Source organism: Manis javanica, chromosome 12, assembly GCF_040802235.1.
Source record: "Manis javanica isolate MJ-LG chromosome 12, MJ_LKY, whole genome shotgun sequence".
Classification (NCBI taxonomy): Eukaryota; Metazoa; Chordata; class Mammalia; order Pholidota; family Manidae; genus Manis; species Manis javanica.
The window spans coordinates 65,739,606-65,883,784 of record NC_133167.1 but is presented as its reverse complement, the minus strand read 5'-3'; the positions used below and the strand labels follow the sequence as shown (position 1 = coordinate 65,883,784).

General features: G+C 40.5%; 2 protein-coding genes and 1 pseudogene across 8 annotated transcripts; 2 read left to right on the top strand and 1 right to left on the bottom strand.

Annotated features, from left to right (window-relative positions):
- Window positions 1-46,693: 46,693 nt before the first annotated feature.
- Window positions 46,694-122,284, bottom strand: SPC25 (SPC25 component of NDC80 kinetochore complex). Of its 7 annotated transcripts, none has more exons than XM_073218745.1 (7): window positions 122,140-122,284; window positions 121,255-121,407; window positions 121,100-121,165; window positions 110,079-110,225; window positions 109,528-109,632; window positions 80,620-80,713; window positions 46,694-46,862 (listed from the first exon to the last, which is right to left on the bottom strand). In XM_073218745.1, the coding sequence occupies exons 2-7, from the start codon at window positions 121,391-121,393 to the stop codon at window positions 46,709-46,711; spliced, it is 705 nt and encodes a 234-aa protein (XP_073074846.1). In that variant the 5' UTR covers window positions 121,394-121,407; window positions 122,140-122,284; the 3' UTR covers window positions 46,694-46,708. The 7 variants fall into 7 exon arrangements, with proteins under 7 accessions (XP_073074846.1, XP_073074845.1, XP_073074844.1 ...); XM_073218744.1 differs by lacking the exons at window positions 46,694-46,862; window positions 122,140-122,284 and adding exons at window positions 57,795-59,286; window positions 121,529-121,820; XM_073218743.1 differs by lacking the exon at window positions 46,694-46,862 and adding an exon at window positions 57,796-59,286.
- Window positions 87,193-88,488, top strand: LOC108397564 (small ribosomal subunit protein eS6 pseudogene; annotated as a pseudogene).
- Window positions 122,285-133,506: 11,222 nt separating the features above from the next.
- On the top strand, window positions 133,507-143,850 carry G6PC2 (glucose-6-phosphatase catalytic subunit 2). Its single transcript, XM_017661053.3, has 5 exons — window positions 133,507-133,746; window positions 134,318-134,427; window positions 136,384-136,495; window positions 138,448-138,563; window positions 139,371-143,850. The coding sequence occupies exons 1-5, from the start codon at window positions 133,529-133,531 to the stop codon at window positions 139,880-139,882; spliced, it is 1,068 nt and encodes a 355-aa protein (XP_017516542.1). The 5' UTR covers window positions 133,507-133,528; the 3' UTR covers window positions 139,883-143,850.
- Window positions 143,851-144,179: the final 329 nt, after the last annotated feature.

Genomic DNA, 144,179 nt, shown 5'->3' with positions numbered 1-144,179 from the left:
TGTCTTTTTCAAATTGGAGGGCTGCATTCTTAGGGTAAATTCCTAGAAGTGGAATTCCTGGGTCAAATGGTATTTTTATTTTGAGCATTCTGAGGAACCTCCATACTGATTTCCACTATGGTTGAACAATTTGCATTCCCACCAGTAGTGTAGGAGGGTTCCCCTTTCTCCACAACCTCGCCAACATTTGCTGTTTGTCTTTTGGATGGTGGCCATCTGAACTGGTGTGAGGTGATATCTCATTGTGGTTTTGATTTGCATTTCTCTGATGACTGGTGATGTGGAGCATCTTTCCATGTGTCTGTGGCCATTTGAATTTCTTCTTTGGAGAACTGTCTGTTCAGCTCCTCTGCCCATTTTTTAATTGGATTATTTGATTTGTTTGTTGAGGTGCATGAGCTCTTTATATATATTGAATGTCAACCCTTTATCAGTTCTGTCATTTATGAATATATTCTCCCATACTGTAGGATACCTTTTTGTTCTATTGATGGTGTCCTTTGCTGTACAGAAGCTTCTCACCTTGATATAGTCCAACTTGTTCATTTTTTCTTTTGTTTCCTTTGCCTGGGGAGATATGTTTGTGAAGAAGTCCCTCATGTTTATCTCCAAGAGATTTTTGTCTATGGTTTTTTCTAAGAGTTTTATGGTTTCATGGCTTACGTTCAAGTCTTTGATCCATTTCGAATTTACTTTTGTGTATGGTGTTAGACAGTTTTCCAGTTTCATTCTCTTACTTGTAACTGTCCAGTTTTGCCAGCACCATCTGTTGAAGAGACTGTCATATCCCCATTGTGTGTCCATGGCTCCTTTATCATATATTAACTGACTATAAATGTTTGGGTTAATATCTGGAGTCTCTAGTCTGTTCCACTGGTCTGTGGCTCTGTTCTTGTGCCAGTACCAAACTGTCTTGATTACTGTGGCTTTGTAGTAGAGCTTGAAGTTGGGGAGTGAGATCCAACATACTTTATTCTTCCTTCTCAGGATTGCTTTAGGTATTCGGGGTCTTTGGTGTTTCCATATGAATTTTTGAACTATTTGTTCCAGTTCATTGAAGAATGCTATTGGTAATTTGAAAGGGATTGCATCAAATCTGTATATTGCTTTGGGCAGGATGGCCATTTTGATGATATTAATTCTTCCTAGCCAAAGAGCATGGGATGAGTTTCCATTTGTTAGTGTCCTCTTTAATTTCTCTTAAGAGTGTCTTATAGTTTTCAGGGTATAGGTCTTTCACTTCCTTGGTAAGGTTTATTTCTAAGTATTTTATTGTTTTTGATGCAATTGTGAATGGAATTGTTTTCCTGATTTCTTTCTATTAGTTCATTTTTAGTGTATAGGAAAGCCACAGATTTCTGTGTGTTAATTTTGTATCCTGAAATTTTGCTGTATTCTAATATCAGTTCTAGTAGTTTTGGAGTGGAGTCTTTAGGGTTTTTTATGTACAGTATCATGTCATCTGCAAATAGTGACAGTTTGGATAATACCCTTTTTTACCAATTTGGATTTCTTGTATTTCTTTGTTTTGTCTAATTGCCATGGCTAGGACCTCCAGTCCTATGTTGAAGAACAGTGGGGAGAGTGGGCATCCCTGTCTTGTTCCCAATCTCAGAGGAAGAGCTTTCAGCTCTCGCTGCTCAGTATGATGTTGGCTATGTGTTTATCATATATAGCCTTTATTATGTTGAGGTTCCTGCCATCTATATCCATTTTGTTGAGAGTTTTTATCATGAATGGATGTTGAATTTGTAGAATGCTTTTTCAGCATCTATAGAGATGATCATGTGGTTTTTCTTTCTTTTTGCTGATGTGGTGGATGATGTTGATGGATTTTTAGAATGTTGTACCAACCTTGCAACCCTAAGATGAATCCCACTTGGTCATGGTGTATGATCCTTTTGATGTATTTTTGATTTCGGTTTCCTAATATTTTGTTGAGTATTTTTGCATCTTGATTCATCAGGGATATTGGTCTGTAATTTTCTTTTTTGGTGGGGTCTTTGCCTGGTTTTGGTATTAGGGTGATGTTGGCTTCATAGAATGAGTTTGGGAGTATTCCCTCCTCTTCTATTTTTTGGAAAACTTTAAGGAGAATGGGTATTATGTCTTCTCTGTATGTCTGATAGAATTCCGAGGTAAATCCATCTGGCCCGGGGGTTTTGTTCTTTGGTAGTTTTTTTATTACTGCTTCAATTTCTCTGATGGTAGTTGGTTTGTTTAGATTTTGTGTTTCTTCCATGGTCAGTCTTGGAAGGTTGTATATTTCTAGGAAGTTGTCCATTTCTTCTAGGTTTTCCAGCTTCTTATCATACAAGTTTTAATAGTAGTCTCCAATAATTCTTCTTATTTCTGTTGGGTCTGTCGTGATGTTTCCTTTCTCAATTCTGATTCTGTTGATGTGTGTTGATTCTCTTTTTCTCTTAATAAGTCTGGCTAGCAGCTTACCTATTTTGTTTATTTTCTCAAAGAACCAGCTCTTGGTTTCATTGATTTTTTCTATTGTTTCATTCTTCTCAATTTTATTTATTTCTTCTCTGATCTTTATTATGTCCCTCCTTCTGCTGACTTCAGCCTCATTTGTTCTTCTTCTTCCAATTTTGATAATTGTGATGTTAGGCTATTCATTTGGGTTTGTTCTTCCTTCCTTAAATATGCCTGGATTGCTATATACTTTCCTCTTAAGACTGCTTTCACTACATCCCACAGAAGTTGGGGCTTTGCGTTGTTGCTGTCATTTATTTCCATATATTGCTGGATCTCCATTTTAATTTGGTCATTGCTCCACTGAGTATTTAAGAGCGTGTTGTTAAGCCTCCGTGTGTTTGTAAGCCTTTTTGCTTTCTTTGTACAATTTATTTCTAGTTTTATACCTTTGTGTTCTGAAAAGTTGGTTGGTAAAATTTCAATGTTTTTTAATTTACTGAGGCTCTTTTTGTGGCCTAGTATGTGATCTATTCTGGAGAATGTTCCATGTGCACTTGAGAAGAAGTTGTATCCTGTTGCTTTTGGGTGTAGAGTTCTATAGATGTATATTAGGTCCATCTGTTCTACTGTGTTGTTCAGTGCCTCTGTGTCCTTACTTATTTTCTGCCCAGTGTATCTATCCTTTGGGGTGAGTGGTGTGTTGAAGTCTCCTAAAATGAATGCATTGCATTCTATTTCTTCCTTTAGTTCTGTTAGTATTTGTTTCACATATGCTGGTGCTCCTGTGTTGGGTGCATATATATTTATAATGGTTATAGCCTCTTGTTGGACTGAGCCCTTTATCATTATGTAATGTCCTCTGTTATCTCTTGTTACTTTCTTTGTTTTGAAGTGTATTTTGTCTGATACTAGTACTGCAACACCTGCTTTTTTCTCCCTATTGTTTGCATGAAATATGTTTTTCCATGCCTTGACTTTTAGTCTGTGCATGTCTTTGGGTTTGAGGTGAGTCTCTTGTAAGCAGCATATAGATGGGTATTGTTTTTTTTATCCATTCAGTGAATCAATGTCTTTTGATTGGTGCATTCAGTCCATTTACATTTAGGGTGTTTATCAATAGGTATTTACTTATTGCCATTTCGGGCTTTAGATTCGTGGTTACCATAGGTTCCAGGTTACTTTCCTTACCAGCTAAGAGTCTAACTTAACTCACTTAGTATGCTGTTACAAACACAATCTAAAGGTTCTTTTCTTTTTCTCCTCCTTTTTCTTCCTCCTTCATTCTTTATATATTAGGTATCAAATTCTGTACTTTTTGTCTATCCCTTGAATGACTTTGAGGATAGATAATTTAATTTTGCATTTGCTTTGTAATTATCTGTTCTACTTTCTTTACTGTGGTTTTATTACCTCTGGTGACAGCTATTCAACCTTAGGAACACTTCCATCTATAGAAGTCCCTCCAAAATAGACTGTAGAGATGGTTTTGGGGAGGTAAATTCTCTCAGGTTTTGCTTATCTGGAAATAGTTCAATCCCTTCTTCAAATTTAAATGATAATATTGCTGGATATAGTAATCTTGGTTCCAGGCCCTTCTGCTTCATGGCATTAAATACATCATGCTATGCCCTTCTGGCCTGTAAGGTGTCTGCTGATAAGGCTGATTTTAGCCTGATGGTCTTTCCTTTGTATGTGATCTTCTTTCTCTCTCTGGCTGCGTTTAGCAGTCTGTCCTTATCCTTGATCTTTCCCATTTTAATTACTATGTGTCTTGGCGTTATCTTCCTTGCGTCCCTTGTTTTGGGAGATCAGTGGATCTCCATGGCCTAACAGACTGTGTCCTTCCCCAAACTGGGGAAGTTTTCAGCAACTACCTCCTCAAAGACACTTTCTATCCCTTTGTCTCTCTTCTTCTTCTTCTGGTATCCCTATGATGCAAATATTGTTCCGCTTGGATTGGTCACACAGTTCTCTCAATATTCTTTCATTCTTAGAGATCCTTTTTATTCTCTTTGCCTCAGCTTCTTTGTATTCCGCTTCTCTATTTTCTATTTCATTCATTGTCTCTTCCACCATATACAACCTGCTTTTAATACTCTCCATTGTGTTCCTCAACAATTGGGTCTCCGACCTGAATTCATTCCTGAGTTCTTGGATGTCTTTCCATACCTCCATTAGAATGTTGATGATTTTCATTTTGAACTCCATTTCAGGAAGAGTCACAAGGTCCATATCACTGAAATCTTTCTCAGGAGTTGTATTAATAATTTTACTCTGGACAAGGTTCCTTTGGCGTTTCATGTTTGTATATGGCGCCCTCTAGTGTCAAGATGCTGTAGTCTCTGGAGCTGCTCAGTCCCTGAAGCAATGTCGGGGGTCACAGGGGAGCGGTAACTGGTGCCTAGGGGGAGGAAAGAGCTGTTCCCCACCTCCCGGTTGCTGTGCCTGTCTCCACTGCCTGAGCCAGTAGACCGGTCACACAGGTATAAGTTTTTGTCCCAGAGCAGCCAGATATGGATCCCTGCTTTCCACAAGCAGCCAGAATCTCAATGTCCCCAGGAACTCAGCCTGTATTAACTTTCCAACCCAGTAGTCATGTGTGTCTCATTAAAGCACCATGAAATGTAGGTTTGTGCTCCCAGCACAGCTCTCCAGAGCTAGGTATTCAGCAGTCCCAAGCCTTCCATTTCCTCCCTGCTCCATTTCTCTTCCTCCAGCCAGTGAGCTGGGGTGGGGGAGGGGCTTGGATCCCATGGAGCCACAGCTCTGGTACATTACCTTGTTCGGAGGAAGCCTCTTTCTCTCCTCTCACGCTGCCATTTTTAATCCAATCCATTTTGACAATATTAATTCTTCCTACCCAAGAACATGGGATGAATTTTCATTTCTTAGTGTCCTCTTTAATTTCTCTCAAAAGTGTCTTGTAGTTTTCAGGGTATAGGTCTTTCACTTCCTTGATTAGGTTTATTTGTAAGTGTATTTTTTTTTAAGAAATTGTGAATGGAATTGTTTTCCTGATTTCTCTTACTGCTAGTTCATCATTAGTTGATAGGAATGCAACAGATTTCTGTGTATTATTTTTGTATCCTGCAACTTTGCTGATTTCAGATATTAGATCTAGTATTATTGGGGTGGAGTATTTAGGGTTTTTTATGTACAATATCATATCACCTGCAAACAGTGACAGTTTAGATTCTTCCTTGCCAATCTGGATGCCTTTTATTTCTTTGTGTTGTCTGATTGCAGTGGCTAGGACCTCAAGTACTCTGTTGAATAAAAGCAAGGAAAATGAGCCTCCTTGTCTTGTTTCTGATCTAAAGGGATAAGTTTTCAGCTTCTCTCTGTAAAATACATTGTTGACTGTGGGTTTGTCATACATGACCTTTATTATGTTGAGGTACTTGCCCTCTATACACCTGTTGTTGAGAGTTTTTATCATGAATGGATATTGAATTTTGTCAAATACTTTTTCAGCATCTATGAAGAGGATCATGTGGCTTTTGTCTTTCTTTTTGTTGGTGTGGTGGATGATGTTGATGGATTTTCTAATGTTTTACCATCCTTGCATCCCTGAGATGAATCCCACTTGATCATTATCTATGATCCTCTTAGTGTATTTTTGAATTCGGTTTGCTAATATTTTTTTTTGAGAGGGCATCTCTCATATTTATTGATCAAATGGTTGTTAACAACAATAAAATTCTGTATGGGGAGTCAATGCTCAATGCACAATCATTAATCCACCCCAAGCCTAATTTTCTTCAGTCTCCAATCTTCTGAAGCATAACGAACAAGTTCTTACATGGTGAACAAATTCTTACATACTGAATAAGTTCTTACATGGTGAACAGTACAAGGGCAGTCATCACAGAAACTTTTGGTTTTGATCACACATTATGAACTATAAACAATCAGGTCAAATATGAATATTCATTTGATTTTTATACTTGTTTTATATGTGGATCCCACATTTCTCCCTTTATTATTATTATTGTTATTATTATTATTTTTAATAAAATGCCAAAGTGGTAGGTAGATGCAAGATAAAGGTAGAAAACAGAGTTTAGTGTTGTAAGAGAGCAAATGTAGATGATCAGGTGTATGCCTGTAGACTATGTGTTAATCCAAGCTAGACAAGGGCAATAAAACAACCATGGATGTAGAATATTTCTCTCAAAACAGGGGGGGTAAAGCTGTAAGCCTCACCTCGGCTGATCCCCGATTTCTCACCTGATGGCTCCCCTGAAACTGTGCCTGTCTTAGGTTGTTCCTCCATTGAGGAATCTTACCCGTCTCTGGCTAACCAGTCATCTTCCGGGGCCATACAGGGAAATGTAAAGTTGGTAAGTGAGAGAGAAGCAATATTCTTTGAAAAGGTTAGCTTTTTGCTTCTTCACAGATTTATGCCCTGTGTCTTCTATGTCCAGCATTTGTCTTGAGGTATCTTTACCACTTGGAGGAATTATGATTCTCGGGAAATTCGATATGAGGCAAGAATTCTATTTAAGGGTTGTAATTAGGAAGGAAGAAGAAAAGCTATAGAAGTAGCAGGTGGAAAAAAACATGGGAAGATTGATTATTTCTTTGACATATATTCTTCTAGAGTAACTTAAGCATGTATAGGTTTTAAACTACTAATTAAATTGTGCACACACATTAACATAATAGGAATACAGTTACATAACCAAAGCAGATCTATAATTACCAGCCATCTCCAGTGAAACCAAGAAAACTAGTTCGGCATCGTAGGCATTTGTGAAAATTTATCTATGATATGATGGATATTGTCCAACTGTACTTGAACAGTCTGAGAGAAATCAGACAAATTAAAACAACTCATTCCTGGGAACAGTTCACATCCCATATGTTCTTTTAACAGTAGATAATCTGTAGTTATAAGATTTTGAAGCACTACAACTTGCACTTCTCCTAATTCTTGGCTGAGTTCCAACAGTATAGATCCAGTCAAATATGTTGTTTTACTGTATGCACAGGCCATCTTAGATATCTCCTTCTTCATTCCCATAGCAAGTCCAGGAACTGGTGGGATGAATGCAGGTACAGCTGTAGCAGCGCCTGGATCTTTGTTGAGGTTTTTTGATGATTATCTTCTGGTGTGAGTCTTCCAGAGAGTGCTGATGTTGGAAGTTCTTCTTCATATGATATCTTAGTTCATTTTCAGCGTAGCCAAATTAGGCTTTGATCCTCTGTATAAACACAAACAGATCCTTGGCCACACTTTGATATGCCCTTTACACCATTGTATAGAACTCATTGGAGGTCACCACACAGGAACTGCTTTTTTTTTAAGAGAAAGGAATATATTCAGAAAAATGTACCTCCATAGCCGATCATCTGACACCCTTTAAGTGATCAAAATTAAGGATATTTAAAGCATGCATTAATCGTTGATTTACAGTAAGTTTTATCCTATGAGGGAGTAATCCCCCTTTTCTTTCTCTTTTTTTGTTATCATTAATCTACACTTACATGAAGAATATTATGTTTACTAGGCTCTCTCCTATACCAGGTTCCCCCTATAAACCCCTTTACAGTCACTGTCCATCAGCATAGCAAAACGTTGTGGAATCACTACTTCTCTTCTCTGTGTTGTACAGACCTTCCCTTTCTCCCACCCACCCCATATTATGCATGCTAATCTTAATACCACCCTTCTTTTCCCCCCCCCCTTATCCCTCCCTACCCACCCATCCTCCCCAGTCCCTTTCCCTTTGGTACCTGTTAGTCCATTCTTGGGTTCTGTGATTCCACTGCTATTTTGTTCCTTCAGTTTTTCCTTTGTTCTTATACTCCACAGATGAGTGAAATCATTTGATATTTCTCTTTCTCCACTTGGCTTATTTCACTGAGGATAATACCCTCCAGATCCATCCATATTGCTGTGAATGGTAGGATTTGCCCTCTTCTTATGGCTGAGTAGTATTCCATTGTGTATATGTACCACATCTTCCTTATCCATTCATCCATCGATGGACATTTAGGTTGCTTCCAATTCTTGGCTATTGTAAATACTGCTGCGATAAACATAGGGGTGCATCTGTCTTTCTCAAACTTGATTGCTGCGTTCTTAGGGTAAATTCCTAGGAGTGGAATTCCTGGGTCAAACAGTAAGTCTGTTTTGAGCATTTTGATGTACCTCCATACTGCTTTCCACAATGGTTGAACTAACTTGCATTCCCACCAGCAGTGTAGGAGGGTTCCCTTTCTCCACAGCCTCGCCAACAATTGTTGTTGTTTGTCTTTTGGATGGCAGCCACCCTTACTTTGTGAGATGATACCTCATTGTAGTTACAATTTGCATTTCTCTGATAATTAGCGATGTGGAGCATCTTTTCATGTGTCTGTTGGCCATCTGAATTTCTTTTTTGGAGAACTGTCTGTTCAGTTCCTCTGTCCATTTTTTAATTGGGTTATTTGTTTTTTGTTTGTTCAGGCATGTGAGCTCTTTATATACTTTGGATGTCAAACCTTTATCGGATCTGTCATTTTCAAATATATTCTCCCATACTGTAGGATTCCTTTTTGTTCTATTGATGGTGTCTTCGGCTGTACAGAAGCTTTTCAGCTTAATATAGTCCCACTTGTTCATTTTTGCTGTTGTTTTCCTTGCCCGGGGAGATATGTTCAAGAAGAGGTCACTCATGGTTATGTGTAAGAGATTTTTGCCTATGTTTTTTTCAAAGAGTTTAATGGTTTCATGACTTACATTCAGATCTTTGATCCATTTTGAGTTTACTTTTGTATATGGGGTTAGACAATGGTCCAGTTTCATTCTCCTACATGTAGCTGTCCAGTTTTGCCAGCACCATCTGTTGAAGAGACTGTCATTTCACCATTGTATGTCCATGGCTCCTTTATCAAATATTAGTTGACCATATATGTTTGGGTTAATGTCTGGAGTCTCTAGTCTGTTCCACTGGTCTGTGGCTCTGTTCTTGTGCCAGTACCAAATTGGCTTGATTACTATGGCTTTATAGTAGAGCTTGAAGTTGGGGAGTGATATCCCCCCTACTTTATTCTTCTTTCTCAGGATTGCTTTGGCTATTCAGGGTCTTTGGTGTTTCCATATGAATTTTTGAATTATTTGTTCCAGTTCATTGAAGAATGTTGCTGGTAATTTGATAGGGATTGCATCAAATCTGCATATTGCTTTGGGCAGGATGGCCATTTTGATGATATTAATTCTTCCTAGCCACGTGCACGGGATGAGTTTCCATTTGTTAGTGTCCCCTTTAATTTCTCTTAAGAGTGACTTGTAGTTTTCAGAGTACAAGTCTTTCACTTCTTTGGTTAAGTTTATTCCTAGGTATTTTATTCTTTTTGATGCAATTGTGAATGGAGTTGTTTTCCTGATTTCTCTTTCTGTTGGTTCATTTTTAGTGTATAGGAAAGCCACATATTTCTGTGTGTTAATTTTGTATCCTGCAACTTTGCTGTATTCTGATATCAGTTCTAGTAGTTTTGGGGTAGAGTCTTTAGGGGTTTTTATGTATAATATGTCATCTGCAAATAGTGATAGTTTAACTTCTTCTTTACCAATCTGGATTCCTTGTATTTCTTTGTTTTGTCTGATTGCTGTGACTAGGACCTCCAGTACTATGTTAAATAACAGTGGGGAGAGTGGGCATCCCTGTCTAGTTCCCGATCTCAGAGGAAAAGCTTTCAGTTTCTCACTGTTCAGTATAATGTTGGTTGTGGGTTTATCATAAGTGGCCTTTATTATGTTGAGGTACTTGCCCTCTATTCCCATTTTGCTGTGAGTTTTTATCATGAGTGGATGTTGAATTTTGTCAAATGCTTTTTCAGCATCTATGGAGATGATCATGTGGTTTTTGTCTTTCTTTTTTTTGATGTGGTGGATAATGTTTATGGATTTTTGAGTGTTGTACCATCCTTGCATCCCAGGGATGAATCCCACTTGGTCATGGTGTACGATCCTTGTGATGTAGTTTTGAATTCTGTTTGCTAATATTTTGTTGAGTGTTTTTGCATCTACATTCATCAGGGATATTGGTCTGTAGTTTTCTTTTTTGGTGGGGTCTTTGCCTGGTTTTGGTATTAGGGTGATGTTGGCTTCATAGAATGAGTTTGGAGTATTCCTTCCTCTTCTATTTTTTGGAAAACTTTAAGGAGAATGGGTATTATGTCTTCTCTGTATGTCTGATAAAATTCCAAGGTGAATCCATTTGGCACGGGGGTTTTGTTCTTTGGTAGTTTTTTTTATTACTGCTTCAATTTTGTTGCTGGTAATTAGTCTGTTTAGATTTTCTGTTTCTTTCTGGGTCAGTCTTGGAAGGTTGTATTTTTCTAGGAAATTGTCCATTTTTCCTATGTTTCTAAGCTTGTTAGCATATAGGTTTTCATAGTACTCACTAATAATTCTTTGTATATCTGTGGGGTCCATCGTGATTTTTCCTTTCTCGTTTCTGATACTGTTGATTTGTGTTGACTCTCTTTTCCTCTTAATAAGTCTGGCTAGAGGCTAATCTATTTCGTTTATTTTCTCAAAGAACCAGCTCTTCGTTTCATTGATTTTTGCTATTGTTTTATTCTCAATTTTATTTATTTCTTCTCAGATCTTTATTATGTCCCTCCTTCTGCTGATCTTGGCCTCATTTGTTCTTTTTCCAATTTTGATAATTGTGACATTAGACCATTCATTCGGGATTTTTCTTCCTTCTTTAAATATGCCTGGATTGCTATATACTTTCCTCTTAAGACTGCTTTTGCTGTAACCCACAGTATTTGGGGCTTTCTGTTGTTGTTGTCATTTGTTTCCATATATTGCTGGATCTCCATTTTGATTTGGTCATTGATCCATTGATTATTTAGGAGCGTGTTGTTAAGCCTCCATGTGTTTGTGAGCCTTTTTGCTTTCTTTGTACAGTTTATTTCTAGTTTTATGCCTTTGTGTTGGAGAAGTTGGTTGGTAGTATTTCAATCTTTAGGAATTTACTGAATGTCTTTTTGTGGCCTAGTATGTGGTCTATTCTGGAGAATGTTCCATGTGCACTTGAGAAGAATGTGTATCCTGCTGCTTTTGGATGTAGAGTTCTACAGATGTCTATTAGGTCCATCTGTTCTACTGTGTTGTTAAGTGCCTCTGTGTCCTTACTTATTTTCTGTCTGGTGTATCTGTCCTTTGGAGTAAGTAGTGTGTTGAAGTCTCCCAGAATGAATGCACTGCATTCTATTTCCTCCTTTAGTTCTGTTAGTATTTGTTTCAGATATGTTGGTGCTCCTGTATTCGGTTCATATATATTTATAATGCTTATATCCTCTTGTTGGACTGAGCCCTTTATCATTATGTAATGTCCTTTTTCTTTCATTCCTTTCTTTGTTTTGAAGTCTGTTTTGTCTGATACTAGAATTGTAACACCTGCTTTTTTCTCTCTGTTGTTTGCATGAAATATGTTTCTCCATCCCTTGACTTTAAGTCTGTGCATGTCTTTGGGTTTGAGGTGAGTCTCTTGTAAGCAGCATATGGATGGATCTTGCTTTTTTATCCATTCTATTACTCTGTGTCTTTTGGTTGGTGCATTCAATCCATTTACATTTAGAGTGATTATTGAAATGTATGTACTTTTTGTCATTGCAGGCTTTAAGTTTGTGGTTACCAAAGGTTCAGGGTTAGCTTCTTTACTATCTTACTGTCTAACTTGACTCGCTTGTTGAGCTATTATAAACACAGTCTGATTATTCTTTATTTCTCTCCCTTCTTATTTCTCCTCATCCCTTCTTCATATGTTGGGTGTTTTGTTGGTGCTCTTTTTAGGAGGGCTCCCATCTACAGCAGTCCCTGTAAGATGCCCTGTAGAGGTGGTTTGTGGGAGGCAAATTCCCTCAACTTTTGCTTGTCTGGAATTGTTTAATCCCTCCTTCATATTTAAATGATAATCGTGCTGGATACAGTAGTCTTGCTTCTAGGCCCTTCTTTTTCATTGCATTAAGTATATCATGCCATTCTCTTCTGGCCTGTAGGGTTTCTGTTGAGAAATCTGATGATAGCCTGATGGGTTTTCCTTTGTAGGTAACCGTTTTTTCTCTCTGGCTGCCTTTAATACTTTGTCCTTGTCTTTGATCTTTGCCATTTTAATTATTATGTGTCTTGGTGTTGTCCTCCTTGGATCCCTTGTCATGGGAGTTCTGTGTACCTCTGTGGTCTGAGAGGCCATTTCTTCCCCTAGTTTGGGGAAATTTTCAGCAATTATTTCTTCAAAGACACTTTCTATCCCTTTTTCTCTCTCTTCTTCTTCTGGTACCCCTATAATGCATATATTGTTCCTTTTCAATTGGTGACTCAGCTCTCTTAGAGTTCTTTCATTCCTGGAGATCCTTTTGTCTCTCTCTGAATCAGCTTCTCTGCGTTCCTGTGCTCTGTTTTCTAGTCCATTAATGGTCTCTTGCATCTCGTCCATTCTGTTTTGAAGTCCTTCCAGAGCTTGTTTTATTTCTGTATTCTCCTTCCTTAGTTCTTGCATATTTCTCTGCAAGTCCATCAGGATGGTTATGACTTTTGTTTTGAATTTTTTTCAGGAAGACTGGTTAAATCTATCTCCCCAGGTTCCTTCTCAGGGGAAGATGTAGCAGATGCTGAAGCTGTCTGGGTTAGTCTTGTCTGGATCATATTTTGTTGCCTTTTCATGTTGATAGGTGCTATTGACTGTTAGCTGGGGGATCCAAACTTTCCACTTGCTACTGGCCTTTCTTTACTGGGACAACTGCGACCCCTAGTGGCTTGTGTTGGGTAATTGCGTGTAGACTGGGTCTTCGTGTCTTGCCCAGCTGGTATGGAGGAAGCTCCCTTTCTGAGTTCTTGGCGAGCCTTAGGCTGCTTCTCTGCTTTCGCCACACCCCGGAGGGTTAATGGATGGCAGGCTGTTTGGCTATTTCCCTCCTTGAGGGTTCTCAGAGCTGCTGCCCATGGGGTTAGTGCGCCCGGTTTTCCCTGTAATTTCTAGGTGCTGGACTGTGACCTGTGTTGTTTCCATCCAGCTGCTGTGTCCCTGTCCCTTTAAGACTTTCAAAAAGCACTTGCTTTTCTTTGTCACAGGGATATCAGCTTTGGGACCCACTCACCGGTCCTGCTGCCCTGTTTCCCTAGTATCCAGGACCCCATGCATGCACTGTGTCTGCACTCTGGTGCAGATGCCTGGAGCTGGATGTTTAGCAGTCCTGGGCTCCCTCTCCCTCCCCGCTCTGACTCCTCTCCTCCCACTGGGTGCTGGGGTGAGGGGTGCTCGGTTCTCACCTGGCCGGGACTTGTATCTTACCCCTTTCACCAGGCGCTGGGCTCTCACATGTGTGGATGTAGTCTGGCTGAAGTCCTGTGTCTTCTGGTCTCTCTTTTAGGATTAGTTGTATTTGTTGTATTTTCAAAAATATGTATGTTTTTGGGAGGAGATTCCCACTGTCCTGCTCATGCCGCCATGTTGGCTCCGCCTCTGGTTTGCTAATATTTTTTAAGCATTTTTGCATCTATGTTCATCAGGGATATTGGTCTGTAGTTTTATTTTTTGTGGTATCTTTGCCTGGTTTTTGTATTAGAGTGATGCTGGCTTCATAGAATGATTTTGGAAATACTCCCTCCTCTTCTATTTTTTGGAAAACTTTAAGGAGAATGAGTATTATGTCTTCTATAAATGTCTGAAAGAATTCATGAATGAATCTATCTGGCCCAGGGATTTTTGTCCTTGGGTAATTTTTTTTATTACCGATTCAATTTCGTTGCTGGTAATTGGTCTGTTTAGATTTTCTGTTTCTTCCTTGGTCAGTCTTGGATGGCTGTATTTTTCTAGAAAATTGTCTATTTCTTATAGGTTATCCAATTTGTTGGCATATAGATTTTCATAGTATTCTCTAATAATTTTTTTGTATTTCTGTGGTGTCCATCATGATTTTTCCTTTCTTATTCCTCATTCGGCTTATATGTGTAGATTCTCTTTTTCTCTTAATAATTCTGGCTAGGGGTTTATCTATTTTTATTATTTTTCATAGCACCAGCTCTTGGTTTCATTAATTTTTTCTATTCCTTTATTCTTCTCAATTATATTTATTTCATCTCTGATCTATTATGTCCTTCCTTCTGCTAACTTTGGGCCTCATTTGTTCTTATTTTTATATTTTCAATAATTTTTAATTTGGACTAGTGGTATTTTTCTTCCTTCTTCATGTAGGACTAGATTGCTATATACTTTCCTCTGATAACTGCCTTTGTTGTGTCCCAGATAAGTTGAGGCATTGTTCTGTTGTTTTTGTTTGTTTTCATATATCACTTGATATCTGTTAGCATTTTTTTTATAATTATTCTAAAGTTACATGAGGAACAATATGTTTACTAGGCTCCCCCCTTCACCAAGTCCTCCCCACAAACCTCATTACAGTCACTGTCCTTCAGCATAGTAAGATGCTGTAGTGTCACTACTTCTCTGTGTTGCACAGCCCTCCCCAAGCCTCGCCCCACATTATATATGCTGATCACAATGCCCCCTTTCCTTCCTACCCATCCTTCCCTTCCCACCCATCCTCCCCAGTCCCTTTCCCTTTGGTAACTGTTAATTCATTCTTGGGTTCTGTGAGAGTGCTGCTGTTTTGTTCCTTCAGTTATTGCTTTGCTCCAATACTCCACATATGAGTGAAATCATTTGGTACTTGTCTTTCTCTGCCTGGCTTATTTCAATGAGCATAATACCCTCTAGCTCCATCCATGTTGTTGCAAATGGTAGGATCTGTTTTTTTCTTATGGCTGAGTAATATTCCATTGTGTATATGTACCACCTCTTCTTTATGCATTGATCTACTGATGGGCATTAGGTTGCTTCCATTCCTTGGATATTGTAAATAGTGCTGCAATAAACATAGGGGTGCATCTGTCTTTCAAACTGGGCTGCTGTATTCTTAGAGTAAACTCCTAGAAGTGGAATTCCTGGATCAAATGCTGTTTGTATTTTGAGCTTTTTGAAGAACCTCCATATTGCTTTCCACAATGGTTTTACTAATTTACATTTCCACCAGCAATGTAGGAGGGCTACCCTTTCTCCACAACCTTGCCAACATTTGTTGTTGTTTTTCTTTTGAATGGTGGCCATCCAAACTGGTGTGAGTTGATATCTCATTGTGGTTTTGATTTGCATTTCTCTGATGACTAGTGATGTGGAGCATCTTTTCATGTGTCTGTTGGCCATCTGAATTTCTTCTTTGGAGAACTGTCTGTTCAGCTCCTCTGCCCATATTTTAATTGGATTATTTGCTTTTTGTTTGTTGAGGTGCGTGAGCTCTTTATATATTTTGGATGTCAACCTTTTATTGGATCTGTCATTTATGAATATATTCTCCCATAATGTAGGATACCTTTTTGTTCTGTTGATGGTTTCCTGTGCTGTACAGAAGCTTTTCAGCTTGATATAGTCCCACTTGTTCATTTTTGATTTTGCTTCCCTTGCCTGGGGAGATATGTTCATGAAGAAGTCACTCCTGTTTATGTCCAAGAGATTTTTGCCTATTTTTTTTTCTAAGAGTTTTATGGTTTCATGTCTTACATTCAGGTCTTTGATCCATTTCGAATTTACTTTTGTGTATAGGGTTAGACAATGATCCAGTTTCATTCTCTTACATGTAGCTGTCCAGTTTTGCCCACAGCAGCTGTTGAAGAGGCTGTCATTTCCCCATTGTATGTCCATGGCTCCTTTATCATATATTAATTGACCATAAATGTTTGGGTGAATGTCTGGAGTCTCTATTCTATTCCACTGGTCTGTGGCTTTGTTCTTGTACCAGTACCAAATGTAGTGATTACTGTGGCTTTGTAGTAGAGCTTGAAGATGGGGAGTGAGACCCCCCTTTATTCTTCCTTCGAATTATTTCTTTGGTTCTTCAGGGTCTTAGGTGGTTCCATATGAATTTTTGAACTATTTGTTCCAGTTCATTGAAGAATGCTGTTGGTAATTTGATAGGGATTGCACTGAATGTGTAGATTGCTTTGGACAGGATGGCCATTTTGGTGATATTAATTCTTCCTTGCCAATAGCATGGGATGAGTTTCCATTTGTTAGTGTCCTCTTTAATTTCTCTTAGAATGTCTTGTAGTTTCCAGGTTATAGGTTTTTCATGTGCTTGGTTAGGTATATGTCTAGGTATTTAATTCTTTTTGATGAAATTGTGAATGAAATTGTTTTCCTGATTTCTCTATTTGTTCATTGTTAGTGTATAGAAAGCCACATATTTCTGTGTATTAATTTTGTATCCTGACACTTTGCTGAATTCAGATGTTAGTTCTAGTAGTTCTGGAGTCGAGTCTTTAGTGTTTTTTATATACAATATCATGTCATCTGAAAATAGTGGCAGTTTGACTTCTTCTTTACCAATCTTGATTCCTTGTATTTCTTTGTTTTGTCTTATTGCCATGGCTAGGACCTCCAGTCCTATGTTGAATAACAGTGGGGAGAGTGGACATCCCTGTCTAGTTCCCGATCTCAGAGGAAAAGCTTTCAACTTCTCACTGTTGAGTATGATGTTGGCTGTGGGTTTTTCATATATGGCCTTTATTATGTTGAGGTACTTGCCCTCTAGACCCATTTTGTTGAGAGTTTTTATCATTAATGGATGTTGAATTTTGCTGAATGCTTTCTCTGTGTCTATAGAGATGAACATGTGATTTTTGTCCTTCTTTTGTTTATGTGGTGGATGATGTTGATGGATTTTCAAATGTTGCACCATCCTTGCAGCCCTGAGATGAATTCCACTTGGATGGTGTGTGATCCTCTTGATGTATTTTTTATTCGGTTTGCTAATATTTTTTGAGTATTTTAACATCTATATTTATCACGGGTATTGGTATGTAATTTTCTTTTTTGGTGTGGTCTTTGCCTGGTTTTCGTATTAGGGTGATGGTGGCTTCATAGAATGAATTTGGGAGTATTCCCTCCTCTTCTGCTTTTTTGAAATCTTTAAGGAGAATGGGTATTATGTCTTCTCTGTATGTCTGATAAAATTCCACAGTAAATCCATCTGGGTCAGAGGGTTTACTCTTTGGTAGGTTTTTGATTACTGCTTCAATTTCATTGCTGTTAACTGGTCTGTTTAGATTTTGTGTTTCTTCCTTGGTCAGTCTTGAAGGTTGTATTTTTCTATGAAGTTGTCCATTTTTCCTATGTTTTCCAGCCCATTAGCATATAGGTTTACATAGTATTCTCTAATAATTCTTTGTATTTTTGTTGGGTCCATTGCGATTTTTCCTTCCTTGTTTCTCATTATGTTGATGTGTGTTGATTTTCTTTTTGTCTTAATAAGTCTGGCTAGAGGCTAATCTATTTTGTTTATTTTCTCAAAGGACCAGCTCTTCATTACATTGATTTTTTCTGTTTTTTATTCTCCTCAATTTTATTAATTTCTTCTCTGATCTTTATTATGTCCATCTTTCTGCTGACTTTAGACCTCATTTGTTCTTCTTTTTCCAGTTTCAATAATTGTGACTTAAGACTATTCATTTCGGATTGTTCTTCCTTCTTTAAATAAGCCTGGATTGCTATATACTTTCCTCTTAAGACTGCTTTTGCTGTATCCCACAGAAGTTGGGGCTTTGTGTTGTTGTTGTCATTTGTTTCCATATATTGCTTGATCTCTGTTTCAATTTGGTCATTGATCCATTGATTATTTAGGAGCATGTTGTTAAGCCTTAGTGTCTTTGTGAGCCTTTTTGTTTCTTTGTACAATTTATTTCTAGTTTTATACCTTTGTGGTCTGAGAAGATGTTTGGTAGAATTTCAATCTTCTCAAATTTACTGAGGCTTTTTGTGGCCTAGTATGTGGTCTATTCTGGGGAATGTTCCGTGTGCACTTGAGAAGAATGTGTATCCTGTTGCTTTTGGTTATAGAGTCCTATAGATGTCTATTAGGTCCATCTGTTCTAGTTTGTTTTTCAGTGCCTCTGTGTCCTTACTTAATTTCTGTGTGGTGGATTTGTCCTTTGGAGTGAGTGGTCTGTTGAAGTCTCCTAAAATGAATGCACTGCGTTCTATTTCCTCCTTTAATTCTATTAGTATTTGCTTTACACATATTTGTTCTCCTGTGTTGGGTGCATATATATTTATAATGGTTATATCCTCTTGTTGGACTGACCCCTTATCATTATGTAATGTCCTTCTTTATCTCTTCTTACTTTCTTTGTTTTAAGTCTATTTTGTCTGATACTAGAACTGCAACACCTGCTTTTCTCTCCCTGTTGTTTGCATGAAATATCTTTTTCCATCCCTTGACTTTTAGTCTTTGCATGTCTTTGGGTTTGAAATGAGTCTCTCGTAAGCAGCATATAGATGAGTCTTTCTTTTTTATCCATTCTATTACTCTGTGTATTTTGACTGGCACATTCAATCCATTTACATTTAGGTTGATTATTGAAAGATCTGTACTTATTGCCATTGCAGGCTTTAGATTAGTGGTTACCAAAGGTTCAAGGTTAGCTTCTTTACTATCTTACTGTCTAACTTAACTCGCTTATTGAGCTATTATAAACACAGTCTAATGATTCTTTATTTTTCTCCCTTCTTATTCCTCCTACTCCATTCTTTATATGCCAGGAGTTTATTTTGTGCTCTTTTGTGTTTCTTTTAACTGCTTTGTGGGTAGTTGGTTTTATTTTTTGCCCTTAATTAGTATTTGGTTGGTCTGCTTTCTTTGTTGTGATTTTATTTTCTCTGGTGACATCTATTTAACTTTAGGAGTGCTTCCATCTAGAGCAGTCCCTCTAGAATACCTGGTATAGATGATTTGAGGTAGGCAAATTCCCTCAACTTTTGCTTGTCTGGGAATTGTTTAATCCTTCCTTCATATTTAAATGATAATAGTGCTGGATACAGTATTCTTGGTTCAAGGCCCTTCTGTTTCCTTGCATTAAATATATCATGCCATTCTCTCTGGCTTGTAAGATTTCTGTTGAGAAGTCTGATGATAGCCTGATGGGTTTTCCTTTGTAAGTGACCAATTTTCTCTCTCTGGCTTTGTTTAATACTCTGTCCTTGTCCTTGATCTTTGCCATTTTAATTATTATGTGTCTTGATGTTGTCCTCCTTGGGTCCCTTCTGTTGGGAGTTCTGTGTGCTTCCGTGGTCTGAAGGACTATTTCGTCCCCCAGTTTGGGGAATTTTTCAGCAATTATTTCTTCAAATACACTTTCTACCCTTTTTTCTCTCTCTTCTTCTTCTGGTACCTCTATTTTGCGGATATTGTTCTGTTTGGATTGGTCACACAGTTCTCTTAATATTCTTTCATTCGTGGAGGTCCTTTTATCTCTTTCTGCATCAGCTTCTCTGCTTTTCTGTTTTTTGATTTCTATTTCTTTAACAGCCTCTTGCACCTCGTCCATTCTGCTTTTAAGTCCTTCCAGAAATTGTTTTATTTCTGTATTCTCTCTCCCAACTTTATGTGTTAGCTCTTGCATTTTTCTCTGCAGCTCCTTCAGCATGGTTATGTCCTTTATTTTGAATTCTTTTTCAGGAAGATTGGTTAAATCTATCTCCCCAGGTTCCCTCTCAGGGGATGTCTGGGTTATTCTTGTCTGTATCAAATTCTTCTGCCTTTTCATGTATAGAGGTAGGCGTAGGCAGTTGGCACATGTGTCAGCTGGGAGAACAAAATTCCTTCTTACTTGCCTGTTGCCTTCCCTTCGTGTGAGATCAGTGACCTCTAACGGCTTTTGCTTGGCAGCTGCATGCCAACAAGGCCTCTGAGTCTGGCCTGTGTGGCTGTGGTGGAGGCTTTTCATGGCTGCAGTGGGCATGGATGGTCTCAGGTGTTCTGGTCTTGTGGGGCCATGCCAGAGGGGTAACAGGCGTGATGCTATTTATCACTGTGAGGTGCCTCAGAGCTGCATTGCCACCCAGGGGATTAGGGCACCCGGAGTTCCCCAACATTCCCAGCTGCTGGGCTCTGTGTGTGCCATGATGCTTCCATCCAGCTTGAGGCTCCTGTCCCTTTAAGACTTTCAAAAGCCCTCACTTTTCTTTTGTCCCAGGGGTGCCAGCTGTGGGAACCCACTCACAGGTTTTACTAATCCGTTTCCCTAGTATCCAGTGCACCATGCACTGTATCTGCACACCCAGTGTGGATGACAATGGCTGGGTATTTACAGTCCTGGGCTCCCACTCCCTCTCAGCTCTGACTCCTCTCCTCTTTCCGAGGAGCTGGGGTGGGGGGTGCACTCAGGTCCCACTGGGCTGCAGCTTGTATCTTACGCTCTTCATGAGGCACTCAGTTCTCGCAGGTGTAGATGTTGCCTGGCTTTTGTACTGTATCTTGTGGTCTCTCTTTTAGGAATAGTTGTATTTGTTGTATTTTCAAAAATATATATGGTTTTGGGAGGAGATTTCCAATGCCCTACTCACGCCACCATCTTGGCTCCTCTTTCTCTGTTTTAATTTTGTCCTTGATCCATTGATTATTTAGAGGCATGTCATTAAGCTTCCATGTATTTTGAGGCATTTTGTTTTCTTTGTACAATTTATTTGTAGTTTCAAAGCTTCTAGTTTTTAATTTTAAAATTCAGTCTTTTGAATGTACTGTGGCTCTTTTTGTGACCTAGTATGTGATTTATTCTGGAAAAAGTTCCATGTGTACTAGAGAAGAATGTTTATCCTGCTGCTTTTGGGTGTAGACTTCTGTAGATGTCTGTTAGGTCCATCTGTTATAGTGTGTTGTTCAGTGCCTCTGTGTCCTTACTTATTCTCTGTCTGGTTGATCTGTCCTTTGGAATGAGTGATGTGTTGAAGTCTCCTAAAATGAATGCATTGCATTCTATTTCCTCCTTTAATTCTGTTAGTATTTGTTTCACATATGCTGATACTCCTTTGTTGGGCACATAAATATTTATAATGGTTAATCCTCTTGTTGTACTGACCCCTTTACCATTATGTGATGTTCTTCTTTGTCTCTTGTTACTTTGTTTGTTTTGAAGTTTATTTTGTGTGATACAAGTACTGCATCACCTGCTTTTTTCTCCCTATTTTTTGCATGAAATATGCTTTTTCCACCTTTTGACTTTTAGTCTGTGTATGTCTTTGGGTTTCAAGTGAGTCTCCTGTAGGCAGTATATGGATGGGTCTTGCTTTTTTATCCATTCTATTTATCTGTGTCTTTCAATTGGTGCATTTAGTCCATTTACATTTAGGGTGATTATCGAGAGACATGTACTTATTGCCATTGCAGGCTTTGGATTGGTGGTTACCGAAGTTTCAAGGGTAGGTTGTTTACTATCTAACTGTTTAACTTATCTCACTTATTATACTAGTATAAACACAGTCTGATGGCTGTTTATTTATCTCCCTACTTTTTCTTCCTTCTCCACCCTTTATATGTTAGGTGTTCTATTCTGTACTCTTTGTGTTTCCCTTGACTGATTTTGTGGATAGGTAATTTTATTTTGCATTCAGTCAGTATTTGGTTGGTCTATATTCTTTTCTGTGGTTTTATTTTCTCTGGTGACAGCTATTTAGCCTTAGGCACACTTCCATCTAGAGCAGTCCCTTTAAAATACACTGTAGAGATGGTTTGTGAGAGGTAAATTCTCTCCAATTTGTTTATCTGGAAATCGTTTAATCCCTCCTTGAAATTTAAGTGATAATATTGCTGGATACAGTATTCTTGGTTCAATGCCCTTCTGTTTCATTTCTTTGAATATATTATGCCATACCCTTCTGCCCTCCAAGGTTTCTGCTGGGAAGTCTGATGATAGCATGATGGGTTTTCCTTTGTAGGTGATCTTTTTTCTCTCTGACTGATTTTAATACTCTGTCCTTGTTTTTTATTTTTACCATTTCAGTTATTATAGGTCTTGTTTTTGTCCTCCTTGGGTCCCTTGTGTTTGGAGGTCTGTAAACTTCCATGGCCTTAGAGAGTATTTCCTTCCCCAGATTGGGGAAGTTTTCAGCAATTATTTCTTCAAAGACACTTTTTATCCCTTTTCCTCTCTTCTTCTTCTTCTGATACCCCTATAATGTGAATATTGTTCTGTTTGGATTGGTCTCACAGTTCTCTCAATATTCTTTCATTCCTAGAGATCTTTTTTTCTCTGTGTGCATCAGCTTCTCTGTATTCCTGTCCTCTAAATTCTATTCCATTAACAGTCTCTTCCACCTCATCCTCTCTGCTCTTAAATCCTTCCACTTTTTGTTTCATTTCTGTTATCTCCCTCCAGAATTCATCCCTTAGCTCTTGAATATTTCTTTGTTGCTCCATCAGCATGCTTATGACTTTTATTTTTAATTCTTTTTCAGGAAGATTGGTGATTTCAGTCTCACCAGGCCCTCTCCTTGGTGTTTGAGGGATTTTGGACTGAAGAAGTTTCTTCTGCCTTTTCATGGTGAAGGGAGTGTTTGCCAGTGAGTGGTGCATGTGTCAGCTGGGAGAACTAAGTCTCTTTCTGCTTGCTGGCCACCTTGCCCATCTCTGCTGCCTGTGCCAGTCAACCACCCACAGGGAGCAGCCTCTGGTTAATTCCCTGAGCTGCCATGGGTGGGGAAGCCCTCAGGATCACCTAAGTCATTGGTGGGGATCGCTGGCCATCAGCACATGTTCACCACCAGTGCATTGCCCCTTCTTGCCTCCTGCACTCTGCACCCATCTCCTCTGTCTGTGCTCATCAACCACATGCAGGGGTCAGCCTCTGGGTTAATCCCCTGAACTGCTGTGAGTGGGGTGGCACTCCAGTTGGCCTAGGGCAGTGGCCAGGGTTGCACTCGAGCAGTGTATGTTCACCATGGGAACAAAGCCTCATTGTGCCTCCTGAACTCTTTGCTGGTCTCCACTGTCTGTGTTAGTCAACTACATGCAGGGGGAAGCCTTTGGGTCTAGGCCAGTTAGCTGTGCACAGGAAGAATCCTCTATGTAGTTGCTGTGGGCAGGTGTGCTCCTTAGCTGTTCTGCAGCAATGGCAGGTCATCCAGTTTGTTTGCAGTGCTGGTTGGGGTTAATGAACAGCAGGCTGCTTATCACCATGAGGGCCTTTGGGGTTGCATTGCCACCCAGTGGGTTAGGAAGCCTGAAGTTCCTTAAAGTTCCCAGCCTGATGGGCTGAGTGTACCAGGATGATTTTGTCCACCTGTTAAACTCTTGTCCATTTAAGACTTCTAAAATGCCTACTTTTCTTTTGTCCCAGGGCAGCCAGCTGTGGGAACCTGTTTGCAGTCTTAGTCTCAGAGTTTGCTCTACCATTCCTCTAATATCCAGTATACCATCCAATGTGTGTCTGGATGCAGAACAATGTGTTCCTGATGCAGATTTCTAGGGCTGGTTATTTAGCATTCCTGTGCTTCTACTCCCTCCCCACTCTGATTCTTTTCCTCCCTCTGGTGAGCTGGCATGGGGGAAGTGCTCAGGTCCCACTGGGTCACAGCTTTGTATCTTACTCTTTTCTGTGAGATGTTGAGTTCTCACAGATTTAGATGTAGCCTGGCTGGTGTACTGTACCTTCTGGTCACTCTTTTAGTAATAGTTGCATTTGCTGTATTTTCAAAATATATATGGTTTTGGGAGGAGATCTCCACCACTGCACTCACACCATCATCTTGAGAATCTTCTCTCCTCTGATCTTTATTATGTCCCTCCTTCCACTGACTTTGGACGTCATTTGTTCTTTTTCTTGTTTCAATAATTGTGAATGTAGACTGTTCATTTGGAAGGTTTTTTCATTCTTTAAATAGGCCTGAATTGCTGTATACTTTCCTCTTAGAAATACCTTCACTGCATTCCACAGAAGTTGGGGTGTTGCACTGTTATTTTCATTTGTCTCCTTATATTGTTTGATCTCTGTTTTAATTTGGTCATTGATTATTTAGGAGCATGTTGTTAAGCCTCCGTGTGTTTGTGAGCCTTTTTGTTTTTTTTGTACAATTTATTTCTAGTTTTACACGTTTTTGATCTGAGAAGTTGGTTGGTTGGTAAAATTTCAATCTTTTTGAATTTGCTGAGGCTCTTTTTGTGGCCTAGTATGCGATCTATCCTGGAAAATGTTACATGTGCAGTTGAGAAGAATATTTATCCTGCTGCTTTGGAGTGTAAGGTTCTGTAGATGTCTGTTAGGTCCATCGGTTCTCGTGTGTTGTTCAGTGCCTCTGTGTCCTTACTTATTTTCTTCCTGGTTGATCTGTCCTTTGAAATGAGTGATGTGTTGAAGTCTCCTAAAATGAATGCATTGCATCCTGTTTCCTCCTTTAATTCTGTTAATATTTGTTTCACATATGTTGGTGCTCCTGTGTTGGGTGCATAGCTATTTAAAATGATTATACCCTCTTTTTGGACTGACCCCTTTACCATTATGTAGTGTCCTTTTTGTCTCTTGTTACTTTCTTTGCTTTGAAATCTATTTTGTCTGATACAAGTATTGCAACACCTGTTTTTTTCTCCCCATTGTTTGCATGAAATACCTTTTTCCATCCCTTGATTTTCTTAGTCTGTGTATGTCTTTGGGTTTGAAGTGAGTGTCTCATAGGCAGCATATAGATGTGTCTTGCTTTTTTATTCATTGTGTAACTCTGTGTCTTTTGATTGGTGCATTCAGTCCATTTACATTTAGGGTGATTATTGATAGATATGTACTTATTACCATTGCAGGCCTTGGATTCATGGTGACCAATGGTTCAAGGGCAGCTTCATTACTTTCTAGCAGTCTACCTTTACTCACTTATTATGCTATTATAAACACAATCTGAGGATTCCTCATCCTCTTCTTTTTCTTTCTCCTCCACTCTTTATATGTTAGGTGTTATATTCTGTTCTCTTTTGTGTATCCCTTGACTGGTTTTGTGGGTAGCTGACTTAATTTTGCATTTGGTTAGTATTGAATTGGTTTACTTCCTTTGCTGTGGTTTTATTTTCTTTGGTAACAGCTATTTAGCCTTAGGCACACTTTCATCTAGAGCAGTCCCTTTAAAATACACTGTAGAGATGGTTTGTGGGAGGTAAATGCCCTCAACTTTTGCCTATCTGGAAATTGTTTAATCCCTCCTTCAAATTTAAATGATAATCTTGCTAGATACAGTATTCTTGGTTCGAGGCCCTTCTGTTTCATTGCACTGAATATATCATGAGATTCCCTTCTGCTGAGAAGTCTGATGATAGCATGATGGGTTTTCCTTTGTAAGTGATTTTTTTCTCTCTCTCTGGCTGCTTTTAATACTCTGTCCTTGTCCTTGATTTTTGACATTTCAATTATTATATGTCTTGGTGTTGTCCTCCTTGGGTCCCTTGTGTTGGGAGATCTGTGAACTTCCATGGCCTTAGAGAGTATTTACTTTCCCAGATTGGGAAAGTTTTTGGCAGTTATTTCTTCAAAGACACTTTCTATCCCTTTTTCTCTCTTCTTCTTCTTCTGGTACCCCTATAATGTTAATGTTGTTCCATTTGGTTTGGTCACACAGTTCTCTTAATATTCTTTCATTCTAGAAATCCTATTTTCTCTCTCTTCCTCAGCTTCTTTGTATTTCTGTTCTCTAATTTCTATTCCATTTACTGTCTCCCCTGCCTCATTTAATATGCTCTTAAAGCTCTCCATTGTTGGTTTTATTTCAGTTACTGTTTTTTTAAGGTGTCTGCCTCCCTCCTGAATTCCTCTCTTAGCTCTTGAATATTTTTCTGTAGCACCATCAGCATGCTTATGACTTATGACTTCTATTTTGAATTCTTTTTCAGAAGATTGGTGATTTCTATCTCACCAGGCCCTCTTTCTTGTGTTTGTGAGATTTTGCTATTTTATTGTCCTGGAGTGATGGGAGAGGTTGCAGGCAAGTGGTGTAGGTGTCAGTTGGGAGGACAAAGTCTCTTACTGCTTCCCAGTCATAGTGCATGTCTCTGCTGTCTTTGCTGGTTAACTGCATGCAGGGAGTGGCCTCTGGGTTCATCCCCTAAAATGCCATGGGCAGGGTGGCCCTCGGGACAGTCTGGGGTAATAGCAGGGCTTGCAGGTGAGCAGCAGGTTCTGCCATGAGGAAAAAGCCCTTTTGTGCTTCCCTGTTGCCATGCCTGTCTCTGCTGTCTGTTCTGGTTAGCCGCACAGAGAGAAGCCACTGCATTAAACTGTGTAGTTGCTGTAGGTAGGGCTGCCCTCCCTCCTGCTTATCTGCAGCAATGGCAGAGACAGCGGGTTTGCACACAGGTGGTAGTGGGGAGGAAGGAGTGGCAAACTTCTTATCATGGTGAGGGACCTTGAAGCTGTGTTGCCATCCAGGGGAATCAGGCACCTGAAGTACCTGAAAGTTCCTAACCTGCTGGGATTTGTGTGCTGAATGATTTTGTCCACCTGTTACTTCTCCTAATCCCTTGCCCCTTTAGCAGCCTTCTGACTGTTGAAAAGTCTTTTAAAGCACCTGCTTTTCTTTTGTCTCAGGGAAGCCGGTTGTGGGAACCTGTCCGCAGTCTTACTCTCTGACTTTGCTTTTCAGCCCCTGTAATCTCCAGAGCACCATGCAATGTGGATCTGTGCTCCTGGGGTAGATTTCTATTACTAGGTATTTTGCAGTTCTGTGTTTCCACTCCCTCTCTGCTCTGATTCTCTTCCTCCCACCAGTGAGCTGGTGTGGGGGAGTGCTTGGGTCCTGCTGGGTCATGGCTTTTTACTTTACTCTTTTCCATGAGATGTTCACTTGTCCCAGACGTAGACTGGCTGGTGTACTCTTAATTCTGGTCACTCTTTTAGGAATAGTTGTATTTGCTCTATTTTCAAAATATATGTGGTTTTAGGAGAAGATTTCCACCACACTTCTCATACTGTCATCTTTTCTCCTTCTCACAGGCTCTATTATTGATAACGGAATTGGTTCCAAGCAGTTCTTTTCAAGAATGCTGTTTTAAGATATCTCAGTTTTGATGTTTGACGAAAAGTTCATCAGCTATTGCTTCATGCTTATACCTGTACCATAACACTTCTCTTAGAGTGTTCATTATTCTGCTTCTATGACCACTTCCAGGGACTTCTAGAGGCATACATAACTCTGGGTTTGCCTCTATAGGGAGAAATTTTCTCTGCTAAGTTGGGATAAGTGCCAATAAATATTTTCACTTGGCTACTTTCAGAGTTAGTGTCCTGGCTTAGGACCATCATGCCATTTGGAATTGTCATGTTATTTCTTTTGTTTTGTACAATTATTTTAAGTTTTATATTTTGTTGCCTGTTAAACTTTCATAAAGGTGATGTACCCAGAAATATGGTGATCTGTTATGCTTATCATCTTCATAAATATATGCTTTAGTTGACAGGTGCCTTAAAGTCCTTTCTTGTTACTCAAATGTGGCTTTAAGTGTTCTCCAACTGCCATGCACCTTCCCTCTGATGTAGGACATGGCAGCCAGGAAAAGTCCCTCCGGGCACTAAGGGACAAAACCACTAAATACAGAAAACCTGACTATTGATTAGCGTTACTTTTGGAGAAAGATGTTGATCAAAACGGAGGAATGCGAAAATTAAAAAAGGGAAACCTCACTGATATGATGCGGGGAGGCCACCAGGGGGCTCCCTCACACCAACCACTCCTCAATTGCAGACCCCCACAAGAAAAGAGGAACACCTTGCAAAGCTATACCATTTTAGCTGCTTTACTCCCTTTAGCTGACCAACAGCAGCAGGAAACGTTTGTTTCCACCTTCTGCCTCCCCACAACAGCCCAACCAATGAGAGACTGTCACAACTCAGCCATTGAGAAGCCAGACACGTGGGGCTCCCAGTTTCGTCCAGTGGACTTTTTACTTAGAAATGACCCTCCCAATTCTGACCTTCCTCTGGAAAGGAGCTTCTTCCCCTTTTTCTTGGGACATGCTTATGGTTTCCCTATGGTTTGTAAAAGCTTGCTTGTCACCAACTGCAATTCTCTATTATTCCTGAATAAAGTTGTTTTTACTGGTAAAATTAGTTGTTGCCTTCTTTTTAAGGTTAACAGTGACCATCATTTTTATGGGCTAAGAGGCCTCAAGCTTACTGGGTATGGACAGTTAAGTGATGAAAATTTATATTGACCCACTTATATGAATTTATTCTACCAAAATAACTAAAAGTTCAATAGAAGGCAAGAGCTACATGTCCAATGGCATTCAATTTTAGAAAATGGGGAACAACCAATTCTTAAAAATGAAAACTGTATACAACATGGAAAATGCTTCTGTATGATGGTGAGTGAAATGAGCTAAAAGTAAGCTATTTACATGACAACCACCACAAAAAAATGTGCATGTAAATGGCCTCTTCCTGGGAGGGAGCTTGGAAAATTGACAACAGTAGTGCATAGGAAAGGTGAAATTGCAGGAGCTTCTTGTAATGATAAACATGAAATAAATCCGGAGAGGGCTGGAGAGGGGTGGAAGTGGATGAACGTGTAACCTTGGAGGGAGTGGAAGTGTTTGCTGTGTGTGCTTTCTGATGCCCTGGCCTGTGAAAATGCTCCCTCCACCCCCATGTTCCCAGCATCAGTCATTGGAGTACAACTTCATGGTATATTGCGCAGCTACTTATGCTTTTATTCTATTTTGCCTAATAGTTTTATCTGAACTGACTTTAAACCTTATCATAATTTTTACTTGGTTGCATCTTACAGTAATAGTAATATTTTGCTAGTTTCATTTCCTTAGTGCATGTGAAAATTATTAAAATAAAAAACTTTTCTTTAGTGTCCCTGTAGTCAACTCATCACCCCAGGAACACACTCACCACAGGCTAGGGAACACAAGAGACTAGAGGAAAAACAGTTTTGCTGGGAACATTTGTTCTGTTTAATGAACTAAGTTTAGATAAGACTCCAATCAGCAGAGACACTTCCAGGCCATGGCCTCTTTGTGGCATGCCCTCAAGACCTCTGATGGATCAGCAGGACTGCAGATGGCCAGAGCTGCACTGAGCGGAGCTGGTCCCCAGCCCCTGCAGACCTCACCAGAAAACCCCCAGGAGAGAGACCACAGGCTAGCAAGAGCCATTTGCAAACGTGAAAGATCATTTCTTTCCTTAAAATATCACTTACCCAAGGCACACACCTGATCATCGACATTTGCTCTCTTACAACACTAAACTCTGTTTTCTACCTTTATCTTGCATCTACCTACCACTTCAGCATTTTATTAAAAATAAAAATAATAATAATAATAAAGGGAGAAATGTGGGATCCACATATAAATCAAGTATAAAAATCAGATGAATATTCATATTTGACCTGATTGTTTATAGTTCATAATGAGTGATCAAAACCGAAAGTTTCTGTGATGACTGCCCTTGTACTGCTCACCATGTAAGAACTTATTCACTATGTAAGAATTTGTTCACCATTTAAGAACTTGTTCGTCATGCTTCAGAAGATTGGAGACTGATGAGAATTAGGCTTGGGGTGGATTAATGATTGTGCATTGAGCATTGACTCCCCTATACAGAATTTTATTGTTGTTAACAACCATTTGATCAATAAGTATAAGGGATGCCCTCTCAAAAAAAAAATAATCACTTACCCAGAATTGAGTAGGAGGTAATATAAATATTCTTAGAAATTAACCTTCTGGATCAAAACACCAGCACTGGAGAACCTTAGAAGCAAACAGCACAGATGCTAGGTGAGAGTAAGAACATCCAAATCTGACAGCAGCTGCTGCAGCACTCAGAGAAAAATTAAGAAACAATTACTATTAGAAGAGGGGCTACCAGTCACTGTCTTACATTTCTACATTATCTAGTTCCACTGTTTTCCTCTAAAAAGTTGGTAGACAGAGGGAAAGTATGGACATACTTATGTCCAGGAGCACATCATTTTAAAAGGGGTCTGCTCTAATCAAACATGCAACAGACTTATTGTCTTTTCAATTTTTATACTTTGCATTAGCACACCATTTCATTGCCAACCTTTCTTGAGTGATGTTAAAAATGGAATGAGGAAGAGAGGGGTGTGGTGAATCCAGCTCCCAGTGTAGGAGCTTTGAGCACAAGCTCATGACTCTGTTCACAGCAGTTGTTGTAGCTGGTTCCATGATGAAGCAGAAGGTGTCTGGGGATCATGCAGAAGGTACCTCATACACCAGTCTGAGTGTCTCAGGCAGGCCAGACACTACCTTATTGAGTTCCATGGAAGTAGATTTTACCACCTCCTTTTGTGACTTTGGCCATTGCAAGGGTTTAGTTCACTGTCAGAAACTCTGCATGTTGGGCTTAAGATGAGATCTTCATACCTGCTCCCCTTCCATCTTAGCTAAAGGTTAAGTGCACAGCATGGCATTCCTTAAGTTTGACATAAAATTTGGAGGCCTAAACAGCACCCTGATCAGCCTGTGAGGGTGCATCTGTGTGAGGACATGACATCAGGATTCTCCACCTGCTCCCTTGCCCAGGTGGGCTGCCCAGGGAAACAGGTTTACCATCTGCAACCATGCTCCACATCAGTCCTGGGTCTGCCAGCCAGTGGGCCACAGTGCCTTTGTGGACCCCAGAATGTGCTGCCTTCTAACAAAGGGCAATGTGGCTCCAAAAGGAGGCATGCAGGAGAGCAGCCACAGGCAAAGGGCAGTATGATGCATGTGGCACTCACGGCTGAGCAAAGATACCCCCAACGTTTTCACATGTGCTGCTCTCAGTCTGCCCCTGACACTGCCTGCAATCTGCACTTCCTTCACGTTAGCTATTTGTGTTTTCTAGGAAAAGGAGAACATGATCATAGTAAGGAAAATGGTACCTGGTAAACTTTTAAAATGCTTTAAAACACACACACACAAAAGTATTCAGTAGAAAGAAGTCTCCCTCCTAGTTCACACCTTAATCCTGGGCCCTCTCTCTAGCAAGCACAGCTAAAAGTTTCTCAGCCATCCTTCCAGAAATATTTAAGTATAAGTTGTGTATGTAACCCTTTACTTTAAACAATCAGCAGATAATTTGCTCATTGTTTTATGTCTGAAAATTGCCCTTTGGTGCTTACCAGGTAGACCTGAGAGCCATTCATGGCAGATTCAGGGGCAGGTTATGGATAGAAGCTTGTAAGTGCTCAGAAGGGTGGTGATAATAGCCAGAACCCAGCTCTTTATTCAGGAGCAGATAGACTCAGGCCTTTCTTCCCTTTCTGACTGGGATATTCAACAGGTGTATTGGGAGTGTTCTGTGGACCAGTATTTGCTCAAGAAGGGTGTTGGGTTTGCTTCTTGCTGCTGCTCTAACAAATTACCACCAATTTAGTGGCTAAAGCCACATGAATTATCTTATAGTTCTGTAGGTCTAAAGTCCTCACTGTGGACTAAATCAATGTGTTAGCAAGGCTGTCTTCCTTCTGGAGGCCCTAAAGGAGAATCTGTTTTCTGGCCTTTGCCAGCTTCTAGAGGCACCCACATTCCTGGCTTGGGGCCTCTTCTGTGTCTTCAAAGCCAGCAGAGCAACATCTTCAACTCTCTCTCTCTGACCTTGCTTCTCTGGGCCTTCTTACTCCACATCTCAGGGCCCCTGTGAGTCTACTGGGCCCACCCAGGCAGCCCAGGATAATTTCTTCTTTGCTGTATAATCTAGCAAATTCACAGGTTCCAGGGATTTGGACAGGGACAATATAGGAAGGCCATCAATTTGCCTAGCAGAGATGTTAATTGATATTACATGAAAAAGAGGAAAGAGGTTTTCCATTAAACAGTTGTATTTTCAAATAAACACAGCCCTTTGGCATGCCAGAGTTCTCCAAGGTGTTGTGACCACAGAACTTCTTTTTAAAGAGCTACTATTAGCACTAACTGTTGGGAGGATCACACTTTGAAAGAAATAGGGTGACAAATTCCAGGGAGTCCTGGGTTTTCAGTACATTTGAAAAGGTCCCTCATGACAGCTTTGTGTGTGAGAGGGAGAAAATGTGATGGGTGGACAATATTGTTCTGGAATGCATTTCTAACTATTTGAAAGCCAATTAGAGGACCAATACCAACCTGGGAGTCTCAGTATTCAGGGGGAATGCTAGAGGATAAGCCAATACTTGTTTAGAATCTCTTCAGTTATAACTGGAATTTTTCTCCAAGCCCAAATTTCCAGTGTTCCCCTTTGTGTCCTCATTTCCCAACTGTAGGGGTGGACTGCATAGTTTTAGCTCAAATGACAGTCCCTGCAGACTGAGATAGTCAGCATTCGTTTAACCTACATGTACAATTGTATCCTTTGCCAGGTATCCTTTGGGCACTGTCAGACAGGGCAGATGGAAGGTGTAGTGTTCAGTCCTTACCAGAGTTCCTTCCAGTTTTGAGGTCACTGACTGCCTGTGCAGACCTGCCCGATTGCCTGCTTAGCATCCTTTTACACTCTCTTTTGCTCACAGAGCTCTGACTATGTCCAAGGGCAGCAAGCATGCCAGCTGTTAGTCATGGGTGCCCATCAGTGCTGCCCACTCTTCTTAAAGCTGAGAGTAGTCAAGTGGCTCAGTTCAGGTCTCTGGGGGGAGTGGTTCCTATGAAATAACCTTTTCCTTGCAAACAAGACAGTCTTGCAAGGGAAAGCCTTTACTCCTGGTTCTTCCTTCTGCTTGGAGGGAAGTTTGAGAACAAAATGACCAGGCAAAAGGAGAGACAAAGTGCAGCTGCCGCTATGACTGCTGGGCAGCTGAACTCACCCTGGAGACACCTGCCTCCAGCTTCTTTGTTCAGGGAGGCTGAGTAGCTCTGTGCTCAATGCCCATGTGTTCTGGTTAACTGTTGCTGCAGCTAATGAATGCCCCCTTGGTTGGCATCCTGGGTCAGACCCACATCTGCCCTTACCACCTGCCTAAAACCTAGTAGGTGACCTGCAGGCCACTGGCCCAGGCTCCCTGTCTAGAAGGCCAGAAGCAGTCCAGTGGGGCAAAGGGCCACAGCTGCTCCCATCCCCTCTCAGGCATCCTCCCCAGGGCCGCCCTCTCACCTGCCTTGCCCCTCAGGCACACACTCAGATCCCACGGTGAGAGTGGGAGCTCCTTGAGTGCTGACCTACAGCAGGTCACCCTGTGCTAACACCCTGTTAGAAATTTCATACCCACTTTACAGTGCCCACAGCGTCCCCAGAGCTGCTCTAGAAGCCCACACTCGTGGAGACACTGATGCTTCCTGTGCAGGGGCCCTTGACCCACTGACTGCATAAGCATTGTTACATCGCTGAAACCACACCTGAAAATGGCTTCAGGTGAGGGAGCATTGGACGGATGGACAGCAGGGTGGCAGCTGGAGGACCTGGTGTGCAGGCAGTGGGCCACACCTTCCGCACAGTGGGGCTCGGGGTGGGCGTCTAGCCATCGCTCTGTGTGCACGTGCCATGCCCTCAGTGCCTCTCAGTCCACACCTCGAGAGGGTACCTCCTGGCTCTTTGCCCCATCTCCGCAGTATGTCATGCTTCTCTTCCTCTGCCAGACCTTAAACGGTTAGTTCCTATGGCTATCAGGGGCTCGGGCTGTTTTCCATGCTACTTGCTAAGAAACAATTTTGGATCCCAGCCCATTACCACACACACACACAGGCCCTCATGCACAAAGTAAACAAAGGCTCCTCTGAACAATTCTTCCCCTTGGGGAGAAGTGCTTTAAGGTTTTCACTACTTTTCTTTTTCACCCCGGTCACAAGCCCAAACTGATTTCACAGTGCACTGACATACTGGCGGCACTGTGGAAAGCACATGGCCACGCTGTGGGCCCTGGGTGAGTGGTCTGTACCTGGACTGCTTCAAGCACAGTGTGCTGAGCCTGAGCTGGCCTGCCTGTCCCTGACTGCCTCTGGGGGTGGAGCCCTCCGTGTGGGGGTCTGCCGCCACGCTTGCCTCTAGTAGCTCCTCTGCCCTGTGTGTGTTTCCTCCTCCCTGAGTCTCAGGCATATAAAGTGCCTTACTCGGGAATGTGAAGTTGGTGAGGAAACCAAGCAACCCAGAAATGCCAGCATCCTCTGCACACACTGAGTTCAGGATCCTAGCAGCACTGTCCACTAGAAATAGAATTTGACCTATATTTTTAGATATTCTAGTATCCACATTAAAAAATAAGAAAGATATATAAGTATAGGAAAAACAGATATAGGGAATTCAGTACTTTGCTTGGACTCAGGCACCTACTTGGGGTATTGGAAAATATCCCCTGTAGATAAGGGAGAATGACTGTGATTTGTTCCTTAGCTGAGTTAATTCTCTCAGATCTATTGTATTTTTATTTTCATGCCTTATTTAATATGTCTAATATTGTTAAGACCCTTGGTCTATTTGAACAGTTCTACCTCTGGAATCTGTGATGCAGCTAATCATTTCGAAATAGTTGAACTCCTAATGTCTCACTTGGTTTGAGCACATTTTCCCTGGGGTGTTGGCTGCTTCCAGAAATGCCTACGGGTTTCGGAGGGCAGACCCTGGTCCTCAAAGGCCTTACCTAGGTCAATAGGTGGTCAATGGTGGAGCACCCAAGGGCTCAGAAACCATCACTTTTCACCCCTAAAAAAAAAAAAAGAGCCCTGAGGTTACTTTTAATAATACATTTTATGTAACCTGATGTATCAAAATGTTATTTAAACATGTAATCAATATAAAAAACAAAATAGAAACAATACAAATGTATAATTAATATAAATCAAAACAGAGTTATTAAGTAGATATTTTACTTATTTTTAGAATTAAATCTTCAAACTCTAGTGAGAACTTTACACTTATAGTACATTTCAATGTCCCAGGTGGGTAGTGGCTACCACCTTGGATGATAGGGCTCCTGAATCACACCTTCTGGGCTTGCTCCTTGTAACTCTGGGGGGAAAATATATTCCCAGCCTGGGGCAAAAAAACCTTTGAAGCCAAAATCAGTCAAAGGGAAAAATAAAGTAGGAGAAACCAATTTATTGCTTATAAGCAGTCATCTACTGCTGCTCACCTGCATCCCTCACCACCTAGTTGCAAAAAGTGACCCACCAAACCTCTCAGATTCAGATTTGCCCTCACTCCCCCTTGTAATCACTTATTTATGTAGAGATGGCCTACTTCTCTTCACCCCTTGGAAACACCTATTGATATGGAGATGCACTAAGGCCAGGCGGCAGATTCTGGAAATATTGCAATTTTACCCAAACAATCCTGATTGCATGTTGTTGGGTATGTTATTAACATTTCAATATGTGTTTTTCTCATCTGGAAAATGGAGAGAAAAACACCAATTTCATAAGGTTGCACTGAAAGTAAAATGAGAGAACCCAAGCCAGGAAGTAAGGCCCATACATGGCCAATCTAGACTTACTTAAAAGAAAATCAATCTATTTAAACTAAAGTAAAAATGAAAATAACCAGTTAATTCATTTATGTCTACCCCAACTGTCCCACCTCCAACCTCTGGCAGCAACCACCATTCTGTTTCTGTATGTATGGGCTTATGCATATATATATATATATATTTAAATTCCACATGAAAGAGAGATCATTAGGTATTTTCTTTGACTTATTTTACTTAGCATAATTCCCTTGAGGTTCATCCATGTGGTCACTGAACTTAAACCACCAGATGATGTAACTGGCCTGTTGCTAGGCTACCACTTCCACACCTTTAGGCAATAAGTTATTATTGTGCTGTATAGAGAGCTAGGCCCAGTGCTCTGGGTGGAGGCAGAGATGCTAGTGCTCAACCTACCAGTAGGAGAACAAGCCAGGTAGTAAACCCTTTCACCCCAAAGAACATTTTGCTGTCAATTTCTTTGGTCACATCGAATCCATAGCGTCCTTGCCCAGGGCTGGAACCCATTGGAAAGACAATTGGCCTAGTCAGCAGGATTCATTGTTGACCAAGGAAAAAGACAGGCTGCCCTTATGAGAGGGGTGTTTCAGTGGGCTGCCCCTGTGAATGGGGAGAGAGTGGATCATCCCTCAGTGGGTATGTGGTCTGAGGTGGCTTGCCTCCTAGAGGGCTGGGCCCCACCCCAGGACTGGAGGCAAGTGGAGGTGACACCAGGTGACACTTGGTAAAGTAAGCAGATCCTTTGAGAAACAGAGGGCCCGTGAGGCAGCAGGGACTGTGGGTTGGCTGCTTCTCACAGTAATTAAAAGGTCTACAGAAGAGACCCAAGAAATGGCAACACAAGAACATGAGCTGCAAACTTCTGTGGATTCCCTGAGGAGGGAAATGGTATTGATGAGAGGAGGCAGCATGAGAACGCCAGCAGCAAGTTACCATTGGAGAATAGACAGCAGCGCTGTCAGGTGTTCTGAAGGAGGAAGAGGCCATCAAGACAAAAGACAAACTCCTGAGGGAAGCACAGGCGGAGGTGGCATGAGAACATCAGCTGTGAAGCATTGAGGTGAAGGTAAGAGAGCTTCTGAAGACTGAGCTAGCATTGCTGTGAGGCACAGTAGAAAAGGTAAAGGTTGTAGCAGAGGAGGCACTTGGGGGAGGGGAGAGAAAGGTGTCATCAGCCCCTGAAATGGAGGAGCTGGGGAAGGATGAAGGGGTGATGCCGGAGGCACTGGCAACTTCTGTTATTGAAAGCAAGCCCAGTGGTTATGAAGAAAATAAAGACCCAGCAGCTGAAAGTTCCCCAAGGTGAGGAGTAGTCCCCTCCCCAGGTCGTGGAGCACTCTATGGTCTCCCCGTATACTTAAGCTGAGCGGGTGGATTTGGGCTGCCTGTTTAGGGAAGAAGCCCTCAGAGTCAATATCAGCTTGGCTCCTGCATCTGTGGGGCTTAGGGGTGAATGGAATTGTTCTGTCAGGATCATAGATGGGAAAGCTGTCTTCCCTGACGGTGCAGCCTGCCTTGAGGCAGCAATTACAAAATGCACATCAGAACCCAGGAGTCAATTCCTCCTCAATTGGCTTATGGCTGCACTTTGTGCTGTGTGGTCCAATCTGGGTGATCTACCATCCTCTCCAGTTAGGTGGCAGACATATGCTGAACTCCAACAGGTGTTATGAGAGCTAGGCATAAGAAATGCCACCTTTAGTCCAGAGAATTATGGCCCAGATGAAGAGATTTTCACTACTGGGATGTGAAATATTGTACTTCAAATGGTTCCTGCATCCCTCTTTGGGTCTCTAGTGGCCATTCTTTCCCCTCACTTAGGGCAGCCCATAAGCAATGTGACACGTACAGTAGCAGACTTAGGAGAAGCTGAAACAATGAGAATCTGGAAAGAAATAAGACCTGTTACTCACAAGAAGAATTTACAGGGCCCCATGAAAGTTGCAAGGACCCTGATGTGGGTTGATTAAATACAGGCAGGAGCAGATGGAAGGAGATTAGGTGGGGAGTCAAATAGGATCATACTAGAGCTATGGCAGCACCTGAAACCAGAGCAGCAGTTCCAGCCTATAAGAACAAAGAGGCAGAGGTCAGAGACAGAGCCACTAGTCCAGCCTGTGTGTTTGCAAGACTTCCTACTGGACAACGAGCCAACCTCACTTGGGCCCACACAGGAAGGTGATTGGGAACACGGCTTGACTGAGGAAAGGTCAAGGTATCTGCCCTGAGGGACCAGGGGTGGGGGACTGGAGGCCACATGTTGAAATAGCTATCCATTGGTCCCCAGTGAACATACAATGTGTCCTGGCTCTGGTGGACACTGGGGCTGAATGTTCGCTGATTCATGGTAACTGAGTGGTTCCTCCAAATCCCCACTATCATAGATAGAGAGGGAAGGTTATCAGAGTGAAAAAAGCCAAAATCCCTTTGGGAATAGGGCATCTACCCCCAGAGGAGTATATTGTGTATACATCTCCTATCCCTGAGTATATTGTTGGAATTGACATCCTGCAGGGTCTATGGCTGCAGACCCGTGAAGGTGAGTTCAGACTGAGAGTATGTGTGGTGAAGGCAGTTCTGAGGGGACATGCTAGGCACCCGCCCATAGCTTTGCCTGTGCCTTGGTGGGTGACTAATACCAAACAATACAAACTGCCAGGAGGACATAAAGAGATGGAGAAACTCTCCAGAAGTTGAAAAAGGTGGGTATTATAAAGCCCACCCATAGTCCTTTCAATTCCCCAGTGTGGCCACTAAAAGAGCCACTGTGGATTACAGAGAGCTGAATAAAGTCATACCCCCTATGCATGCTGCTGTCTCCTCTATTGCAGGCTTGATGAATACCCTCAGTCATGAACTAGGAACATATCATTATGTAGTAGATCTTGCTAATGCCTTCTTTTCCATCCACATTGAGCAGGAAAGTAAGAAACAGTTTGCCTTTACATGGGAAGGATGGCAATGGTCTTTCACTGTCCTTCCACAGGGATACCTCCACAGCCCCACCATCTGTCATGGGCTTGTAGCCCAGGACTTGGCTACATGGGAGACACCACCAAAAGTGCAGCTGTGTCATTATATTGATGATGTCATGTTCATATCTGATTCTCTTTCAGATCTAGAAGGTGCAGCACCTAGACTGCTGCAACATGTACAGGAGAAAGGATGGGCTATGAACAGCACCAAGGTTCAGGACCTGGTTTGTCTGTCAAATTCTTGGGTGTCATCTGGTCGGGTAAGACCAAAGTGATACCAGAAGCAGTTATAGAGAAAGTCCAGGTCTTTCCTACCCCTACAACTGTAGCATTGCTACAGGAGTTTCTGGGTCTTCTAGGCTACTAGAGAGTGTTTATCCCACATTTGGCACAAATTCTGAAGCCCTTATACCAGTTGGTATGAAAGGGTGTCATGTGGGACTGGGATGAGACATTTGCATCTGCCTTTACTACAGCAAAATGGGCAGTCAAGGCTGTGCTGGCCTTGAGTATGATAGACCCATCAAGGCCCTGTGAGCTGGACGTTCACGTGACTGAAGATGATTATGGCTGGGGTCTCTGGTAATGGTTTGAATGAACTCACTAACCCATTGGATTCTGGTCACAACTCTGGAAAGGGGCAGAGGTACAATACACTTTGATAGAAAAACAACTGACTGCCATGTATCATGCATTGCTGGCTATAGAACCCATCTCTGGAATGGCCCTGGTAATGACCACCTATCCCATCTTGGGGTGGGTAGGATACTGGACCCAAAAGCCAAGGAGTGTTGTGGCACAAACACCTACACTAGTCAAGTGGGGTGCTTACTGACAGCTGTGTAGTGCCCTCTCTAGTAGATCCTTGAGTGAAGAACTCCAATGCTTATTGGGACCGGTGACATATACTAGTGAAAAGCAGGAAGAACTTGCTTTTGAACCTTTAGGAGCAGAGAGTCCCTATCGGAAGGGAAGAGCCCCTGTACCCAAAGATGCATGATACCAAGATGGCTCCACCTGTGGGCAGCCCCCAGAATGGAGGGCCATAGCTTTCCATCCTAAGACTGAGACAATATGGATGGAAGATGGTGAGGGGAAGTGCAGCCAATGGGCAGAGCTGTGGGCTATGTGGCTTGTGATCAGCCAGGAGCCCTCCCTTTTAGTTGTCTGCACTGACATCTGGGCTGTCTATCAGGGCTTGACCCTGTGGCTACCAACCTGGTACCATGCCAACTAGCTGGTTGGTCACTGACTCCTTGGGGGCAAGAATTGTGGCAAGACTTATGGGCCTGTGGTCAGACTAAAATAATTACAGCATACCAGGTGACAGGTCAATTGCCATTGGCATCCCCAGGAAATGATGAAGCAGATAAATTGGCACAGATACGTTGGTTAGAGGGAAAGCCTGCCTCTGATGTAGCCCAATGGCTACATCAGCATTTGTTGCATGCAGGGCAAAAGACAATGTGGACTGTAGTCTGTCAGTGGGGCTTGCCTTTGACCTTCAAAGAAGTTAGTAAAGGTTGGCAGAAGTGTGTCGTGTCCTCCAAAAGGGACTTACACTGAGTTCTACAGCAACATGGGACAATAGCTAAGGGGCCTATACCTCTTGTCAGGTGGCAGATAGACAATATTGGACCTCTACCTGTGTCAGAAGGATATTAGTATGTGATGACTTGTGTGGAAACAACAATTGGACTTCTGGTTGCTTTTCCTACCCATTGTGCAGACCAGTAGATGCCCAAAAGAGGCCTGGAGCATCTCTTTGCTGCCTATGGCTGACCACAGGTAATTGAGAGTGATCTGGGCACCCATTTTACTGGATGTACACTGCAAGAATGGATGCAACAGCTGGGAATCAAATGGAAGTTTCATGTGCCATACAATCCTACCACAGCAGGCATGATAGAGAGGCACAATGTCTTGTTAAAATCCGAACTAAAGTCAGATACCAATAGTCTGTGGGGATGGTTAGTCCACTTATGGACCGTGCTACAGCGTTTGAAAGAGAGACCTCAAAAGTTAGCCCTGAGCCCCATAGACATGTTAACACATATGGGTGCCTCCCCTATATAACTCCAAGTACAAACCAAGAAAGAATCACTGAAGCTGAGGTGTGGCCACCATAATAATATCTTGCCAGTAACAACTGCACTGAACTCCAGAGACTCCATTGAGTGGACGTGGACTTGTACCTTTCAACACATGGACAAATGATGGCTGGCTCTCCTGGAACCTTGGGGACAAGACCTGGAAGCTGGCCTCCTGTGTATTCCTGGAATAAGAGCTGAGTGGCCCCCAAAGGTCACAGTAGTATATCCTGAACAGCCAGAAGGTAGGAGCATCTTACTGGGGAGTTTTGTTTTATCATTATGGCCAGCGCATGCACCTCCAGTAGCACTATATATATATATATATATATATATATATATATATACCCTTCAGTAACCTCCACAGAGAAAGGAGTAAAAGTGTGCTATACTAGAGCTGTAAGGGACCCCCTTCCTGTTACAGTCCTATCACAGGACCACTCTCTTGCATGCATCGTACCTGATGGACAAGATCTGCCTATGTTGGTGGCATTAAAACATGTGTTTAGCACCCCTAAAGTCTTTGTGGATTGGGAACTTCCTCTGGCTTGAGGATTATTATAATTTTTGTTATTAGTAACCTCCTCTGGTTTAAGGATTGTTATAACTTTTGTTACCTGTATCAAAATCTTGCTGTATCTTAATTTTTATTATCTCTAAATTGTTGTTATCCTCTATTGCTATTGTGGAATCTGGTTACAGTGCTCCAGCTGTCTTGCACCGGGACCATTGTGGAAGATTGAAAGTGTGCAGATTGTAAGGTGAGAATCCTGGAGGGGTGGAGTATGGGGAAGTTGGGGTTCGTATGGCCAGGATCCTCACTGAACCTAAACTACCTGATGATTTAACTGGCCTGTTGCTAGGCTATCACTTTCACACCTTTAGGCAATAAGCTATTATTGTGCTATATAGAGACTCAGCTCAGTGCTCTTGGTGGAGGCAGAGATGCTAGTACTTGACCTATCACTGGGAGAACAAGCCAGGTAATAAACCCTTTCACCCCAAGGAATGTTTTGCTGCCAATTTCTTTGGTCACATTGAATCCATAGCAAAATTGCCTGGGGCTGAAACCCATTGACAAGACAGATGGACACTTGTTTCTGTAAGATAAATTCTAGTCAAAATAAGCAGGTGATGAGAGGCAACAAAGGGCCAGGCAGTTTATTTGAGTGCAATTCCTGGGTGAGGTTCACCAGTCTGAAACACAGGCTGGGGAAGTTCACATGTAACCAGATAGGTGGGGCATTTTTATAAGCACAGAGAGGGAAGGGGGAAGTGGGCCATGCCAGGGGTATGTGGGGAAATTTTTATTGGCTCAGGGTCAGGTGATGGACAGCCAGAGGTCTCCTCCTTCTGGATGGAGGGGGTCTGCATCCAGGGTTTGTCAGCACATCACGGGACTGGAATCCTGGAAGAGCTGTCGGTTCCTTCCTCATATGGCACAGAGCTACTTGGTGCTGTCTTTGTTCTGCTTGCACTGTCCTTGCTTTCCTCCCTCCAGTGCCTCCAGCCTTACAGTTTCCATATCAGGGTGCATATATATTTCCAAGTTAGTTTTTTAGTTTTCTTTGGATAAAAACCAGAAGTGGAATAGCTGGATCATATGGTAGTTCTATTTTTAATTTTTTGAGGAAGCTCCATTCTATTTTCCATAGTGGTGTGAGAGGCTGAAGCAGTTTCAGACATAAAAATTAGACACAAACTTCTCTGTAAAGTTAGCTCCAGACCCTAGTCGCATACCGACTTCTGAGAAACTAAAGAAAAATATATAAATCCCATGAGAAACAGGATGTTCAACTAACTCCAGGCTATTTTTGCTTCTATACATTGCTTTGTTAGAGACCAGTAGTATCACACGTTTCCTGTAGCAGGTGAGCAAAACAGGATGCTTAAGCCCCCTGAGCATTAAACAAGGAATATAGCTTGCTGAATTTAGGCGAAGGTGGAAAAGTTGCAAAAACTAAGCAGGATGTGGTAAAAATGCTTAAAAGGATGTTGTAACAGGGGCTCTGGCTGCACTTGGAGAGCTTGCTCCTTGGCAGGTACCAGCCAACTGAAATAAAGTCTCCCTTTTTATAATCTACTATTCTGTGAGGACCTGTTTCCTTACTCCTGCTCCAGCATGCCCAATCTAAGACCCATAACATTTGGGGGCTCATCTTGGATTGGGCACGATTGTTGAGCAGTTCTTTTGAGACCTTGAGATCACTGACCACCCATGGGCCCATGGGTATCAGCGCGTCCTCAACTGTCAGATTCTAAGGAGCCATCTGGAAATCCTCCAGAGGTGAGTCTGGTTCTGGTTCTGGTTCTGGTTTGAGCACTCATTTGACTCAACAGGGAGGCTGGATGCAGCATTACTCCTCGAGTCAGGGGCAGAGGCGAGATGTCGCCCTCCCCATCTGTCTGGTTCTCTGTGGTGGCCACTTGACATGAGTAAGCTGTATAGTGGGTCTTTTATATGTTCTTTTATGAGAAGTATTCCTAACTGTAGTCATTACTTCTCAATCTATATGTTTGTGTGTCTAAGTGAGTAAATGAAAAATATTTTTCCACTTCCGGATGGTGTTAATAAAAATTGATTTAAAGATAAGCTTTTGTGAAAATTGGGCATTCTAAAACTTGCAGAAAATTCTAATAAAAGATATTAATCATTAATGCTACATATAAGTTAAACTGAAATGGACATGTCCTTATGGTTATCAGCTGCCTAAGTCATTTAAGTTGATGTTATCTGCTAAATATTTCAAGAATAAAATGCTTAGTAGCCAGAGATGGGTAAGATTCCTCAAGGGAGGAACAACCTAAGACAGGCACAGTTGCAGGGGAGCCATCAGGTGAGAAATTGGGGATCAACAGAGGTGAGGCTTAGAACCTCACCCCCTCCCCCGTTTTGAGAGAAATCTGCATCCGTGGATATTTTGTTGCCCTTGTCTAGCTTGGATTAATACTTAGTCTATAGGCACTGACCTGATCATCTACATTTGCCCTCTTACAGCACTAAATTATGTTTTCTACCTTTATCTTGCATCTATCTACCACTTTAGCATTTTATTAAAAAAATAATAATAGTAATAAGGGAGAAATGTGGGATTCACATATAAATCAAGTATAAAAATCAAACGAATAATCATATCTGACTTGTTTATAGTTTATGATGCGTGATCAAAACCGAAAGTTTCTGTGATATGACTGCCCTTGCATGTCATATCATGCCCTTGCATGAACATATCACTGTTCACCATGTAAGAACTTATTCACTATATAAGAACTTGTTCACCATGTAAGAACTTGTTCGTTATGCTTCAGAAGATTGGAGACTGTTGAGAATTAGGCTTGGGGTTGATTAATGATTGTGCATTGAGTCCCCTACACAGAATTTTATTGTTGTTAACAACCATTTGATCAATAAATATGAGAGATGCCCTCTCAAAAGAAAATAAAAAATAAAAAATTGCATAATGCTAAAAAAAAACTTACCTCACTAGTTAGTGTAACATTTATTACATTGCCTGGCACCCAGTATTACCATCCCTTCTCCATTAAAAAAAATGCTTAGAGGCTTAATTTTGTCTAATATTCAGTAAGGTAATCTATGTAAGTAATCTAGCATAGTTTTTAGGAAGGAGTAAACTAAGTGTAGCACGTGAACATCTTAATAATAATTGTGTTACAGTGTGTTACACTGTGTATACCCACAAACAACCTGAGAATTTTTGCTAAGTTTAGACATATTTTGTGCTTAGTGAGACTGTGCTGCAAAGCACGCTGTTCCAGAAATTATAAAATGTGTTTATAAATTTGTCAATCTAAAGAATGCTAGTGTAACAGTTTACAATAGCCTACTTCTCAGTGTTCACTGAAAATTAAGGTTCCTATTGGTTTTAAGTTCTAATAAAACAACTTAAAGTAATAAGGAAAACATTTCTCCATGCTAAAGAATGTGTCTTTTGATAAAAGAACATAACTCTTTTCTAAAGTACAGCTGTTTATTTAAAGAGGAAGAACTCTGAATGTAAAAAAGAAGCTGTAGAAAGTTTGTGGAATTGATATGGTCATGCTATATAAAAGTAAAGCAAATAAGTCTCCATATCAAGTATACAGCAAAATTAGAATTTCGTTTTCAGTTACAAGGACAAAGTTTTCTTAAACAGTCTGCTCTTTATGTTGAAAGATTGCAAAGCATTCTCTAATTGTTTTATCAAAGCAGTTTCTCATGCTTGAAGTCTCAATGAATTGAGTATTTAAGAAAATGAGATATTAATATTAAAAGGACTAAAAGCTAAACTTTGCTAACAACTGTAACCTTCTGTATTTGTCTTTGAGGTATTTTGTTGTCATTCTGGTTAAATGGATAATTATTGCTTCATGGCAACCTATAATCCTATTTAAGAAAGGGCCAAAGAAACTTTCTTCTGACAACTTCCCAAAATCAAATTCAAAAAGGTGCTTTTACCTTTAGTTAACTCTGATATGTTCCAGAGGGCCCCTGGAACATGTCACAGGAATTTTTTTCTCATTGGGGAAAGTATTTTGCTAATTTGGCTTATTATCTGATATATAATTACCTGCTTAATTACCTGGAAAGCACTGTCAAAGGGAATGATGCTAAACTTTGTTACTGAATGTTTTTTTGTTGTTAACAAAATTTTATTGTTGTTAACAACCATTTGATCAATAAATATGAGAGATGCCCTCTCAAAAAAAAAAAAAAGAATAGAAATGAAAAAAAAACACTGGTTATATTACCAAGGCTTTGACTGAAATGTTATACCTGAGAGACATGTCTGTAAACTCAGATATGAACAGCTTTAAGGAACAGGTTGACTTTATAAAGCCAACAAAGCCCCTTGGAAGAACTGGCTGGGTACCTTGCTTACAGGATTCCCAGCAGCCTTACCAGGTGAGTAAGGAAGGTCACTTTCTGGCAGGTGCAGGAACCTCAGGATGTCTTGGGAACCTCAAGAAGAGAAGAATTCACCCAAATCTACAGGTACTGCAGGCAAAACCTGATGGCAAGTCTGGCTTGGCTTTCTGGCCTCAAGAGGGCCTTAAAAGTTCAATCTGAAATTCCTTATAAAAAGTTCCGGCAAAACACATTTTAAAAAGCCTATGTCATCAATTGCTCTTCTTGAGGCACTTATGCAAATTATCAAGACAAGTGTTAATTATTTTCTTAATCTGTTACTTCTAATAAAAATGAAGGTGATGTTAGAGAAAAGTGTTGTTTCAATAATGCAGCCTTTATCTATACTAATACTAGTCATTGAGACATAAACTAGATCCAGAATTCTAGTTTCCCCAAAATATATAACTATGATTCTCCAAATGTGTTAGTTTTCTCCCACGATTTCAGTTAAAGTTTTACTATTTCTAGTTCTTGTATTCAACCATGCATTCTTAATCTCATCAAGTTTGTCCTTCCAGAATGGAAAATTCAACTCCAGATACTGCTATTTAACCTAATAACAAAATTTGTTCTGTCTTGCCTAGAAGCCATAAAACTACAAATAGTAATTGAAAGGGTGTCTTGCCGCGACCCTCCTTACCCAGGATGAGTCAGGAGACATGGGCCCCAGCAAGAGATTTTATTATCTGAAGGAGAGAGTGGCTGCCCCAGACGGGGGTGGGGAGAGAGAGAGAGAGAGAGAGGGAGGGAGCAGCAGAGAGAGCAGAGAGAGACAGCGAGAGAGGGACAGAGGGACAGAGGGACAGAGCGCAGGGGGACGGAGAGACAGAGAGAGAGGGCAGCAGAGTCAGACAGAGAGAGAGAGGGGGCAGCAGTGTGGTGCCGTTTATTGTGGCAGATCCGCTCAGCCTGTTGCCTTGGGGGAGGGTCGGGATGTTTAGAGATAAGGCGGGGTAAACCAGTCAAGCCCCAGGCAAGCCCAGGCATAATTCTCACTGGCTTATGTGCTTGGGACCATGGGGCAAATGGAGGATAAATTACTATATTCTTCCATTCCTCCCTTTTCTGTTTTATAAGTGGTAGAGGATTTGGAAGTGGTGAAGGTTAGTCTTCAGTAACTGCTTCCTGCTGATTAGGGGTGATGAAGTTCATTTTTGCATTGATGGGGATGGTCCTCAGATGAGCCCTTGGTCTGTAGTGGTGATGGCATGTTCCAGGTTCCATAAGGATCATCATCTTTGGAGAGGGGTTGGTAATCCTGTAATATAAGCTGGTTAAAGGTTTGGTTAGAAATTTTTTGCATTTGGGCTGATTGCTATGTTTACATAGGGTGGCTGAATTATAGCATTGATGGGGACGTATGTGTAGGCAGAAAAACAACGTGTAGGGAAAAGGGAATCCTTGATAGTGCAATCTTTTGGACAGTCTGAAAGAGAAGGGCTGGTGTTGGGAAGATAGGTCTGGTGAGAAAATAAGTGTTGAGACCAGAGTTAACAATCTTGAAGCATGACGCATGGCAGTTGTAAGGGAGATCTTAGGACTCCATGCTGGTAGAAATTTCTTCAGTGATGAGTGGAAGTGGAGATTGAAGGGCCCCCACCAGTAAGATGGCGAACTTCCGGCTTCTCTTGGGGGTGGGGGTCCCCGGTTCCCGCCGGCACCACCTGAAGCCCAATCACCTCTCGCCCCCCTCCCAATCCCAGCACCTAGCCAATAGCCACCAGCCCCGTAGAAGTGACACGTCAATCAGCTCATGCCCCTTCCTATATAACTCAGCACCTTTCCCTAATAAAGCGGAATTCTCAGGTGAATTGCTGCTGTGTGTTGCTCCTTTCCTTTCATTGGTGCCAAAACCCAGGAAACAGGACACCCCAACTGGGCCCTGTCTTCCCCCCAACACCAGCAGCAGCTTGCCCTCGTCCTCTTTTTCTGGCGCTGGCTCATCACACTCACCACTCCTCTCTGGCCTTTAGGTAAGTTTTCCCCCCCAGAGCGGGCCGCTCTTCCCCGAGCTATCGCAGTGCCATTGACCGTGATCGTCCGGCAAGGCCCTGACGCTCCGGGATGAGGAGGGAACTCTCCCCGCCTCAGGCCTTCATGGCTGCGGCGGACCCTCAGGCCCCTCCTCCAACAGCCATAAATCCCTGCCTCAGGCCTTCACGGCTGCAGTGGACCCTCAGGCCCCTCCTCCAACAGTCATAAACGCACTCACCATCCCTTCCATCAGTGCCGAAAATTTTTAAGCAAAATTTCCCCGGGGTGGGCCACTCTCCCCCCATCTATCACAGTGCCATTGACGATGATCATCCCGCAAGGCCCTGATGCTCAGGGACAAGGAGGGAACTCTCCCCGCCTCAGGCCTTCACGGCTGTGGCGGACCCTCAGGCCCCTCCCCCAACACCCATAAATCCCTGCCTCAAGCCTTCACAGCTGCAGCAGACCCTCAGGCCCCCCTCCAACAGCCATAAATGAGGTGACTCCTTTGCGGATGAGAACACTCCCTTTTTTCCCCCCTCCTCCTTCTGTTCTGTCCACCAAAATCCATTCTGTCTGCCGAAAATTCCTAGTCTGGGTGATGACCCACACTTCCTAAGAAATTCTGGCTCGTATATGAGATTCCGCAGACCACCAAAGATCATCGGGGACACCCTTTGTCTCCTTGCGGTCTGCTTCCAGTCTCAGGATCTCTGTTCGTCTTCCCCTGTTTGTCTCCTTCTCTGTCCTTTAGCCATGGGAACCTCCTCATCCCTCCCTGAAAGTTCACCTCTTAAATGCCTGCTTAAGCATCTGGCTACCCTCTCCCTGACGCCTGATATAAAACCAAAACTTCTCCGTAATTATTGCTCCCAAGATTGGCCGACATACCCCCTAGACAATAACAACCAATGGCCCACAGAGGGAACTCTTGATCCTAACATCACTCGCAATCTCTTTAACTACTGCCAGCGCCTGAAAAAATGGAAGGAGATTCCCTATATCGAAGCTTTCCACCTACTCCTCCTCCCTCACCCCCTCCCAAGTTCTCCTAGCCTGCAAGCCCCCGCCCCCGCAGAAGCCTCTGGTTCACTCCCTTCTCCTTCTTCTCCTACAACAGCCCTTCTCCCTTCCTCCCCCACCATATCCTCCCCCATTTCACCTCCTCCGTCTTCATCCCCTGCAGATTAAGCCTGAGCCTTTCAGCCCCCCTTTAACTAGGTCCCAGGGGCCTCCTCTATCTTTGCCCTCATCACCTGTTTCTCCCCTGTTAGGGACCGCCTTTGTCTTCTCACATGTTTGTAGGGAGAATGGGAAAGTACCTTCCCCCATGTCTGAATGCAGCATGGGAAAGCACAAGCTAGAGAACAACTGGTGCAGTCCTTGGAAGTTATCTGTCCACAAAAACATATCTTTTCCTCGAAGATGAGCCAAGACTCCTCACTCTGAAAATAGGGAGACCTTGAGAATGTGTAGAAACAGTGCCCCTGCTTCTAGCTATGCCCTTCCCCCACTTGCCAATGTGGCAGGAATGGAAAACAAAGAACATTCTGTTTATGCATTCCATAAGTAATTAACTGGAGTCCTGCTGTAGCTCAGTTAGTAGAGCATGGGACTCTTAACCTCAGAGTCATGAGTTCAAGCCCAACTAGAGCGGCAGAGGCAAGCTGCTGGCTGGTGACACGGGGGTCTGATTCTTTCTTTATTTTCTTTCCCCCCTTCCACACTTCAGGACCTGCTCGACTAGGCGCGGCTAGACCGCGTCACTCCCCCACAGACTGAGCCAGAACCCTTCAGTCCACCTCAGACTCAGTCCTGAGAGCCTCCCAAAATATCGCCACCCCCCCTCCAGGAACTAGCTTAGACAGACTCACTCAAGCCCTATTACAGTATACCAGCCTTGACCCAGAAATGCCTGACGGAAGGCATGTCCTTATGACATACTTCCTAGCTCAAAGCTACCCCGACATTAAAGCTAAACTCAAAAAGTTAGAACAGAGCCCCGCTACCCCACAGACTGAGATCCTAACAGTAGCCTTTAAAGTCTTCCATAACCGGGAGGAGGAGAAAGAGCGCCGTAAACAAAAGGCTGATCAGGCCAATTTCCAAATGTTGGCCCAGCTGATAAAACCACAACCTGGGTGCCCCTCTACAAACAAGCCCCCCCCCAGGAGCTTGTTTCAAGTGCGTAAAAGAGGGACATTAGTCAAGGGCGTGCCCGTCCCCCAGATCTCCTACCACCCCATGCCCCAGATGCCACAAAAAGGGCCACTGGGGGTCTGATTGCCCAACCACCCGAAGGAGAGGCTGGATGAACAACCCCCATCCTAAGCCCGCTGTAGTGGGGCTGGCAGAGGAAGATTGATGGGGCCTGGGCGCTTCTTGCCCGATCATTTCCATCACCAAACAGGAGCCCAGGGTTACTTTAATAGTAGACGGTCGCCCCATCTCCTTCCTCCTAGATACAGGAGCCACCTTCTCGGTCTTGCGGGAATACCAGGGCCCTACCATGCCTGCCATTACTCCTATAGTCAGGGTAGGAGGTAAACAGATTTTCCCATTAAACCCCCCCGCTTTTATGCACAATCCAAGACAATCCTATACCTTTCTCCCACTCCTTCCTGGTTATGCTCCAGTGTACCATTCCTTTACTAGGACGGGACATCCTTTCTCTTCTCCACGTTTCCATAACTATATCCACTCCCACAGCCCCCAGCACTCTCTTTCTGATGGCCCTCATAGCCAACTACCCCCCTCCCCTCTACCCAATGAAAGCTCCGGTTCCGCCCTCATACATCCTGTAAATCCCAAAGTTTGGGACATTACAAGCCCCTCTGCGGCCCTATGTCCTCCTGCCTCTATCAAATTACATGACCCTCTCAGTATATCTGTCAGGCCCAATACCCCCTAACCACTTCAGCCCTCATAAGCCTCCAACCCATCATTCAAGATCTCTTAAACAAAAATTACCTCAGACCCACTCACTCCCCATTTAATACCCCCATATTAGCTGTTAAAAAAAACAATGGATCTTTCCGCCTTGTCCAAGACCTTTGCCTCATCAACATGGCCGTTGTCCCTATCCATCCCTTAGTTCCAAATCCATACACCCTTTTATCACAGATGCCTGCCTTGGCATCCCACTTCTCAGTCCTAGATCTCAAGGATGCATTTTTTTCTATTCCTCTGGACCCCTCCTCCCAAGATTTTTTCATCTTCACCTGGACGGACCCATACACAAGACATTCAGAACAACTCACTTGGACAGTTTTGCCACAAAGCTTCCAAGATAGTCCCCATATTTTTGGACAGGTCCTAGCTCAGGACCTCAAACAGTTTAATCATGATCATTCCGAGTCCACCTTATTACAATACGTGGATGATCTTCTACTCTGCAGTCCCTTGTGGGAACAGCCTCAACTTGACACTGCCTCCCTACTTAACCTTCTAGCTTCCAGAAGTTACCAAGTATCCCCCGTCAAAGCTCGAGTCTCTTCCCCTCCTGTCACTTACCTCAGATTCCTTCTATCTCAACAAAGAAAGTCCATTACCTTAGACAGAAAACAGCTCCTCTCTGACCTGCCCGTTCCCGAAACCAAGACAGAAATCCTTTCCTTTCTAGGCCTGGCTGAGTATTTTAGAGCATGGATCCCTAACTTCTCCCTGTTGGCAAGACCCCTATATGACCTCAGCAAGGGCCCCCCTGAAGAACCATTATCCTCCTCACCCTGACACTCCTTCATTAAGCTCCGTCGAGCCCTTGTGGAAGCGCCAGCTCTCCATCTTCCTGATTTGTTGAAGCCCTTCTCATTATACATTCATGAGAGGTCCAGTCAAGCTCTAGGAGTCCTAGGCCAATATTATGGCCCATCCTTTGCCCCAGTAGCTTATCTCTCCAAGCAATTAGACCCCACAGTTCGGGGATGGGCCCCCTGCCTACAGGCATTAGCCGCTGGACAGCTCTTGCAGAAGGAAGCTCATAAACTGACATTCAGGGAGACCCTTACCATTCTGTCCCCACATCACCTAAAAGATCTCTTAACCTACAAAAGTTTACAGACTCTCCCTCCCTCCAGACTCCTGACCTTACTGTCCTCTTTCCTCCAAAATCCTGTTCACCCCCTTTGCCATCCATACCAGAATCATGACTTTCTCCTTTACTGCTCTCTCGCTTTTTTTCCTCATTCCTATTGTCTTCCCCGCCACCCCAGCCTCCTTTGTATGGCGATTCAAAGTCAGACAGACTTACACACAGCATCAAACAAAAGTTACTGCCCTCATTGCCACATCAGACTGCCCTCTGGAAGGCTGCTCTAAGCCTTTATACCTCCACTTTCCTCCCTCCACCAAAGTGTTCACTAGCAGCTACCCTTATTCTCCCTACCTCTGCTTCCTCTATGACCAAAAACAAGCCTATTGCAGGTGATGGCCAGACACCTACGGGAGATGTCCCTACTGGTCTTGCGCCATTCACTACATGGGTAACTCCCGGTACCCACAGTATTACTCCTCCAACCGTTTCATGAAATATCCCAATGGCTCATTCTCCTTATCAATCCCAGATTCCTGGGACTCTTGATGAGCTGCCAGAGTCACAGCCTCAGTTTACTACAGGGGGTCCGTGACCCCCCATGGTACCCTTCATATCTCTCGAAAGTATGTTCCCTCTCATTCCCAGATCTCTCAAGTTGCATTAGATATCAGACAATCCAAAAAAGTCATTATCCAAACTCTTGACGGCGCCTCTTCATCTTCTTATCCCCACCCCTCTTCCAATTTCTCCTACTCTTCATTACAGCTCATTCAGGACACCACCATCTTTCTCAACCACACCCTTAACACCGCCAATTGTTTCTTGTGTGCATCACTACAGCACCCACTTCTGGCTGCCGTGCCCCTTAATATTTCCAACTACTGCTTCCATGCAGAAAGACAACCCCTCTGCCCCCTGGCAGACATACCCCTATGGGAACCATAATACGCAGATAATCTCACCATCCACCACTGTGTAGGCCTGACTCCACCCCTCTCCAGCACACTTCACTGCCTCCCAACTCCAGCACACCCTGCATTCTCATCACCCTAATCCCACAGCTTACACTTTACAGCATGGCGGAATTCCTTGAGCTCCAACCTCCCTTGCCCTCGCGCACAAAAAGGGTTGTTTTCCTTCCCATCATGGTAGGTATCTGTTTGACCACCTCAGCCATTGAGGCAGGATTTTCTGGGGAACCATGAGTCACTCTCTATGGGCAATTAGAGCTCTCAATGCCAAACTTGAGGGAGCCCTGACATCCACTGCCGATTCCCTAGCCTCTCTCCAAAGACAGGTCACTTTGCTAGCTAAGGTCACCCTTCAAAACCAGCGGGCCTTAGATCTGCTTACAGCCAAGAAGGGCAGCACCTGTGTCTTCTTTCGAGAAGAGTGCTATTACATCAATGAATCCGGCATTGTAGAAACTGACATCATCAAACTCAGCGACCTTGCCTCCAGCCTCCACTCTGCTTCCAATTCCAACCCATTCTCTTTAATACTAACAAACCCCCTCCTCACCTGGCTCTGGCCCATTGCAGGCCCCATAATAATCATTCTTCTCACCTGTCTCTTCTTACCCTGTATAATAAAGTTCATCAAATCCCAAGTTGGAAAAATCTCTAATCAAGCTTTCAACCAGCTTTTACTCAGGAACTACCAGCTTCTGGCCACAGAAGATCCCTCACCCTCACGTGACCTCCTCACCATACGCTGAGATGGACCCCTCTCCTCGCTGGAAACAGTTCCTGGAAACAATGGCCGCAGACACCTGGCTCCTGGCACCCGTATCCTCTTGGTACCATTGGAATCAACAGGTCCTCGACCTATGGTTACAGGGAACCTTCATTGATTTTCAACCTGAAGAAGTCCACACCTACTCGTCCTTACTGTGAGGAGTCCTATCAACCCTTTCCTCCCAATCCTCAAGCCCTCACTCCCTTCTCCACCCCCATTCAGCAGGAAGCAGTCAGAGAGAAAGCAACATCCACAACCTCATAGAGGAGAAAGGGGGGAATGAAGGGCCCCCACCAGTAAGATGGTGAACTTCCAGCTTCTCTTCGGGGTCCTCGGTTCCCGAAGGCGCCACCTGAAGCCCAATCACCTCTCGCCCCCCTCCCAATCCCAGCACCTAGCCAATAGCCACCAGCCCTGTAGAAGTGACACCTCAATCAGCTCATGCCCCTTCCTATATAAATCAGCACCTTTCCCTAATAAAGCGGAATTCTCCAGTGAACTGCTGCTGTGTGTCGCTCCTTTCCTTTCAAAGATAAGCAGAGCGAAATGAGGAGAGTAAGAGATCCTGTCAGGGTGGAGGAGTAGGAACCTGTGGGAGATGTGATGGGAGGGGTATAAGGGGAGACAAACGGCTTAGGGTGGGAGTTGTGTATCTAATGGCGTTTAACTGCAGTTGGCATGGAAAGGATTACTGTATATGGTCTTTGCCATTTGGGAGTTAGGGATGGTGTTGCTTGGTGTTTGGAATGGGCATGGTTTGGAGTTTTTTCCTGTCTATAGTAATGGCTTTGTAGCCTGGAGAGAGCTGAACTCCCAGGTATATGACCTCAGTGGCAGACAGCTGAACTTTGGAGGGTGAAACTTGATAGCTGTGTTCTGAGAGAAAGTTTAAAAGAAGAATAGTACCCTGTTGTGAGGTTTGTAGGGAGGGACTGCACAGGAGGAAATCATCTACATATTGAAGGAGGGTGGAGCTCAAGAGAGTAAGGGATTTGAGGTCTTGTGCTAGAGCCTGTCCAAAAAGGTGGGGACTTTCTCTAAAGCCTTGGGGAAGAACTTAAGTGTTCTCTGGATATTAAAAATTAACTTAACATAAGGAATTTCCTGCCTTGAATTTTCTCTGGGATACCAGCATCTTGGTCTGAGAGCATATCAAAAGGCTGCCTGCTCAGCTCCCAAGGTGGGCTGAGGTGTTGTCTATTTTCTGAAGAATCCTGCCTTTTACTATGCTGTCTACAGCTGGGTCTGCAGGCCAAATTAGTTGCTCAGTTTGCAAAATTACCTCAGTCAGATCTGGAGGAGGAAAGACAGCACATAGGCCTGGGCTTTTTAGCATGCTAAAGTGAATCTTATACAAGATTACAAATGATAAGCATAATAAAACATGTGCTACTCTTCTTTATCTGGGCAACATTAACTGATCTCACTGAAGAATGATTCTAGAGCTTAATGTTCAACACAGTTTTAGTAGTGAGGGGTTTCCTAGCATGTAGTTACATTGTTCTGACTGCAAATATTCTGCCTTGCTTTCTCTAGAGGCTCTCACCTTATTCTGTCTAAGCCTATGGTCCCTCTCTCATTCCCCCCTCTACAGATAGAGACTATAGCTGCTGCTAGGGAAAAGGGGCGATGACCGCTCTGGCTGCTTCATGCTGAGAGGGGGGCGCAGTAAAGGGTGCAGCTAGGTTTCCATCGCTGGTCAGTTGAGAGGGCTTCGGAAGGTTGGTGCTTCTATTCTGGGTTTCATTTCTATTACTATTTGAAGTTTTGTGGCTTCTAGGCAAGACAGAACAAGTTGTTATTAGAATAAGTAGCAACATCCGGAGTTGGATTTTCCATTCTGGAAAGATATACTTGATGAGATTAAGAATGCATGGCTGAATATGAGAACTAGAAATATGAAGAGTCTAATTGAGAATCATCGTCAGGTATCATGGGGAAACTAGAATTCTGGATCGAGTTTACATCTTAATGACAAGTATTAGGATTTAGTATAGATAAGACTGCATTATTGAAACAATACTTTTCTCTCAAATCACCCTCATTTTTATTAGAAGTAGCCAGATTAAGAAAATAATTAACAGTTGGCTTGATTATTTGCATGAGTGCAGCAAGAAGAGTAATTGATTACATGGGATATTTTAAATGTGCTTTGCTGGAACTTTTTGTAAGGAATTTCAGATTGAACTTTTAAGGGCTTCTTGAGGTCAAACAGCCAAGCCAGAGTTGCCATCAGGTTGTGCCTGCAGTACCTGTAGATTTGGGTGAATTCCTCTTCTTGAGGTTCCCAATACGTTCCTGAGGTTCCTGCACCTGCCAGGAAGTGACCTTCCTTACTCACTTGGTAAGGCTGCTGGGAACTCTGTAAGCAAGGTACCAGGCCAGTCCTTTTAAGGGACTTTGTTGGCTTTATAACCTCAATCTTAGTTCCTTAAAGCTGTCTGTTAATATCTGAGTTTACACACGTGTCTCTCAGGTGTGATGTTCCAGTCAAAGCCTTGGTAATATAACCAGTGTTTTTAATTGGTCCTCTTACAAGGAAAGTAGCTTCTTGTTGAACTTGTTCAAATAAACATACTGCTGTGAAATATAAAAATAGTCACTGAGAGTTTTTAAATTCTGGAGGGATCAGGTAGAGAGAAAGATAAAGTTTCAATTCTGCTTATAAAGGCAGTCATTTACTAAACTGTTGTCAGCTTAAGAGAAAAAGCTTAAAACACTTAATCAACATTTGAAACAAAAAGCCACCAAATCATCTTCCTTAGTTTACTTAATTCTATGTAACTAATACCTGTTCTGCTTAAATCTAGTTTTTTACTAGTTTAGGAGTGATAAAACACTGAATATAGATGACAAAAGACTTACAAATGACAATGGTTAAAGATCTGATGAGAGTTTACTGTAAGACAGTTGACATAAGGAAATTTGGATATTTCTGTAACACAAAACATTCAGTAACAAAGTTCAGCATCATTCCCTGTGACGGTGCCTTCTAGGTAATTAAGCAGGTAAATAAGCCAAATTAGCCAAATTTTTTCCTCCAATGAGAAAAAATTCCTCTGACATGTTCCAGGGGCCCTCTGGAAAATATCAGAGTTAACTAGAGGTAAAAAGCACATTTTTGAATTTGATTTTGGGAAGCTGTTAAAAGTTTTAAGGCACTTGCTTAAATAGTTACTCACATTAGACGGAGCTACACTTCACTTTAAGCATTTTTCTTTGAAAGATTTAACAGATATGATCAACTTAAATGACTTTAGGTAAACTTAGACAGCTGATAACCATAAGGACATGTCTATTCAGTTCAACTTAAATTAACATTAATGCTTAATATTTTCTATTAGAATTTCCTGGAAATTTTAGAATGCCCAATTTTTACAAGCGCTTGTCTTTAAATCAATTTTTATTAATACCATCCGGAGGTAGAAAAATATTTTTCATTTACACATTTAGGCACAAACATACAGATTGAGATGTAATGATATAGTGAGAGGACAGACAGAGCTCCTGGTGTGAGCTTGGAGGGGACAAGAGAGCCCATGGTGATGCATTGTCTAGGAGTTTCATAGGCAGTTGAGGATATTTGGGAATGTGAAAAAAGCTTAGGGGTGTGGACTTTAAGGCAAGTAGTAGGTGTTTAGGATTGCAGGGGAGACAGAGAGAAGAGAGCTTTGTTCGGAGGTAGGAGAAAGCCTGGATACATGGGATCTCTTTCCATTTGTCCGTACGCTCACAGAAGTTGTATGTCGTGGAGAATTTTAGGATCTAAAGAGCCATTTGGGGGCCATTTAGAGTGATTGTCCAAGGGATATTGTGGCCAGATCTCATTACAGTAGTGAACAGATTGGAGGTCTGGAGTGAGGTGGAGGGGATTTAGATTATTGAGTAAGCACCCTAGAGGTGAATCTGCAGGAAAGGAGGGGCCAGATCCCATGGTGAGAACTAGACAATTCAGAAGTTGCTGAGGCATCCCTAAGCAATTGAGAAGGTCATGGATAAGACCAGGCACAGTTAGGGGGTCATCACCACCTCTAACTGCAGGGTCGAGGTGAAAACATCAGGGAGGCTCGGTACCTCATACCAGGAGTTTTCGAGTCGAGTAGATACGTAGAAAAAGGGAGACCAGGCCTCAGTGGATGAAGATTCTCACCATGGGGAGGCAGAGAAGGGTCAACTATGGGGATCAACCGTGACTCTGAAAGTTGTGGTTGGGGGTGCCCCTGTCCCGGTGGAGCTCTTGAAGGTGCCGGACACTCAACAGTCACTTCCCAGGTTCCAAAGGGACATTTAAGTTGACCATGAAGGGGAGACTCACCAAATTGAAGGCTGGTGTTGGGCGAGAAGACAAGCAACTGGGGAAATGGATGGTGAGCCCGTGGAGGAGGATCGGGCAGTGAGGGTTTCCAGATCAGCTCAGGTTCCCGGAGTGTTGGATTCTCCCAGAGGAGGACGCCACCCCAAATCACTCACGAAAGGCGTCTCTTGATGCAATAAGCAAGAGGAATTTATTCAGGAACCAGCTAGCTGGGGTCCAAGTTAGCCCGAAGCAGCGGGTCTCAACAAGGACCCTGAGCACACAAAGCCAGAAGGTTTTATAGCATTTTCAAAGGGGGCAACATTTTCCACAATCACAATACACATAAATCTTTGCCTGGGGCCACATCCTGGGGTCTGGTTAGATAAGATTACCTTTGGAATGTTTAGGGTGGTTCTAGCAAGATAAGCTTGGTGTGTATGATTAACTGATTTGAGGTCAGCTAATTAAAGGTCACTACATTTAACACTGGCTGACTAACTTGTTTTTCAAGATTCTAATAATTTTCCTCCTTCTAGGTTAGGGGGTGGTATTTAAGCCTTTAAGATGGCTGTACTTATGCTAACTTTTGATTCTTCAGATCCTACATTTCCCCACTTCTCTTTAGGGACATTCCAATCATGGAATGTTTGTGTTTCCTTGTTGGGTGAGTGAATGATATTGTTGCTTCAACATCAGTACATGAACGGCACTCACTCTTTCTCTAACAAAAGTTATCAGCCGATTTAGTATGCAGGGTCCTAAAGTGAGGAGCAACACAAGGATGAGTAAGGGACCAGACAGAATGGATATCAGGGTTGTAAACTACGGGGATCTAGTGAACCAAGATTCAAATAGCCCTTGGCCGGCTTCCCGTTCTTTCTTTCTCTGGTCTAGCCCTTCTCTAAGCTTTGACATTAAATTTCTTACTATTCCGGAATGGTCTGCATAAAAGCAGCATTCTTCTTTTAAAGCTGCACACAGTCCTCCTTCTTTTAGGAACAGCAGATCCAGCCCTCGTCTATTCTGCAAGACTACTTCAGAGAGGGAAGTCAGAGATTCTTCAAGTTTTGTAATGGATTGCTCTATGGTCTTTAAGTCTTCATCAATAGCTGTCCTTAGTCCTTCATAATGTTGGTTCCCTTGGACAATAGCAGCTGTCCCCATTCCCACTCCGGGTGCGACTCCTATCCCTAACAACACAGCTAAGGTCAGCGAGACCGGCTCTCTCTTATATCTATGCCTAGGTTCAAATTCAGCTACGAATGAGAGATTATCATGATACATCAACCTGGGCACCAGCTGAACTATGATATAGAAATCATGGGAGGAGTTGAAGGCAGAAGTAGAGACACATGGGGTCACTCCAGTGTTACAAGCCCACTATCCCTCGGGAGGAGGGATTAAATACCTGTTTTTACCAGGGAAGGCTATGGGTATGGTCTCATTCTTTCTTCTACAGATAGAGACTCTAGCTGCTGCTAGGGAAAAGGGGCGATGACCGTTCTGGCTGCTTCGTGCTGAGAAGGGGGCGCAGTAAAGGGTGCAGCTAGGTCTCCATCACTGGTCAGTTGAGAGGGCCTCAGAAGGCTGGCGCTTCCATTCTGGGTTTCATTTCTATTACTATTTGCAGTTTTGTGGCTTCTAGGCAAGATAAAACAAATTGTGTTATTAGGTTATGTAGCAACATCTGGAGTTGGATTTTTTATTCTGGAAGGAGGCTGCATTATTGAAATAATACTTCTCTCTAAAATCACTCTCATTTTTACTAGAAGTAACTAGGTTAAGAAAATAATTAACAGCTGGCTTGATTATTTGCACAGGTGCAGCAAGAAGAGCAATTGATTACACAGGCTCTTTTAAATATGCTTTGCCGGAACTTTTTGTAAGGAATTTCAGATTGAACTTTTAAAGGCCTCTTGAGGCCAGACAGCCAAGCCAGACTTGCCATCAGTCTTTGCCTGCAGTACCTGTAGATTTGGATGAATTCTTCTCTTCTCGAGGTCTCTGCACCTGCCAGGAAGTGACCTTCTTTACTCACCTGGTAAGGCTGCTGGGAACTCTGTAAGCAAGGTACCAGGCCAGTTCTTCTAAGGGGCTTTGTTGGCTTTATAAAGTCAATCTTAGTTCCTTAAAGTTGTTCACATCTGAGTCCATACACATGTCTCCCAGGTATGACATTCCAGTCAAAGCCCTGGTAGTATAACCAGTGTTCTTAAGTAGTCTTCTCACAAGGAAAGCAGATTCTTATTGAACTCGTGCAAATAAACATACTGCCATGGAATACAAAAACAGTCACTGAAAATTTTTAAACTCTGGAGGGATCAAGTAGAGAGAAGGATGTTTCAATTCTGCTCATAAAGATAGTCATTTACTAAACTGTTGTCAGTTTAAGAGAACAAGGTTAAAACACTTTATCAGCAACATTTGAAACAAAAAGACACAAAATCATTTTCTTTAGTTTATGTAAACTTATGTAACTAATACCTGTTCTGCTCAAATCTAGTTCCTTACTAGTTTAGGAATAATAAAACTGACTATAAATGACAAAAGACTTACAAATGACAATGGTTAAAGATCTGATGAGAGCTTACTGTAAGACAGTTGACATAAGGAAATTCTGATATTTCTGTAATACAAAACATTCACTAACAAAATTTAGCATCATTCTCTTTGACAGTGCTTTTCTGGTAAATATATATATATATCAGATAAACAAGCCAAACCAGTCAAATACTTTCTCTAATGAGAAAAAAATCCTCTGACATGTTCCAGGGGCCCTCTGGAAAATATCAGAGTTAACTAGAGGTAAAAGCACCTTTTTGCATTTAATTTTTTTAGAACTATCATTACACATTTATTGTCTATATACTCAGCACAGTAAATGAGACATCTTAAAAAGGTGGGGCAGCAGGGGAGACTGCTGCTGTCAGTTTAAAAGACAATATATAGAAAGTCAAAATAATTCTAGGTTACTAAGCATTCTTGAGAGAATGGTAGCAGATGGTAGATTCCTCTGCTTTCATCTTCAGGAAGGGAAAAAAAGCTACAATAAGCATTCACATTTAGCTGAAAGAACTGTCTAAACTCAAGGCAGAGTATAATATCACCAGGCATACAAAAGACCTGTTAGAGATACATACAAAGAATGAATATGGCTATAGTCAAATTCAACTTAAAAGTTTAAGCAGAATCTCAAATTTAAATGTCTCTTTCTTTCACACAGATATTCATATATGACCAGAAATATGCTTTGAGATGAAAGAGATCAGGCATTTTACTTCTTCATTTAGGGACTGAGAAATGATGACCTTTGGCTTACAATCAATAGCTTACAAACAGTGAAAATAATAAGAACATAACTCAGCATAAGTGTATAAGACCAGATACAAAAAAGCAGAGAAAGTGCTTAAGTCTACAGGTCTTCCCTGAAAGCTTCAAGAATGTTTTACTCTTTAATAGTAGATAGAGCTTTTAATAGAATTTGCATAGCAGCTTATAAGATCATTTGCATTAAAAAAATATGGAGTCCTCCATGTTTTTTTAAAACATACAAACATATCCACAGCATATAAATTAAACAAGAAGACCTGGTGGTTCTCAAAAAATCTATTACAACTTTTCTCAAAAGTAGTCACACGTTCGTCCATCTAAACCTTTACAGTGAAACCTGTTTTTCTGGGAGAAACATAATCTTGTCCAGATTCTACAGTTTAATTTTTAAGAATAAATTTTGGTTTGTTAACTAAGTGCATTTAATCAGCTGAAAAAAGCTTTGTTACCATTCTGCTTAGGATAAATTAAGAAAACAAATAATCAGTAACAACTTTAATCATTTGTTGGTTAGAGATTTTTCCACTTATAAAAATATATGGAATAAATAATTCAATTTCTCAGGCCATGCAATCATTTTCAATAACAAAATATTTCAAAGGCAAATAAAGGTTATACAGTTGTTAACAAACTTTAGCTTTTAGTCTTTTTAATATTATGATTTCATTTTTTTTTTTTTTAATATTCTGGCAACTCACTGAGACTTTAAGCATGAGAAACTGCTTTGATCTTTCAACATTAAGAGCAGACTAACAGTTAAAGAAAACTGTTGAACTGGAAACGAGATTCTAATTTTGCTGTGCACTCAATACCAAGACTTACTCGCTTCAATTTCACATAGCATGACTATACTAACTCTTTCACAAGGCTTCTACAACTTTCTTTTTACATTCAGTGTTCTCTCTCTTTAAACAAATAGCTGCACTTCAGAACAATCACTCTCTTTTACTTTCAACAAAACGAATTTCCGTTCTTTACACTTTCTCTCATTAAAACATACATCCTCCAGCATAGAGAAATGCCCTCTCCATCAGTTCTAACCAGAACTCAAAACTATTAGAAACTTCAACCTCCAGTGAACACTGAGAAGCAGGACACTGCAAACTGTCAAACCAACATTCCCTAGACTGACAAACTTATGAACACATTCTACAATTTCTGCAACCATGAGCTTCACAGCACAATCTCCCAGCAAACACAGAGCACATCTTCTCAACTTAACAAAACTCTAAGGCTTTAAGTTACTACAAAGATTCTCAGGCTGCAGGTAGGCATACACACCGCAACACACAATTAAAAAGGTGTTCACTTGCCACACTTATCCAGCTCACCTACCTGCAACAACTATGCTAGCCTACTCACAAGACCCCCACTGAACACTAGACAAAGCCAAGCTTCTAAGCATTCTATTCTTAAAAGATTTAGCAGATAACATGACTCAAATGACTCTAGGTAAACTCAGGCAGCCGACAACTACCAAGACATGCCCGCCTTAGGCAAACTCAAATTAGCATTAAGGCTTAACACTTTTTTATCAGGTTTTCTGGAAGTTTTAGAATACTCAATTTTCACAAGCGCTTGTCTTTAAATCAATTTCATTAATACCATCTGGAGGTAGAAAGATATATTCATTTACACACTTAGGGGGTTGTCTGAATCTGTCCCATTGTCAGTATAACAATTATTAGGCACGTGAAAGACACAAAAAACAGACACACACAGATTAGACACACAGCGGCCGCTTTTTGTTTTTTCTCAGATTTTCAAACAGAAACCGAAAGGAATCAGAGGGTTGATATTCCTGGCGCCTGAAAATCAACCCTATCTCATCAGATTCACCTTGCCTGAAAAACAGACGGGAGGCTACCAGGCGTCCCTGGCCTCCCAACCTCCCCGAGGCGTCCCCCAGGGTTGCAGCCTGCGGTGCTCCTAGTACGTCTACCGACCGCAGTCTCGACCCCGTTACAGGATCGGGACAGCTGCCAGACAGTGGGTACCCCCTTTCAGAATTCTGACCGGTCTCACTGAAAAACAGAAGACAGAACACAGACAAACCAAGGCGCCACTAATCTTACCTCTTCCTCCAAGAGCGACTTCGGGAGTGAAGCGGGGTGAGCGCATGATCCCGGACGAGCCCCCAAATGTTGGATTCTCCCAGAGGAGGACGCCACCCCAAATCACTCACGAAAGGCGTCTCTTGATGCAATAAGCAAGAGGAATTTATTCAGGAACCAGCTAGCTGGGGTCCAAGTTAGCCCGAAGCAGCGGGTCTCAACAAGGACCCTGAGCACACAAAGCCAGAAGGTTTTATAGCATTTTCAAAGGGGGCAACATTTTCCACAATCACAATACACATAAATCTTTGCCTGGGGCCACATCCTGGGGTCTGGTTAGATAAGATTACCTTCGGAATGTTTAGGGTGGTTCTAGCAAGATAAGCTTGGTGTGTATGATTAACTGATTTGAGGTCAGCTAATTAAAGGTCACTACATTTAACACTGGCTGACTAACTTGTTTTTCAAGATTCTAATAATTTTCCTCCTTCTAGGTTAGGGGGTGGTATTTAAGCCTTTAAGATGGCTGTACTTATGCTAACTTTTGATTCTTCAGATCCTACAGGAGGAAGAGCAAAATCAATGGGAGAGCCTCATCCAAAGTCATGGAACCAATGAAAGGGTATCTTGCCATGACCCTCCTTACCCAGAATGACTCAGGAGACAGGGGCCCATGCAAGAGATTTTATTATCTGAAAGAGAAAGTGGCAAAGTGGCTGCCCCCAGAGGAGGTGGAGAGAGGGGGGGCAGCAGAGAGAGCAGAGAGCCGAGGGAGAGAGAGAGAGAGAGAGAGAGAGAGAGAGAGAGAGAGAGAGCGCAAGGAGAGCAGGGGTACAGAGAGACAAAGGGAGAGAGGGCAGCAGCATGGTGCCTTTTATTGTGGTGGATATACTAGGCCTGTTCCTTGGGGGAGGGTCGGGATGTTTAGAGATAAGGTGGGGTAAGCCCAGTCAAGCCCCAGGCAAGCCCAGGCATAATTCTCCCCGGTTTATGTGCTTGGGACCATGGGGCAAATGGAGGATAAATTACTATATTCTTACAGTACTAGAAATGGAAGCTGAAATAGAAGTGCCCATCTTCTGAGGCCCTCTCAACTAACCACTGATGGAGACCTAACTGCACCCTTTACTGCACCCCTTCTCAGCATGAAGCAGCCAGAGCAGTCATCGCCCCCTTTCACTGGCAGCAGCTAGGGTCTCTATCTGTAGAGGAGGGGTATGAGACAGAAACCATGGGTAGACAGAGTAGGGTGAGTGCCTCCAGAAAAAGCAAGGCAAGATATTTACAGTCAGAGCAATGTAACAATGTAAAGTCCCTATCGAAACTCTGTGTTCAGCATTATGCAAAGTCGACGTCACATTAATTCTCTAGGGTAAAAGATACCAGACTAGGAATATAGACATCTTCATTGAGATCAGTTAAAGGTCAAAAGGCCAGGAGCAACTTGGCCTGGAATGTTTGAGTGTTCCACAAGGGTATCTCAGCATAATCCGTGACTTCACTGTAAACAGCCCATCTGCCACGTAGTTTGCTTGTACCAGTGGATTAACCCCTTGTTTGTCTGAGCAATTAATAACAGCTGGTGTAGGGGAACCAAGGGTACCCAAGCTCTGTATTTTGGTTCACATCCTCCCTCAAGTTTACCTCTATAACGGGGAAGCTAGTAAGGAACACATGGGCTTAGTATATTCCCTTAGAACAAAAGGAGCAGCCCCCATCCTAGTGCCCCTCCTAGTTGGGCTGGGAATAGCAGGATCAGTAGCAGTAGGGACTGCTTCTTTTCTTGTAAATGATGCCAATTTCAAAGTGCTCAGTAAACAAGTAGATAACGATCTAGGGATGTTAGAGGGCTCAGTCCATCAGTTAGAGTCAGCTGTAGACTCCCTAGCAGAAGTAGTCTTGCAGAATAGGAGAGGGCCTCCTCTTCATGAAACAAGGGGGACTTTGCATGGCATTAGGTGTAACCTGCTGCTTCTATGCAAACAAATCAGGCATTATTTGAGATACCCTGGCTATGGTGAGACAGAACCTCAAAAAAAAAAAAAAAAAGAGGTTCAGAGGGAAGCAACAGCAAACTGGTATCAAGGCTTGTTCTCATGTACCCTTGGCTAATGACCCTCCTGACAGCCCTTGCAGGTCCCCTTGCTCTCCTTCTGCTTGTAGTTACTGCAGGGCCCTGTGTTATGATTTGCTTTATGAGTTATATTCAGAAGAGACTAGTGGCAGTAAAGCTACTTTTCGTTAGAGAACGTTACCAAGACTGAAAAAACACCCTGAAGAGTCAATGGTTTGACTCTGTTACAAGGAGAGGGGGAAATGTGAGGGGCTGAAGCAGTTTCAGACATAAAAGTAGGACACAAAGCTCTCTGTAAAGTTAGCCCCAGACCCTAGTCGCATACCAACTTCTGAATACTAAAGGAAAAGATATAAATCCCATGAAAAAACAGGATGTTCAACTAACTACAGGCTATTTTTGCTTCTATACATTGCTTTCTTAGAGACTAGCAGTATCACACGTTTCCTGCTGCAGGTGGGCAAAACAGGTTGCTTAGGCCCCCCGAGCATTAAACAAGGAATATAGCTTGCTGAATTTAGATGAAGGCGAAAAAGTTGCAAAAACTAAGCAGGATGTGGTAAAAATGCTTAAAAGGATGTTGTAACAGGGGCTCTGGCTGTACTTGGAGAGTTTGCTCCTCGGCAGGCACCGGCCGGCTGAAATAAAGTCTCCCTTTTTATAATTTACTTTTCTGTGAGAACCTGTTTCCTTACTCCTGCTCTGGTGTGCCCAATCTGAGACCCATAACAGTGACTACACCAGTTTACATTCCACCAACCATACACAAGTGTTCCCTTTTCTTCACATCCTTGCTAAAACTTACTATGTCTAATCATTTAGATACTAGCTATTCTAACAAGTGTAAAGTTATATCTCACTGTGGTTTTGATTTGCATTTCCAGATGTTCCTCTTTCACCTCTGGGGAGGATGTTCTCCCAGGTCACTTTATCAGTGAAACATTTAAATGCTTTCTACATTTTAATTTGTTTCTCTTTGTGGCATTTTTTTCACTAGTATACTATTTATTTTACTTATTTTTTATAGCTATTGTCCTTCCTTTCCCATCAGAACTTATTTACCATAAAAGCAGATCTTTTTCCTGCTTTATTTACCTCTATATAGTAGTGTTAGGCAGGAAAATAGACATGAGCAGGGTGGAAAGAGAAAAAGGCCAGGAAAATTCACTAAAAAGACCTAGAGTTAATTAATTGGATCTCAAAAAGCCAGGAGTAACTTGGCCTGGAATGTTTGAATATTCCTCAGATAAAGGAAGGTACCTCAGCATAACCCATGTCTTTATTATGTTAATCATACAGGCCCAATTTATTTGTTAACTTTACCTAAATGCTGTTTTTTTCCCTCCTTCCAGCCCTAATTAAGTAGCTTGTAAACTAGGAAACTAATTTATCATGCAGGCCCAGCTGTAAACAACATAGTAAAAGGCAGGAAGGATTCCATCTTAAAGATTGTGTTTTAATACCCAAGAAGTTAAGGGTATTCTTACTCTTTTGCAAACAGACAGTAACTCAGCCCACCTTGGGGACTGGGCAGGCAGCCTTGTTTGATATGCTCCCGGACCAGGACTTGAGAGAAATCAGAGCACTAAGTTGTTTGTGTTAATTATAAGCATTCAAAGACTACTTAACAGGTCTGCACCCCAGGCCTAAGTCACATTCCTGAAGAATGCTTAAAAGGGGGAACCCCCAACCTTTTCAGGTCGCTCCTCTGTCTGAGGTTGCCCTCACTTGAGTGCAAAACTTTAACTTTTCCCAACCTTTTAGGGCACCTCTCCTCACTGAGTTTGCCTGCTGCACTTTTTATCTCTTTAATTAACTTAAAGAAAACTTTTATTCTGCTTCACTACTGTGTCTCTGTCCTTCAATTCTTCATTGTGGCAGGGACAAGGATACAATACTTCCTATGGGGAAATTGGGGTTCCTATGGCCAGGATCCTCACTGAACTTGAACCACCAGATGATGTAACTGGCTGTTGCTAGGCTACCGCTTCCACACCTTTAGGCAATAAGCTATTATTGCGTTATGTAGAGAGCTCGGCCCAGTGCTCTAGGCAGAGGCCGAGATGGTGGTGCTTGACCTACCGCTGGGAAAACAAGCCAGGTAATAAACCCTTTCACCCCAAAGAACGTTTTGCTGTCAATTTATTTGGTCACATTGAATCCATAGTGAACTTGCCCAGGGCTGAAACCCATTGGCAAGACAGTCCCCCAGCAGTAGCAGGGAAACATTAAAATTTAATTACTGAGAGAATAAATGAATATTCTTTCCCATTTCTTGGCAAGCCACTGTGCTGCCCTGCAGTGGGCCCTCCGTTTCCTGCTTGGCTGACTCTTACACCTGCTGGCATCAGTCAGTCTCTCTACCACTCATAGCCTCTGCTAAGCTTTGGCCTTTCCCAGAAGAAAGTACTTACCCTGCTTTCTGTTTCCAGGGTGCTTCCTCTGGGTATACCTGCAACCTAGCACCAGCATAGTCCCTTGTGGTTTGACAGACCCAAATAGTGCCTGAAGAAGTAGGCTCAAAGAAGTGAAGTGGTCTAATAAATCCACTCAGCTGACAATGACAGCCAGAAGCAAAGTCTCCACTCTGTGCATCCACGCTGACCCACTTTGAAAGGAGACCATGGCACACTGTCCTCCCCACTCTGGGGTTACTGACTGGTGCTTGTGATGCTGGAGTTCTTGTTTGTAGAGTCAAAGAATGAACTTAGCAAACACCCAAGGAAGGAGAACCAGGGTAGAGCTTCTTTTTAGAAATAAAGTGAGAGGAAAGAGCTCCTGGCTTACACCAGGAGGGGACAAGAGAGTCCAGCATGGTGTTGTCTAGGGGATTTATAAGCAGTTGAGAATTTTTGGGAACTGAGGGCTTAGATGTGGACTTGTACCACCTGCCCACCCTCAAGGTGGGCTGGGTTGTTGTCTGTTTGCTGGGGCTGTTTACAGTGAAGTCATGGGTTATGCTGAGACACCCTTACAGAACACTGAAACATTCCAGGCCAAGTTGCTCCTGGCCTTTTGAACTGTAACTGATCTCACTGAAGATGAGTATATTCCTAGTCTGGTATCTTTATCCTAGAGAATTAGTGTGACCTTGAGTTTGCATAATGCTGAACACAGAATTTTGATAAGGAACCTTACATTGTTACATTGCTTTGACTGTAAATATTCTGCCTTGCTTTTTCCGGAGGCCCTCACCCTATTCTCTCTAAGCCCATGGTCCCTGTCTCACTTGTAGTGATGTAAGTCCAGGGAGAGGAAATCCTGGGGCAAAATACCTCTAAAAACCGAAATCAGTTAAAGGGAGAAATAAAGTTTAAAACCCATTTATTGCTTACAAACTGCAGTCCAAGCCCTTATCTCTTTTCTACTCCAGCAGAAGCAAAACCGGCCCTTTCCCTCACCTCTCAGGTACAGATAAGCCCTCCATTGCCCAGGTAATTACCCATTGATATGGGATAAACTTCTCCACCCCTGAGGAAAGATGCAAATGCACTAAAGTCATACTTTTCTCCACCCTTGATTGCTTTTTGATATGCAGATGTACTAAATCCAGGTGAGATATTCTGGAAATATTACAATTTTACCCACACATGATTTGTGGTATGGGCTCTTGTTCCTGGTGTGAAAAGCCTGCTTATTCATCTTTCTGTCCTAATAGGCACATGGAAACCCTGGTGATTCATTAGAAGGGTGGAAACGCATGGTTATATCACCAAGGGCACACCTGCTGAGGAGACAGGGAGAAATGCAGCCTTTATCAAATGATGCAGCTACTCTTCTCAAGCAATTGTGTGATGAGAGTTATTTGCAGCTAACACATAGCCAAAGACCCGGAAATAGCAAAACTAAAACCACCAGGTCAATAAAGTAGTAGCAACAGTTTACTACACATAAGAACACTTCATGATCCAGGAGCTCTCAAACCTCCGGTGGAATGCAGCTCAGAAGTATAGTGTTATAGGACAGCTTATATAGTGATAATACAGGGGCTGGTTATTTATAATGATTTGTTGTGGGATTAGCATTTTCCTAATGGTAGGGGGTTAGTTACAAATGGTTACCTCATGCCAATTTTGAAGAACAACTTGTTTCAATTATGATTTCCAGAGACATTGATGAGAAGCAGCACAAGTTAAGTTTCACTTGTTTTGTAGAATAAGCTAAATCAACTTTCACTTATGTGGTTTAATAGGTTTGTCTGCTAAGGGAATTTTCAAGACTGATTTCATTGTATTTAATTTTAATAATTCCCCCCTTTTGGTCATTCTCCCATCAAGCTGAGAATATGACTGACTAGTACAATGTTATTAGTTACCACTCTTTTGACTTTTATAGGTGAGAAGGTCACACAGTCCTTGCTACCAATGGTTGAGTTGCAAGGAAAGAGGGCTGTGGGGAAAATGGAAGTTCTTATGGCCAGAATCCTCACCTCGTCCTAAACTACTTGATGATGTAATTGGCCTATGCCTAGGCTACTGCTTCCATATCCATAGGCAATAAGCTGTTTTGATTGAGTCATTATATAAAGAGTCCTGCCCGATACTCTGGTCTGAGGCAGAGATGGAGGTAGATTACAGACGTGTAGACTGCTGGATACAGATGTAACTCTAATGCTCAAGTTTTCACTGGAGAACAAAGCCAGGTATAAACCATTTTACCCCAAAAACAGTCCATTGTCATTCTTCAGTCTTATTGTATCCATAGTGAACTTGCCAAGGGCTGAAATCCTCAGGTAAGACCACTGAGGTAGTCATTAGAATTCATTGTAGACTGAAGAAGGGAACAGACTACCTTCACAGGAGGGATACCTCAGCAGGCTGCCCCTATGGATGGGAAGACATTTGAGTGTTTCCCAATGGACATGTGGTCAGAGATGGCTTGCCTCCTAGAAGACTGGGCCCCACCCCAGGACTTGAGGCAGGTGGAGGTGACACCTGAGACTGTAGGGGTGGCCCTTGGCATAATGAGGTGCCCTGAGAGTGGTGCCCTGAGAAACAGAGTGCCCCTGGAGTGGTGGGAACTGGGTTGGCTATTTTTCACAGTATTGAAAAGGTCAACAGATGAGAAGAATGTGCTCCTGTGAGAGATAGATTGAGCTAGCATTTCTGTGAGGCACAGAAGGAAATATAAAGGGTGTAGCAGAGGAGTCACTTAGCTGAGTGGAGAGAAAAGTGTCATCAGCCCTGAAAATGGAGGAGGAGCTGGGGAAGAATGAAGAGGTAGTGCTGGAGGTACCAACCCCTCCTCTATTGAAAGCCTGCCCAATTGTAGTAAAGAAAATTAAGATCCAGCAGCCGCAGCTTCTTCTGGGAGAGGTGCAGCCCCCTCCCCAGTTCATGGATCACTCTATGCTCCACCCCTATACTCAGGGTAAGCTGGTGGATTTGGGCTCCTGGTTTCAGAAGAAGCCCCCAAAGTCAATAAGAGCTTGCTCCTGCATCTTTGGGATAAGGGTGGGGCAGGGGTAGGACACTGTTCTGTCTGGATAACAGATGGGAAAGCTGGCTTCCCTCACAGTTCATCCTGCCTGAGGCAGTGATTAGAAAATACACATTAGACCCCAGAAAATCACTCCCTCCTTGATTGAGATATGGCCATGCTTCATACTGTATGGCCGAATCAGGGTGATTTAGTATTGTCCCCCACTAGACAGCAGATATATGCTGAGCTCCAATAGGTGTTATGGGAGTTAGGCATGAAAAATGCCATCTATAATCTAGAGAATTATGGCCCAAATGAGGAGCCTTTTACTGTAGGGATGAGAAATATGGTGCTTCAAATGGCTCCCACATCCCTCTTTGGGCCCCAGTGGCCATTCTTGTCCCTTACTTAGGGCAGTCCATAAAGTGAGGTTACCTGTAAGGTAGCAGAGTTGGGAGAGGCTGAAGAAATGAGAGTATGGAAGGAAACAAAGTCTGCTACTCAGAGAAAGAATTTAAAAGGCCCCATGAAGGTCATGAAGACCCAGATGTGGATTGATTTAATAGGGGCAGAAGCAGACAGAGGGAAATTAGATGGGAAGTCAGATAGAGTCTTACTGGAGCTGTGGCAACAATTGAAACCAGAGCAGCAGTTCTGACCACTAAGAATGAAGAAGCAGAGGTTGCAGACATAGCCAAAATCCCTGTGTGTTTGCAAGACTTCCTGCTGGACAGTGAGCCAACCTTGCCCAAACCAGCATAGGAAAATGATTGGGGGACATGGTTCAACTTAGGAGAGGGTGAAGTTACCTATCCTGAGGGACTTGGGTGGGGGGACCAGAGGCTACATGTTGAAATATTTATCCATTGGTCCCCAGTGAATGCACAATGTGTCCTGGCTCTGGTAGACACAGAGGCTGAATGTTCACTGATTTATGGCAACCCTAAGCAGTTTCCCTTGACCCCCACTGTTATAGATCGATATGAGGGTAAGGCTATCAGAGTGAAACAAGCCCAAATCCCATTGGGAATAGGGCATCTACACCCAAAAGAGTATATTGTGTAGATCTCTCTCATCCCAGAATATATTTTGGGGGTAGAAATCCTGCATGGTCTTTGGCTACAGAGCACTTCAAGTGAGTTCAGACTGAGGATACCTGTGTTGAAGGCAGTTCTGAAGGGACATGCTGCTAATCACCCACTTGTAGTTCTGCCTGTACCTCAGAGAGTGACAAATACCAAACAATACAAGTTCCCTGGAAGGCATAAAGAAACTGGAGAAACCCTTCAGGAACTGGAAAACAGTGGCTATTATAAAGCCCATTGATAGTCTTTTCAATTCCTCAATGTGGCCAGTAAAAAAGGTAGACAGCTTCTGGCATATGACTGTGAAATACAGAGAATTGAATAAAGTCACACCCCCTCTGCATGCTGCTGTCTCCTCTATTGCAGACTGATGGATACCCTCAGTCATGAACTAGGAACATACTACATTGTAGATCTTGCTAATGTATTATTTTCCATTGACACAGAACAGGAACGTTAGGAACAATTTGCCTTCACATGGGAAGGATGGCAATCTACTTTCACTGTCCTTCCACAGGGATACCTCCAAAGTCCACCATCTGTCATGGACTTGTAGCTCAGGACTTAGCAGCATGGGAGAAACTGCCAGTCGTCCAGTTGTACTATTATATGGATGAAATGCCTATCCCATTGTGAACTGTGTATGAGACTTGACCCAAAAGCCATGGAATGACACGGCACAGGTGCCTACACTGGCCAAGTGGGGCACATACCTACAGCAGTGTAGCACCCTTTGGCCTGTTTATTGAAGAACTCCATTGCTTACTGGGGCCAGTGACATATACTAGTGAAAGGCAGGAAGAATTTACTGTTGAGCCATTAGTAGCAGAGAGTCCTTATCAGGAGGGAAGAGCCCCTATACCTGAAGATGCATGGTACACAGATGGCTCCAGCTGTGGGAAGTCCCTGAAATGGAGGGCCATAGCTTTCCATCCTAATACTGAGACAATATGGATGAAAGAAGGTAAGGGAAAGAGCAGTTAAGGGGCAGAGTTGTGGGCAGTGTGACTTGTAATTAGCCAGAAGCACTCCCCTATATTTGTACTGACAGCTGGGCCATCTATTGAGGCTTGAGTCTGTGTCTACCAGCGTGGTACCATACCAACTGGTTGGTTGGTCACTGACCCTTTTGGGGACAAGAGTTGTGGCAAGACTTATGGACCTTCAGTCAGACCAAAATAGTAACAGTATATCATATGACAGCTCATTTGCCTTTGGCATCCCCAGGAAATGATGAAGCAGATGAATTGGCCCAGGTTCACTGGCTAGAAGGAAACCTGCCTCTGATGTGGCCCAATGGTTATATCATCATTTGTTGAATGCAGGGCAAAAGACAATGTGGGCTGTAGCCCATCAATGTGGCCTGTCTTTGACCTTTGAAGAAGTAAGCATAGCCTGGCAGGAGTGCATTATATGATCTAAAGTGGACTTACACCAAGTTGCACAGCAACATGGGACAATAGTTAAGGGGCTAATACCCCTTGTCAGGGAGCAGATAGACTATATTGGGCCCATGCCCATGAGAGAAGGGTACCAATATGCCATGACTTGTGTGGACATAGATACTGGACTTCTGGTTGCTTTTCCTATGCATTGTGCAGACCAATGGATGACCAAAGGAGGCCTGGAACATCTCTCTGTAGCCAATGGCTGACCACAGGTAATTGAGAGTGATCAAAGCACCCACTTTAATGGACATGCACTACAAAAATGGGTGCAACAATTAGGAATCAAACAGAAGTTTCATGTACCTTACAATCATACTGTGGCAGGCATGATAGAGAAGTACAATGGTTTGTTAAAATCTGGCCTGAAGTCAGAAACCATCTGTGGAGATGGTCAGTTCACTTATGGACAGTGATACAGTATTTGAATGATAAGCCCTAGAAGGGAGCACTGAGCCCTATAGACATGCCAACACATATTGCTGCCTCCCTGTAGGGAAGCCTTCTACCCCCCAACTTTCCCTACTGTTTTATGAGGACAGCTGTCCACTGCTTCACCCCAGGTATGTCTGGCCTTGTATGAAGCCAGATATGTCTGGCCTTGAGAAACCCTGAAAACACAGTGTATTATACCCATGAGTAAGGAGTACCATGAGTAATGAGTAAGCTAGATAAGGGAAGGCCAGACACCTGACCATGAAGGCCACACACATGCATGTCTTCAATACTATGTAACCATGAATTAGCACTACAGCAGTATAAAAAGTACAGCTCTATTTAGAATAAAGTGGCTTCTTTTGAGCACCCTCCATCATGACTCCCATCAACTTCTTTGCTCTTTGCATTGTCTGAGACATCAACAGCAATCCCTGGACCCTGACACTTGGCACTGTGAGCAGGATGAGGTAGGTGGTCACGAGAGCAATGGTCTTTTGGCTTCCCTGGATGCCAAGGGGTGGGTGGTGGATATGTAGCCCCCAGCTTCTCTTTTGTACCTGGGGGCAGCATACTTGACCACTTGGATAGCACTGGAGAATTGGGAGTCCGTACACTCAACCCCCGAGACTATACAGATGGCAATGGAGACGTTAGAGTCCTTAGTTCCTCTGGCCCACCGGAAATCAGCTGGGTGAGTGGTGTAGATGATCCTGATGGTTGTTCACCATGTCTCTTACAAAACTGCAGAGTTGCAGCAGCGAGTGCAGAGTCTCCAATGGAAGGAGAAAGACTTTGAGTAAAGACTGGTGGCTGCCGAGTGTATGTTACAGAGGCCACTGAGTACTGCCCCATCATTGTGGGCTGAAAGCCTCGAGTGCGGCACAGCACCTTTGGCTTTGCATGCTCACCCCACTGTGTGGCAATGCGTGGAGATAGGAGAATCTGCAGACGTGGTGGTGCAGCCATGCAGCCCCTGAATAGATACCTGGCAAACACGGCCATGGAATTGTGGAATTTGGCCACGTAGTGTAAGCAACATTTGGGTAAATCTGTGCCTGCCTGGCTGTTGTGGCTGTAGGATGAGGGCACTGAAAATACTGAGCTCTCACTCTCTGAGGTGTTGCAACTCACCAGCACAAAGGTTGTACCCTCTATGCAGCGAGTATTGCAGGGCACTAGGTGCACAAACCCAGATGCTGGCAATAAGACCATGATAAATTGGTTAATGGCTGCAGCAAAGGCAGTGTGGGATACCCCAGGGGACATGCTGGAACACATAACAGAGTGGAGCATGTATCAGGAGTTGGTGCACATGCTCCATGAAATGAGTATGACGCAAATAATGTTTGCTCCCCATTACCACAGTCCAGATGAGGAACTGTTAACGCCCAATATAAAAGATCTTATTCTAGACAACAGTCCTGCAGTTATCTTTGGGACTGTCTCTGTGTTGCTAGCACTGTATACTCACTGTTCAATATATGAAGCAGTGTCAGTATTAGCTCACTTGGGAGATGTAGAAGTAAAGTGACCTCAGGCAACCAAGGTGAGAACTACCGTGGTGAAGCAGCACAAGGAAAAAAAACACAACAGTGGCAATAATGGCACTAGAGATGGCTGTGGTAGGACCACTGGAAGTAAGATGCAGACAAGTATGAACTAACATTTTGGCTGCTAGTTTGGCTCATGAAAAGTTTGATGGACAGCCCTTACAGGTCTTGATGGGACTGTGGAAGCAGTTGATGGGAGTGTGGAAGCAAACACTATTGCCCACTGCCCTGAAGCGGGCACAGACAAGTGCTGTGTTGGACCAGGAACTCCCACTTTACATGCTGATTTTCTCCCCAACTAAGGGTGGGGCCAAGATACCCGGTATACTGGGACACCAAAGGACCAGAGGCCGTGTGTTAAACTTGCCATTCACTGGTCCCACAGAATGTACAGCAGGTGTTGGCACTGGTGGATACAGGTGCTGACTCAAATCTCTGTGACAACCCAGATAGGTTCTGGGGACTCTCTGCAGTCATAGAGGGCTATGGTGGGCAAACAGTTTGAGTGCAGCAAGTGACTCTGACTTTGGGATTTGGATGCTTGCTCCCACATCCATGTGTGGTTTATGTATCTCTGAGAGCAGAATACATTCTAGGGGTGGATGTACTCCATGGTCTAACAATGCAAATGACTCTGGGGAAGTTTCTATTACATGTGTGTATTGTGAAAACAGTGCAGTGAATTCATCCCCACCACACAACTTTGGTGTTGCCACAAGCCACCTGTATAGTGAACATTACACAATACTGGCTTCACGGTGGACAGGAGGAAATTGGCCAACCCATTTTGCAGTTGGAAGAAGTGTACATCATCCACCCAGCACACAGCCCTTTTAATGTGGCCTGTGAAGAAGCCAGATGGCACTTACAGAATGACAGTGGACTATCGAGAACTAAACAAAGTGACTTCCCCACTGCATGCAGTAGTACTGAACATTACTGACCTGGTGGGTAAACTGACTGTGACTTTGGGGGCTTATCACTTTGTGTTGGATTTAGCTAATGCCTTCTTTTCCATTGACATTGCACCAGAAAGCCAGGATCAATTTGCCTTCACATGAGAGGGCTGCCAATGGATGTTTGTGGTCCTCCCACAAGGATACCTGCACACTGCTACTTTGTGTCACAGCTTGGTGGCTAGTGACCTGGCCACCTGGTCCCATCTCCCCTTGGTTCAAGTGTTCTACTATATCAATGATGTAATGTTAACTTCTGATTCTCTTCCACATAGAGAAGCTGTGGTTTGCAGTTTGCATCAGGCTCTCCAGGGGTGGGGATGGGCCGTCAATGAAGACAAGGTGCAGGGACCTGGTTATTCTTTTTCTTTTATTCATTTTATTATCATTAATCTATAATTACATGAAGAACATTATGGTTACTAGACTCCCCCCTTCACCAAGTTCCCCCCAAGAAACCCCATTACAGTCACTGTCCATTAGCATAGAAAGATGCTGTAGACTCACTACTTGTCTTCTCTGTGTTGCACATCCCTCCCTATGCCCCCCCCCACATTATACATGCTAATTGTAAGACCCCCTTTCTCTTTCCCTGTCTTTATCCCTCCCTTCCTACTCCTTCCGCCCAGTCCCTTTCCCTTTGGTAACTGTTAATCCATTCTTGGGTTCTGTGATTCTGCTGCTGTTCTGTTCCTTCAGTTTTTCTTTGTTCTTATACTCCACATATGAGTGAAATCATTTGGTACTTGTCTTTCTCCGCCTGGCTTATTTCACTGAGCATAATACCCTCTAGCTCCATTCATGTTGTTGCAAATGGTAGGATCTGTTTTTTTCTTATGGCTGAGTAATATTCCATTGTGTATATGTACCACCTCTTCTTTATGCATTCATCTACTGATGGGCATTTAGGTTGCTTCCATTTCCTGGCTATTGTAAATAGTGCTGCAATAAACATAGGGGTGCACCTGTCTTCTTCAAACTGGAGTGCTGCATTCTTAGGGTAAATTCCTAGAAGTGGAATTCCTGGGTCAAATGGTATTTCTATTTTGAGTTTTTTGAGGAACCTCCATACTGCTTTCCACAATGGTTGAACTAATTTACATTCCCACCAGCAGTGTAGGAGGGTTCCCTTTCTCCGCAACCTCACCAACATTTGTTGTTGTTGTTTGTCTTTTGGATGGTGGTGATCCTTACTGGTGTGAGGTAATAGCTCATTGTGGTTTTAATTTGCATTTCTCTGATGACAAGTGATGTGGAGCATCTTTTCATGTGTCTGTTGGCCATCTGAATTTCTTCTTTGGAGAGCTGTCTGTTCAGCTCCTCTGCCCACATTTTAATTGGATTATTTGCTTTTTGTTTCTTGAGGTGTGTGAGCTCTTTATATATTTTGGATGTCAACCCTTTATCAGATCTGTCATTTATGAACATATTCTCCCATACAGTAGGGTACCTTTTTGTTTTATTGATGGTGTCCTTTGCTGTACAGAAGTTGTCAGCTTGATATAGTCCACTTGTTCATTTTTGCTTTTGTTTCCCTTGCCCGGGGAGATATGTTCATGAAGAAGTCGCTCATGTTTATGTCTAAGAGATTTTTGCCTATGATTTTTTCTAACTTTTATGGTTTCATGACTTACATTCAGTGGTTTGATCCATTTCGAATTTACTTTTGTGTATGGGGTTAGACAGTGATCCAGTTTCATTCTCTTACATGTAGCTGTCCAGTTTTTCCAGCACCATCTGTTGAAGAGACTGTCATTTCCCCATTGTATGTCCATGGCTCCTTTATCAAATATTAATTGACCATAAATGTTTGGGTTAATATCTGGGGCCTCTATTCTGTTCCACTGGTCTGTGGCTCTGTTCTTGTGCCAGTACCAAACTGTCTTGATTACTGTGGCTTTGTAGTAGAGCTTGAAGTTGGGGAGCAAGATACCCCCAACTTTATTCTTCTTTCTTAGGATTGCTTTGGTTATTCGGGGTCTTTAGTGTTTCCATATGAATTTTTGAACTATTTGCTCTAGTTAGTAGAAGAATGTTGTTAGTAATTTGATAGGGATTGCATCAAATCTGTATATTGCTTTGGGCAGGATGGCCATTTTGATGATATTAATTCTTCCTAGCCAAGAGCATGGGATGAGTTTCCATTTGTTAGTGTCCACTTTAATTTCTCTTAAAAGTGTCTTATAGTTTTTAGGGCATAGGTCTTTCACTTCCTTGTTAAGGTTTTTTCCTAAGTATTCTATTCTTTTTGATGCAATTGTGAATGGTATTGTTTTCCTGATTTCTCTTTCTATTAGTTCATTGTTAGTGTATAGGGAAGCCACAGATTTCTGTGTGTTAATTTTGTATCCTGCAGCTTTGCTGTATTCTGATATCAGTTCTAGTAGTTTTGGAAAGGAGTCTTTAGGGTTTTTTTATGTAAAATATCATGTCATCTGCAAATAGTGACAGTTGGACTTCTTCTTTACCAATTTGGATTCCTTGTATTTCTTTGTTTTGTCTAATTGCCATGGCTAGGACCTCCAGAACTATGTTGAATAATAGTGGGGAGAGTGGGCATCCCTGGCTTGTTCCCGATCTCAGAGGAAAAGCTTTCAGCTTCTCACTGTTCAGTATGATGTTGGCTGTGGGTTTATCATATATGGCCTTTATTATGTTGAGGTACCTGCTCTCTATACCCATTTTGTTGAGAGTTTTTATCATGAATGGATGTTGAATTCTGTCTAATGCTTTTTCAGCATCTATGGAGACGATCATGTGGTTTTTGTCCTTCTTTTTGTTTATGGGGTGGATGATGTTGATGGATTTTCAGATGTTGTACAATCCTTGCATCCCTGGGATGAATCCCACTTGGTCATGGTGTATGATCCTTTTGATGTACTTTTGAATTCGGTTTGCTAATATTTTGTTGAGTATTTTTGCATCTACGTTCATCAGGGATATTGGGACCTAGTTATTCTGTCAAGTTCTTGGGTGTTGTCTAGTTGGGTAAGACAAAAGTGTTACCTGAAGTGGTGATTGGTAAAATACAACACTACCCCTGCCCAGAAACTTAAACAGCTACAAACATATGTGGGCTTGGTGGGGTATTGGAGAACGTTTACCCCTCACTTAGCCATGCTGTTAAAGCTGCTGCATCATCTTATAAAGTGAGGGAAAATGTGGGACTGGATACCAGAGGTGGAAAGGGCTTTTGCTGAGACAGAAAGAGCAGTGGCTCAGGCCCAGATGCTGCAAGTCACTGGCCCCTCCATGCCATTCCTGCTGACGGTGTCTACCAGCAGAGATGGGTGTGGTTGGGGATTTTGGCTGAAGCACAGGGTCCACAAAGTCCCAATAGGGTTTTAGTCTCAGTTATGGAAAGGAACAGAGATTCACTATTTGCTGTTGGAAAAACAGCTGGCAGCAGCATATGCCACCTTACTGGCTACTGGAGGAATCACGGGAATGCAAGCACTACAGGCCATTACTGCCCTCCCAATTGAAGGGTGGGTGCAAGCCTGGCTACAGCTCCCCAGATTGGGATTGCCAACTGGGGCTCTCCAGACATGCACCCTGGCCAAGTGGGGAGTCTATTTAGAACAACAGGCTAGATTCTTCTAAAGCCCTCTCTTACAGGAATTGCAGCAAGTCCTGGGACCATTAACCTTTGTGATTGAACCCCCACTCACCTTACCAAGCATGGAAGCATTAACATTAAGCCCCTATGAGGAGGGGACAGCGATGCCACCAGCAGAGGCCTGGTATTCAGACAAATCTGCAAAGGGCCACTCACCAACATGTGTGGCTGTTGCCATTCAGCCTTTACAGGAAAAGCTCTGGTATGAGTCTGGGGTAGGGCAATCCAGCCAGTGGACTGAATTACGGGCATTGTGACTTGTTTTGGCTAGAGAATCAGGTCAGATAACTGTCTGTACTGACAGTTACGGTGTGTTTTGTGGCCTCACTGGTTGCCTCAGTGGATAGCACATGACTGTGAAATAGGCCATCACCCACTGTGGGTACAAATGATGTGGAAGGACCTATGGAACCATGGGTTAAAGGAAGGTGCCCTGATATATCATGTCTCAGGACATGGCCCGGCATGAAGCCCTTGGAATGACGTGGCCAACACCTTGGCCAGGGCTCATATGCTCCAGAACTGCCCCCTGTGTACATGCAACCAACAAAACTAGGGCATGTAGTCCCTAGAACCATGTGTAAAGTTGCCCAGAGGTGGCACATTTTGCTGACATTTGCTGATGCAAAACAAGCAGTGCAGACATGTGCTCAATGTATTCACTTTTACCCACATCATCATCAGAGGGACAGCTCCCCCGCCCACCGAAACCCTTTTAGGTGTGGCAAGTAGATTACATAGGGCTCTTGCCCAGTTATCAGGGCTGTAAATATGCATTCACAGCTGTGGACATGGCTACAGGATTGGGTTTTGCCCATCCCGTGGCTCAGGCTACCCAACAGACTACTAAACGGGCCTTGGAGCACTTATGTGCCAGTTATGGGTGTCCACTGATGGTCAACAGTGACAAAGGGAGACACTTTCCAGGACAGGAGATACAAAAACGGGTTGTTAAAGGCAAATTGAAACATTTAGGATGGACGCAGTGGGTGAAGCACTTACCCGAAGCAGTACGATAGCTGAATGAGCAACCAAAGAACACTGGGGATCTCCCACAGAGAGGCCAGTGGTGGCTCGCCCACAGATCTTGAAAAATCTGAAACAAAGTACCAGTGAGTTGCAGCCACAATTGTTGAAAGAAGCATTGCTCCTTCCTGCCCCACGTACACGGTCTCCTGGCTGTACAGAGTAGACATGGCCATGGACCTTGGTGTTTGGAGGACATCCATGGGTCTCCTTGTATGAGGCATGGGAGTAGGGGCTGACCCATGGGTTACAAGTTACCCCATGGATAGTGAAGTGTCCTTTTAAATTGACTGCTTCCTTGCCAGAGAGGGCAATAACCATATTGGCAGGAACTGTGTTCATGCAAGTGTGGCCAATACCACAATTTCTGTTGAAGGCTGAACCTGATGCTCTGCCAGTGTCCTCGGGCATTCTGATTTGGAATCAGACCAGGAAAACTGCCCCTGGCAGTCAGTTTTGTCACAAGATGACAAGGTCCCTTGTATCCTCCCAGATAACTGGGACTTTCCATTGATGGTGTCTTAGTCTGTTCTGTCTTTCTGCCCAGGTTGACAGAGAGCAATAGTATGGTGGCATGGGCCCACGTACATAATGTCTCCCACTGCTGGGTGTGTATGGAACTGCCCACAGAAATCATTGCTGACTGCCATGGAAAATCGCCCCCACCAACCTGTCTGCATGGGAATGCCTTTGAGCATGGAATCGCAGTGATGCCAAAGGTGAAGCAAAATGGTGCACAATGGAGCAATTGATCTGACAATCAGCAAACACTCTGCCTGGGGAGGGTATCATGTATAATGGGCAGGGATGGATGTCGACTATACATTTAACCTTGCAAACCATAGCTCTGCTGTGCATTGAACAGCAGGTTTCCATACCCAATTGTATGGTTGGCTGGTTACCCAGAGAACTGTGTACCAATGTTACTGTCAGTCTCACCCCTAAGCAGTGGTGGGACAGTCACGCCCATGTGGGCACTACGCCAACTTTTTTCCAGGAGAAAACATTTGGATATGTGGGGAATACGGCTGGTCCCATCTCCCTGCCAATTGACAGGCTATTGTACTTAGGTATCCGCCCATACCTATCAGGGCAGATACTACAAACCTTGCCATGACCCACACATAACTGGGATACTGTATATCACAATATTGGTATCGTCCCATATGGACAGCATGGTGGTTTTACCCCCTGGATATTTTCCTCCCAGGAGCTGGCACTATAGATGTAGAATTACAAATAGAAGCTCTAGCACAGCATGTTGCTTATGTCCTGAATATAGCAAGGTCCTTGTTAGCCCTATTGTTAAATGAAATCACTCAAATGTGAAAGGTGATTTTACAAAACAAAATAGCTATGGATATAGTCACAGCTGCACAAGAGGGCACCTGTGCTTTACTGCATGTTGACTGCTGTTTATATCCCAGACCACCAGCAGCAGATACAAGCTGTGCTCCAGGAAATAGATGGTCTCAGATATAAGCCTTATTCCAAGAATCCCTGTCTACTTGGTGGTCGCAGTTTGGTCCCACTTGGTGATGGTTTCTAACCATTGTTGCTGCTGGGACATGTGGCCTCCTTGTCTGTTGTTCTATATATTGTTTCTGTGGGCTCTGGGCACAGGGCTCTGCTTTGTATGCAAGGAAAAAGCAGACAGCTGCTGTCCTATAGAAAGGGGTGGGATGTAGGGAGGCCCCCTCCCCACTTTCCCTACTGTTCTATGAGTACTGTTGTCTGCTGCTTCACCCCAGATATGTCTGGCCTTGAGAAACTGAAAACACAGTATGTTGTACCCATGAGTAAGAAGCTAGATTATTGCCTTGAAGGCCGGACACCTGGTCATGAAAGCCACATGCATGGGTATCTTCAATACTTATGTAACCATGAATTAGTAGTATAGCAGTACAAAAAGTACAGCTTTATGTAGAATAAAGTGGCTTCTTTCGAGCACCCTCCATGATGACTCCCGCCTCCTTCTTTGCTCTTCGCATTTCCCCAAAACCTCAAAGACAACCCCTGGACCCCAACACTCCCTTTATACAATTTCAAGTACAAACTAAGGAAGAATCATTGAAGCCAAGGTTTGGCCAACAGAATAATGGTGCCAGCACCAACTGCACTGAGCTCTGGAGACTCCATTGACTGGACATGGCCTTGGACATTTTAACACATGGACCAGTGATGGCTGGCCCTCCTGGCACCTTGGAGACAAGGCTTGGAAGCTGGCCCCCTGTGTATTCCTGGAGTAACAGTAGAGTGGCCTCCAAAGACTATGGTAGTATATCCTAAATGGCCAGAAGATAGGCGCATCTTACCAGGGGGGTTTGTGTTGTCATTATGGCCAGTGCATGCACATATATATAGATCTCTCAATAACCCCCTCAGGGAGAAGAGCAAAGGTATGGTATATGAGACCTGGACAGACCCCCTTCTTGCTACTGTCCTATCACAGGACCACTCTTTTGCATGCATCCTGCCTGATGGACAAGATTTGCCCATGTTGGTATCATCAAAACATGTGTCTTATCACCCTTAAGTCCTTTGTGGATTGGGCACACAGCCTAGTAAATCTGCTACTCGCTGTGGTGCATGGAGCTCCCTATCCATGCCACTACTAAGTGTGAGTCATGAACTTATCTGAGTAGAGCTGGTTTTGAATACAGCTGAAATAACCTCCTCAGGCTTGACGATTATAATTTTTGTTACCTACATCAAAATTGTGTGTCATGACTTTTTGTTATGTCTGTATGTTTTTATCCTCTGTTGCTGTTGTGTAATCTGGTTACAATGCTCCAGCTTTCTCATACAGGGACCATTGCAGAAGATTGAGGCCATGTAGATTGTGAGGTGAGAATCCTGGAGGGGTGGAGTGTGGGGGAAATGGAAGTTCCTATTGCCAGAATCCTCACCTGACCTCAACTACTTGATGGTGTAATTGGCCTATTGCTTCCACACCCATAGCAATAATCTATTATTGACTGAGTCACCAAATAGAGTTCTGCCCAATGGCTAGTGGTCTGGGCAGAGGCAGAGATAGAGGATCACAGACATGCAGACTGTTGGATGCAGATGTTATTCTAGTGTTTGACCTATTGCTGGGAAAATAAAGCCAGGTATAAACCCTTTCACCCATGAATGTTCCAATGTCATTCACTGGTCTCACTGAATCCATAGTGAACTTGCACAGGACTGAAACCCTCAGGCAAGACAAGGGTCATCATGATTTTCATCATTTGTATAGTGATCACTAAGTTCTTCCAGTTGTCTAATCCTGATGGATACTGTTTGACTTGTGAGTAGCTTCAGAAAGGCATTTGAAGCCCTGGAGAGGGTACACCACACTGGAGAGGCTAATTTGATGACTATAAGGAGAGTAATAGCCAAGAATGAAAGTTCTCTAGAATGCAGATTTCCAGGAGCCAAGATTTAACCAAATAAGAAAATCAAATGGGGTATAATCAGATTCAGGTTTCTAAGTCAATCTACATTTTTGGATGTGTAATTGGGTTTGTTTTTTTCTGAGTTTTTAGATAGACACAATGTGATATATAAGCACTCAAATATAGTTATAGTTACTCAGGACAGGATGAACATGAAGATGTTTTATTTCAGGAGGTGGTGTTACAAGTGAACTTCCACCTAAATTAGGCCTCTATAATGTGAGCAACTCAATGAGAGGCATTTCTATGGAAGCAAAAGAAAAACAAAGACTAATAGTTGGAGCAAATTATAAACACAGTTTCTGACTTTGGACCGCAGCCAGTTGACACATTTTCAAGACTTGAGCTTGAAGCATCTGTAGATGGTGAAATGAGGATGGCAGTTTCAACCTGATGGATTTTCTTGATTTGCAGTTTGTCTTTCATGATATTATCAGGCCTTCTGGTAAACTCCCTAGAGTGGTCCATATATCAACAGGCATGAAGTGGTCCATATATAGTCTGTTGTGATGGTTTTCTGAAGGTTACAGGTAGATAACAAAACCTCAAAGACAGTTAATAGGACTAGAGTCTGATAATGGGTATACTTTTATTTTTTAATAAAATATTTTGTAGTATTTCTTATAATATTTTTTTATTTCCTATTGACATACTTTTTCTATGTCATCTTATTCATATGTGTGCTAGATTAATATGTGTGTAAAATAAGTCTAATCTTATTCAACTTGGCTTATTTGCTTGATTGTCCTTACCTTAGTAAGGATAAGGATTCTATGCATATTTTCAAATATGACATTCCAGTCAAAGCTTTGGTAATGTCCAAGAGACTATACTGGTTCTATAAAGTCAATCTTAGTTCTTTAAAATTGTCTGGTAATAAGGAATCTCAGATTCAACCTTTAAAAGTCTCTTTAGGGTAAGAAGCCAAGCTAAGGACTTATCCAATTATGTCCTATTACAAGGAAAACAGATTCTTATTGAACCTATGTATAAATACCTATCCTGTTATGAAACATAAGTGTATGGATGGATTCAGGGGGGACAGGTAGTGAGAAAAAGAAAAATCTTTCAAACTTTGTTTGCCAAGGTATATTTTACCAAATTAATGTTTTAGATGGCCTTTTTTAAAAAGAAAAAGGGATTTTAAATATGGAAAACAAAACATTAAAGAATAACAATGTTTCAAATAAAGCCATAAAAATTATAATAATCTTTGCCAGCTCATTCAGTCTCATGTAATTAATCTTTTGCTTGATCTAGGGTTAGCAGTTTCATGAGTCAATCAGTTTTCCATTAGAGTTTTAGAAATTCTTTGCCCATTCAATGTTAGGACCTTAAAGTTATCAGAAGTCTGTATTGTACTTGTCAGGGTATTTTCCATGAATCTCTTTGAATATGAAGTATTTTCATCTGTAGTTGGTTGAAAATGCTTTGAGAGAAGAATCAAGAGTAAAACAATAACTGTGAGTGACAGAAGATTTAAAAGTAGCCATGGTTAAAGATCTGGTGAGAGTTCACCAAAAAAGATGATGCAATTGGCAAGTAAATTTGGTTATTTTTATGATACACAGTATTTTAAGATAATAGCTGGAATTATGATTGATAGCAATACACCGAGACATATCAGATTTTTAGAAATCTCATAAAATTTCAGGAATACTTATATTAAAATTACACATATAAATATAAACACAGAAGGTAAAATATTACTTTTTATTTTGTAATGTAAAACATTACAATTTATCATGTCAAACAAGTCTAAGCAAATGGACATTTTTTTCTTTATAAGGACAAAGAACAGATCTTTTAAGATATTCCAGGGACCCTTTGAAAAATACCATAGTTAATTTGAGGTCAAAAGACTTCATTCACTACATCTATAGCTTTTCTTCTTCCTTCCTAATTACAACCCTTAAATAGAATTCGTGCCTCATATCGAATTTACCGAGTATCATAATTCCTCCAGGTGGTAAAGATACCTCGAGACAAGTGCTGGGCATAGAAGCCACAGGGCATAAATCTGCAAAGAAGTAAAAAGCTAACCTTTGCAAACAATATGGCTTCTCTCTCACTTACCAACTTTACATTTCCCTGTATGGCCCCGGAAGATGACTGGTTAGCCAGAGACGGGTAAGATTCCTCAAGGGAGGAACAACCTAAGACAGGCACAGTCGCAGGGGGGCCATCAGGTGAGAATTCGGGGATCAACAGAGGTGAGGCTCAGAACCTCACCCCCCCTGCTTTGAGAGAAATCTTCTGCATCCGTGGATGTCTTGATGCCCTTGTCTAGCCTGGATTAATACTTAGTCCATAGGCACACACCTGATCATCTGATCATCTATATTTGCCTTCTTACAGCACTAAACTATGTTTTCTACCCTTATCTTGCATCTACCTACCACTTCAGCATTTTATTAAAAATAAAAATAATAATAATAGTAGGAGAAATGTGGGATCAACATATAGATCAAGCACAAAAATCAAACGAATATTCATATTTGACCTGATTGTTTATAGGTCATATTGCATGATCAAAACCGAAAGTTTCTGTGATGAATGCCCTTGTACTGTTCACCATGTAAGAATTTATTCACTATGTAAGAATTCGTTCACCATGTTAAGAACTTGTTCGTTATGCTTCAGAAGATTGGAGACTGACGAGAATTAGGCTTGAGATGGATTAATGATTGTACATTGAGCGTTGACCCCCCTATACTGAATTTTATTGTTGTTAACAACCATTTGATCAATAAATATGAGAGATGCCCTCTCAAAAAAAAAAAAAAAAAAAGACTTCATTCAGAATTTGATTTGGGGAAATTTGTTATAAATGGCAAAAGATTTAAAATACTTGATCAAATAGGATTACAAGTCACTGTGAAACAAACTGTTATTCATTCAACCAAAGTGACAATTAAGAGATACCAAAAGCAAATACACTGTTACATAGTAGTAAATAAACAAAAAAAACCTTAGCTCTTTTAATGTTGAAAAGACTCAGTTTTTCTAAGTAATCCAAATATTTGTGGCACCTCGGAGGTGGTAGGCTGCTTGAGGATGGGCTAAACATCTTTTTCAGCCAATGGCTGCCAGAAACTCATTGAAGTAGATGACAAACACAAAATTTGTCCCTTTTACAAGAAGCATATGGCCACATAAGTTGCTGCTGACATTCTGGGTGAAGAATGGAAGGGGTATATGTTCCAAATTAGTGGTGGGAATAACAAACAAGGTTTCCCCATGGAGCAGGATGTCTTGACCCATGGCCATGTCTGTTTTCTGCTGAATAAGGGGTATTCCTGTTACAGACCAAGGAGGACTGGAGAAAGCACAAATCTGTTCAAGGTTGCATTGTGGATGCCAATTTGCGTGTTCTCAGCTTGGTCATTGCAAGAAAAGGGAAGAAGGATATTCCTGAACTCACAAACACTACTGTGCCTCATTGCTTGGGATCCAAAAGAACTAGCAGAATCCATGTCTCTCTAAAGAAGATGAAGTCTGCCAGTATGTTGTGATAAATCCCCTAAGCAAAGACAGTAAGAAACCTAGGATCAAAGTGCCTAGGATTCAACATCTTGTTACTCCACATGTCCTGCAACACAAACATTGGTGTATTGCTCTGAAGAAACAGCACACTGAGGAAAATAAGAAAGAGTTTGCAGAATATGCTAAACTTCTGTCCAAGAAAATGAAGGAGGCCAAAGAAAAATGCCAGGAACAGATGGCCAAGAGGTAGAGACTGTCCTCTCTGAGAGCTTCTCTATATGAGTCTGAATCCAGTCAAAAATGAAATTTTTTGAGTAACAAATAAAATCAGACATCAGTTCTCCATTGACTTTTCATGATAAAACTTAAATGAAAAGGGGTCATAGAAAAGTTGGGGGTGGAGTATTTTATACAGCAATCTAATAGTAAATAAATAGTCTGCAAAAGAAAAAAGCAAAGACAACATGAATCATAAGAGATATTTTGATGAGACAGAATCTGTTTTCTGGATAGATTACATGAAAATTAGTGAAAAATCTTTTGTTATAATTTCTTAATGATCTAAGAGATTTTGTGATTTTAACAGGGAGAAATTAAACTTCAGTTTTATATCAGTACATTACTGAGCTTATTTTTAAAAACGCTTCTAAATAAATCTAATTTTAGCCAGCTTTGACTTCACAAAATAAAACTTTTCCACAAACCTTCTATAATTTCCTATATCCATTTGTCTTGTTCTTTTATTTTTTTTTTAATATGGAACAACCAGTTGTTTTAGGACAAAATTTTACTCTTGTTTCCTTAACAAAACACTATACTTTTCCTTGCATACTTTTCACATAAAACCACACCCTATTAGATTCCTGTACTTTGTATACAAAATTGTTTCCATTCATTCTCATTGTTTCTAGTTTTACCTAAAAACCTTGCAGGCCTGCAAAAAAGGCTGTTCATTTTATCGACTTTAACTGGGTTCAATTCTATATGTGGTTCTCAACCATTAAAACTGGTTGATTGGCTATTTGAAAGTAAAATTCATCCTTTACTGACTCCTTTTTCAAACTTAAACAGGAACAGAAGCTGCAGCCCCATTTTCTGGCTTCCAGAGCTCCAGCTTATGGCCACCACCCCTCTCTGTGAATCTCACAATTAAATTCAAAGCATGCAGTAGGCAGTCTTAAGTGCATGGTATAAAGTTCTTACACCAGGTGCTATTTATGGGCAAGTGTGGTTGATTCACAAAATTTAACATATTGAGGCATCACCCCTCAATAAGTTGCCAGTTTTAAAATTGCTTCACATTGTAGATTCATATAGAAGTAATTCATAGAGTAATACTTGATTTGGAAGATTGATTTTTAAAGGACCTAAAAGACATATCAAAAACAAAAATATAGCTTAGTAAAGCCTTCCCAAATGTTTACAGTTAAGTGGTTCTTGATAGATTAAGGCAATATTCAAAGTTTTGCTTTATCAAATTTTAGAATAAATTAGCTTTGGTAAATAAAGTGCAAATAAGCATATAATCTAATTATAGGCTTACAAATTAAAGTCAAAAGCAAAATTCAGTAACAAGGAGGATTAAGATACAGCCTGAGAGATTTATGGTGATCAGAGCTTGGAATATTGAGACACAAAAAGCAACTCATCTTAGAGCAGGATGAATCAAAGGGTCCTAGGGAACTCTTGTTAGTTCAGTTCAATGTAACACAGATTTGTGGTTATGTGGGAAAATGGCCTTATTTTGTTCAAAGCTCTATATTGAAATATTTAGAGAAAGGAAGATGTCATGATGTTTGTAATTTAATATTCTTCAGTAAAGCAAAATAGCAAATATGGCAAAACAACAGTTTTAACCCACTTTTCTGTACATGTAGACAGCCCCTGACATTGCCCCACAGAGCTCCCTACTGGTGTCCCTGTGTGACCCCCTCTCTGAGTGTGGATCTGTGACCACTATTGTAATCTTCCCAGATCAGGTCACAAGAGGGGCTTGTCCCTAACTCTCTCATTCCTTTCCTCCTTACCTCTTGAGAAGCCAGGGCATGGGACCCAGGGGTTCTCAGATAAACTGATATTTGCAATCATGTGTTAAATATTCTAAACTGGAAGCTAGTTATGAATATCCTAAGGCCTCTGATAAGAAGACAAGGAGGAAGTGGATGGAATAAGAGGATGGGGTTTGGGGATAGGTATTGGGAAGAGTCAACTTCTGAGCCCTCCTACCCCAGCCAACCTCTTGAGACATCAGCTGGGACTCAAATGTTCTGGGAAGCCTTTGATGTCTGCTCCCCCCACCCTCCATTCACACATACACAGAGTGAATTCCCAAGGGTTCCCTGATCAAAGCACTCAGATGCTGCAGGGTCACTGCCTACTTCCTGTCTCCCCTGTTGAAATGGAAGCTATCCAATGTAAGAGCCCTTCTCCTTGACCTGGTCTTCTGAGCTCAGTATGGCAATGACATATTATGTTACCAGATGCCAGGGGTGGAGGTGAACATGGACTGTTTCCACTCCCTGCTGAATGCATTGTCACCACACCCCACAGTTAGCCCAGTTCACAGCAGTCCAATGCTCTGATGAAGGACACCCCCACCCAAGTCCTCTCCTTTCACACAAGCAGCCTGCTTCCTGCACAGTTCTGAAAAAAATCAAATGTGTCTCTGGGGAGAGAAATTTCTATTTTTACTTCAGGGAATTTATGCTCTCCATTATTTTACAACCATGTTTTGTTCTAGATTTTTTAAATTTTGAAACAAACTTAGAATACAATACTATATTGGGGATTCTTGGAAAAAGATGACAGTGTAGGAAGGCAAGGAAGAAACCTCCTTCCCAAATCACATATGACTTAAAAATACAGCAAATACAACTAAACCTGAAAATGACCTAAAGACTGCAGAAAAGACTACCTACACCTTGGGAAGAGAAGACCTCACAGAAAAGGGTAAAGTGGAAAGCTGTGATCCAGTGGGACCCAAGTGCCCTCCCACCCCAGCCCATAGGCAGGAGGAAGAAGAATGGAGTACAGAAGGAATAGTACCTCAGGACCACTGAACACATGGCCCAGGAGATCTGCTCTGGGAACACGAACCCACATTACATGGTGCTCTGGTGATTAGTGGGCCTGGACAACAAAGACAGGTGGAACACTGGAGAGGCTGAAATCCCAGCCACCTATTCCAGCCCCACTGAGACAAAAGCAAAGTGGGCAGGTTGAAAGACTTCCCTTCTTTGCAAGACAGAAAAGAGCCCTGCCCACTGCATACCAATAGCTGGGGCTTCTGCACAAAAATTGAGCTTCTGGGCACTAGAGAGTGCCTCCTCCATAAAGCTTTCATTCCGTAGGAAACAATAAAAAAAAATGAAAAGGAAGAGGAATTTGGTCTAAACAAAACTACAAGACAAAACACCAGAAATAGGGTTAAGTGAAACTGAAATCACCAATCTTCTTTATAAAGAATTCAAAGTAAAAGTTATAAACATGCTTACAGATCTACATAAAAACATTCAAGGCCTCAGGGAGGACCTCCACTAAAAAACAGATGACCTCCAAAAGAGTCACTCAGAGCTGAAGAATATAGTATCTGAAACGAAAAAACACAATGACAGGATTTAATAGCAACTTTCACAGGTTGAAGATGTAAATGAACTGAAAATTAGGGAGCAAGAAAACAATGAAACCAAAAAAGAGATAATAAGAATGAAATAATAATGAGAGCTGTGTGACCAATCCAAATGGAATAATATTCACATAATAGGGGTATTAGAAGAGAGAGACAAAGGGATAGAAAATCTCTTTGAAGAAATAATTGTTGAAAACTTCCCCAAACTGGGGAAGGAAATGGACACTCAGGTCATGGAAGCTCAGAGAGCACCTAACAAAAGAAACCCTAGAAAGACAAGGAGAAAGTATTAAAAACAGTCAGAGAGAGAAAGAAGCTTACTTATAAAGGAAACCCCACCAGGCTATCAGCAGACTTCTCAGCAGAAACTTTACTGGCCAGAAGGAAGGGGCATGATATATTTAATGTAATGAAACAGAAGGATATCCAACCAAGAATACTCTACCTGGCAAGATCATCATTTAAACTTGAAACAGGGATTAAACAACTTTCATATTGTTTAATTCCTCCAACAAAAGTTGAAGGAATTCACCACCACCAAGCTAGACCTACAATATATGTTAAAGGGACTGCTCTAGATGGAAATGTTCCTGAGGCTAAATAGCTGTCACCAGAGAAAATAAGCCCACAGTAAAGGTAATAGTCCAATTAATTAAAAAGGAAGTGAAAATTAAATCAACTACTGACAAAATCAGTCAAGGGATACAAAAAAAGTATAGAATATGATACCTAATATATAAAAGGTAGAGGAGGAAAAAGGGGGAAAAATTACTTTTAGATAATGTTTGAAATAGAGTAATCAGTGACTTAAAATAGACTGTTAGATAGTAAGGAAGCTAACCTTGAACCTCTGGTAATCACAAATCTAAACCCTACAATGGCAATAAGTACATATCTATTAATAATCACCTTAAATGTAAATGAACTGAATGCACCAATCAAAAGGCATAGAGTGGCAGAATGGATTAAAAAAACAAGATCCATCTATATGCTGCCTACAAGAGACTCATCTCAGATCCAAGGACATACACAGACTAAAAGTGAAGGGATGGAAAAAGATAGTTCATGTAAGTAAGAGAGAGAGAAAAGCAGGAGTTGTAGTACTTGTATCAGACAAAATAGATCTCAAAACAAAGAAAGTAACAAGAGGCAAAGAAGGACACTAGATAACAGTAAACAGTCCAACAAGAAGATTTGACCATTATAAGTATCTATGCACCCAATATAGGAGCACCTAAATATGTAAAACCAAGACTAACAAAATTAAAGGGGGAAATAGACTGCAACACTTTTATTTTAGGAGACTTAACACACCACTCACACCAATAGATAGATCAACCAGTCAGAAAATAAGTAAGGAAAGAGAGGCACTGATCCATACATTAGAACAGATAGACCTAACAAATAACTACAGAATATTCCACTCCAAAGCAGCAGGATACACATTCTTCTCAAGTGTACATGGAACGTTTTCCAGAACAGATCACATACTAGGCCTTAAAAAGAGCCTCAGTAAATTTAAAAATATTGAAGTACCAACCAGCTTCTCAGACCACAAAGGCATGAAATTAGCAATGAATTATGCCAAGAAAACAGAAAAGCCAACAAACACATGGAGGCTTAAGGACATGCTCCTAAACAATTAATGGATCAGTGACCAAATAAAAACATAGATCAAGAAATTTATGGAGAAAAATGAAAACAACTCAACAGCTCAAAACCTGTGGGATACAGTGAAGGCAGTTCTAAGAGGAAAGTATATAGCAATACAGGCTTACCACAAGAAACAAGAACAATTCCAAATGAACAGTCTAAACACATAATTAATGAAACTAGAAAAAGAAGAACAAATAAGGCCCTAAGTCAGTAGAAAGAGGGACATAATAAAGTAAAGAAATAAGTAAAATTGAGAAGAATAAAACAATAGAAAGAATAAATGAAACCAGCAGCTGGTTCTTTGAGCAAATAAAGAAAATAGATAAACCCCTAGCCAGACTAATTAAGAAAAAAAGAGTCTACACATATAAATAGAATCAGAAACAAAAACAGAAAAAACACTAGAACATCAGAGAAATATAGAGAATTATTAGAGAATACTATGAAAAATTATATGCCAACAAACTGGACAACATAGAAGAAATGGATAACTTTCTAGAAAAATACAGTCTTCTAAGACTGACTCAGGAAGAAATAGAAAACCTGAACAGACCAATTACTAGCAATGAAATTGAATTGGTAATCAAAACACTGCCTAAGAACAAAATCCTGTTCCAGATGACTTCATGGCTGAATTTTATCAAACATTTAAAAAAGAGCTATTACCCATCCTTCTTAAAGTATTCCAAAAAGTAGAACAGAAATGAATACTTCCAAACTCATTCTATGAGGCCAGCATCACTCTAATACCAAAACCAGACAAAAATACCACAAAAAAAGAAAATTATAGACCGATATCCCTGATGAACATAGATGCCAAAATACTCAACAAAATATTAGCAAACCAAATTCAAAAATACATAGAAAAGATCACCCATCATGACCAAGTGGGAATTATTCCAGGGATGCAAGGTTGGTACATTATTCATAAATCAATTAATATCATACATCACATCAACAAAAAGGACAAAAATCACATAATCATCTCAGATGCTGAAAAAGCATTTGACAAAATTAAACATCCATTTCTGATCAAAACTCTTAACAAAAAGGGTATAGACAGTATATACCTCAACATAATAAAGACACACAGTCATCATCATACTTAATAGTGAAAAGCTGATAGCTTTTCCTCTAAGATTAGGAACACAGCAAGGATACCCACTCTCCCCACTTTTATTCAACATAGTACTGCAAGTCCTAGCCATGGCAACCAAAGAAATAAAAGGCGTCCAGATTGGTAAGAAGTTAAACTGTCACTGCTTGCAAATGACATGACATTATACATAGAAAACCCTAAGGAATCCACTGAAAAACTATTAGAACTAAAGACTGAATTCGGCAAAGCTGCAGGATAAAAAATTAATACACAGGGATCTGTTGCATATCTATATACAACAACAAATTAGCAGAAAGAGAAATCAGGAAAACAATTTACAATTGCATCAAAAATAAAATACCTAGGAATAAACCTAACCAAGGAGGTCAAAGACCTTTACTCTGAAAACTACAAGACACTCATGAGAGAAATTAATGAAAGACATCAATAAATGGAAATCTATCCTGTGCTTATGGATAGGAAGAATACTATCAAAATGGTCAGCCTGTATAAGGCAATCTACACGTCCAACACAATCCTTATCAAAATACCAACAGCATTCTTCAATGAACTACAGCAAATAGTTCTAAAATTCATTTGGAACCACAAAAGAGCCCACATAACCAAAGCAATCCTGAGAAAGAAGAACAAAGCTGGGGGATTATGCTCCTTGACTTCAAGCACTACTACAAAGCCACAGTAATGAAAACAATTTGGTACTGACATAAGAACAGACCCATGGATCAATGGAACAGAATAGAAAGCCCAGATATAAATGCACACAGATATGGTCAATTAATATTTGATAAAGGAGAAAAGGCAGCCTCTTCAACAACTGGGGCTGGAAAAACTGGACTACATGTAAAAGAATGAACTAGACTACTGTCTAACTCCATACAGAAAAGTAAACTCAGGATCAAAGACCTGAATGTAAGTCATGAAACCATAAAACCCTTAGAAGAAAACATAGGCAAAAATCTTGAATATAAACATGAGCAACTTTTTCCTGAACGTATCTCCTTGGGCTAGGGAAACAAAATAAAAAATGAACAAGTGGGACTACATCAAACTAAAAAGCTTCTGTACAGCAAAGGACATCATCAGCTGAACAAAGGGGCATACTACAGTATGGGAGAGTATATTAATAAATGATTTATCCAATAAGGGGTTAACATCTAAAATATATAAAGAAGTCATATGCCTCAACACCCAAAACACAAATAACCCAATTAAAAAATGGTCAGAGGACCTGAATAGTCACTTCTCCAAAGAAATGTGAATGGCCAACAGGCACATGAAAAGATGTTCCTCATCACTAATCATCAAGGAAATGCAATTAAAAGCACAATGAGCTATCACCTTGCACCAGTTAGGATGGCTGCTACCCAAAAGACAAGAAACAACAAATGCTGGTGAGGATGTGTAGAAAGGCGACCTTCCTACACTGTTGGTGGTAATGTACATTGATTCAACCATTGTGGAAAGCAATATGGAGGTTCCTCAAAAAAATAAAAATAGAAATCAATTGGATCCAGTAATCCAACTCCTAGGAAATAACCAAAAGAAAACAAGATCCCTGATTCAAAAAGACATATGCACCCATATGTTTATCACTGCACTGTTTACAATAGGCAAGATGTGGAAGCAACCTAAGTGTCCATCAGTAGATGAATAGATAAAGAAGATGTTGTATATATATACAAGATGGAATATTATTCAGCCATAGAAGGGAAAAAATCCTACCATATCCAACAACATGGATGGATCTAGAGGGTATTATGCTCAGTGAATAAGCCAAGCAGAGAAAGACAAATACCAAATGACTTCACTCATTTGCAGAGTATAACAACGAAGCAAAACTGAAGGAACAAAATAGCAGCAGGCTCACAGACTCCAAGAAGGGTCTAGTGGTTACCAAAGAGAAGGGGTTGGGTACAGTGGGTGGGGAGGGAGAGGGGGATTAAGGGGCACTATAATTTGCAATCACCATATAGGTAGGTCATGGGGAACGCAGTACAGCATGGAGAACACAAGTAATGACCCTATAACATCTTACTACACTTATGGACAGTCACCACAAAAGAGGGGGTGAGGACTTGATAATATGGGTGAATGTTGAAACCACTGTGTTATTTATATGAAACCATCATAAGATTGTATATCAATGATACTTTAACAAAAACAAACAAATAAATAAATAAATAGTTTCATGGGCTGTGAAAGTATTTAAATTTTAGCAATTTCTCACTGGGCAGAGTGGAAAAGCAGCATTGACTTTGCAGTTGGACAGACCAGGGTGAAATTATGACTTGACCACAAACTATGTATTGAGATGCCGTAGTACCATATAATGACAGTGTTCTCAAGCTATGGTGGCATCAGAATCACTGGCAGGGATTGTTAAAATGCAATCTCTGATTCAGTAGGTCTGGCATGGCTCAAGATTTGCAGTTCTGATAAGTTTACCAGGAATGCTGGCCTTGCTGGCCCAGGGACTCACTGTGAAGGTTGAGAACACGCTCTGAAGCCAAACATGCTCTGTCTCTCAGCTCTGGTGTCTACAAACTGTGACCTTTGGCAAGAGGCAAAACTTACACCTCAGTTTTAATTGTCAAACGTAGATAACAGCAGTATATCTCACTGATTGGTTTTGAAGTGCTGGTTATTATGATTGCAATTATTATTATTGCCATTATTAGAGCAGCTGCTTGACCTCTCTGAGTGTCACTGTCACATGTAAAATAGATAGTGAGTGTTATTCCACAGCTTTCTTGTAAGGATTGTTGACATGACCCCAATATTAAGGCATTGGACGGACATTTGCTGCCTAGGGAAACAGAGGGCTGGCTCATACCAGGCTCTCATTACATGCCAGATTCTTTCCCCACTTTTCCTCTCAAAAGGCTTCAGAATGTACAAATTGGTCAAGTCCACAGTTTGAAACATTTGCCCTCTAGAAAATATGGATTTCATTTTCTTCCTTGTACTTGTGATGTAAAGAATTTATCTGGATGACCACAAAGATGCCATCAAGACCCAGGGTCTTTCGAAACAGAGGGAAATACCTTTCATTAGCATCTTCACTTCTCTCTGGAGGCACAGATCATCAAGCTCCTAAGTCTGTTTTTATTGTATTATTATTTGTTATTAATTGCATTTTAAATCTGTATTTCTATTATTATATTAGTTTATATAAATTGCATTATTTTTACACCACATAATTGTGTATAGTTGTTTACAATCACCATGTCTTACCACACACACACCTTTCTGACTACCTCTCCTGTGCATGTACTTCTTGCTGCTCCCTACTGCAGCCTTGGCCAAGACGCCATTAGGCCTGCCTCCCTGGCATCATCTGCTGTCCTCACTTTCACTTTTTCTCCATACCACTGCCTGAGTGATCTTCTTAAAACATGAATTTGATCACATCACTTCCTTTCCTTAAACACTTTAAATTGCCTTCCAGAGTCCCAGAACCTTTCTTAACAAGAGTTATAGCTTTCTTTCCCTTCTGTTTTTCTCAGGTCCACGATCACTTCTGAGCATCAGCTATAATGACCTGTAGTTACTCCAACCTCTCTCAATAGCTATTTGTTCAAAAAAAACACAGAACAAATCTTTACCAAGATTAAGGAATTTTAATCATAAAATTGCTTTAAGTGTACCCTTTGGATGTAGAGAAAGGAAAAATCACTAATACTCCCACTACCCTAACATATTGTTAGAATTTTTATTTATCTGTGTAATCACAGTATAAATTCACCAGAATTTTTCCTGAAATAAACATCTATTGCATAGCCAGCAGGCATAAAGTTATCCTCCTGCTTCTTTGGTGACTTTTCATGTATATCCCTATCTTACCTCCTCACTCTTCCATGAGACTAAGTTTTGCCACTTGTAATCATACAATGTAACATATTTGATTATTGCATTTGTATTTTTAAAATATCTTTCATTATATTATATATAGACACACACACATATTACATGTCACTGCACAAAATACAGAAATTATAGAAACATTTAGATGGCAGAATAAGTTACCCATGATTGTACTACTCAGAAATAACCACAGTGATCACTTTGGAATTGGTGGTCTAAGACTGCTCATGCTTTTTATACTTCATATTATAGCATAAGCATCTCTCATATACTTAAAAATCATTCTAATGATGACTTTTAAATAAGTGGTATATTTTACGATACACAGGCTCCAAGTTCATTAATCATTATCTGGAATCAGGTGTGTACTTGACTCCAGTGTTTCTAGGAACCATGACTAGTCCACAGAAGTGGAATATTAGATCAAGAATAAATAAATACAAATAGTCATTCTAATAGGTTTTACCCATTTGTACTCCCACAAAAAACATATGGATAGGATTCTGGGATTAAAGATGGTGGCATGAGAGGAGAGACAGAGGCTTCCTCCTAAAACTGGATATAATTAGAAAATATACTTGGTGCAACTAATCCTGAGAGAGCAACAGGAAAGAGAACAGCGTCAGACTGCACACACCTGGAGAAAAGAGCAGACCTCACCAAACGGGGTAATGTACAAGAGCTGTGGCTCTGCAGGACCCAAACCCCTCCCCCACCCCAGCTCACTGGTGGGAGGAAGAGAAACAGAGCAGGGAGGGAGGGGAAGGCCTGGGACTGCTGAATACTTAGTTTCAGAGATCTGCGCTGGGAGCACAAACCTACATTTCACGGTGCGTTCTTGAGACTCGCATGACTACTGGGTTGGAAAGTTAATACAGGCAGAGTTCCTGGGGAAACAGGGATTCTGGCCACTTGTGGAAAGCAGGGATCCATATCTGGCTGCTCTGGGACAAAAACTTATACCTGTGTGACCGGCCCACTGGCTGAGGCAGTGGAGACAGGCACAGCAGCCGGGTGGTGGGGAACAGCTCTTTCCTCCCCCCAGGCACCAGTACCGCTCGCCTGTGACCCCCGACATGCTTCAGGGACTGAGAAGCACCAGAATAGAGCTTCAGGACACTAGAGGGCACTGTATACAAACATGAAACGCCAAAGGAAACTTGTCCAGAGTAAAATGATTAATACAACTTCCGAGAAAGATTTAAATGATACGGACCTCGTGACTCTTCCTGAAAGGGAGTTCAAAATAAAAATCATCAACATTCTAATGGAGGTACAGAAAGACATCCAAGAACTCAGGAATGAATTCAGGTCAGAGATCCAATCATTGAAGAGCATGATGGAGGGTACGAAAAGCAGGTTGGATACGGTAGAGGAGAGAATAAATGAAAGAGAAACTAGAGAAGAGGAATACAAAGAAGCTGAGGCACAGAGAAAAAAAGGATCTCTAAAAATGAAAGAATATTGACAGAACTATGTGACCAATCCAAGTAGAACAAGATTCACATTATAGGGATACCAGAAGAAGAGAGAGAAAGGGATAGAAAGTGTTTTTGAGGAGGTAGTTGCTGAAAACTTCCCCAATCTGGGGAAGGAGATAATCTCTCAGGCCATGGAGATCCACAGATCTCCCAACACAAAGGACACAAGGAAGACAATACCAAGACACATAGTAATTAAAATGGGAAAGATCAAGGATAAACACAGACTGTTAAAAGCAGCCAGAGGCAGAAATAAGACCACATACAAAGGAAACTGCATCAGGCTAACATCAGACTTCTCAGCAGAAACCTTACAGGCCAGAAGGGGTGGCATGATGTATTTAATGCCATGAAGCAGAAGGGCCTGGAACCAAGATTACTTTATCCAGCAAGATTATCATTTAAATTTGAAGGAGGGATTAAACAATTTCAAGATAGGCAAAAGCTGAGAGGATGTACCTCCCATAAACCATCTCTACAGTTTATTTTGGAGGGACTGCTATAGACGGAAGTGTTCCTAGGGTTGAATAGCTGTCAACAGAGGTAATAAAACCACAGTAAAGAAAGTAAAACAGCTAATTATGAAACAAATGCAAATTTAAATTAACTATCCACAAAGTCAATCAAGGGACATACAAAAAGTACAGAATTTGATACGTAATATATAGAGAATGAAGGAGGAAGAAAAAGGAGGAGAAAAAGAAAAGAACCTTTAGACTGTTGGTAACAGCATCCTAAGTGAGTTAAGTTAGACTCTTAGACAGTAAGGAAAGTAACCTGGAACCTTTGGTAACCACGAATCTAAAGCCTGAAACGGCAATAAGTACATACCTATCAATAATCACCCTAAATGTAAATGGACTGAATGCACCAATCAAAAGACATAGAGTCACTGAATAGATAAAAAAAAAAAAGAGACCCATCTATATGCTGCTTACAAGAGACTCACCTCAAACCCAAAGACATGCACAGACTAAAAGTCAAGGCATGGAAAAACATATTTCATGCAAACAATAGGGAGAAAAAAGCAGGTGTTGCAGTATTAGTATCAGACAAAATACACTTCAAAACAAACAAACTAACAAGAGATAAAGAAGGACATTACATAATGATAAAGGGCTCAGTCTAACAAGAGGATATAACCATTACAAATATATATGCACCGAACACAGGGGCACCAGGATATGTGAAACAAATACTGAAAGAACTAAAGGAGGAAATAGAATGCAATGCATTCATTTTAGGAGATTTCAACACACCATTCACTCCAAAGGACAGATCCACCAGACAGAAAATAAGTAAGGACACAGAGGCACTGAACAACACAGTAGAACAGATGGACCTAATAAACATCTATAGAACTCTACATCCAAAAGCAACAGAATACACATTCTTCTCAAGCGCATATGGAACATTCTTCAGAATAGACCACATACTAGGCCACAAAAAAAGCCTCAGTAAATTCAAAAACACTGAAATTCTACCAACCAACTTTTCAGACCACAAAGGCATAAAACTAGAAATAAATTGTACAAAGAAACCAAAAAGGCTCACAAACACATGGAGGCTTAACAACATGATCCTAAATAATAAATGGATCAATGACCAAATTAAAATGGAGATCCAGCAATATATGGAAACAAATGACAACAACAACACAAAGCCCCAACTTCTGTGGGATGTAGTGAAAGCAGTCTTAAGAGGAAAGTATATAGCAATCCAGGCATATTTAAGGAAGGAAGAACAAACCCGAATGAATAGTCTAACGTCACAATTATCAAAATTAGAAAAAGAAGAACAAATGAGGCCTAAAGTCAGCAGAAGGAGGGACATAATAAAGATCAGAGAAATAAAACTGAGAATAAAACAAAAAAATCAATGAAATGGAAGAGCTGGTTCTTTGAGAAAATAAACAAAATAGATAAGCCTCTAGCCAGACTTATCAAGAGAAAAAGAGAATGAACACACATCAACAGAATCAGAAATGAGAGAGGAAAAATCACAATAGACCCAACAGAAATACAAAAAATTATTAGAGACTACTATGAAAACCTATATGCTAAGAAGCTGGAAAACCTAGAAGAAATGGACAACTTCCTAGAAAAATACAGCTTTCCAAGACTGACCAAGGAAGAAACACAAAAACTAAACAAAGCAATTAACAGCAAAGAAATTGAAGCAGTAATCAAAAAACTACCCAAGAAAAAAATCCCCAGGCGATGAATTTACCTCAGAATTTTATCAGACATACAGAGAAGACATAATACCCATTCTCCTTAAAGTTTTCCAAAAAATAGAAGAGGAGGGAATACTCCCAAACTCATTCTATGAAGCCAACATCACCCTAATACCAAAACCAGGCAAAGATCCCACCAAAAAAGAAAATTACAGACCAATATCTCTGATGAACATACATGCAAAAATACTCAATAAAATATTTGCAAACCGAATTCAAAAATACATCAAAAGGATCGTACACCATGAACAAGTGGGATTAATCCTAGGGATGCAAGGATGCTATAACATTCGAAAATCCATCAACATCAGCCACCACATCAACAAAAAGAAAGACAAAAACCACATGATCATCTCCATAGATGCTGAAAAAGCAGTTGACAAAATTCAACATCCATTCATGATAAAAACTCTCAGCAAAATGGGTATAGAGGGCAAGTACCTCAACATAATAAAGGCCATAAATGATAAACCCACAGCCAACATCATACTGAACAGTGAGAAGCTGAAAGCTTTTCCTCTGCAATCGGGAACAAGACAGGGATGCCCACTCTCCCCACTGTTATTTAACATAGTTCTGGAGGACCTAGCCATGGCAATTAGACAAAATAAAGAAATACAAGGAATCCAGATTGGTAAAGAAGTTAAACTGTCACTATTTGCAGATGACATGATACTGTACATAAAAAACCCTAAAGACTCCACTCTAAAACTACTAGAACTGATATCAGAATACACCAAAGTTGCAGGATACAAAATTAACACACAGAAATCTGTGGCTTTCCTATACACTAACAATGAACCAATAGAAAGAGAAATCAGGAAAACAATTCCATTCACAATTGCATCAAAAAGAATAAAATACCTAGGAATAAACCTAATGAAAGAAGTGAAAGACCTATACCCTGAAAACTATAAGACACTCTTAGGAGAAATTAAAGAGGACACTAACAAATGGAAACTCATCCCATGCTCTTGGCTAGGAATAATTAATATAGTCAAAATGTCCATCCTGCCCAAAGCAATATACAGATTTGATGCAATCCCTATCAAATTACCAACAGCATTCTTCAATGAACAGGAACAAATAGTTCAAAAATTCATATGGAAACACCAAAGACCCCAAAGAGCTAAAGCAATCCTGAGAAGGAAGAATAAAGTGGGGGGGATCTCACTCCCCAACTTCAAGCTCTACTACAAAGCCATAGTAATCAAGACAATTTGGTACTGGCACAAGAACAGAGCCACAGACCAGTGGAACAGAATAGAGGCCCCAGATATTAACACAAACATTTATGGGTCAATTAATATATGATAAAGGAGCCATGGACATACAATGGGGAAATGACAGTGTCTTCAACAGATGGTGCTGGCAAAACTGGAGAGCTACATGTAAGGGAATGAAACTGGATCACTGTCTAACACCATACACAAAAGTAAATTCGAAACGGATCAAAGGCCTGAATGCAAGTCATGAAACCATAAAACTCTTAGAAAAAAACATAGGCAAAAATCTCTTGGAGATAAACATGAACGACTTCTTCATGAACATATCTCCCAGGGCAAGGGAAACAAAAGCAAAAATGAACAAGTGGGACTATATCAAGCTGAAAACTTCTGTACAGCAAAGGACACCATCAATAAAACAAAAAGGTACCCTACTGTATGGGAGAATATATTCGTAAATGACAGATCTGATAAAGGATTGACATCCAAAATATATAAAGAGCTCACGCACCTCAAGAAACAAAAAGCAAATACTCCAATTAAAAGATGGACAGAGGAACTGAACAGACAGTTCTCCAAAGAAATTCAGATGGCCAACAGACACATGAAAAGATGTTCCACATCGCTAGTTATCAGAGAAATGCAAATTAAAACCACAATGAGATATCACCTCACACCAGTAAGGATGGCTACCATCCAAAAGACAAACAACAACAAATGTTGGCAAGGTTGTGGAGAAAGGGGAACCCTTCTACACTGCTGGTGGGAATGTAAATTAGTCCAACCATTGTGGGAACAGTATGGAGGTTCCTCATAATGCTCAAAATAGACTTACCATTTGACCCAGGAATTCCACTTCTAGGAATTTACCCTAAGAATGCAGCACACCAGTTTGAAAAAGACAGATGCACCCCTATGTTTATCACAGCACTATTTACAATAGCAAAGAAATGGAAGCAACCTAAGTGTCTATCAATAGATGAACGGATAAAGAAGATGTGGTACATATACACAATGGACTATTATTCAGCCATAAGAAGAAAACAAATCCTACAATTTGCAACAACAGGGATGGAGGTAGAGGGTATTATGCTCAGTGAAATAAGCCAAGCAGAGAAGGACAAATACCAAATGATTTCACTCATCTGTGGAGTATAAGAACAAAGGAAAAACTGAAGTAACAAAACAGCAGCAGAATCACAGAATCCAAGAATGGACTAGCAGTTACCAAAGGTAAAGAGACTGGGGAGAATGGGAGGGTGGGGAGGGATAAGGGTGGGGAAGAAGAAAGGGGGTATTACGATTAGCATGTACAATGTGGGGGTTGGGGGAAAGGGGAGGGCTGTGTAACATAGAGAAGACAAGTAGTGATTCTACAACACCTTACTATGCTGATGGACAGTGACTCTAATGGGGTTTGTGGGGGAGACTTGGGGTAGGGGAGAGCCTAGTAAACATAATGTTCTTCATGTAGTTGTAGATTAATGATACAAAAAAAATGATATATAATATATATTTTTAAAAATATTTTCATTTTAAAAAGACATTTGACTTCGTAAGTTTTATTTCCTAAAACTTTAATTAAAATAAACATACTTGACAGAAATGTTACAAAAATACAAAAGGATTATGGGCAAGGAATGAAGAATGAGAATAAATGATAGGGAAGAAAACAACAGCTTTTATATGCTATTTATCCATTAATTATGAATCATAGCAGTAAAAGCTTTCCGAACGTTGGCAAGAAAAGCTGAAAAATTGTTGGTCTTCCTCACATTCTCTTGAAATTCTGCTAGGCACTCAAGATGAGGAGCACTATCTGACACTAAAAAAAAAAAAGGACAATCTGAGTGAATTTTTTTTATAGAAAAGATGTGTTTCTAATTTAGATGCTTTCACACCTGATACAAATAATTTCAACTTTACTTAATGAAATGGTGAAGACAGAATAATAGATACACATGATTTTCATATCCTAACTACCTCTTGGACCTTTCCTTTATCTCTAAATATTCAAATCGTAAATACTATAACTTGCTTTAAATTTAAATAGATGGTAGCCAAGGGACTGAGGAGCTTAGTGAAAAAATGCCCTTCATTTCCCATCATCTTTCCCATGTTTCATTTTAACTCTCTGAACTGTTTTAACAGGTTTTTAAACTATCGAGTCAGTTTTCTCTGAGAACTTTGACCTGCCTCTAATTTCTGACCATTAGATCAAAAAGACACCTTGCAATACCAACCCTTAGTAACCTGTAATTATGGGAAAAATATCTGAAGTTTTACAAGTGAAATGGAGATCGTTAGAGAATGTGGTTGCTCTTCTGAAAGTGGTTATTTACACAGCCACTAATCAAATGACACTCAACATCACAAATAACAGTACAGGTCTCTCAGAAGTTGTACAAGATGGTATATGCATATTGGGAGCAAGTGTCCAGTGAAGGTGATGAAAGGAAAGGAATGATCTATCTTTCCTTTTTCCAGGGGGGAAAAAAATTCAAGCATATCAGATTTCCAGATCTTTGGTAGACATTGCTTAGGAAACAAGGCCCATGATCAAAGCAAGAAAGAATAGCAAAAAGTACTTGGTTCAAAATGTATACCATATATTCTATTTTAAAACATAATCAAATACTATGACACTATGCAGCAATAGAGGATATTCAATTTTGTGAAAAGCTAGGTAAGACATTTTTTTATTTGTTTTTTTTTAATCTAGACCTCATTAGATTAAAAAGTATTCACCTAGAGAAAAAAGAAAGCCAACATTTGTAAACTAGATTCCTAAAATATAAATCTCATTAGTATAGGAATTGAGTCACCAGAGCATATTAAGGAGCCAACTCACTCAGCAGTTCACAAGTATGTATCTGCTGTAAGTGCTGTAAGATGAGAACATGTGTAAAGAGCTGAGAATCATTTTTCTGAATTTCAGTAAGTTAAGGATTACTTTGAAAGGGGCATTAGAAGAATAATTAAGAGACAAAACATATTTCCACTCTCCTGTCAATCACTATTACCAATTATGTATATTTCCCATAAATCAAAGACCTTCTGGCCTCCTAGATAATCAGTAATGAAACTGAATTATCAATGTGTGTGATTTTTCAGGATGGGATAATTTTTAAAAATTGATTTTGGGGAAAATAAATTACCACATTCTGATGATTTTACATTTTATTTTAAAATCAGCTACTTAGGTAAGTTATAGTTCTCACATTTAGGCAGTCATATCCTTTATAGCCTTAGCTTTTAAGCTCTCTAAAAGGATAATTCATACTTGCATATTAAATGCAGTGATCTTTTTGGTCTTTTAGACTTTTCTGCCACTGTGGCACTGTGCCATCCAGAAGAGGTTAATATTAAGGCTCCTTCATAATATCTATAACTCAAAACAATACTCACAGTCTTAAAATAATATCCAAGAAGCAAGACTTGACAAAAAGCAATAGCTTATGGAGATAGTACTTTTCTTCATATTCTAATTCAAATAACATTTTGTGATGCCAATCTTAAATACAGTTAAAAGATAGGAGTACATACCTTCATACTCCCTTGCTTCATTTAGGTGCAGGGAAAACATAAAGGGGCTCTCAGGATGCTTAGGGTCAATATTAGTGAATATAAACTGTAATTTATCACCTGAACAAAGAGATTAAATTATTTACTGTGAGAAAGTCTTATTGTGCCAAAGCTCTCAAAGGAAATGAGCTTTCTAACCTCTATGATCAGTATCTACACTGCTAAGTATATACATTCACTAAGCCAACATCTCCAAATGTGTAAGTTATAAATCAGCTTTAAAATGTATTGTAGTTGAAATATGACACCAAAAGCAAAAGCAAGCAAAAGAAAAATACTGATAAACTGGAGTTCACCAAAATTAAAAACTTTTGTCCTTCAAAGAACGTGAAAAGATAACCTATAAAGTGGGAGAAAATACTTGCACATCATCTCTCTGATATGGGCTTAATATACAGAATATAAAAAAACTCCTACAACAGACCAACAAAAATAAAAAACACCCAATTAAAAATTGGACATAGGATTTGAATATACATTTCTCCAAAGAATAGATACAAATGGCCAAAAAGCACATGAAAAGATGCTCAACACCGTTAATCACTGGGGGAATGGAACCTAAAACTTCAATGAGATATCATTTCATGCCTACTAGAAGGCTGTAAGAAAACAAAATTTAAAAGAAGAAAAGAACAGTGTTGATAATGATAATACTGACAAAAGAAATCAGAACCTGTTTACATTGCCAATGGAAATTTTAAGTGGTGCTATAGCTGTGGGAAAAATTTGGCAGTTCCTCAAAAAGTTTAAACAAAGAATTATAATATGGCCTAGCAGTTACATTTATACTTATATATTCAAAAATAATTGAAAATAGAGACTCAGACAATTATGCCCATGTTCATGACATTCACAGCAGCCAGAAGGTGATGATAAAACCAGTGTCCACCAACAGATGAATGAAAAAACAAAATGTGGTATTTACATACAGTTGGAATATTATTCAGTCACAAAAGGCATGAATTTCTAATACATGCAGCAACATGAATGAACACTGTAAACATTATGCTAAGTAAAATAATGGACACAAAGGGACAAATATTGTATGATTCCACTTATATCAACAGGTAAACTCATACAGACAGAAAGTCAATTAGAAGTTAACGGGTTGGGGGAGGGGAGAATGGGGAGTTACTGTTTAATGGGTACAGAGTTTCTGTTTGTGGTGATGGAAATAGGTAGTAGTAATGGTTGCACAACACTGCAATACAAAGTAGTTAAAATTGTGTGTCAATATATTTTACCACAATTAAAAAAATGTATTAACAAATTTAATTTGGCTTTTTTTACAGAGTTATCTGGATTTAAAGCCTTTTTCTCAAAAGATCTCCAAATGTTCCCCAAAGGAAATAAATGCTTGGTAGAAATTCAAAATGGCAGCCACAAAGTAGAAACTCAACACATACTTTAGTTTTGTTCTGCAGCATAAACATTTAGGAAATCTCATAAAAAATGTTTTTAATTATAAAAATAAATCTTTAGAAGCTTTGAAAAAATTTGCCTCACATTTGTATTAAAAATGAAGTTAATTACATCAGTACACAAGATTTTTTAAGCTGTTAATAGTAATGGGAGAGATTCATGCCAAGCAAAAAAGATTCCACAAGATACTCAGGTAAAAGGAAGGGTTTAATTTGGGTTGTCTCTTTCTTTAAAAGATTATTTCCTGACTTTCAGGATTATTTCCTGAGTTTTAAAACTGGTTTTGAAACAGAACTAAACAAAAAAAGCACAAGATGACAGTGAATATAGAGTCCAATGGGTCAAAAGTTCAGAGTTGGCCCTTATATTTACTCTGCTAATCAAAAGGTTAATATTTTTTATTAAAAGCTCATTCCAACAGGTAAGGGGTAAGAATACCCCACAACTAATAGATATGTGAATGAAGACAAAGAAATATAATTAGTAAACAAACAGAAAAAAATGGTCACTTTTTCATTAATAATCAAAGAAATGAGCTTTTAAAAAAATGATCCAATTACAACTAGTCAACTGCCAAAAACCCCCAAACTTAAAATAAATAAAGTTCTGGAAAGAATAAAATGAAATGGGTACTCTTTACACCATGTAAAGGTATGCATGAAAGAAATAAGGGGGTAGGCCTGACACTGCTATCCTTGGAATCTTGGAAAGGCCTGCTTGAAAGCTGGTCGTTGGATGGTGTGTTGCAGGTCCCCAAGATCACCCCAGATTTGAAGATTCACCAGGAGGACTCATAGGACTCGGCACATAGTTGCACTCAGGTTATTACAGCAGGACAGAGCAAAATCGGCAAGGGGAAAACATACAGAGGTGAAGTCCAGAGAAAACCAGCACAAGCTTCTAGAGTCTCTAATGAGCTACCCCAGCAGACAACACTTCACATGTATTGTCACAATTTAACGCTGAAGGAATTAAGCACGCCCTGTATGACTCCACTTAGTGCTCTTGTAAACTTGTGCCTGAGAAGCTTGTTTCCTCTAGACTTTGCTCCTTGTGCCTTTTTTGAGCTGATTTCATTGTCCATTTTTTTCTTCAATAAATTTGAGACATGAATATGACTATATGCTGAATCCTGTAAGTCTTTCCAGCAAATCACCAAACCTGATGGTGATCTTGGGGACTCCTAACCTAGTAAACAGTGTTGCAAACTGCCACATTTACATGTAACAGTCATTAAAATGTTTATATGCTTTAACCTAGCAATTCTTCTCTGGGAATTCCATGGAAATTATACACACAAAAAAAGGAGAAGTCTATATTCTCTGTAGTACTTCTAAAACTGAGAAACAGGCAGAATCCAAATGTCAAGTTAGAAGTGATACATGTATTAAACAATAGATAAAAGAATGAATAAATTATGATACATTAATGGAATGAATTATTACAGCATCATTTTAAAGCTACCATGTGAGGGCAGGAGAAATACTGATCAATAAAGACAAGGAACAACAGTTATTTGTAAGTTGGCAATCATGACAAAAATACATTTATTAAAATACTGGATGATAAATAAGACATCAGTAATTATCTTAGGGTAATAAAAATTTTGTATATTTTTCCTATTTCCTAGAAAGTTAATAATGTGGCCATTATTTTATGTAAAAATATTTTAAAATTCTCCTCTACTTAGAAAAGATATACCTTTCTAATTGTCTGTTTTATTTACATTAATATGCTTACCATAAATTTTTCTAATTTCTAGTCCAAGTCGATCTTTATACAAGTCTGCAGATTTCTGCAACCTTTTCAACCTCTCTTCATTTGACTTTTTAGCAGTGGAAATAGCTATGATATAAAAAAAAAAACACACACATTTGAAAGTTGAAGATTTTTAGACAGACTTGCAGCATAGTGTGCGCTTATTACATAGGGCCTGGTAGAGAATGTGTGACCTATACATTTGTTGTTGTCAGTTATGCTATGGCTTCTCCAGGCATATCTTATTTAGTGAAACTGTCTCCCACTTCTGCTTAATTAAACTCCCATATCAATTTCATTATGACTCTAGTTATACCAGAAATCAAAAGGACCCACAAGTAAAAAAAAAAGAAAAGAAAACCCACTTAGCTAACTTCATAGACATCTTGCAGAGATGAGTGGCTGGCTATGCCCCTCATGTATTTTATTCATTTTTGGCAGTGAGGAGAGAAGGCAAGATACACATAACTGTGAACCACTAACACTTAAAATTTAGATTAATGTTTTAAATACATGTACAACTGGAAACTTACTTTCCTTCTTCCTTGCATATTCTTCCTTAAGATCCTGGATATTTGCAGTTAGCACTTCCACTTGCTGCTTTTTGCCTTTTACTTCAGCAATCAACTTTAACAAGTTGTCTTTTTTTTCTTGAATGAGCTTATTCTGTCTACAGATCTCTGTAAGAAACACAGCATAAGCCAGATAATGTATGCTTTGCTCTCCAATATCTAAGAAAAGACCAAATACTGATTTTCACAAAATAAAGAATGTTTTAATAAGCATTTCCTAATGAGTCAAAATTTGTAAAAGGAAAAAAATCCTCATCTATTTTTTTCCTCTTTGTCCTGTTTGTAAGACAAAATGTTTAAGATGAGACTATCAAGTTAAACCAAGAAATAGAAAATCAGATCATGACTCTTGCAGCTCTGCTCTCCCCTTCAAATAAGTGCATAAATAAATAACACTGACCACCAAAGTCAACCAGCTCCAAGACCGCTGCCCACAGCACCTTAGTGAGACAGCCGATTCCAATGCTATACACATGATCCTGGGAGACACCAAAAAGAAAGAAGGGAAGGGAGAGAGAGTGGGAGGGTGGAAGGCAAGCAGGAAGGGAAAGGGAAACCTCTTATACACTGGTAACAAACAAAATATTCAGGAATAACCTACATCAAGAAATGCCCAGTTTCTGTGTGAAAAAGAATGCAAAATTTGTCTGAGACATGTATTTGACCTGGACATATGGAAGACATTTTATGCTTCTAATTATATAGATATCAATATTTCCTAAATTCACTTCTGTATTTAGTGCAGTGCCAATGGAATTTGGAGGGAAGGGAAAAGGAGAATCTAACAAAAGTAACTATAAAATTAGTCTGATGAATACACCAGTGAGAATAGATAAGAAAACAAGAAAAGGAAATAATGAAAGGGACTTGCCCTATCAGATTTAACATCTGTGACTGTGACACAAGTAATACAACAATGGGGGACTAGTTGAAGAACCTGATGCACAGCTCAGTTAAAAAAGACATTCCCACACATACATCAGCATATTTAGGAAATTAATGTGATGAAATATCAAAAATCAATAGGTAGTTTGTTCCCCAAATAGTGCTGAAATCCAAAATAAATTCCAAATTTACTAAACATATAAATATAAAATGAAATCTTATAAAACCTAAACGGCAGTATCTATGAATAGAAAATTAGTTCTATGAGGAAAGATCTTATTCAAAGGCAAAAGAAACTCAAAGAGAAGGGTATATACATGCTTTTTACATTATGCTAATAAATTTTAAAAAGGTGAAAAAACTCACTTCAAGTAAGTATAAAACTGTACTATACACAAAGTACTTTGTTCAGCACCTTATAGTTCTATAAATTTACTTCAGTTTCACCATAAAAAATTATGTAGGTCTTACTCTCTTTTTTACAAATAGAGGAAAAAGATAGTAGTTGAGTGACTGGCCCAAAGCTTTATTTGCTAGGATGTAAAAAGCAGTAAAATCTAGTCTTGACTTCAAAGACAATCCTTTTGACCATTAAACTATCTTTCCCCAAAAAGGCGTTACTGTTTATAATCTAAAGAAGACACAAATATAAATTTCTAAGACAAAATGAGACAAAGGAATAAACAGAGGAAACATAGATGGAGGTGGTAAATAAGTATGATAGTTTTAACCTCAATAGTAATCAGAGAAATGCAAATAAAGCAATAACATACCAATTTTCATTTATTACAAGTTTTACAAAAATAATGGCTGGTGTTGTGGAATGCAACATACTAGAGTCCTTGTGGAAAATATTTTTGTCATTGCAAGACAAAAGTCTTTAAGGATATTCATGTCCTTTGGCCCAGTTATTTCATTTTACAAAGTTACCCTAAGAAAACAAAACATGTGCAAGTACTTCTTATACAAAAAATTATTTTCAGTGTAACTTATAATGGCGAAAACCTAAAAACATCCTAAATGTCTAATTAGTAAGTTATTAAATAAATATGGTATATCAATAAGGTATAATATATTTTCTAAGAATTTAGAAATTTGGAAAAATACTCTCCAAGTGGGAAAAAAGAAAAATGATACAAAGTCACATATACCATGAAGACAATTATGTTTAAAATAACTACATAGCACATGAAAAGTAAAAACTGGAAAGTCATTTTGTTAAATATGGTTCTCAACATTACAGATTTTTTGTTTACATTTCTGTAATTTTTTCCAAATTTGGACATGATCATACATTATGTCAAGTATTATTTAAAAATGAAATTTTTATCAGAATTACCAGAAAGAAAAATGGTTTTTAAAAACTTCAGATTATTTAAACAAAGAAACATTTCACTCATTTCTCTCCCTGCCATTGCTCCCTCTGGCAAGCACTAATCTGCTCTCTGTATCTATAAATTTGGTTTTTGGTTTTAGATTCCACATACAGGAGAGATCATACAGCACCTGTTTTTCTCTGACTTACTTCACTTAGCATCATGCTCTCAAGGTCTATTCATGCGGTCACAAATAGCAAGAGGTCTCATTCTTTTTCATGGCTAAGTAATATTCCACTGTTTACATGTCACGCTTCCTTTATCAATTCATTCTTTGATGGGCACAGGTTGTTTCCGTATCTTGGCTATTGTACATAATGTTGCAGTGAACATAAGGGTGCATATATCTTTCTGAGTCAGTGTTTTCATTTTCCTTGGGTAAATATTTGGAAGTGAAGTTGCTAGATCATATAGTAGTACTATTTTTAATTTTTTGAGGAACCTCCATACTCTTCCATAGTGGCTGCTATGGAAAAATGCTACTTTTTAAAGGAAATTAAGAATTGTAAGGCAAAAAAGATGCAGATTTAAAGTGGTCAGTTCCAGTTCGGCTCCTAAATTGTGACTGAAGGACCTTGGTCAAATCCCAACACTGGGGACTCTTTTCCTCATTTTTAAAATGGGGATAATAATGGATGCCCCCTTTATTTACCTCACAAGGTTATTTTATCCAATAATGTGAAAGCTTTTAAACTATTAGGGGACATATAAATGCCATATATGAATGTTTTTATTGTAACATTTGAAAAACTGTGTGCATTTGTGCCAATACAAATATGAGGGCCCACGATACTGCATAGCTACTATTTTATGTGTACATTGTTGGCTGTCCCTGTTATTCTCCAGGGCAGATATTTCAAATTACTACTCACCATAAAGCCTCCCTTGCACTTTTCCTTCCATGTGGAAAGGTCAGTATTAGGGTACACTGGAAAGAGCAAATATTTTCGGTGCAATCCTACCCCTTGTTTATGTACCAAATATAGGACCTTGGGCAAGTTTCTTAGCCTCAGTGAGCTTTAATTTCTTCAACTACAAAATAGGGATAATCTCTCTCATACAGATTTCAGGATTTAAGACCGTTTTAGAGTCTGGCTCATAGTAAAGGCCTCTGACTTCCAACAGATTATCTTCCTCCTTATGATAAACAGGAGGAACAGATGTTCCAGGTAGGCCAGCATTTTTGGCTAATTTGTTCTCTGCAGTATTTTCCTGGAAGAGTACCTGGCACAAAGAAGTTGCTCAACATACATGTAATGAGTGAATAATTTCTCAAACTTCCCTACTCCCCAAATATATCTCTATCAGTACCTTCTCTCCTGTCAGAAGAACAGTAGCTCCTTCTCCATCCCAAGGCTAATTCAGAGTCCTTCCCTGCTATTCAACTAATTATCACCTCCCTTTCTTTCAACATCTACTTCCCCTGACTTCTTTCCTGCAGCATATAGGCACATTCCTTTTAGACTGGCCTTCTTGAAAATCAAAGGATTCTATGCTCACTTGACAACACTTCATTATTATAGCATAATGTATTTCAGTTGTTGTTTCCCAGTCTGTATCTCTCATTAAATTGTGACCAGTTGGCAGATTTTAACTTACACATTGTTGTCACATTGGTGCTTGGCAAACTGCACTAAAACTTTCACTGAATTAACTCAACTTAGGTAAATATCTGTTCAAGTATAAACTCTTTTTAATTTTAAGAAAAAAATTGATATTGCTTTTAGATCTTAGACCATTTAGAGCATACATTTACACTATTATAACCTTTAAGAGCACACTTTGAGACTCAAACAGTAGTCAAAAGTTTCAAACTTAATTTTCTAATCCCTAGGGAATCTACAAACTAAGAGTGTTTACAAACACATAAACATAAGTGTTCTTCTTTTCTGCTTATGGTTACAGAGATGAGAAAAACACTGAAAGGGCATGGAAGCTTCAGGGCAGCTTAGAAGCAAACACAGGTAAAAGTCTAGCATAGTAGCCTACCAGGGATTCCAATATCAAATGTCTTCAGGGGTCAGATAACAAGTAAAGTGAGCAAAGCAAAGCACAGCAAAAGGAACTGTGGGGAATTGAGGCAGATTAAAGAGCAAATGCCCCATGTTAAGACATTCTGATTTAATAGTATTTAAAACATGGTGCCACTAAGTTTAGTATCTCCAGTGGAATATGGCTTGTAGACATAAGTCTGTGATCTGTGTGTGAGAATTCAATAAAAGCTACTTATCCATTCTGGATAATCTGGAGAATGGTAGAAATGAGAACAGCAGAAAAACAGGAAGAAAAACTGTCAAGGCTACTGACCCTCCCCACAAAGAGCTGAGAGAAGAGCAGCTTTTCAAACCACAGCCTGATTTCCAAAGGAAAACAACCTTGTTTTCTAAAAATATAGGCATTTACACATCAGCATAAACCAATCTCACAAGCATGCTGTGAAAAAAAGGTACAGAACACATGCAAAATGATGCCATTTATAAAACATTTAAAAAAACAGTACTAAACAAAGTGTTGATAAATCTGTTCCAAACAGCGGGAGAAGAGGAAGGTATAATATAGGATGATCTACCGAGAGGCGGAGCCAAGATGGCAGCATGAGTAGGATAGTGGGAATCTCCTCCCAAAAACATGTTTTTGAAAATACAACAAATACAACTATCCCTAAAAGAGAGACCAGAAGCTACAGGACAACAGCCAGACCCCATCCACACCCACGAGAACCCAGAGACTGGCGAAGGGGGTAAGATACAAGCCGCGGCCCGGCAGGACCCGAGCACCCCTCACCCCAACTCCCGGCAGGAGTAGAGGAGTCAGAGCAGGGAGGGAGAGGGAGCCCAGGACTGCGAAACGCCCAGCCCTAGACATCCACACTGGAGTGCAGACACACAGTGTGTAAGATGTTGGATACTACACACAGTAAGCAGGACAGTAAGACCTGTGAGTGGGTCGCCGCAGTCGGCGCCCGGGGGACAAAGAAAAGCAAGTGCTTTTTGAAAGTCTTAAAGGGATAGGGACCCCACAGCTGGACAAAAGCATCCAGGGACACTTAGCCCAGCAGCTGGGAATCCTGGGGAACTCTGGGCACACTAACACCCTGGGCAGCAGCTCTGAGACCCCTCATGGCGATAAACAGCCTCCCCACCGTCTGTTCTTACTCCGGCGTCCCGCCATAGCAGAGCAGCAGCCTGAGGCTGGTCACGCCCACAGCAAGGGAGCTTCCTCCATAGCAGCTGGGCAAGAAACAGACCCAGTCTACGCGCAATTGCCCAACACAAGCTGGGAGGGGTTGCTGTTGTCCCAGAAAAGAAAGGCCAGGAGCAAGTGGAGTCTTGGCTCTCTCCCAGCTGACAGACAAGTCAATAGCATACCACTGCACCTATCAACATGAAAAGGCAAAAAAATCTGATCCAGACAAGACTAACCCACACAGCTTAGACATCTTCTACATCTTCCCCAGAGAAGGAACCTGGAGAGAGAGATTTAACCAATCTTCCTGAAAAAGAATTCAAAACAAAAGTCATAACCATCCTGATGGACTTACAGAGAAATATGCAAGAACTAAGGAGGGAGAATACAGAAATAAAACAATCTCTGGAAGGACTTCAAAGCAGAATGCACGAGATGCAAGAGACCATAAACGGACTAGAAAGCAGAGAACAGGAATGCAGAGAAGCTGATGCAGAGAGAGATAAAAGGATATCCAGGAATGAAAGAATTCTAAGAGAACTGTGTGACCAATCGAAACGGAACAATATCCGCATTATAAGGGCATACCAGAAGAGAGAGAAAAAAGGGATAGAAAGTGTCTTTGAAGAAATAATTGCTGAAAACTTCCCCAAACTAGGGGAAGAAATGGCCTCTCAGACCACAGAGGTACACAGAACTCCCATGACAAGGGATCCAAGTAGGGCAACACCAAGACACATAATAATTAAAATGGCAAAGATCAAAGACAAGGACAGAGTATTAAAGGCAGCCAGAGAGAAAAAAAAGGTCACCTACAAAGGAAAACCCTTCAGGCTTCTCAACAGACACCCTACAGGCCAGAAGAGAATGGCATGATATACTTAATGCAATGAAACAGAAGGGCCTTGAACCAAGACTACTGTATCCAGCACGATTATCATTTAAATATGAAGGTGGTATTAAACAATTCCCAGACAAGCAAACGTTGAGAGAATTCACCTCCCACAAATGACTTCTACAGGGCATCTTACAGGGACTGCTCTAGATGGGAATACTCCTAAAAAGAACACAGAACAAAACACCCATCATATGAAGAAGGGAGGAGAAGGAATAAGAAGGGAGAGACATAAAGAATCATCAGACCGTATTTATAATAGCTCAATAAGCGAGTTAAGTTAGACAGTGAGATAGTAAAGAAGCTAACCTTGAACCTTTGGTAACCACAAACTTAAAGCCTGCAATGGCAATAAGTACATACCTTTCAATAATCACCCTAAATGTAAATGGACTGAATGCACCAATCAAAAGACACAGAGCAATATAATGGATAAAAAAGCAAGACCCATCCATATGCTGCTTACAAGAGACTCACCTCAAACCCAAAGACATGCACAGACTTAAGGTCAAGGGTTGGAAAAGATATTTCATGCAAACAACAGAGAGAAAAAAGCAGGTGTTGCAATTCTAGTATCAGGCAAAACAGACTTCAAAATAAAGAAAGTAGCAAAAGATAAAGGACATTACATAATGATGAAAGGCTCAGTACAACAAGAGGATATAACCATTATAAATATATATGCACCCAATACAGGAGCACCAACATATCTGAAACAAATACTAACAGAACTAAAGGAGGAAATAGAATGCAATGCATTCATTCTGGGAGACTTCAACACACCACTCTCTCCAAAGGACAGATTCACCAGACAGAAAATAAGTAAGGACACAGAGGCACTGAACAACACACTAGAACAGATGGACCTAATAGATATCTATAGAACTCTACATTCCAAAAGCAACAGGATACACATTCTTCTCAAATGCACATGGAACATTCTCCAGAAAGGACCACATACTGGGCCACAAAAAGAGCCTCAGTAAATTCAAAGACTGAAATCCTACCAACCAACTTTTCAGACCACAAAGGCATAAAAGTAGAAATAAATTGTACAAAGAAAGCAAAAAGGCTCACAAATACATGGAGGCTTAACAACATGATCCTAAATAATCAATGGATCAATGACCAAATTAAAATGGAGATCCAGCAATATATGGAAACTAATGACAACAACAAAACAAAGCCCCAACTACTGTGGAATACAGCAAAAGCAGTCTTAAGAGGAAAGTATATAGCAATCCAGGCATATTTAAAGAAGGAAGAACAATCCCAAATGAATGGTCTAATGTCACAATTATCGAAATTGTTAAAAGAATAACAAATGAGGCCTAAGGTCAGCAGATGGAGGGACATAATAAAGATCAGAGAAGAAATAAATAAAATTGAGAAGAATAAAACAATAGCAAAAATCAATGAAACCAAGAGCTGGTTTTTCGAGAACATAAACAAAATAGATAAGCCTCTAGCCAGACTTATTAAGAGGAAAAGAGAGTCAACACAAATCAACAGAATCAGAAATGAGAAAGGAAAAATCACGACGGACCCCACAGAAATACAAAGAACTATTAGAGACTACTATGAAAACCTATACGCTAACAAGCTGGAAAACCTAGGAGAAATGGACAACTTCCTAGAAAAATACAACCTTTCAAGACTGACCCAGAAAGAAGCAGAAAATCTAAACAGACCAATTACCAGCAACGAAATTGAAGCTGTAATAAAAAAACTACCAAAGAACAAAACGCTCAGGAAAGATGGATTTACCTCGGAATTTTATCAGACATAGAGAGAAGACATAATACCCATTGCCCTTAAAGTTTTCCAAAAAATAGAAGAGGAGGGAATACTGCCAAACTCATTCTATGAAGCCAACATCACCCTAATACCAAAACCAGGCAAAGACCCCACCAAAAAAGAAAACTACAGACCAATATCCCTGATGAACGTAGATGCAAAAACACTCAACAAATATTAGCAAACCGAATTCAAAAATACATCAAAAGGATCGTACACCATGACCAAGTGGGATTAATCCTAGGGATGCAAGGATGGTACAACATTCGAAAATCCATCAACATCATCCACCACATCAACAAAAAGAAAGACAAAAACCACACGATCATCTCCATAGATGCTGAAAAAGCATTCGACAAAATTCAACATCCATTCATGATAAAAACTCTCAACAAAATGGGTATAGAGGGCAAGTACCTCAACATAATAAAGGCCATATATGATAAACTCACAGCCAACATCATACCGAACAGCAAGAAGCTGAAAGCTTTTCCTCTGAGATCGGGAACCAGACAGGGATGCCCACTCTCCCCACTGTTATTCAACATAGTACTGGAGGTCCTAGCCATGGCAATTAGACAAAACAAAGAAATACAAGGAATCCAGATTGGTAAAGAAGTCAAACTGTCACTATTTGCAGATGACATGATATTGTACATAAAAAACCCTAAAGACTTCACTCCAAAACTACTAGAGCTAATACAGGAATTCACCAAAGTTGCAGGATACAATATTAATACACAGAAATCTGTGGCTTTCCTATACACTAACAATAAACTAATAGAAAGAGAAATCAGGAAGACAAGTCCATTCACAATAGCATCTAAAAGAATAAAATACCTAGGAATAAACCTAACCAAGGATGTGAAAGACTTATACCCTGAAAACTATAAGACACTCTTAAGAGAAATTAAAGAGGTCACTACCAAATGGAAACTCATCCCATGCTCCTGGCTAGGAAGAATTAATATCGTCAAAGTGGCCATCCTGCCCAAAACAATATACAGATTTGATGCAATCCCTATAAAATTACCAACAGCATTTTTCAGTGAACTGGAACAAATAGTTCAAAAATTCATATGGAAACACCAAAGACCCCGAAGAGCTAAAGCAATCCTGAGAAGGAAGAATAAAGTGGGAGGGATCTCACTCCCCTACTTTAAGCTCTACTACAAAGCCACAGTAATCAAGAAAATTTGGTACTGGCACAAGAACAGAGTCGCAGACCAAGGGAACAGAATAGAGACTCCAAACATTAACCCAAACTTACATGGTCAACTAGTATTTGATAAAGGGGCCATGGACATACAATGGGGAAATGACAGTCTCTTCAACAGATGGTGCTGGCAAAACTGGACAGCTACAAGAGAATGAAACTGGATCACTCTCTAATCCCATACACAAAAGTAAATTCGAAATGGATCAAAGACCTGAATGTAAGTCAAGAAACCATAAAACTCATAGAAAAAAACATAGGCAAAAATCTCTTAGACATAAACATGAGTGACCTCTTCTTGAACATATCGCCCCGGGCAAGGGAAACAAAAGCAAAAATGAACAAATGGGACTATATCAAGCTGAAAAGCTTCTGTACAGCAAAGGACACCATCAATAGAAGAAAAAGGTATCCTATAGTATGGGAGAATATACTCATAAATGACAGATCCGATAAAGGGTTGACATCCAAAATATATAAAGAGCTCACGCACCTCAAGAAACAAAAAGCAAATAATCCAATTAAAATATGGGCAGAGGAACTGAACAGACAGTTCTCCAAAGAAATTCAGATGGCCAACAGACACATGAAAAGATGCTCCACATCGCTTGTCATCAGAGAAATGCAAATTAAAACCACAATGAGCTATTACCTCACACCAGTAAGGATCACCACCATCCAAAAGACAAACAACAACAAATGTTGGTGAGGCTGTGGAGAAAGGGGAACCCTCCTACACTGCTGGTGGGAATGTAAATTAGTTCAACCATTGTGGAAACAGTATGGAGGTTCCTCAGAAAGCTGAAAATAGAAATACCATTTTACCCAGGAATTCCACTTCTAGAAATTTACCCTAAGAATGCAGCACTCCAGTTTGAAAAGACAGATGCACCCCTACGTTTATCGCTGCACTATTTACAATAGCCAAGATATGGAAGCAACCTAAATGTCCATCAGTAGATGAATGGATAAAGAAGATGTGGTACGTATAAACAATGGAATATTACTCAGCTATAAGAAAAAAACAGATCCTACCATTTGCAACAACATGGATGGAGCTAGAGGGTATTATGCTCAGTGAAATAAGCCAGGCGGAGAAAGACAAGTACCAAATGATTTCACTCATATGTGGAGTATAAGAACAAAAGAAAACTGAAGGAACAAAATAGCAGCAGAAGCACAGAACCCAAGAATGGAGTAACAGTTACCAAAGGGAAAGGGACTGGGGAGGACGGGTGGGAAGGGAGGGATGAGGGCGGGAAAAAAAGAAAGGGGGCATTACGATTAGCATGTATAGTGTGGGGGTTGGGGGGGCACGGGGAGGGCTGTACAACACAGAGAAGACAAGTAGTGATTTTACAGCATCTTACTATGTTGATGGAGACTGACTGTGAACGAGTATGTGGGGGGGACTTGGTGAAGTGGGGAGCCTAGTAAACATAATGTCCTTCATGTAACTGTAGATTAATGATACCAAAATAAAATCTAAAAAATATATATATATGTACGCATGTATGTGTGTGCATATACACACACATACATATGCACACACATAACAGTTTTACTTGTATAAGGGATTTCATACAGGTATTTAATTTTAGAACTCTGTGATCTAGTTTGCACATACGGTTTTGATATTCCAGAAACATCTCAACCATTCGTTCTTCTTCCTTTAATTTCACAGAGAGCTTTTCTGAAAGAGGAAATGAAATTTAAGTTTCAATTCAGCTGAAATAACACTAAAAAACAAGCAAGAACAAAAACATGTTGCAACTTTAGTACCTGCAAGAGCTTTAATGGAATCTTTGTACGTATCTCTTAGGCCCGCCATCTGACAGGAGGTGTCACTGACAGTACTCTTGAATTTATTCCAAAATTCATTTATGCTTTTATCAAATAGTGCCAGTTCATCCTCTACCATTTTGTAAGAAAAAGCTACAAAACAAATAGAACATTGTGTTTTTAACAGTTACTGAAATAAAATATCCACATACTCCAATTAAGCATATTTTGGCAGCATGACCTTTGCTAGAAAGTTTAAAAGTCGCTAACTTACTTTTAATTCTGCATATTCCAGGGTAGATCAAGCTACCTGGTCTTTGGTTAAGATTCAGTTAAAAATCCAAGATATCTCAGGAGTGTGACTGCGCAGACACATGGCCCGACGACTCTCGGGAAGTAACTATGGCGCCGTTTACCCACAAGCAAAATCAGCGACTTCTGGGCTTTTCAGTCCCAGCCTGGATCGCAGGCCCCGGGCAGACGAGACCCTCTCCCACAGAAAACGCTCCCCCACCTCACCGAGTCTCCCTGCCACCCCCGACCCGGAGAAGCAGCGCTCAGCGGAAGCTGGAGCCGGATGTTAGTGGGCGTGGCCCAGGACCTGCACAAATTAAAACTGCTTCGACTCTGGGCCTCAGTGTCCTCTCTAATACCCCAGGCTCCACCGGTCCTCCCCAACGCTAGGACCACCCCAAACCTAACTGAGGTTACCCTCGGGAGGCCGTCCCAGGAGGCGCACAGGCATCGCCCTGACCCGTCGCTGCCCGCCCGGCTGCCCGCCCCGCGAGGCCCGAACGGCGGCATGCCGCGCATTTCACAGACCCATCCCGAAATACGAATCCCTCCCCTTACAGAGCCGCGGGGTTCGGGGAGCCCAGCCCTTACCTTCTCCCGTAGGCCCGAGCCCCGCCGCCCTCGAGGTAGGACGCGTGCCGATTCCGGCCAACAGCCGGTCTCCAAGACCCAGTTCCCAGTCGCGCCCACTGTCCTATTTCAAATCTAGGGCGCCTTCCGCCTCCCGCCTCGGGGTGCTCACTCGCCCTCGGATTGGGCGATGACACAGGCCCAACGTGAAGAGATTGGTAGAGCCAGCCCTACGGGATTCTCGCGGGAAAGAGGGGGAAGTGCATTCTGGGATTTGCAGTTCTTTTTTGGGTAGACAGCAGGATACCTAGCTCTGCTTCGGAAAATACTGAGAGCCACAGGGAGGACTTGCCCCAGGACCAGCCACTTTACCAGTGGCAAATAAAGGTTTCTGCAACAAATATAAATATTGAACTTTAATCCTATTTTATTGCCAAATTATGTACCCTGTTTTTTAAATACTACCTATAGTTTAAGTAATACAGCTAATAAAATAATACAGCTGATAAAAAAATACCATTGTTTAATCTGTATCTCATCATTTAATAACTTAATTGGAAAGTGGCTGGTATATAACTGTTTATTGGCTTCTTTAATATGAGCATTTCCAAAATTTCCGGATTCTCTATTTTTGATCATGTAAAACAGAAATATTAAAATAGTACTGCTGGTCTCTGTCCCAGCAGAAACTCATGACACAAAACTTTTCATGGCCAAGATTCTACCTGCCCTCTTTGATCGATGTGTTGCAGATAGATAAGTGAAAAGGACAGTGGGTAAGTCAGAGGTAATTCAAAGTTTCTAGCTTAGATGTTTGAGAGAACAGTGATGCTACTGGCAGAATACAAAATATCTTCATGGTTGGTTTGGTGTATTGGGGGATACAGAGGCATGATGAGTTATAATTTTAATATCTGATGTTGAGAGGATAGTGTTGGAAGCTTCAAGTGTTAATGCCCTCTAGGCAGTTTACTTCCCTAATTAATTACACAGTGACTAACTGCTCCAACTCTGCAATAAGACTGCCTGAGTTTGAAATCTGGGCTCTATCATTTACTGACTGTGAACTTTGGGTAAGTTATTTGATCTCTTGGGCCTCAGTTTCCTCATCTATAAAGTGAGGGTAATGACTATAACAATAACTTCTTTCGTGTTCCCAATGTGAAGACCAAAAGAAATAATGAATGCAAATGCCTTAAAACATGTGCCTGTAACATAAATACTCAAAATGGTTTCTTGCTTTTATTATTTATGCCCTAACTACTTCCTATGCAATAGATTGCCATATTAAAACACATGTAAATAAGATTTTCACCAGAACAAAATATAAGTTAGCTAAGAAATAGAGAGATTGTTGCAACTGAATATTCACTTTAGCTAAGGCAATACTCACTTTAGCTGAGCTCCCGTTAAAAGACAATCACACTACTTACAGAATCTTGATTTTAAGGAAACATGCCTTCTGCTATGGCTGGGTAAGTACAGTATACATCCTTTCCACCACAATCCAAGTTGAATTAATTAGTTAGGTGTGGTTATTTAGCATCATCCATTTAATAATTTGCCAGATTCTCACAAGTATTAACAACTTTAGTTTCAGAATAATGGATAGTAAATTTCAAGCAATAGAAGACAATTTCAGTAATTTCTTTAGGCCATTACTAGTTTAGGATAATAAATTATTTCCTTATCTTGGAATAATGCTTGGACCATCTCTCTAATACACTCCTGATAGAATCTGGCAGAGTATGACTGATCCATGAGTAAAATGGAAAAAGAGTTCATTAGTAAGGTTTTGAGAAATTCACCACTTATACAAGCTTCAACTATGTATCACAGACTAAGGTGCACATCTTGTAGCTGACTTATTTCTCTACCTCCTGTAGTGGATTATCTTTGCTAAAGTGACTCTAATTATGAGCAGGCAGAAACATCCAGGTGGTCCTCAGAATAGATACTCTTTTTTTTTGGTATCATTAATATACAATTACATGAGCAACATTGTGGTTACTAGATTCCCCCCATTATCAAGTCCCCACCACATACCCCATTACAGTCACTATCCACCAGTGCAGTAAGATGCTATAGAATCACTTGTCTTCTCTGTGCTATACTGCCTTTCCCGTGCCCTCCCACCGCTATACTATGTGTGCTAATCGTAATGCCCCTATTCTCTTTGGCAACTGTTAGTTCATTCTTGGGTTCTGTGAGTCTACTGCTGATTTGTTCCTTCAGTTTTTGCTTTGTTCTTACACTCCACGGATGAGTGAAATCATTTGATACTTGTCTTTCTCCACCTGGCTTGTTTCACTGAGCATAATACCCTCTAGCTCCATCCATGTCGTTGCAACTGGTAGGATTTGTTTTCTTATGGCTGAATAGTATTCCATTGTGTATATATACCACATCTTCTTTATCTATTCATCTATTGATGGGCACTTACTTGTTTCCATTTCTTGGCTATTATAAATACTGCTGCTATAGACATAGGGGTGCATATGTCTTTTTCAAACTGGGCTCCTGCATTCTTAGGGTAAATTCCTAGGAGTGGAATAGGAGTGGAATTACTGTGTCAAATGGCATTTCTATTTTGAGTTTTTGAGTAACCTTCATACTGCTTTCCACAATGCTGGAACTAGTTTGCATTCCCACCAGCAGTGTAGGAGGGTTCCCCTTTCTCCACATCCTCACCAACATTTGTTGTTGTTTGTCTTTTGGATGTTGGCCATCCTAACTGGTGTGAGGTGATGTCTCATTGTGGTTTTCATTTGCATTTATCTGATGATTAGGGATGTGGATTATCTTTTCATGTGCCAGTTGGCCACCTGAATTGCTTCTTTTGAGAAGTGTCTGCTCATATCCTCTGCCCATTTATAAATTGAATTATTTGCTTTCTGTTTGTTGAGGTGCATGAACTCTTTTATAATGTGGGTGTCAACCCCTTATTGGATATGTCATTTATGAATATATTCTCCCATACTGTAGGATGCCTTTTTGTTCTACTGATGGTGTCCTTTTGCTGTAAAGAAGCTTCTTAGTTTGATATAGTCCCACTTGTTCATTTTTGCTTCTGTTTCCCTTTCCTGGGAGACATGTTCATGAAGAAGTTGCTCATGTTTATGTCCAAGGGATTTTTGCCTATGTTTTTTTCTAAGAGTTTTATGGTTTCATGACTTACATTCAGGTCTTTGGTCCATTTTGAGTTTACATTTGTGTATGGGGTTAAACAATAATCCAGTTTCATTCTCTTGCATGTAGCTGTCCAGTTTTGCCAACACCAGCTGTTGAAGAGACTGTCATTAACCCATTGTGTATCCATGGCTCCTTCATCATATCTTAATTGACCATATATGGTTGGGTTTATATTTGGGCTCTCTATTCTGTTCCACTGGTCTGTGGGTCTGTTCTTGTGCCAGTATCAAATTGTCTCGATTATTGTGGCTTTGTAGTAGAGCTTGAAGTCAGGGAATGTAATTCCCCCTGCTTTATTCTTCCTTCTCAGGGTTGCTTTGGCTATTCAGAGACTTTTGTGGTTCCATATGAATTTTACAACTATTTGCCCTAGTTCATTGAATAATGCTGTTGGTATTTTAATGGGGATTGCATTGAATCTGTAGATTACTTTAGGCAGGATGGCCATTTTGACAATATTAAATCTTCCTATCCATGAGCATGGGATGTGTTTCCATTTATTGGTATCTTCTTCAATTTCTCTCATGAGTGTCGTGTAGTTTTCAGAGTAAAAGTCTTTCACTTCCTTGGTTAGGTTTATTCCTAGGTATTTTATTCTTTTTGATGCAGTTGTGAATGGAATTGTTTTCCTGATTTCTTTTTCTGCTAGTTCATCATTACTGTATAGGAATGCAACAGATTTCTGTGTACGCATTTTGTATCCTGCCACTTTGATGAATTCAGATATTAGATCTAGTAGTTTTGGAGTGGAGTCTTTAGGGTTTTTTGTGTACAATATCATGTCATCTGCGAACAGGGACAGATTGACTTCTTCTTTGTCAATCTGTATGCTTTTTATTTCTTTGTACTCACTGATTGCCATGGCTAGGATCTCCAGAACTGCATTGAGTAAAAGTGGGGAGAGTGGGCATCCTTGTCTTGTTCCCGATGTTAAAGGAAAAGTTTTCAGCTTCTCACTGTTAAGTATAATGTTGGCTGTGGGTTTGTCATATATGGCCTTTATTATGTTGAGGTACTTGCCGTCTATACCCATTTTGTTGAGAGTTTGTATCATGGATGGATGTTAAATTTTGTCTAATGCTTTTTCAACATCTATTGAGATGATTATGTGGTTTTTGTCCTTTTTGTTGATGTAATGGATGATGTTCATGAATTTTCGAATGTTGCACCATCCGTAGATTCCTGGGATGAATCACACTTGATCATGATGGATGATCTGTTTGACTTTTTTTTTAATTCAGTTTGCTAATCTTTTGTTGAGTATTTTTGCATCTATGTTCATCAGAGATATTGGTCTTAAAGTTTCTTTTTTTGTGGTGTCCTTGCCTGGTTTTGGTATTAGAGTGATGTTGGCCTTATAGAATGAGTTTGGTAGTATTCCTTCCTCTTCTACTTTTTGGAAAACTTTAAGGAGGATGGGTATTAGGTCTCCACTAAATGTTTGATAAAATTCAGCAGTGAAATCATCTGGTCCAGGAATTTCTTCTCAGGTACTTTTTTGATTACCAATTCAATTTCTTTCCTGATAATTGGTCTATTCAGATTTTCTGTTTCCTCCTGAGTCAGCCTTGGAAGGTTGTATTTTTCTAGAAAGTTGTCCATTTCTTCTAGGTTATTCAGTTTGTTAACATACATTTTTTCATAGTATTCTCTCATAATCCTTTGTATTTCTGTGGTGTCCATAGTGATTTTTCCTTTCTCATTTCTGATTCCATTTATGTGTGTAGAGTCTTTTTTTCTTGAAAAGTCTATCTAGGAGTTTATCTGCTTTGATTATTTTCTTGAAGAACCACCTCCTGCTTTCACTGATTTTTTCTATTGTTTTATTCTTCTCAATTTTATTTATTTCTGCTCGAATCTTTATTATGTCCCTCCTTCAACTGACTTTGGGCCTCATTTGTTCTTTCTTTTCTAGTTTCATTAATTGTGAGTTTGTACTATTCATTTGGGATTGTTCTTCTTTCCTCAGATAGGCCTGTATTGCAATGTATTTCCCTCTTAGCACAGACTTTGCTGCATCCCACAGACTTTTGGGTGTTGAATTATTGTTGTCTCCATATATTGCTTGATCTCTGTTTTTATTTGGTCATAGATCCATTGATTATTTAGGAGCATGTTGTGAAGCCTTCATGTTTTTATGGGCATTTTAGTTTTCTTTGTGTCATTTATTTCTAGTTTCATACCTTTGTGATCTGAGAAGCTGGTTGGTACAATTTCAATCTTTTTGAATTTACTGAGGTTCTTTTTGTGGCCTAGTATATGATCTATTCTGGAAAATGTTCCATGTGCACTTGAGAAGAATGTACATCCTGTTGTTTTTGGATGGAGTGTCCTGTACATGTCCGTTAAGTCCATCTGTTCTAATATGTTGTTCAGTGTCACTGCCTCTTTACTTATTTACTGTCTGGTTGATCTGTTCTTTGGATTGAGTAGTTTGTTGAAGTCTCCTAAAATGAATGCATTGCATTCTATTTCCCCCTTTCATTCTGTTAGTATTTGTTTCACATATGTAGGTGATCCTGTATTGGGTGCATAGATATTTATAATAGTTATATCCTCTTGTTGAACTGATCCTTTTATCATTATGTAATGTCCTTCTTTGTCTCTTGTTACTTTCTTTGTTTTAAAGTCTATTTTGTCTGACACAAGTACTGCAACTCTTGCTATTTTCTCTCTATTTACTGCATGAAATATCTTTTTTCCATCCCTTTACTTTCAGTCTGTGTATGTATTTGAATTTGAAGTGAGGCTCTTATAGGCAGCATATAGATGGATCTCGTTTTTTTATCCATTCAGTGACTCTATGTCTTTTGGTGCATTCAGACCATTTACATTTAGGGTGATTATCAATACGTATGTACTTATTGCTATTGCAGGCTTTAGATTCATGGTTACCAAAGGTTCAAGGATAGTTCCCTTACTATATGAGAGTCTAATTTAACTCACTTCCTATGCTATTACAAACACAATCTAAAGGTTCTTTTTTATTTCCTCCTTTTCCTTTTTCTTCCTCCTCCATTCTTTGTATGTTATGAAGCATATTCTGTACTTTTTGTCTATTCCTTGAGTGACATCTATTTAGAGTTTGGAACACTTCCACCTGTAGCAGTCTCTCCAAAAGGCACTGTAGAGGTGGTTTGCGGGAGTTAAATTCTCTCAGCTTTTGAGTATCTGAAAATTGTTTAATCCCTCCTTCAAATTTAAATGATAACCTTGCCAGGTAGAGTATTCTTAGTTTAAGGCCCTTCTGCTTCATTGCATTAAATATATCATGCCACTCCCTTCTGGCCTATAAGGTTTCTGTTGAGAAATCTCATGATAGCCTGATGGGTTTTCCTTTGTATGTGATCTTTTTTCTCTCTCTAGCTGCTTTTAAAAGTCTGTCTTTATCTTTGAACTTTGCCATTTTAATTATTATATGTCTTGATGTTGTCTTCCTTGGGTCCCTTGTGTTGGAAGATCTGTGTACCTCCATGGCTTGAGAGACTATCTCCTTCCCCAGATTGGGGAAATTTTCAGCAATTACCTCCTCAGTGACACTTTATATCCCTTTTTCTCTTTCTTCTTCCTCTAGTACCCCTATATGGTGAATATTGTTCCATTTGGATTGGTCACACAGTTCTCTCAATATTCTTTCATTCTTAGAGATTCTTTTTTCTCTCTGTGCCTCAGCTTCTTTGTATTCCTCTTCTCTAATTTTTACTCTCTTCTACTACATCAGTCTGCTTTTAAATCCCTCCATTGTATGTTTCATTTCAGGTGTGGAATTTCTTAATGATTGAATCTCTGTCTTAAATTCATTTCTGAGTTCTTGAATATTTTTTGTACCTCCATAAGCATGTTTATGATTTTTATTTTGAACTCTCTTTCAGAAAGATTGGTGAGTTCAGTTTCATCTGGCCCTTTTTCTGGGGTTTGTGAGATTTTGGTCTGAACCTGGTTCTTTTGACATTTCATATTTCTATGCGGTGCCCTCTAGTGCCCAGAAGCCCCAGTCAGTGGAGCTACTCAGTCCCTAGAGTGAGGTTGGGGGGTCGTAGGAGAGTGAAGCTGGTGCCAGGGGGAGGAAAGATCTGTTTCCTGATTCCCATCTGTTGTGCCTCTCTCCAGTATCAGAGGCAGTGGACTGAGCACACAGGTGTAAGCCTCTGTGCTTGGCATCTCTAGCTGTTATAGGTGGGGCCTCCATTTGGCTGGCCTGATGCCAGTGCAGTGACTGCCAGTTTTTGAGTGGGTGCTGTCAGGCCAGGAGGAAGGCTCGGCAGGCTGCATGTCACAGTGGGGGGCCTTGGAGCTGAGCAGCCAGCCAGGGGGATGGAGCAGCTGTAGTTCCTCAAAGTTCCCAAACTGTTGGGCAGAGTATGCTCAGACAATGTTGTCCAGCTCTCCTTTCTCCTGTGCAGCAACCTCCGTGCAAACCCTGCCCCTTCAGCAGCCCTCTCACTGCTAGGAAGCCTCTCAGACTGCCTGCCTTTCCTCTGTCACAGAGATGCCAGATGTAGATTCTGTTCTCCACAAACAGCCGGAATCTCAGTCTCTCAGGCACTCTGCCTGTCCCAGCTCCCCAACCTCCAGAGCACCACACAATGTAGGTTTCTGCTCGCAAAGCAGCTCTCCAGGGCTAGGTATTCAGCAGTCCCAGGCTTCCACCCCCTCCCCCGCTCCATTTCTCTTCCTCCCACCAGTGAACTGGAGTGGGGGAAGGGCTTGGGTCCTGCCAGATCAAGGCTTTGGTACGTTACCCTGTTTCGTGAGGTCTGCTCTGTTCGTGAGGTCTGTATGCAGCCTGGTTCAGCCTTCTTTCTCATTGCTGTTTTAGGGCTAATTCTGTTAACTAACTATATTTTTGTACTATTTGTGGTTTTGGAAGGAGTTCTCTGTCTCACCTCTCACACCGCCATCTTGAATCCTAGAGAGTGATTTTTATATATATGCCCTCATTTTGAAATAGTGAATAACAATTATAGAATCATAGGATAGACAAGGGATTCCCTTTTACTTCTTGGTGGGATGTTACATAAACTACTACTTCTGAGAGAGGCTTATTCCATTTGTCTTGTGAGAAATTGAATAGACAATGGACAATGACAAAACCAAATGTGGCAATAGCACTCTGAAGCAGTCTGTCCAGAATGGTCAAGGACTTGGTCAATGACTGCCAGCTTCCCTATTTTTTGCTGTTGCTTCCAACTCAGGACAAACCAGAGGAAGCCAAATATGCTTCCCAAATGAATCACATAAGATGCTCTGCTTCTAGCTAACCCATCTCTTGCTTGCCTGTGCCAACAGCCTCTAACCAGAGCATACCTGAGGCCTTACTTCATTTTCACTACAAAGCTTTACTCCACACTCCCCTGCCTGCTTCTGAGTTTTTGTCAACTGAAATGATGGTAACTGACTCTTGCTAAAGCAAGCTCAGAATAAATAGCTTCTGTTTGTTATCATTCCAGTGGCCTTCATTTATTTCCTTACTTGACTGTTCCCAAAATAGAAAGTTTCTGGTGGATTCCAAGGCCAGCAGTAGAGGATGGGAGCCAGAGCTGCCCTCAGGCTCTGAAGTGCCCATCTGAGTGCCACTTGGCATTTCCTCCAGGGAAGATGATAGTAGCCACTCACCCTCCGTTAACAACTGTAGCCCTGCTGTCAAATGATGAGATAAATCATCCAACGTAAGTTCAAAGTGGCGATTGTATATATGAAGTTCACCTAGTGATCTGGAAGCTGGCCAAATGAGTTTCTGTGTCAACCAATTTTCTCTCAGGACTACACAAAAAGTTTCATAGTTGGAATGATGATAAAGGTGAAGTAGATGTGTGGGTAGTTGAAAGCATTTAAAACAAGCTGGTTATAGCATCAGCTTTTACTCACTTTGCAAATGTTTTAAATCTCATCAGTGTTGATCTTGAGCAACCTGGACACAGCCTAGACTAAGAAGAAGCATTGCTCTGGAAATAAAACTTAGTCTCCAAACAGGGTTCCTGAACTAAAGAAATGACCAAGGGCAGGTTTATGGAACATTTCCTCTTCACTAAACTAAGATTACTGGACCATTGTGAAGTTAAAATTGGATAATAAGATATTTTTAAAGGAAAATAATTGGAAGAGCATAAATGCAAGACATTATAAAGCACAACTGAATTTTCAGCATAATTAATTTTACCCCAACATATATATCATTTGGATCAGATTAGCAAACTCATGGAAGAACCAAGAGTGAATACAGTTCATGGACTGCCTGGGGGAAGAGCAAAATGTGTGGAGAGCCAGTGCTGGCTGACTACCTTCTAATTCTCTTCCTATTGAAATGATAAGAATGATAAAAGAGATGGATAAGTCTCTAACCCTGGATAGAGATTGATATTAGCTTCTTGGGAGCCATTTAAACTCACTTTCTGACAAATGGCCTGGTGCCACTTGTGATCCCACTCTGTGACTGTCAAACCAGTCTCATCCACAGAAACTAGGCTGCGTTTTAAATTCCTTCCAGGTGAGCCTCACAGGAAACTCAGTGAGGAAAGTTGCTGTCAGCATGCCCGTTTTCATGAGGGGTGCATTCAGTTGTACTGTGGCTGTGCCTCTTTTGGCCATAAAACCCACATATATAAATTCTCACTAGATGTACAATTTCTCATAAAATTAGGGTTTTAATTCTAGAGATATATTCTCTGAAACCTTGACATGATAAATCAGTGCAAAAATTGAATTTAATTCAATAATCCAGATACATTCAGTGATATATATATATTAAAATATGCCATTGAAGCTTCTTGCAGGTTAACTTTTGGCAGGTACAGGGGCTTAAGGCTGAAAGCAGAACAGGTGATGTATGAGTTGCATTATCACAATGATTCTCAACCCCAACTGCACATTGGAATCACTTAGAAAACATATTTAAAATATCAATGCCTAGGTCCCATCACCAGAAATTAAAATTGTGTAGGGTAGGACAGAGTTTTGACATTTTTGGAAAACATCCAAAAAGATTTTAATGGTTAGAGCATTTCCTCCAGGGAAGGTAACAGAGGCTTGGAAGTTACCTATGGACACCGGATCCCATAACTACCATGCTGTTAGATGATGTGGAAGGACTCCAAGATAACTTCAAAGCGACAGTCAGACTGTGAAGAAGATTCTTGTTGATGAATGCTGTGATTAGAGAAGACAAGTGTTCTGGAAGGTAAGATAACGAGAAGTTTACCTACCTCCGCCCCCCCACTGTCTTGTGGAGCTTAACTGCTTCCCCAGGAACCCTCGGATTCTTGGAGACATGGCTTAGCTTTGCAGACCCGGCCTCCCACCTGCCCTGGGCCCAGAGGTTTCCTTGAGCCGTTCTTCTCTTTATTCCCAATCGTCGTTTGCTTTGGTGCTTCCCATGTGCTTCTACCAAACGCTCTGTTTTCAACAAACCATTTTTCTGATTAGTTACTAGCCTTTTGAATTTCATTCCTATCTTTCTGTTACAATGCTCTCAATTATATTCTCTAGTCAATAAAAAGGTGGCTCAGTCTTATCACAGTTCTATTACTAAAGTGACCTCCATTTTCACTTTCTTGCTTTATTGTCAAAAACAACACATTTCCTTTCAGATTTCATGTATTCCATGTATTTCCTTCTCTGTTCCATATATATCATATGATTCTTTTTGCTAATAAGGAAAACTCAAGATATTTTTATTTAAAATGCTGTAATCAGAAAACACCTGTCATATCATACAAATGTTTCATGTCCAGATATTTATTCATCTATTTCCCTCAAAGCCCCAGTGATAGTAAAAAAGCCACAGTCTATTTCAAATTAAAATGCATGGCTGTAAAGGCTATTTGACATGCAGTAATTATTTGTGTAGTCTTCTAGCCAAGCATACAAATTGCCAATGTCTCTGCCCTTGAAGGAAATGAACTGTGCAAAATATTTCAAGCAAACATGATCCAACTGTTCACACAAAAGGGAGGCTGCATAAGAAATTCATTGTGTCTCTACCCAAATTTCCCTTCAACTTGCCACAGATCAGCATGTACTTCACCTCTTTGGCACCAATTAAAATCATAAACAGATGAGCTTTTCAGCAAAGGAGGGCTGACGTGCCTTCTCACAGATGGTCAGCATCACATGTTGCATTAATGGTTGCATTATGCCATGAGGGCGATGTATAAAAACAGTGGGGCTCAGACCACTTCAGCTCCAATTGCTCTCTGTTTAGAATTGCCTGTCTTTCAAGATGGATTTCCTTCATAGGAATGGAGTGCTCATTATTCAGCATTTGCAGAAGGACTATCAAGCTTACTACAATTTTCTAAGTTTTATGTCCAGTGTTGGAGATCCCCGGAATATCTTTTCTATTTATTTTCCACTTTGGTTTCAACTTAATCAGACAGTTGGAACCAAGATGATATGGGTAGCAGTCATTGGGGATTGGTTCAATCTTATTTTTAAATGGTAAGCCTTCTGTTTTGTTTCATTTTTCCTAAAGCTTATTCTTAAACTGTAGCTTGGCTTAATGATCACATTTCAGATTCCTATCGTTTTGCTTGGAAAATCTTTCAAACATACCAGTTAACTTGAAACCCCTATTCATAAATAGAATGTACAAAAAGAATAGAAATGTATGCTTTACCTGACTTATAAGTAAATTCCAAAACCCTATAACATGTATGCTGTGATTATCCAATGAGTTCACTAAGTGCACAGCACCATAATGAAAACATTGATAATTCCAGGGCCCACTTTGATATTTGCATTCTAAGTATCCAAAGCACCCATGGGATGTCCCCTGCAAGGAAAAAGTGTGCCTGTTTTTATGGAAAGTAGGAGCCAAAACCCCAAATGACTGTGTCATCCTCTATAATGAGTGACAGACCAGAACCCAAGTTCTTTCAGTCTCCTCAGCATAAGCTTTCTCCATCAATGCTCTGCTTGAGTCATTTTATAGGAAAAAATAGCTAGTCCCTAATTAAGTAATCGTTGTGTATTTAAATATATATGCATACTTATATTTTTTTAAATACAGGGTACTATTTGGTCATCGGCCTTACTGGTGGGTCCAAGAAACTCAGATTTACCCTAATCACTCAAGTCCTTGCCTTGAACAGTTTCCCACTACATGTGAAACAGGCCCAGGTAAGCAAATATAGCAGCCTCAGGTTACTAAAGGTATTCCAATAGAAAGTCATAATGTCTGATTATCATCTAATGACTATATGATATTATATAGGGTATTAAAGAAAATGCCATGGGTAAGGGTGCTTAAAGTTCACAAGCATAAAATTTGCTAATGAAAAGGAAAGAAGTTTCATGAAAAATCAAATTTCATTTTGTTGTTTGTAAAAAGGTAAGTTAGGAGACTACTCCCAAATGATTTTATATTTGGCATTTATTTTTTGGACGAATGTAATGCTTTGATTTTGAAACAAAGAAAAAAAATCAGTTAGTTAGAAAAAATTCCCAAAGAACTATATTAAAATCCTAGAAATGTTTATTTATCTGCTGCTGAGCAATTTTCATAATTATAGATCTTCTGAGACTCTCATGAATGAGGGGAGAATAGACACATTTTCTATATAAAAAGGAAAGGACTTCCTGCTATTACTATTGCTAGGAGAGATGATCTCTAATCCTAAAATTATTTCTTTTGAATTTCCTTTTTTCCTCTTAGGTTTGTAGTATGTAAGTAGACTTCTTAGGCCACTTCCTTTTTTATTATAAAATTCTATGTGAGTGTAAAATCTTTACTGCGGAAGTTGACTTCAAGATTATAAAAAGGTTTATTGAAATATATATATATATATATAAGAAAATTACATGTCACTTTAATTTACAAGACTGTGTGATATTGTACCTTTCCATAGTTTGTTACATAGCATAAAGTTCTTGCCATTTGACATCCTGAAACTAGCCCTGAGTATAGTGAATGGGTAAGTTCCTAATGAGTTTTCTGAATATATTTCTTTTTGATGACCATAAAAATATATACCCATGCATATTATTATCACATTGTACTGTAATTCATCCTTTCTATATCTGGCTCTCTCACTAGACTGTGCATTCTGTCAGGGATAGTGCATATTTTATCTTTATGAAACCAGTGTGTGTTGGATGGATGAATAATCTTTGAGATAGCTGAATGCCACTCTGGTTCATGCCAGCACTTCCCAGCATGTGTTCTATCTTATGAGACATTCTCTGGGAGAAAAAAAGAAATATTGCATTCCACATTTATTCCTTGAAGATTTACAACTCATGTAAGCATGTAAACGGCTCTGAAAATTCATGTATAAGAAATAGACTTGAAAGAAATAGATTGATAAGAAATAGATTTGTCTTTAACTTAGTGATTAAAAAAAGACTAGTGTTTAACCTTAATAAATTGTCACTTACTTAAGAAAAAGAGAGAGAAAAGAAAAGGAAAACAAGGAAAACAAAAAACAGAACATCAAAGCAAAATGATTACGAAAAAAATCAAGCAGCATGGGAAAGACATTCTGGGAATAGAAGGGCTACCATTCTGTAGGCTTTTGCCAGATTTGATGCCCCTTTACGGCTTCCCTTGACCATTTAATGACAAAGATTCAGAAGGGGCCAGCCACGAGATAAGCATGGGGTAGCTGCTACTGCATAGCAGTCATTTATAAGTCAATTGGTAAATCAGACATAGTAATGCTATCTTTAGATACCTAATGATTTCTCTTTAGCTCAAGAAAAATAAGCTGATTCAAGATCCAATACAAGTACTTTAATTTTCTGATCAATTGAAAACAAGGTATGAAGAATGAATAGCGATGTACCAGACTTTGGTGCAACAGCCTGAGTTCTTAATTAGCTTTAAACATTTTGATTTATGGAATTCCATGAACTTAAATCTGGAAAAAAGATTTGTCAAAGTAGTGTTTTGAAGCTCAATTTGATGCAATTTTTGAAAAATCTTTATCCGTTTCTAAACATTGCATATAGCCTGTGCTCTGTGGCTTTTTCCTGAGTTATTTGTAATTTTCATTGCTAATATGCTATTCAGTTGTCCATTTCTGATACTGATAATGTTAACCTCTATTCAAATGGATCAACACTTTGTTGTTGCAGGAAGCCCATCTGGCCACGCAATGGGCTCATCATGTGTCTGGTATGTAATGGTAACTGCTGCCTTGAGTAACACTGTCAGTCGGGTGGATAAGTTGTCTACCATTCTACACAGGTCAGTTTTGCTTCAGTTTCTGTAGGACTTAAATATGACAGTTTTAAATACAGAAAATATTTTTAAAAATTCATTTTAGTGTATTTTTTTTGAAATGTGCTTCTTCTGTCATAGGCAAAATAGCAAAATGAATAGAAAATTAATATTTTGCTTTAAGATAATGCCCTAATTTGCTCACAGCTACTGCCACATTATAGGATTGGAAATGTTTAATTAATTAATGATCTGCTAAAAGTGCCTTTGGGTTTCTATAATACAATAATTTGCTCATACATAAGTCATCTGAAATTACATAAGAAAATATTTTTGCATGTGTATTCCCTTGCTTTAAGACATACTAGAAGTGTTGAGAATCATCATTCCCCTTGAATGCATTAGTTTAGTAAAATTATGCTTCCTCCTTTGATTAACCAAAGCTTTTGACATTAATAACATGTATTCTGGCTCCAAAGACTATGCGACCTTTTTAATTAAAAATATTCTAGAGACAAACTTAAACTTGAATGTTAGTAGATTTACTGTTAGTAGATCCCTAATTTTTAGAAAGGACTATAACTTTAAGATTACTCAAAATTTTTGCAAAAATTGGGTTCTTTCCTTCTCTTCTTTCCTGCATCACCTTAATTATCATTTAAATAATACCGAACACCAATTTAATCATAAATTATTAGGCTACTGAGATAAGATCTGTCAGTTAAAACTGCTTAAAAAACACTATAACATATACAATTATGTAAATATTCTTCCAAACTAAAGAATTTCTGAGAGTCATCACATATTCCACTTTTTAGACTACTATTGGATAATATAAGAAACAAAAGACCTAAGGAATTCAGGCATCTTTAAAGTTTATTCTAATGAGACAGTGACTTGTGTGCCTTAATGGATTCATTATCTAGCACAAAACAACAGTGAAATTAATATATCTTCCCATGTACAATTTTTCAAAATAGAAATCTAAACAAGCCTCACTTTCTCTGAAGTTCATTTCCTCCTCCAGTTTCCAAACCTTGAAAAATATTTGTTTCTCCTAAAAAAGTTCTATAATTTCCTTTAGATTTTTATAACTACAACATTTCTTTCACCATCAATACTTTTGGACTGCTTACTGTTTGCCTGAATATTATCAAATCCTCATCCATTTCTCTTCCACGTGGAGGCCCCGGCTCACTTTCTCTCTGGTAGTTCTGCTTTTCTCTGTTCCTTAGTTTTTCAATGACCAAAGTCTGCTCCAATTATTAGAAACAAAACATTCAAAACCCCCAAGGATTCCTATAACTCAATACTGCTAATTCTTTTTGTAATTAAAATGATGAGCACTGCTGTATTATAATATTTTCATAAGTTTTTTTGCCCATTGCTGCTTCTAATCCAAAATACATAACTATAGGTCAATTCCCTTGTTCCTTAATTTCTATATGTCAAAAAACAAGGAACTAAGGCTTTTGTGAGTCTGTGAAATAAACCCAGTGAAAACTTGCCCTTGATGAAATGTTCTGTACACTTTTCATCAGAATGCAGCCTCTTCAGTGAGTGTTATTCAAGCAAAGAAATGTTGAGAGAGGTTAAAGAGGAAGCACATATGACAAGGAGTAAAAATGTACATGATACGTTCTTGGCTATTCTAAATATTAGGAATTCCCCAAAGTTGGATTTCCTCTACTCCATTAAATAATTATCAGGATGTCAACTGACTTCCTTTTATAGCATTTATTAAAATCTCAGGACATAACTCTGGTTGAGTTTAATGCCTCGGTAAATGTAGAAGCCTTGGTTAAAGATTTACAAAGCCTATGGAGCACATGGAAACATTTTGTAAAAAAGACTCTAGAATCATGATATGTCAAAGCTAGGTAATTCTTGTGAGAAAGACCATCTGGCGTCGCCCCTTTAATTTTATGAGTGATACAATTTCTTTGCTTTTTATGCTTTTATCTATTCTTCCATCGTAGACTGACCTGGTCATTTCTTTGGAGTCTTTTTTGGTTGATTCAAATCAGTGTCTGCATCTCCAGAGTATTCATAGCAACACATTTTCCTCATCAAGTTATTCTTGGAGTAATTGGTGGTAAATATGATCATTTACCTTTAGTTGTGGCATTGGAAAGTTTTAGTGTCATTTGTCTTATGTTGTCAGATTCTCCCTAGTAATCGGTTCCCCAGTCTCCACTAATTCTGTCAAACCACTGATACTAAAAGCTACCCTGGGAGTTTAAGTAGTTCAACACCCTCTCAAAGCTTTCATGCACACAATGGAAAGCCGTCTCCCTCAATGGTATAAGTGCATATCCTCTTTGTGAGATGGGCTTCTCTGAAGTGTGACAGAGCCAAGTCCAACTCCCAAGCCACCACTTCAGACAGCCTGCTGTGTCTTGGTTTGGAGGATTTAACAATGACCCTCCAACAAGCACGCCATGTCACTCTCTCTCTGAAATACCTAAGGTTATGACATGACTAGAGCCTTCATTTAGCAGCTGCTCTGTATTCCTGAAGTGGTGTTCACCATGACTGAATCTTTACCATTCAACCCCACACACCTTTCAAAACTCTCTAAGTTTATTGGCTGTGGCAACTGAAATATTAATTCCGAGCACCTAATTCAGTTCTCCACCTATCAGGTGGTTGCCACTCAATACCATGGACTCCTGAGCGACCCCCCCTCTGGCTAATATGGAAGGCCAGGGGCAAGTGGGTGTTTTTAGTTATTGCCTTAAAAAAAAGGCTTTGGTAAATGGATATATATCCTATGTCTAATATACCATAAATGTCTAAATGTCTAAAGCTCTTTATCATTGAAAACTATGGCTAAAGGGGAATGATTCCCGAAGGGCTCAAGGGCATATAGTCATCTTCAGTGTCTCTTTCTAATCCCCAGGTGTGCTTGTGGCAGAGGCCTTTGAACATACTCCAGGCATCCAAACAGCCAGCCTTAGCGCATACCTGAAGATCAGCCTCTTCCTCTTTCTCTTCACGCTTGGCTTTTACCTGCTTCTAGGGCTACTTGACATTGACCTGTTGTGGTCTGTGCCCATAGCCAAGAAGTGGTGTGCCAACCCAGACTGGATCCACATCGACACCACTCCTTTTGCTGGGCTCATGAGAAACCTTGGGGTCTTTTTTGGCTTGGGATTTGCAATCAACTCGGAGATGTTCCTCAGGAGCTGCCGGGGAAAGAATGGCTGCAAGCTGAGCTTCCGGCTGTTCTGCGCTGTGGCTTCGTTGACCATCCTACAGCTCTACCATCTCATCAAGATCCCCACTCAAGCAGAGTGTTTATTTTATGTGCTGTCCTTTTGTAAAAGTGCGTCCATCCCACTGACGGTGGTTGCTCTGATTCCCTATTGTATTCACATGTTAATGAAACCAAGTGACAAGAAGATTAATTAGAGTCATGCGGCGGGTTCGCATTCTGTGGTCCTAGGATGAACCTCCTCTATTCTCCCCACAGAACCACAGAGCAGGGAGAGACTGTGGTTCTAAGCAGAGGTCACAGAATGGTGTTCCCAGACCCCATCCCACCCATACATATGTTTACTTTTGCCTTCAGAGTGGTCTATTTTCTAGTCCTATTAAATTAGTTGGCAGCATTTGAAAAACAGACATAAATATCTGAATTTTGATATTCTCTTGAAAAACTTGACGATTTGGCAGCACAGGGCCTGCATTCCTGCCTGGAAACAATCTGCTGCTGCTGACCGACTGTCCCCAGTAGGAGGCAGCATTTTCCGTTTTATCACAGTCTCCAGCTGGGACGCAGGAGCCTCGCGCGGCAGATAACCTCTTTCCTATGAAGGACAGACTGCTTCTGGTTCTTGTGGGCATTTTAGTGAAAACCCTAGTCAAATCCATTCCCTTCAGTTTTCAGATAAGGAAGTGAAGGTTCATTCAGGTGAAAGTACTTGCTACTGTCACACCCATCAGAACAGAAATTAGAACCCAAGTCTTCTAACATGTATTTCTATTGTTTTTTTTTCTCCATTTCTGAGGTAAAAATCTGTAAGAAGAGTGAATGTTTTTATGTAGATTCTGTAACAATTGCCATATAAATCAACTGTTTTTCCAGATGACATTGAAATGCCGCATCTTGTTTGACTCACACCAGGCAAGGTCTTGACAGGGCAGTGGCTCTAGGTGTGGGTATGTGTCCAGGGGACATGCAGTAGGCCTGACTGCTGTCTGGACTTGAACCTCTGCTTAACTCCTGGCCTCTGTTTTACAGTAGGGCTTTCCAATATATCAATAAATAGTGCTCAAGAGGCTCTGCTTAGAACATTATTTACCCCAAAAGGCTTATCTCTTCACTATGACATCCCTATACATTGTTTTTAGGAGTCATTCTTTCAAAGCCAGGAAAATCAAGTGCCTTCCTCAAGATCATACTCTTCCAGCTTTTGTAATGTATTTTGTAAAGGCAACACCATATACTCTATAAATACACATAAAAAAGGACAAATAATTACTTTCGTTTTTAGGGGTTTTGTTATCCTCAACTTTTGCTTTAGAAAATTCTTATTGATGGAATATTAATGTTATACTAAGAATTTCTCATAAGGTTTTTCTTTTTTCTCACTGGACCTAGGAATTCTGGACTTCAAGTTAATAACTATGTCATTTTCAATCAAGTACATTTTGAGTCAGATTTTGTTATACATCTTAGTGACACAATGTTTTAGATAACTTTTCTCAAGAATATCAATACATGAATTATTTTAGATAATGACATATTTATGAAATTTTTGAAATTCTATAAATACTTACAAAAACAACCTTTCAAGCTAGTGCTATTTGACAAAATATTAGTTGAGGATAATAAAATCTCTAAGAATCAAAGAGGTTATTGGTCCCTTTTCTAAGTGTACTTACAGAGTACATACTGTTGCTTTTACAATACACAGTTAACAGTTTTTTTTAAAGGGGTAACTGAGCTAGGTTTCAGTAGTTGGGTGATTCCTAAGCAAGAAGCTGAGGGATGAAGAAATATTATCTTAAGAATGAAATTGTCTCATGTTGATGGGACATTTTGGGTGAAAGGGAACAGTGACTACTAAGCTGATTACCCTTGCTCATTCAGTCAAGCTTCCCCCCCACCACCACCGGTGTTGTCCTTAGAAGGTGCCTTCAGTCCTCTTAACACTTTATGATGCATTTGCCTCATCACATACTCTGCTAGAGATCTCATTACTAAGAGGCCTTTGTCAAAGTTTCATGAGATTAGTAATGTGAGTTTTGAGGACTTCTTCATCCCAGTATAGCCTCAGCCTGCTCTCAGTGAGGCCTGAGCACACTGGGGGATTAATGACTAGGGGATTCTGTTACCATGCTTGACTCCATCATAAAGCCCTTCTTGGTTCCCAGAGGGAAGTTCTCTTCAGCCATCCAGAGCAAGTGCTGTTAGGTGACACATGCTTTTCAGAAAGGAATAAAACAAGGTTGTAGGCTCATTTTCTATCACTTATCCCCAACAAATCTACCCCTATCTGACATGATTCCCCCAAGTTCCCATATAATGAAATTTCCCTTTTTACTTTAGTTGAAGTCTCCTGGAGGGATCAATATGGTGACAAATTGCTTTTGCAATTAAAACTGCTTAGGCAGTAGGAAGAACAGCTTCTTGTAGCCTTGGAGAAAATGCCTGCCTTTAACAATAATGGAAAAGACTCTTCTGCTTCCAATTTATTTGCCAAAAGTAATTGGAATTGAGCTCATTTGACTTACTGCATCCATATGTTCGAAATGTCTGTATATCTGCATATTCAGTAGAAAAAATGTCAGTATGAGCTTTCAGAATGAGAAAATCTAGACAAGTGACTTGGAAAACTGTCCAATCAAATATACATTTGAAAAGAAATGCAAAGGAATTTGTTATTGCTGAACTAACTATCAAGAAGAGTATTGAATCCTTTTTCTTTGACATCCTGTTGATTGGACATCTGCTTTAGAAGATTAACTTGGTGTCTTTTATAGACCTATTTCAGTATAACAAAAGAGTGATTTGAAAAAAAAATTATTATAAGATGTCCATGAAACTCAAAGTTATATCTATAAATGCTCTATATTTATTTGCAATCTATATAAAAATTCAGGATTGAACTGGTACATACATATAAAAATTGATATTAAAAACACTTAGTTTTAAAAATGTGACTCATTTCTTTAGTATATAAAGGTGTATATTACAGCACTCTTCAACTGAACTTGTTACAGTGATGAAAATGTTTTACATCTGTGCTGTCCAGTAGGGTAGCCACTAGGCATTTGTGGTTATTGAGCTCTTGAAATGCAGCTAATACAACTGGGGAATTGCATTTTAAAATTTTATGTATTTATAATTAATTTATAAATAATTAAATTGTCATGTGTGCCTAGTGACTACTGAATTGGACAGCATAGATCAAATTCCACATGTTTTTCTTGAGCGGGGAAAAAGTATTTTTATATTGTCACCTGTACACAAACCTGTGAGATAACACAGATAGGTATTAACTGTTTGTTTAATATGATGAAACCAAGGCATTGGTGATTTGTTGATGGAACATAGATAAGCCAGGGATTTTTATTAACCTACAGAGTTATTTTCCAGTTGAAAAACTAATAGTTACTGTTATCAAGGCATAAGGCATGCATAGTGGTAGGTAAATCCCATTGTGATCTTCACATATTTAAAAGAAAAATTTGCCTTGTGTGGTAAACTGACACTAAACATTTCTGGGTCTTGAAGAGTTAAGTAACTATTAAAAGTTAACAGTAGACTCTGCTGCATTTTCGAGGGAGACCTTCTCCAGACATTGGATTCTCTTTTTGCACAGCTCTCTTCTCTCCTCCTCTGTCCTCTGAGCTCTAACTACCTTGGTTTCCCAGCCTCTTAGCTCTTTTGCCTCAAGTCAGGGAGCGTAGGTTCCACTTCCCTGCGCCTGTGTCCTAAAAACACTCTGAGGGGCACAAAACTCAGTGGAATTATATTCAGAATTCATGACCACATTCTGGATGTCTGGATGACTTTCTGACCAAGTGTTCCTGCTTGTCTGGGTCTACCATACATGTATGCTAGGCACCAGCACTTCTGTGGATATTCAGAAACTGTTCAAAAAAGGATCACTGGAGTTCATTTGCACCTGATGATTTTGCCTTTGTTGACTGACTCTACTAGCCCCTCTGGAAATGACAAACAGCTGTCTGGATGAATACCTGGACCTCAATGTTGCCAAGAAACTAAGGTGGCATTTCTAATTCTTCCCCCTCCCCTGACCTTTAATGCTTTCTGATGGTGATTCCACCCTGAAGGTAATGTGTGCTACTTGTTAATTAAGAAAAAAACAAACAAAACAAAACCATTAACAGTCTGTAAGAAGCAAGAACTCCACAAACTTCTGACAAATGACAGCAACTCATTGGAAAATTCTAAGTATTAAAAGTGCTTCGTTTTAGCTCTGCAAGGGACAAATGCAGTTTATGTCAAATTTGAAGCTCGTTTGGTGTGGAGCACTAATTACTGCCTTTGCTCTTCTTTGATGGAGATCATGATAATGACTTGGAAGAAATCACATCTCATTTCTCTTGGCAGCACAAAAGTGATTACTCTCAAGGAGGGGGAGAATTCAAAGACTGAGGTTTAAAGGTAGTGTAAAGCCAATGAATTATTTTCTGTTTTGAATTTTTAAATTTCTTGGAATCTTCCCTTTTCTTC

Coding starts and splice junctions, on each gene's coding strand:
- G6PC2 (XM_017661053.3), top strand. CDS start 133,529: ATGGATTTCCTTCATAGGAATGGAGTGCTCATTATTCAGCATTTGCAG. Junction 136,496..138,447: donor TTGTCTACCATTCTACACAG/GTCAGTTTTGCT, acceptor CTTCCATCGTAG/ACTGACCTGGTCATTTCTTT. Junction 138,564..139,370: donor TATTCTTGGAGTAATTGGTG/GTAAATATGATC, acceptor TCTAATCCCCAG/GTGTGCTTGTGGCAGAGGCC.
- SPC25 (XM_073218743.1), bottom strand. CDS start 121,393: ATGGTAGAGGATGAACTGGCACTATTTGATAAAAGCATAAATGAATTT. Junction 110,226..121,099: donor GTTTCTGGAATATCAAAACC/GTATGTGCAAAC, acceptor TGTTTCTTACAG/AGATCTGTAGACAGAATAAG. Junction 109,633..110,078: donor ATATGCAAGGAAGAAGGAAA/GTAAGTTTCCAG, acceptor TTTATATCATAG/CTATTTCCACTGCTAAAAAG.